The sequence below is a fragment of the Zonotrichia leucophrys genome, chromosome 2, assembly GCF_028769735.1.
Source record: "Zonotrichia leucophrys gambelii isolate GWCS_2022_RI chromosome 2, RI_Zleu_2.0, whole genome shotgun sequence".
Taxonomy (NCBI): domain Eukaryota; kingdom Metazoa; phylum Chordata; class Aves; order Passeriformes; family Passerellidae; genus Zonotrichia; species Zonotrichia leucophrys.
This window is the reverse complement of record NC_088171.1, coordinates 146,457,535-146,601,713: the sequence shown is the minus strand read 5'-3', so window position 1 is coordinate 146,601,713 and position 144,179 is coordinate 146,457,535. Positions and strand designations below refer to the sequence as shown.

At 38.5% G+C, this 144,179-nt stretch overlaps 1 protein-coding gene and 1 long non-coding RNA gene across 3 annotated transcripts; both read right to left on the bottom strand.

Annotated features, from left to right (window-relative positions):
- Window positions 1-1,985: 1,985 nt before the first annotated feature.
- On the bottom strand, window positions 1,986-4,998 carry LOC135443412 (uncharacterized). The gene is made up of 4 exons (XR_010439016.1): window positions 4,710-4,998; window positions 3,328-4,526; window positions 2,747-2,934; window positions 1,986-2,282 (listed from the first exon to the last, which is right to left on the bottom strand). It is a non-coding gene; the product is annotated as an uncharacterized LOC135443412 (long non-coding RNA).
- Window positions 4,999-34,614: 29,616 nt separating this feature from the next.
- Window positions 34,615-124,791, bottom strand: KHDRBS3 (KH RNA binding domain containing, signal transduction associated 3). 2 transcript variants are annotated; one of them, XR_010439252.1, is made up of 11 exons: window positions 124,292-124,514; window positions 97,890-98,008; window positions 88,596-88,712; window positions 86,315-86,461; window positions 79,573-79,712; window positions 69,160-69,352; window positions 56,945-57,027; window positions 41,639-41,697; window positions 38,197-38,346; window positions 36,761-36,817; window positions 34,615-34,739 (listed from the first exon to the last, which is right to left on the bottom strand). XR_010439252.1 is itself a non-coding variant. In XM_064706719.1 (9 exons), the coding sequence occupies exons 1-9, from the start codon at window positions 124,377-124,379 to the stop codon at window positions 38,255-38,257; spliced, it is 1,038 nt and encodes a 345-aa protein (XP_064562789.1). In that variant the 5' UTR covers window positions 124,380-124,791; the 3' UTR covers window positions 37,736-38,254. The 2 variants fall into 2 exon arrangements, 1 of the variants encoding a protein (XP_064562789.1); XM_064706719.1 differs by lacking the exons at window positions 34,615-34,739; window positions 36,761-36,817 and having other exon boundaries at window positions 37,736-38,346; window positions 124,292-124,791.
- Window positions 124,792-144,179: the final 19,388 nt, after the last annotated feature.

Genomic DNA, 144,179 nt, shown 5'->3' with positions numbered 1-144,179 from the left:
ATGTGGAGGTCTGGCCTGTGAGGATGTGATGTAGTGATGAACATGGTGGTGGTGCCAGGTTGATGATTAGGCTCAATGATCTTAGAGGTTTTTTCCAACCTTAATGATTCTGTGCTTCCATGAAATATCTCTGAACTGCAATAGTTTGGGTGTTTGCTAGAATGAAATATTTGGATGTGAGGTGGATGGACTTGAAAAGCAAAGTTTCATTTCTACTCTACCAAGTTCACTCCAAAGGTTCTTTGGCCTCCAAGACCCCTGAGCCCACCACCAATTTTGTGGGAAGGCACACTGACCTCTGCAGAAGAAGATGTGGGTAGGAAGCATTTAAACCAACTGAACACCTTCAAGTCCATGGGATCACAGGACATACAAATTAGAGTGTTGCAAGTTGGGTGATGCCATTGCCAAGACCCTTGTCATTGTTTCTGAGAGGCCCAGGGGAGTGGTGGAACCACTGTACACATGGTACCTGGGGACAAGGTTCACTGATGGACTTGGCAGTGATGGGTTAATGGTTGGACTCCATGAACTTGAACAATTTGGAGTGATGGTGTTTGTGTCTGCTATGAGTGATGGAGAGCTGCTTCCCTGGACACTGCTGAACTTGGGAAGTGGTGAATGAATTCCTTGTTCTGCTCTGCTTGTGTGCATGGCTTTTGCTTTACTTATTAATGTGTCCTTATCTAAACCCACGACTTTTCTCACTTTTCTGTTTCTCTTTCCCATCCCACAGGGAGCAGGGGAGGCCTGGAGTGAGTGGTTGTGTGCTACATAGTTGCCTACTGGGGTTAAACCACAAGCGTATTATATAAAACACATAATTATATTATATTAATATGGTTATTTTTGTACAACTGGCAGTGTATTTGTTATGAATGCCTCACATGTACTGTGTTCTATGTATGTTGCATGAAGTGCACAGCAGTTCATGTGCAGACACACAGCAAAGGCTTTTTATAGATATCTACAAATGTGTTTATGGAGTTGGCTATTACATAAAACCACCAGCAACAGCTTCTTTGGGAACCCAGTTCTGTCACTGCATGTTAGGGAATATCTAAAAACTGCATGGAGCTCCTCAGGAGACACCAGCCTTGTGCTGCCTCCTTCCTGTTCTCTGAGTAGATTCAGACAAGAGGCAGGGGCTCAGAGAGGGCTCTGCTGGGGATGAGGAAATTTGAAGAGGCAGGAGAGTTCAGATGTCACCAGTCTTGAATGTCACCTAAAAACAAGTCATGGGAATGAGATTTCAGAGGCAGACACCTCAGTCTCACTTACTCCTTGTGCTAGTTGGCTGCATCTGTGCCCAGATCAAGCCCCCAGGCCGGGAAGAAGACAGATTCATTTATAAATCTTCCATACCTATACTGTTCCTAGGACCAGCCCCATGATTTCTTTCCAGGCTGCATATTTCCAGACACTCAAATATTACTTTACAGCCATGTTTTGAGTCAATTCTCAGTCAGCAGCTTCTTGTGCAGCTTGGTGATGTCATTGGATGAAATATCTCTCTCCACAAATAAAGTACTATTGGTTTGTACCAAATCTCTTCATATTCACTGGAATCTGTCCCACTTGCTAATGCAGAACAGAGAAGTCTGAGTAACAGGAAAACACTCTTAATATCACAGATCTCTTCTGCATGGGGCAATTTGTCAGAAACTGTTGTGAAGGTTGTGATCCACATTCACTCCTGCAAGATCACAGCAAGGGAGGGTACCAGAGAGTAATTTCTGGAATAAGGAGAAGGTAAAGGGTGAAAAGAGCAGGATAAGCAATTCTCAGAAGCTCTTTGGAAAAATATAAACAATCTGGTAAGGGGGAGGAGGTGTGGGAGTTGAGCAGAAGAAAATTAAAAGGATAATTAGAAGAGGAAAAAAAATGCATTGCTGAGAACATTTTAGCTGGTGAAGCCAGGGATTTCAGATGAAATCACAGCAGACAGATGGTAAAAAGGGGGAAAAAACCACCAGCCAACAGCACACCCTATAATCAGTTCCTTACCATGAATATTAGGGAGATTTAGTTAGGGATAGGAAATAAGGAACTGGCAGCCTTAACACAAAATTATTTGGTTTTGTATCTCTGCAACAGAGCAAGAGGGATCAGAGCAACTAGAAACAAAAGCCAGAGCCCCGGTTTGTTGTGGGGTGTGAGCTGGAGCACTTAAATAACCCTCACCATCCACCTATACTGATATTTTAGCCACAAGTTTCACATTTCCGTGTGATTGTAGTTGGGATTCTCTTTTTTCCTTGGACATAAATATCTCTGGGCACCTGAAAATTTAATTGATGAAAAAATGAGTAAATAGAGAAGTCTTTATCACATATCAATAATCAATGCATCCCAAAGAAAAAAAAAAAAAGTGGAATTCAAGAAAAAAAATATAACCAACTCAAACACGTCAATCCCCCATACTCTGATACCATCAAATAACAGGAGCTATAATAAGCAAAACAGGAAATTATCTCCCCAGTGACTAAGAAAGCACAGATTTTCCCAAAGCAACAGGGTGAAGGACAGAGTTTTGAAAGCTGCTCTGACTGCAATGCACCCTCATGGCACAGGGCAGAGGCCAAGAAAGCAAAATTGCTTTGGCTCAGCACCATGAATGCTGTCTTGCTTTGGATGCAAAAATGACCCACACAAACCTGCTTGGAGATCCCTTTACAGTATTCTCCAGAGCCCTGGATCAATGTCTCAGCCATTTGGGGACAGGTGGGGTGTCCCTATGACATACCTTTGGCAGAAATGCTTCCCTTTGGGTTGTTTCTCTTTTTTTTAGTAGCTAAACTGAGATGCTCTACACAGCACCAACTTTCTTGAGGGATATGCTTACAGAGGTGGCTTGTTACTCCTGCCCAGTCTAAAGCTGGGCTCAACCTATTCCCAAGATGACAAGAACCCTCATGCAGACATGGAGAGGCCCTAAAAATATGAAACATTTCATTAGGAAAAACCATTTCCCACTGAAATTACTAGCAGAACTCCCATTGATTCAATTAAGGGAAGAACCACAGTTCTTATAGCCCCCAAACCTGCTTAAAGATGAGGACATCTGACTCATGGGGATAGTAACCAGAGGCAAGCTATTCACACACTTTATTTTTCATGGAATCATAACTCTGGATAGCACAGATGAGACCAAATTGATTCTAAATAGAGAAGCATTTTCATGTAAGGCCAAAGCTTTCACATAATTTTGCTGATTTCAATAATAATTTAAATTTGCACTCTCACATTAATTTGGGATGTTTTTAACTGAGATATTACTGAAAGTTAAAGGAAATTAAATGGGAATGAAATTAAAAAGTGCACAACCTTTGTGATTCCTCTAGTGGAGTGTCTCTAATGGAGATGATTTGATTTTGAAGTGTTTCAATTTGCATGTGATCAGTTCATGCCTGCTTGGAAACAGGCTATAGTTTGTGTGGTTTGTTTTCTTTTGTTTCTGCTGAGGTACCAAAAACTGTATAAAACAAAGAAGAAGGATTTTCACAAGCACATGTGTCACAGGCAGGTGGGAGATCAGGAGGGAGTTTTCCATCCCAGCCATGGATATCCCACATTTCCCCTCACTCCATGTGGTGCTGCCCATGAATCTCTGGACACAATCCTGGTTACAAAGACCACCAGCTCCAGGAGAGAGCTGCAGCCCCCCAGCCCTGGCCAGGGGGCAAACAGAGACCTGGCAGGCTCGCCCAAGACCATCTTTGCAGACAAACTCCATGTTGTTCATAGGTTTCCCAGAAACCCTCCGAAGCAGTTTTCCAGCCTTCCCACTCCCTCTAGGACAGCAATTCCATCATGTATTGGGCTGCATTAAACATCAGCAGCTGTGGGACGTTTCACATAACATCTTTGACATGTTTCCTCCAAGCATCTTCCTCTCCCAGCTGTTGGATGTTCCAAGACCCTTTTTGCATGGCCCAAAGGCCTGAATCAGTTTCAGGCTTGGAGGACCTGAAACTGAAAGAAATGTCAGATGATGGTGGGTAACACTGCTTCACTGGAAGGACAAACCTCCTTTCAGAAGAATTTCTAAAGAATAAATGTCTCCATTTCACCCTGGCACCAGGCCTGGCTTTGCAACAGCCATTTCCATATTTCAGTTGTTTCTTCTCAGAGGCTGTGATTCCTTGATAGATCGGAACTTGCATCACTTCATCTCCCACTTAACTAATTTGATGAGGAAAATGGAACTGCCGTGGTGGCAATTTAAGCGTATTAAAGGAAAAAGTTAATCCAAAATTTTGATTCGCCAAATTTAAAGTCCATTTCCATTACATTTAATAACTTCAGCCTCTCTTACTTCATCTGTACTTATCTTTAAGTCTGCATGGCTGGGTGGCATTAGAAATAAGAAGATTATTCATAGTAGGGTGCTCTGCCTATGAACTTTTTCTTAGCTTTCAGTAGAGATAAAGAATATTTGCTCAACTGTATATCATTTCAAAATCACATGAGTGGTCGGCTCTTCTGTTCTTATAAAATCATATCTCACACCATCAGCCACAGACCTTTCAAAAAATACCAAAAAGGCTATAATTAATTCAAAGAGAGTAATCATTAAAGTATGAGCATAGTCAGAGACATGCTTTTTCATTTCCCTCCAAGCACACATGAATTATGAGATCCAAGTCACAGCTCTTGTAAGGGAGTAGATTTGTGGAGAGGAGGGAACTTGCTGCATGAATTCTCACCTTTCCTCTGCAAATCCATGCACAAAGCTTTTGGGTCTGAATCATGATGTGCTTCACCCCGCCGTGGAAGAGAAGGAGAGGAAGGGAGCCTGAGGGGAAAGCTCTGTAAGGACTGGCACTGGCAGGACTGGCAGGGAGCAGGCTGGGAGGCTTCCTTGGGCTGGCAGCAGGTGCTTCAGCTCTGCAGGATTTAAGGAGTGACTGGGGAGGGGAGGGGAAAGTGAGAGTAAAAACTTCCACACAATCCTGCAGCATCTGGTGCTTCCTGGCCTGTGGAGTCAAGGAGGGAGAGCAGAGCCTTCGGAGCCGGCGTGGGAGCAGGTGGGGGAAGGTGCTGCTGTTATTTGCAGCAGACGTTCCTTAGCAACAACCTGGAGCAGATGGAAGGCCGGGTACCACTGAGCAGAGCCTCCAGCAGCAGCCCCTCAGCATCTTCAGCCTCTCCCTTGCAGGGGGGGATGAGGCAGCACAACCAATTCTACCCGAGAGCTTTTCTCCCGACAAAAGGAAGGGGCATGGAGATCACTTTGACTCACACCAGTTTGAAGCCTAAAGATATGTGAGAAAATTTCATTAAACAAGTTTGATAAATACCAACAATATTGTTGTAATTTTATAACAGTTGTTACATATACACATACATATATACATGCAAACATATCCTGATCCTATAACTGAGTAACTTGGATTTCCAGGAATGCTGAGAAATCTCAGTGTTAAATATATAGAACATAAACGTGGTCACAAAAATGTGATCTAAAATGCAGGGGGAGATGAGGCAGCACAGCAAATTCTGAGAGCTTTTCTCCAGACAAAAGGAAGGGGCACAGAGATCACTTTGACTCACGCCAGTTTGAAGCTTAAAGATATGTGAGCAAATTTTATTAAAGAAGTTTGATAAATACCAACAGTATTGTTGTACTTATAGAGCAGTTGTTACATATACACATACATATATACAAATAAATATATCCTGGTACTATAACTGAGTAATTTGGATTTCCAGGAATGCTGAGAAATCTCAGTGTTAAATTTATAGAACATAAATGTGATTAAAAATGTCTTTAGGTTATACTAACCACACTTGATTACAAAAAAAAAAAAAAAAGATAGCAGGTCTCTAATCTGTATCTGAAGTAAAAGGGAGATATCAGGTCCTAATCTGTCCAAAGTAAAACAGAAAGTGATAATCCACAATTAAAAAGGTTATTTGAAAATGGACAGTTCACAGATGCAGAGGATTTCAGACAAAGTCTGCATTGACAGATGGATACATTACCAAATTAAAGAAAACGGGAACCTTCTGTGGGATAACTAGTTAATCTTGTACATGGAGAATGTGGAGAACCATCAAAGTTGAACATAGCTAACAGCAGAGGTGGGGCCTCCTGCAGAGTCTCCATAAAGCTACAAAAAATACCACCAACTTCTGCAGGCATCCCTCTTTTTCTTCAAAATCAGGTGTGAAGAATTGAGCACTCTGATATAGTCCATTATGATATTGCACATGTAAATATTGTCCTATCATTAAAGGAAAAGGAATTCTGCTGTTTGTATTTGATCTGTCTACATGCCCTTAGGTTTGGCTGCAATCTGCATGCAAAAGCAAGGAGGAACAAAAGAACAAAAAACATAAAATTTCATGATCAATAAAGAGCCACATTGTCTCTAGGGAGAAAGACAAAACTTCTTTTTTCAGAGTTTCTACATAACTGTTTGTATTGGTAATTCTTGTGTCTTGTCAGGGCTAGAATGTTTGAAACACATCTGTGGCCATATTGGAATTATGTTGGTAAAACGCATGCCTTCAATCCCTCTTTTCTATTAATATAACCATCAACAAAAATCTGATAGATTACTTGATTTATCTTCCTTGATTACCTTGATTAATCAGGACCTAGATGAACCTTTTAAAGATGTAGGAATAGCTCTGGAGCCAGCAAAAGAAGATAAACACTTGATTATGTATTCTGGTGAGTCAAGCTCACCCATATGGGATCTCATCTCCATTTCCCTTCTGCTAATCTACCTCTTAGCAACATTTTAGCAATTCCTGTGGGTGATACATCAGTGAACAGAAATTGGAAAATGGCAGATGAGTCCAAACTTCCCTCCATTAAAGACAATGAATGCTTTATCCCATTAACACCAAGGACACCAGTCTGAGCAATAATGGTATTTAATATTATTTCTTTGGCTGTACAAAAGGAGAAGAATTCCTTTTTTTTTTTTTTTTTTTTAGAATGTAAGCAAAGCAAGGCTGAATTTTTCTGTCTTTTCAGAATTTAGGAATTATCCATAACTGTGCAATTTTGAGGAGATTGATAATTTTCCAGGTTTCTCATAGGTACCCTACATGTATGTCTAATTCTAACCTTTCAGCCCACTTTGTTGTCACCATCTCACTAAATTTTATGATAATTCCCAGTTTTCTGACAGCTCACCTGCTAGACAGAACAAGATCTGAGCATGGAGCTGCATCATGGATCCTCAAGAGCCAAAACTCCCTGTCTGATAGCTAACAGCCCACTGTGCTCTCAGGCTTTCCAGGGTTTGCACAGCTCCAGAGTCAGGGCTCAATACCCTGTCACAGAGGATTTTCAATTGTTATTTTTCCCCTTGAGAAGCAGTAAAACAAAATTTCAAAAATTGACTGACTTCCCTAGTTTACTTGATTAGTTGATTAGATTAGTTGACTGACTTCCTCAACCCAAAACCTCGGGAAAGAGTGAACCAGTTTTGGCACACAGGCATCATTTTGTTGTGGGTGTTGCCAGACAAGTGTCATCTCTTGGTCTCATATGTGGTCATTTCCTAATCTCCAACTACTGCCCTATCTATCATGTCCATTTCTACACAGTATAAAATGGATTGGACTAAACCAGGGGGTGTTGTGTCTGTGTGTGTGTGTAATTTGTTTTTTTGCCTGTTTATTCAGCCCTATAACACTTACAGAGATTTCACAGGCTGAATTACAGCTCTCAGGTGAAATGGCCCCAGCCTGGAGCCAACAGGCACCACTGTCCCAAACCACTGAGAGGGGAGATCTGGCACAGACCTGGCAGCACCCATCACCTGATTGGTGCTGAGCCTGTGCAAGCTCCCACTGAGCTCTCTGTGGACTGCAAAACAGCAGCTTTAGCATCTCACTAGATACTACTCCTAGCTGCCTTAATGGGAAATAAGTTTAATTTAAACTGTTGTAGGAAAGTCAGGTAGGGATTTGCAGTCCTTTTGTTATGTTGGTTGATATCACTCCTTTTCTCAAACAATAACTGCAAGTACTGCAAGAGGGCAGGTAAGGGTAAGATGAGGCAAAATAAGAGCAGTATTACTGTTAGTATTGTTAGCAACAGTATTATTCCTGTTGCTGTAATTTTAGCATATTTTTTCAGTTGCAATCTTTCTCCAGTCAGTAGCAGCAATTACAAGATACCATCTTTCAGCAATCTGCTCCAGTGGAGGGTCCCTGCCCATGGCAAGGGGCTTGGAACTTGGAGATGTTTTAAGGCCCCTTCCAACCCAAACCATTCTGTGATTCTATGATCTTCTTAGCCATTATAAGGCAATAGTTCTCAAAATGCAGTATGGGCAGGAACTGAGATTATTAAGCAATCCCATACATGACATCCTTGCCTCACAGCTGCTGCCAGCATGCCCATTTTATGTTTAATTAAGTAATTTAAAATAGCTTCTCCCACTCCTTTTCACACACACAAAGCAAAAGACATTATTGATATTTCCAGTGTTGTATCCTTTATTACTTTATCCTCCATCGGGGCTGATTCTTTTACCTGCTAGGAGAGCCAACTTCACATTTTGTAGAAAATCCCTTTTTAATGCAAAGCATTAGCAAGAATGACATTTCAGCACCAATCCTGAGAAAAGGACATTGCAAAGTGTCTTCATGGTGAGATAAATCCAGTGTAGCATGAATAAAAAAATTCCCAGTGCATTTACATTCTGATTGCATACCTAGATGGAAATCTAGATAGCTTGTTTCAATTGTCAGTCTGCTGGGTTCAATGCCATGGAAATTGGAAAGAAGTTCTGCTTTTCAGGACCTCCTGTACTGTATCTTGTACAACAAATTTGAATGTGCCTATGACCAGAGCAGAGAAATTTGATTGTGACACTTGTTTTTATAGACTGTGTCTCTTTTCATACTACACTGACTTTTCCAGGCTTCAGTTCAACAAGCCATGTCACTTGACTGCAGAATAATTAGTTTGAAATACATTGGGGTTTTTTTTCTTTACTTCTGTTTGGGTTTGGGTTGTTTGGGGTTTTTGTGTTTTTTGGGTTGTTTTTTTGAAAAAGGTTTGTATGAGCCTTTTTATAAAGGCGCCACATCTTGTATAATTTACTGGAGTCTTATTGTTAACCTTATAAATATTATTATTATTATTATCATTATTATTATTACTGCTTCTATTTTCCACTCATAAAACTAATAACTTGGGAAAAAGCTCCTTACTTTGTCTTGCGAAGATTCATCCTATTATAGAAATTCCATTATTCTGGTTAATCCCTAAAGACAAAGAGGAAATTTCCCTGCCAATAATGAAGGTATTAAACAGCAAGTGACGCATTTCTGGTGCAATCATTGAAATTGTCACCAAGCACACAGATGGTGAGCCAGGGGACATGAAAACCTTGATACAAGTTTCTCTAATCCACCCTTAGTTTTACTTTGATTTCAATATGGTTCAGATATTACACAATGACCCAGGATACAGATACAGTGCTGAGGCTTAAAGGAACAATTGCAGAACAAACTTTTGTATGTAACTCTGATTTAGAGGGAGGAAAGACTATAGTCTCAAAAATACTATTTAAAAAAGGCTTTCAAAGACAATAAAACCTAAGATGGAAGGGGTAAATTCCTGATATTGCATAGTTATTTCATTCCATTTTGGTTTTGACACTGAAAAACACCATGATATGAAGCTCACTGTCTCTCATACTCCTAAGGATATTTTAAAATAGCTGTCTTTTTTGTGAGCCTTCATGGCATTTCTTTCAGTATACCTTTTCCCTTATTTTTAATTTTAAAAGTTATCTAGTATTAAATATTTTATCTGTACTGTCTCACTCTTATTTAAATTCTCCTGGCACTTTGGAAGAACTACTTCCTGCAGGAGTGAGCGGTAGCTTTCACTCCAGATTGCCTTAAAATTCCCCAGCGACAGCTCCTACTCTCCTTGTTTACTTTCCTGGAATTAATGTAATGCCACCTTGATGGTACAGGGGCAAATAGCAACCTTCCCCCAAATTCTTGCGTATCAGCATCACCTCTTGTGAAAGGTAGAGAGCAGGACCGTGGTGAAGCCAGCACACAGAGGCTGGGGGATAAATTATCTCAAACTCTATAGTCAGTTTGTGGTGTAGTCTGAAAGAACAATGCACCTAAACAAGGGTTTCCCAGCATTGGCTTGTCAGGATGCCAGCACAGCTGTAGGTCCATTCTGAGCTCTGTTCTGGACAATTTACACATGTAAGTTGAGTCAACACATCACTTCTCTTCCCCCATTCCCTTTCCTTAAAGAAGAATTCCATGCCCTTGTCCAAGCCTCCCACCATCAAGAACACAAAGCTGTGTCTTCATGAACATCCTGCAGCCATCACTCCCACCCCAATGCTTTCTCCATCTGCACTTGCACCACGAATCTGTGCCTTATCAACCAAGGTGTTTTGAGTAGAAAAGCTGCCTATTTTTTTTTAAATGTTGCAGAGTTCACAGGTTGGGCTAGTTGCTGCCAGGGTGGAGTTCTAACTTTTTATTATTGTAATCATCTGTCGTTTTTGTTAACTACCTGTTGTTGATGGTTAAGAATTTCCCCTTTTATCCAGTGACACCCTGCTGCCTCCTGGAGGAAGGCACCCAGACAGTGAGGAGGAAGGGACATTGAGTCGGCATGCAAATGACCTTGGAACCAGCATGCAATGGGAGAGACCCCTCACCAAACCTAGCCAAAAACCCCTAAAACAACAAGCCAACACAAAATTGATGAATCAAAGTAATGTCTAGAGATGAAGAAGAGAATCTCATATCCACCAAGATCTTTTTACCCCTCACCCTAATCTACAAGATCTCGGCTAGACAGAGGACCTCAAATGTGGACACAAAAACCAAGGGAATGTCCATATCCTCTTGTGAGGAAGGAGCACTGCAGATCTGCCCACAGACAAGTGGACAAAGCTGCACTCTTCCTCCTCCTCTGAGTCGCTCCTGGGAGCAGCGGTAGAGCGATCACAGATCCGTTGGTTCTTCCCCCCCACCCCAGACCTGACCACTTTTAATAAAGGCATTAAAAAGGATAAAGGTCTCCTGGCTGTGTTTATTTCACAAGGCAGGACTTTAGAGAGAGGCACACACGTCCTCAGCTCAGACACACCTCTGGAGAAACCACCAGGTGCAACTGCCTTTCCCCTTCTGCATTTGCTTGAGCCCTGTCGACAGCACACTCTCCGTGCTTGATAAGCTCTGGAATAAACTATTCCAGACTCCTCAACTGCCTGTCTCTTCAGTAGCAATAAGGTCATTCTTAAAAAAAAAGAAATACAAATTCTTTTTAGTAGAAGGAAATGACCTTTATTTTTTGCATGTCTAAGTAAGCTGCATTAAAATAAGATGAAGACTGTGACAGGAGATAACCAAAGATGGTAAATTTAGGCTGACGCTTTGTCCTTAACTTGGACTGTTCAGCAAGAAAGTGTACAGGAAAAACAAAGATTTAGCCTTAAATCAGAATCTTTTGGGATATGTCATTTTGCTATATTTTTAATATATTTTTAGGTATTTCTTGAGCAGCCTGATGTAGGAGACAGAATCGCTGGGAAGTCAGGAGTGCTGTGAGACCAGCACGGGGGATCTGAGTCCCTCAGGACTCAATGCTATAAAGTTAAATCACAGCAACAGAGGCCCTACCCAGACAACTCTGAAGTTAAATGCCAGAAGGGATACAACAGATGAGTCATTCAGGCAGGGAGGGAGGGATGAGAAGAAAAGGCATTGGCTAAATGGAACTGATAACAAAAAGAATGAAGATCAAAAGAAAAAGGCTTGTGAGTCTTGACAGGGCAGTTTCTCACAAAGGTGGGAGTTATGGGAAAGCACCAGTGAGTCCAAGAGAAACATGAATGTGGGGCTGCTTCTGTTACACACCTAGAACAGTCTTTTAGAACAGTCTTAAGTTTTAGAATCTATCCAATTTGAAGTTAAATGTTCTGAGATTAAAATCATACCGCAAAAATTATAAAATGTAAGATGCAAACCCACATCAAATTAGACTTGGGACGCTTGGAGGAAAAATTGTCACACTGAGAAGTCAAGACTGCTTTCCAGCCAGGCAGCCAATGAAGGCTCTACCCCAAAACTGTTTCCAGTGAAGTTGAAGCTCAACACCTGGGTAGAAGTGGGAAGACCAAGAAAACAAAGGCAAAAATCCCAGTTGCAGAGGGGGTGGCTGAATAGCGTCAAATTCTTTGTAGGGCTCATGATGAGGATGGACTTTGAGGGTATTTAAGGAGGATAAGGCCATGAATTTTGCCATTTGTTATGGGAAGCAAATGGCATTAAGAGAGAGGGCAACTAGTGGAAGCTGGCAGATGGTGGGTGGAGCAGAGGCAGGAGCTGACACTGTGATACTGATTGAAACAGGCCGGGGAGACGGTTCAGTTCAGTTCATTTGGTTCAGTTCAGGCAAATAGGTGCTTTGTTTTGGTTTTCTTGTAATAAGAAAAGAGACTCGTGAGGGAAGCACAGAGGGACATCAGGGTGGGATGATGTGGGTTCAGTGCCTGGGAGATAGCTCCTGACAGCAGTGACTGACACAGAGGAGAGGAAGGTCAGCTTGTACAGGGCAGGGCGACAGGCAAGATTCTTGCTTATGGAAACAAGAGCTGATCAAAAGCAGGGCAGGAATGTCAGAGTGGCTACAAAGGGCTTTAATTTGGGAAAGAGTGAAAGCTAAAATTGAACTCTGCTAAGGAACTGAAAGTTCAACGGAACCTTGGGATTATCTGCAGCATATAATTTCAGATTATGATTTTAGGCAGCAACATTAATAAGAGCAGGAGATGGACAAGGAGAAGAAATTGAGAAGGAAAATAACTTTTTAAGATGTTTGTTTATGTTTTATTTTTCTTTTCCTTTTTTTCTTTGAAGATATGTGAGATAAAGGAGCAGACAGGTCAAGGTAAGTAGGAAAATACTTGCAAGATGGGAGAGTCACTGAGGCAAGAAAAGACAGAGTAGGGAAATGGATTAAACTTTTCTATTGGAGGAAGGAACCTAAATTTAAATTACCAAATTTCTTCATGCTGTGATGAAATTCATAGAGGAAGACCCAAGTTAGTGTCATCCCCAAGGAACCTCAACTTGGGGTATGGTATGCATTCTCCATCCATAGAAACACACTTAATTAGAACAATTTTGTTGTCATGAGAGCCAGAGCAGATGTTTCACCACTCACATTTCACTGCTCAAAGCAGCACTTACTAAACCAATACTCAACTACTTAAAATATTCCTCAATTTCATTTTTGTATTGGTTCCTTTCTGATGTATATTTTATTTTATTCCTTTTAAAGCAGAGAAGTGAGATAACTGAAGCACACACAAAAAAACCCTGCAGCTGATGTTTTTAATCACAGCTTTCTGGGAAGGCTGACCAGTAATCATTAGTTATTCAGGGTTTTCATTATTCTTCATGACTTCAACACAGTGTCACTGATGTCTTACTAACTTAAGTGTGCTTGTTTCCTTATGCAGAATGAATCCTGACTGAAGAGTCAATGTTCCTGGTACAAATTCACAAAACACATCAGAATTTCCTCCCAGTATCAATAAAGAAAATAATACTGATTGGTCTTGTAGACTGACTGAGTTTCTTTCCAATCCTATTTTGAACATGGTAGAAATTTTGCTATTCTGAGCAGATGGTTTATTAAAGTTGGTAGATAACTTAAATTTTGACAGTATAAAAAGTTACTACTAGCTTTAAATTGTGACTGTAAACCACACCCACATTGTAGATAAATTCCATTGTGATAATTAACACAAAGTCTTATATCTTATTTTATTTATATAAAACCTTATATCTTATTTTTATTTATTAAATATCTTATTTTCATTTAGTTTTCCATTTTAACCAGAAAGTTTTACCAACAGGGGCTTTTTTTTCCATCCATTTAGGCCCAGATCCAGTTTCAAGATAAGATGTTGGGAACTATTGTATCACTGTGCAAAAAAATATCAAAACAAAGCAGTGGTACAGCATGACAAGACAACTTATCAGTGCCCAGCTGGGATGCCAAGAGGAAAATCAAAGCAAGCACTGTTGTCTGTAGGGTCCTGCACAAGATGACAAATGTACCCAGTGATCTCAGGAGAAAGGAGGATGAGCTCAGGAAGAGTGCAATGAGCAGTGCTCTGTCTTTGGGAGTCAGCAGTACCAGGAACAATGGTGGTTCCAGTAAATCTCTGCTGCCTAAAACATTTTTATATTGAGCTGTTGCTAATCAATAGCAAGGAGAACTCCTGTTGCTGTGTATTCCATAGGAAAGACACCACAAAGTCCTCCTGTGGCAGGTTCATGGCTGGCAGGGGCCTTGGAGCTCTTCTGAGAGCCAGCAAGGAAGGGCAGGACTGCCCTGGCTGTCCTGGGATCATCCATCGTGCCTCCCCTGCCAAGGAGAATCTGCATCTTCTGCAGTCTCATGGTGAACAATCCTCATTTCCAGTGGAGGGATGCAAGAGGTATTTGATGAGGGCCTGGTCCCATCCTAGGGTGACTCCTAAGGGAGTTGCTGAAGGTCTTGGTGCATGGGTGGGATGTGATTTCAGTTAAAAAGGGCAGTGAGATGGAATGAAGAGGAGAGAGGGGCAGGGATCAGTGCAGGTTGGTGTGGATCACCTGTTCCCTTCCTCCTTGCTATGAGGTGCCTGACACAGTGCAAACAACAGACAGGAACTGTCACATATTCCCTGTAAAATCTATGTGTGATACACTCACAGGAACACATGTGCCAAGCTTCTCAGCTGATCATCAAAGGGAGAAGTTCCAGTGCTGACTCACCCCAGAAAAGGACAGGGGAAGCAGCGAAACGAGGTTGTACCGGGCAGACAGCTGAGTTTTTCATCCCCAGCTATGTAGCAGGATAACATTAGCTCCTGTGATTGAATGGAGGCCTCTACATAGATCTCAATAAATAAATCAAAACCACAAACATGAAAGCTGAGAGTGTTTAATTCAGGCTGGACTGTAAATTTCTTCTCTACACCAGGACTGGACCACTGTGAGACATAAAGAAGCATTGACTCTATTAGGTTTGAGCTATTTACCATATTAATCATAATCCAGCTCACCTTTCAAAAAGTAAATAACATATTTAAGATTATCAGACTCGGTTTTGAGCAACATTTTTCTTATTAAACAAGCACACAGGACTGGCAAAAATCAATAGGAGAGTTAGAGTAGCCTCCCTGTAGAGGGTGTTTGTTATCTCCCATAAGTCACAGTAAAAGATGACAAAGCTGCCACATCGTGAGGAAAAGTAATTTTACAGGATTCAGGTGGCTTCAAGTTTCCATCTTCTCCCTGTAATCCAGTGAATCATGTGTTTCCACCAGCTAAATGAACCTGCAAGCCTGTCAGAAACAGGTGGCCACAGAGCCCAGTGTGCTGATTTCCATTTCCTAGGCCATCTTTCCTTAACTTTCCTCTTTAGCAATAAAAAATGGAACTCTAATTCTTCATGGGCAGTGCAGGTTGGTGTGATTGGGTGGGTGTAACAGCCCCCAGCTGCAGGTGGCTGGCTGACCACATCCATATGGGGAGAAGAGAGGAGAGGATCCTCATTTCAGCTGGCAAGAGGAAACTTGAATGATGTCCAACACATTCATCAGCCAGATGACACAGTTCACCTCCCTCACTGTCCCTGTCACCTCAAATAACTGGAAATGCCCATGTAGAGTGAGTAAAATTGCTATAGTTTAGATTAAAATTATCATGTATAAAAAAAAGTTTCTAGATAGTCTGATTTTTCTGTGCAGTTTCAAAAGTATGAAACTTTAAAATTAAGAACTGACAGTAAGATTTTTTAGGGAATGGGTGTTTTTTGTTGTTTATTTGTTTGTTCTTTGTTAAGGAGGGGTTTTGTTTCTTCCAAAGTGGAAGTTAATCTTAATTTTTTATTAGGTATGTAAGAGCTATTATTCATTTGTATTACCATAAAGCATTAGGTCTTGCAGCTGTAGTGGGAGGATCAGTTGGAACAAGATGAGGTAAGTAGCCATTACAGATAAATGTTTCTAATGCAAAGGAAAGGTGGTAAAAGCAGAGAAGGATTAATCAAATGGCCTGTGGTTTCAGAGCATTTTTGTTTCAGGGAAACGACCCTTATATTTGCCCTCTAGATAGTAAATTGCTTTTAGTGGAAGCTACTGCCAATTGGTGAAAACAAACCTATATATGTAGGGATGTTAAGGACAGTGGAAACAATAATAACAGCATTAAAAAGTAAATATGTGGCTTTGCAGTTGTACCTGTTGGCAGTACCAATCTCAGACAGAGGAAAGACACCACTTTTACATGTCCTCTACTCTTTAGCTACTTCCTGAGTGGAACAAAACTGTTCTACCAAGGACTTTCAAACTTCACAGCTTGCTTCTGTTACCCAGATTAATAGGCCATTATTTTCTGTATTTGTCTTACTACCTTTGTTATTTCTGACTTGAAGTGTGGTTCCTGATGATCAATAGGGCTTCTAATATGCACAAACTCACACTATTAGCAGTACTAAGTCATGCACAGGTCTCACAGCTGAGAGTGCACTTTGTTAGCTCTGTTCTCCAGGCAGTTTCATAACCTTTCCCTGTCCTCTGCATATATTTTGATAACTAGTATTGAGTGGCTCTCCAAAGTGAATAGTGTACCCTGTATAATGAAATTAATCAATAATACCTGCTATCCTTGATATTACATTCTGGGGACATTGAATTGTACATCTCTGGGGCACAGGGTTGCTTTTACAATGTTTTAATATTAATAGTGGGCTGAATTGAAAAACTATTTTTGTTCCATTTTAATGAGAGAAGAATTTCCCCTCATTTGATATAAAAGAGAACTTCACATTCCATGAAAAGTAAATGATTTGCAGGATCTTTCTAATTCTGATGTGAAATTCTAGATTTTGCTGCAAATTTCCTGTCAATCACTGCAGCTGGGATATTTACAATCAGGTTAAGATCATTCCAAGCCAACACCAACCTTTGGTGTCAAGGCCACAACATCTGTATAAATATGTGGTTGATGCACACCACAGGAAGGCTTTCACTGCAAGAAATCCCCATTCAAGGGGGTGTTTGGTCACCTGAAAAAGTGATATGTGGAGCTGTAACCATGGGAAAGGAGCTACCTCCAGGTTTTCTGAGAGAAGGAAAGGTCTTGGCATGAAAACATCTGCCATCTGATTAGTTAGAAAATCCTCAAGGAACTACTTGAACAGACCAAAAAGTCAACCTAGATACAGCCATATGTGATTGTTTCACAAAGACATAACTCCTGCCTCCCTTTCCTCCACAGCTTTTGATTAAGGAAGACAACGAGTCATGGTTGTCTCTTTGTAGCCCACTCTGAATTTGTCTACAACCATCAGATACAGACAATGGCCACTTTTCTGGGTTGTCGTAAATAAAAGTTTCTACCTTGGGCTAAACTACTGGCTCTGAGTCTCTCTTGGAGCATCTGTTGGGAGCTCTGCACTGGGTGGAGGGATAGTATCTCATTCTTCAGGTAGTACTTAACCATGATCAGCAAGAAATCCTCATTTCCATCCCCATATTCTCTTTCTTATCCATCACAAAACACCTCATTGCTGCCACCAGCCACATTCCTGGGCAGCGGAGCCCTTTCACTGCTCAGTCCTGATCCATCTGTGGAGCAGGTCCCATACACAGGTGAAATATGTGCAAGTATTTGTACAACCAATAGCTGGAATGAACAGCACCAATTCAGCTGTCACAGAAAATTATAGTGATTCCCAATATATATGTTATGCCTGTTTTAAAAAACACATAGTTGTTAGATTTTTTTAATGTCATTAATCATGATTCTTTCCGGATAAAGAGGAAAAGGGGGAATCCAAACCTGCTTTTGGGTTACAATATGGCTGGATAATTATGCTACATGTGTCTGGATCATTCCTTGGCGCAGATTTGCCTCTCTCTGTACTGTTAAACTCTCCCAGCCTTGGAAACAGGGTGGGCATCCAAACTGGTTTCTGGGAATGGTCCTGGGTCTGTGCTGACTCCCTGGCTGTGTCCAGGATGCATTTGGGAGAGTGCCAGCTGGATGGGGCCAAAATCATAGCAGGAGCCATTTAACAGGACATTCTATCAAGTTCCCATTGCTGGGAACGTTCCCTGGTGCCATTCAATTAACCAGGATAGATGTGGTCCAAAAGTCTAAACTAATTACCATGAAAAGAGACAGTAATTCAGTGATGGTGTTCCATGGCCATATGCTGGCATCTTTGGAGCCTGGAGAGGAAATGAAAACACCTTAAGGAGAGCTTTGCCAAATGAGAGCTCCAGATGACAATTGCAATAGGGAAAAAAATATTAGGTGTCGACAAATTGTGAGCAGAGTGAAAATCAACAAAAGAACAGATGAGCCCATAGAAATAGGGCATGATAAAACTGCCCTGCCTTTGCTTCCAGAGTATTTCAGTAGAAAGAAAACATGGGGAAGAACCAAAGAAGCAAAATACTCAATTATTTACAAAGTTGTGCTGTTTCATTTTAAAAAAATACTCTATAAATGCTGTGTTTGCTTTGCTGTAGTGAAGAGTTAACCACAGCCTGTTCCACAGGGAGAGCCCAAATCAGCTTTCATTTAACCCAGATTTCAAACTCTGGTGTCCTGGACACAGTGATGTGAGGAACATTTACAAGAAACAGAAGCAGTTTATCAAGAAGTCTTAGGATGAGCAAATGTGCCACGTACATGCTGGAGCTTTGTAAAATTCAAACTTTCCCAATGAAAATGCAATTGTAAATGAAAATTTATTCCTCGGGTTGAACTGAAGAGGTTGAAAAATTATGTGTGTTTTAGAAATATCAACTAGTCTTCCCCTGGCACAGATTTAAAAATGGGGTAAGTGAGATGAAGTAATCTAGTTGCACATGAGAGGAGACTGTGCTGTGATACTTCATTTTACTACTGACCTCAGAACACTTTTTGTCAGACCTCAGGGCTAGCAAATGTTTGGATCATGGGAAGCTACTGCATCAGCAAGGAGATGAACAACTACTGCAAAGGCCATTTTTTGCACTGTGGCTCTGCATGGTATCAACTACTGGATGTACTTTGAATAAAGCCTCCAAAGGTGAATAAGGAGAGTAAAATCCCTCCTTGTTTACTGGACTGCCAGCTGGGTATGATAAATGTCTCTTCCTACTCTTGTTAAATGGAAAATATTTATCTACTGAACACCTCCAACTAAGCATGTGAGTGAAAAGAGGAAAGGAAAATGCACACATAGGACACAAAAGTAATGTGGTTACATTTCAATAAGTTGCCTTTTATCTGGAAGAATACAAAATTTGCTTGATACCACTGCATATCAGAAAGGCCTCACTCCCACTTGTAAGAAGACATTGTCATAACATGATGTATCTATCCTGCTAGCTTTTACCAACTTCCATCCACTAAATAGTGAGAGATGGATAAAGGTCAATTGGTAGCTGAGATAATTGAGTTTAATCATGAGCCACCTAAGTGAGGGAAGACATTACCACCTGGCATTATATAGTAAGTACATTAAACTGACTCTTCTCTGGCCTATAAAGGTCATTGTACATTGTATAGCAAAGGTTGTGCCGTGAAAATGCTAATTGATTTTTAATACTGGCTGCTGACTTTCCTGTAGAGGGTGTCAAGTGCCTCTTGGGAGTACTTACTGACACTCATTGCAAATTCAATCATCATTGTCATCCCATGCCAGCAAAAACAAATGGATTTTTGAGGTCCAGTCCAGCAAAGCTGGGAAAGGACTAAGTGACTCTGTGTCATGGTTTCAAACCAGACACTCTGTCCCTGAATGACAAAAACACCTCTCTCCAACTTGGGTAATATGTTTGAATCTCTCATCCTGAAAGAAAGATAATCCTGTCCTGTTGCCCATGGGATTCAGAGAGGGAAAGGGCAGGTTATCACCATTCACAGAACAGGTCTGAGCACTTGGTACCAGGTCTACAGGGGCTTAAGCGATTAATTTGTATTTCAAGGGACTTAATTAAGAGTTAAATACAGAATCAATACTGAAAATATATCACCAATCCAGAACAAGTCCTGAGGAGGACACTGAGGTGCTCGGGGCTGGAATGGAGGAGAGGCTGAGGGATGGGCAGGGCTCAGCATGGAGAGGAGGTGGCCTTGGGGACCTCAGAGCAGCTGCCATGGCAAGGTCCCCAGGGAGATGGAGCTAGGCTTTTCCCTGTGGTGTGTGGTGGGAGGATATCAGTCTCACACTGAATAGAAAAGAGGTTTTTCCCTATGAGGATGGCCAGGCAGTGGAGCAGATTGCCCAGCTACATCGTGCTTCTCATCTTCAGAGCTTTTCAAGACCCAAATGGATCAAACAGAGCCGTGTTACAGGATCCCATAGCAGACCTTGTTTAGAGAAGGAAGTTTCAATAGAGGTCTCCTGGGGTCCCATTAAACCTGAACCCCTGTTGAGCCCATGAAATGGGCACGTTGGTGCTGGTTATTCCATTTGTGTGAGACACCTGGGAGAATGGACAGGTGGGAATATTCATCATTCTCCACACTCAGCACACACAGCAACCAGTATGAGCCAGCTGTGCTTCCAGCACAAAGCTCAAACACCTCTGAAGGGGGATACTACATGGTGGTATTTTGCCTTCTGAAAAGAAGACAATTGATGAATTTTCCTGATGTCTGTATAAATGTCCAGTAGCCTACTCCTGACCCTCATCTTCAGTGGCAAGAAATGCATTTGAATTGTACACGCAGTTATAAAATTAACACAAAATTCAAACCTTCCTGGTGCCTGTCAGTTAGAGTCAGATGCATTTCTAGAAAATCCTGAAAGTCAAGTTTAAGATTTGGAAAACTGTGGTTGGGAGGGCTGTGGTGTGACAGATTTCCTGGCTCACAATGGCAGGCTGCAATGACAAAGGGAATCGCTGGTAAGGCATTGGCAAATTTCTGTGTCCCTAATTCCCTCAGTTCTAAAATGAATTCTGGAAGGCTGATCATCATTTGTATTAGATCACTAATATGTAGGAACAACAGCAATCTGTAACAGCAGGAAGACAGAAGTTAATGATGAAAGCACTTTAACAGAAAACCAAACCACAGAACCCAACCAACAAAATCCGATCAACCAACCAACCAACCCCTAAAAAACACCTCACTACAAAAAGCAAAACTTCCATATTTCATAACTGTATTTCTAGAAAAAAAACAGCTCCAGAGCCTCTTTAAATGGCACTTCCAGTAGTTAAGCCAACATTATCATTTATGCAGAACTTGTCACAGCTTTGCACAGATGCTCAAAATTAGGAAAAAGAAAAACAACAAAAGTAAAAACCCAAACAACAAAAGCAGATGAAAAAGCACTACCAGGGCTTAAAAGGAACAGGTGAAAATAAAATTTATTCCCAGTGCAATCCGAGCTCCTTTTGTCAGATTTAAAGAATTTCATCCAATTTCCCCATTAATCAGCTGATGAAGCAAACCCACATTCTGACATGAAGCATAAGATAATGTCAACATTATTTGCAAACTGCTATGTTACTGTGACAGCCTAATGTTTATTACTATCAAATTACTGTCATTTTATTAAAAAGACCAAAAGCTCTGGCTTTGCTAAGCAGAGCTCCCAGTCCCACCAGAGCAGTGGAGTTGCTCCCTCTTTCCCTGTGCTGTTCTCTGTGATGGAGCACAGCATTTGCATCTGCCTGCACAGGCAGCTCTGTGAACGCACTGGCTAATGAACAGGGCAGGGAATTTTACACTCCAAGACATCTTTTATCTGAATATCACCCTCTGGTTTTTGATAGTTTTTGTTTGAAGGTTTTGACCTTGTTTGGTTTTTTTTTTTTCCCTGAAGCCTTCCTGTGTATTATCCCAAGAGTTTGTTCTCCTAATAGCAATCCTCCCTGTGGTGTTTGTGTTGTTGGGGTCAGATTCTACTTGACTTCCTCAGACCTTCTCTGTTGTGCCAGTTCTGGCACTTGTGAAGTGACATGCTATGAAATTTTAGAAGAGATGTCACTGTGCCACCTTCTAGACTTGCATCTCCTAGTCAAACAGAATGTAATATTCTCATCACCTACACTTTTCTAGTGTAAAATGAAAAATACTTGGTAGCAGGTCTGGGATAATTCACTCCATAGGATTGCATGCAAACACCCTAATATTTATTTTGGCATTGTTAACAAGAGCTGGAAGTTAGAGACTAAAAAATTCAACCTTAAAATCAGTGATGATACCCTAGACATAATATTGTTAAAAGCTGGAATAAACACAATATTTAAACAAGGAAAAGAAGGACATGTCTTCTGTGGTCTTTTAAACAAGGTTTGAGATCCTTTTATGCAGCTTCAGAAATAATTGTTGAATTTGCATTTTTTGAGGGGGAAAAGATATTTGAGCCTATTCTGCTGAATGAATACAAGCACCAGCAGCAGGACTGGGATCCCTTGTGCTGCACTCAGTGCAGTCATAGCACAGTAATTTAGCTAAGGCTTAATAATTTCTTTCAGTACAAGTTAATGTTATCAGATTAGCACTTAATAATTTCCAGAAGGATTTCATTACATTCATAAAATACAAAGGAAAAGCACATCAAATTCAGGTAATCTGTGCTCCTCTTGATGTGGCCCTTCCTTCCAGTTTGCTTGATGAGAACACTGCAATTACTGTTGGTTCAAATGGGAGTAAGAATGACCTTTTCAACTTTTGTTACAGAGGAAATACATGTAGGATGTGTCCCTCTGTACATATTGCAGGAATACACATTCATTAGCATGTCCCATAGCAGCATAGGTAATGTGAGAGGTGAGAAATAGGATGGGAATGCTGAGGGAAAAAACATTTTTTTGTTTGTCCCTGTTAAACCATCCCAACTAAAATACCCAAAGTCAAGCTCAGTGTTCAAACCAGGCACCACCTCACTGAGTTTTAGCAGCTGATTTCCAGATATGAAATTGAGTTTGTAGAATCCACCATTGTGAACAAGAGCCAAAAGAAACTTTGTTAGATACCTACATGGAATCTCCTCCCTCCTGTCTCCACTTCTTACAGCCTGCTCATGTCTCTTGCCCAGAGAAGCTGTGGATGCCCCATCCCTGGAAATGTCCAAGGCCAGGGTGGATGGGGCTCGGAGCAACCTGGGATAGTGGAAGGTGTCCGTGGCCATAGCAGGGGGTTGGAATGAGGTGGCCTTTAAGGTACTTTGCAATCCAAACAATTTGTCATTCTATGAATCAGATAATCTCACACAAAACTGAATGACTTTTAACCTATTTAAATATATGTCTTTGCTTCATTTGGATTTGTTATCTCATATCCATCATTTAGGGCAGCACTCCAACTCATCATCCAACCCAGTTGTGACCATGACTTGTCCCGTTCATGAGACACAACCCTTCTACCATGTCAAATTCCTATTCTACATTGTGGAAATTCTTTCAACTCTCTACTTTAAAAAGGTAAAATTGCTGAAATGAAGGCAAGCTATGGAGCTTGCCCAGCAGTAAAGTGAATTTCATATATGCACAGAGAACCTTTGTGAGAAGACTATTTTTAGGTGAGCTGTACACAAAGACCAATCCTGAGGGTTTGGAAAAATTAGCATCCTTGAATTTTGCAGGAGCTATTTCTAAGCTTGGCTTGGCTACTCCTGAAAACCAGAAGCAGCTCATGACTAGACTTTTCTCTGTGACAGGAAGGAGCTTGCACACCACACGTGGCTAATCTGAACGAGCTGCATTGAGGTGACCTCACAGTCCTCATTCTGTGTTGTGTGATATTGCCAAGATGATACATCTTCCTTTTTAAAAGAAAAATAGGTACTTGGCGTATGGATGTGTTTTGTGGTTTGTTTGTTTCTTTGGATGGTTGGTTGGTTGGGTTTTTAACATCTTTTTTGCATAATAGATTGTTTACTTATTATCTAATTTTACCAAAACACTTATGTCAAATCTCCTGGTATAAATGGAGGAAGTCAGCTGAAAAACTACAGTAGGAATAAACACAAACTCAAATTAAATATAACTCATCCCAAGAACAGGCAGGAGGAGCACATCTGGTCGGATTTTAAGGCTATTTTTTTGTTTCAAACACAAATGACCTCTAGTACACTGATATTTAATTACAACTATTTAGACGGATTTGGTAAGCCTAAAAGATTATTTTGTTTCTTTTCTGTGTGGGGGGAGGTGAAAAGAAGTAATCATCTGCAAGGATATAATAATTTAAGGTTGCATCCCTACCAATATCAGATTTTAAATCTGCAGATGTTTGAAAAAGATTTTAAAGTCAAATAAGGTAGAAGATTAGGAGCTCTTTTCTCCCAGGGAATTTCACATGCTTGAAGAACAGCAATTGCTTTGTCTTTTGCTGAAATGCCACTCTCTCTGGGGTAAAGAGAAGCAGCTGTGTAATAACACATAGTGATGCCACACAGGAACTTGACAGGAAAGGAAAAATTGCACGTGAAAGCACAGCAGCACCAGGAACTTCGCTAGACAAACCGTGCAGTCATTACCCTTTCAGATTTTTGGGACAGAGATGGAAATTAGGCTTCCTGTAGCACAGGGCCCTTAAACACTCCTCTGTGGCAAAGTCTGAAGTCTGATATCTTATTTGAAGCCTGGCAACCACCACCTCACAGGGCCCTTTGCTCTGATGCTGCTGCTGCAAGTGCTGTTCTCATGTCACAGCAGCAAATACAAATTCACTCACAAGCAATCTCTTGGTTACAGACAGAGTTTGCTGGTGTAAATAACTTTGGCTGGTTTCAAAATGGGGTGGGGGAAAACAAGGAAAAGAAAAAAGGAAGAAAAAATACAGAAAAAAATACCCTGAAAAAATGGAAAGGCAGCAATCCAAATATGAGTCAAAAGCTGTACCACCTACTGAGTCAACAGGAAACTGAAATGGGATAATAAATACCTGGCTCTGGATGAATATTAGATGTGCATCAATGTCCTTTACTCACTTATTAAAGGGGGAAGTGCAGGATGAAAATTAACACTTTTGCTGGATATCTAAGAGACAAATAACAAGCTTCATCGGAGACTTAGGAGATGGACATGGATTTACCCATAAAAGAATTTTGCTACACCTAATTAAAGCATTTGTAAATGTAAAAGGCACCCAGAGAAGGAGCACTGAGGCAGCTCTTGTGGGGCTCACAAATCAGTGCTCTAACCAGGAGGAGGGGAGGTGATCTGACAGGTCACCAGGGTTTGGCACAAAGAGCCTTGGCCTGAGCAGCCTGGGTGGGAGGAGTGTGGTGCACTGCAACTAACCTACAGAATTTGGCACAAACAGCCTTTGCCTGAGCAGCCTGGGCGGGAGGAGTGAGGCACACTGAAACTCACCTACAGGCCTGGGCAGGGGAGCAAGAATCATTGAAACATGAAGGGTGGAAAATTGAGGCCAAACATTAACCCAGCACTGCCAGGTCCAGAACCAAACCATGTCCCCACAGTGACACATTTTCTGAGCACCTCCAAGGACAGGGATTCCATCACTTCCCTGCACAGACTGTTCCATGCTTGACCACCAGTGAAGAAATTTTCCTAATATGCACTTAAGGTTTGAGTGAAGGATGGAGACTCAGCTGAGCCGATGCTGTCAAGTCCCACTGGGGACCTGATCTATACCCCAAAACCCTCAGCCATTTCCAGCAATTTGTGAGTCAGTTCTGCTCTTCCCATTCACTGCAGATGGACAGAGGATGCAACAACCCAAACAAATGAGGCATTCAAACCATCAATCTGGAAATTTCCGTGGTAAGCAGTGCTTATCAACCTCAATTAACACTGTGATGGTTATTGCTGAGTGACCACTCTCTACCCACATCTCCACACACAAATGAGACTTTCATTGTATTTTCTTCCCTGACCATTTAGGAAGAAGACTAAAAGAGTAGCTTAATGGGCAGGGAAGGAAATGAAATCTTGTGATTTCAATGAAGATCAATTGGGCAAGGTTTGGGCCATTTCTGTGAATTTCATGTCATTTCATTCACTTTCTTGTTTCTGGGATTTTTTTACGAATTTTCTCTCTTCCTTTTGGAGAATTTAATTTCTTCAATTACTACTCCTGTCTTTTTGTTTAACTTTGTTGCCTGATTTTGGGAATTCAGTGGGAATAATTTTGCCAAGTTTTTGTCCTTTTCACTTCTTTTCATTTTGTCTCTGTCCATTTGGTTGTAGTCATTCCATTTGCTTTTTTTTTCCCCAATTGCATTTGATTTGATCATATATTTTTCCAGAGTGTTTATTCTACTTTTCTTTTCTTTTTTTTTCAATATTTCTATTCCTTTCAGCCCTGATTTGCCAATATATACCTTATTAAAAAACTTTGAAATTTGCCTAAAGGTCAGCAGCTTGTGTTCTGATCATGAGCTGTCTAAATCAAAGCTGTAAATCTTTCCAGCCTGTCTCCATTCTAACTAAATATAGTGCAGCCAGGGAATTAAAATTCTGATTTTTCTTTTGAAATATACTGATACATCATGAGGCATATCCTAATTTTTAATTTTGGGCTTTTTAAATTTTAATGTGTCTTACATGGAGCTAGTAGGGAAAAGACATTCACAGATAAATGTACTAATGCAGAGTTGTGTTCTGCTCACTAGACCCACTAGACCTGAAATACTCACTAGGTGCTGAGAAGAAAATAAATAATATATTGCAGTCTGCTAGATATTCTGATGCTTTAATACTGAGAAGCTCCCTGAAAAATAATTGCCTGCATATATTATGAAAATTCTGCCTTGTTCTCTAGATGTACCTGTAGTAGAACAAAAGATCTGCAGGGATAATTAATCTGTAGCACTGTTCCTCAAGCACCATCTGATTAACAGCATTTCCACTTGCACAGTCCTTCACTGGAATGAGCAGAACAAGGTTTTAGCAGTGAAGGACAATAACAGGACTGGTGGGGAAGTAGCACAAGGAAATAAACTCTTTCCTGATGACATATGCTGATCACTGTAAACTTATTTCTAATCAGCTCACCTAAAGTCTGTGTTTACACAGTACAGAAGACAGAGCAGGGAGCACCAACTTCATATTTAGTGTGTTTATTCATTATTATTTTTTTTAAAACTCTATTAACAACTGCAATTATTTCAAAAGCCATTTCCTTGAGTCAGTAAGGAGGTGTGAGATAACCTGAGGCACCAAATGAGGCTCTTGGCCCAGGAGCAGAGTTCCTGATGTTCCCCAGGGTAACCAAATCCCACCTGGCACTGCTCCCCCCTCTCTTCAAAGGCTTTATACCACAACTGTCTATAAAGGAGCCTAGAACAGCTACAGGCCAGCCTTAGAGTCACATTGTTTGGGTCTGACATACCTGAAACACATAAAACTCAATAGACACCCACACAGTGCAGATGCTTCCAAACTATTGAAGAAAAGTTGTAATGGTCCTAAGGCCTGCTGGCTGAGGGAGAAGGAAAGATTTGCAAACATCTCTATTTTACCTTGATGGATTTGAGAAGAAAAAGTAACAGCAGGAAAGCATGCAGATTATTTTAAGCCTCCTTCTCATTCATTTTTTTACAGAAGTGGAAGAAGGAGGGACCTGTGTCAGTTTGGACTCCTCTCAAGTACCTACATTTGTGTGTTGGGTAAATGCTGACTAATACACTGTCCTGAAAGAAAGCCATCCTTTAAAAAGACACATTTTTTTGAAAAGAAATTTTGAAATAAGTTATTTTAAAATTAAACAATAACTCTGTTCCTGATCCTTTTTCTTTTGCAGACCAAGGTTTTTCTGGGAAAATTTCAACTTCCAAGGAATATTTCACCAATGCTAAACTCCAGGCTTGCTTCAGCTCTTTTTCTGTATAGTGCAAAAATTATCTACCTGCATCACCACTCCCTTAACAGAACAGTGTTTGAAAGTTAGTGAATTCCTTAAGTGTTATGAGCCACAGAGGCATAAAGTCTTAGATTTTCATTAGCAGAAGTGCTGCATATTTTCTGTTTCCTAGTTAAAAGATACCCTGCACATATTCCAAAGGATGGATAATGTTTTTTAAACTGTTCTGGATAACTGGATAAGTACACTAGAGGTTTTTATTTTCCTTCTGTGTAACATCTAATGGTTATTAGTGTGGACTGGATACTAATATTTCAAACACTAGACTGAAAGAGGAAAACTTTTACTTCACATTGTTGTAAGTATTTATGCACAGAAATTCACCTGCTTTTTCTGGTCTCGAGGCTTTCCTTCAGATTTTAAAGCTTTCTCTTAAACAGTGACTAACATCTACAGCATAACCATAAATTCATAGAATCACTGAATATCCACAGCTGGAAGAGAATCACAAGGATCACTGAAGTCCAACTCCTGTCCCTGCACAGAATAGCCCCAAGAATACAGATTCAGAGAATATCCTGAATTGGAAGAGAAATTCCCTCTTGTACAAGTCCTCTCAGCCAATATTCTACCTAATCCTGAAATTTTAGATGCTTAAAACCAAAAGCATGTGGCTGTGCTTAACAGAATTTGTTTATTTGGAAACAAATACTGAGCATGAAAACCTCCTGATCAATGCATAAACTAAGAAGGTTGATAGAGAAATATTTGGAGCAGAAGCCATCAAAAAAGAGCCTGCCTTTCTTTCCTCCTTGCTGTTGTTTTAAAGGTAGCAGCAAAGGTGGTTTTGGAACAGAAATATGAGTGAGATTCATCATTCTTTACTTCAGACATCTAAGGTTTAAACATCCAGATAAGTTTAATCACACACATGAGTCAAAGGGGAAGAGCCAGGTGCTTTCAGAGGGTGAGTCAGCCCCCTAAGCTCAATCCATTTTTCTCTCAAAAAGCTGATTTATCCTTTGAGATTGTTTCTCTTGGTCAATGATAAGGGGAGCCTGTGCAAACAGTCAAGAGTTTGTCATCTAATTTGTACAAACGTAAGTCAGAAATAAAAAACCCCAGCCTATTTCTTTAACAAAATTAAGAGCCTTCTGTTAATTCAAAAGATAGATAGTGTAATTAGAAAGTGTAATTTGTGAGGTTACCACAGCAATACCCAGAAATTCTAGGTGCAGCCTGTACGAGGAACAAGAGTTGTGTTGGTGTGTCAGCACCAGGAAATACCAACTGATCTCCCCTTCAGTTTGCAAAGACAGTAGGATGTGCAGTACACAGATAACGTAGGCAGAAATGGAGAATTCATCCCTGTGAGTAAAAGGAATTTTGATCACCTTAACTCTCACATATTAGTCTGAAAATCAGTTAAAGAAAACAACAGTGAGAATTATTATACAATAATCATTGATCTATGACCAGGCTCAGACACAGTTATGAGATCATCCAATCTCGCTGCTACACAGGAAAACAAAGAGAAGCCCATTCCTTTCATGTAGCTTGCTGCTGTGGTTAATCACTCTCATTTGAGCCTAATTTCCTATTTAAGACTGCAGGGTTTTTACTCAGCATTAGTTCTTACTTTTTTTCACTACTAGATTAGAGTAATTTAGTACTTGTTATTTTCTCCCTGTGCGAGCAATTATAAACCATAATCAAGCTTTTTAAGTCTCTCACAGTAAGATACCACCTCCTGTCCTTTGAATTATTCTTCTGAAGGGCTCTTACCAAAAGCGTTAAGTTATGTACACATGCCTATAAATATTATTCAGTACACAAAGTGACCTTTCAAAGGAATATTGATTGTGGCATTTACACAAGTTATATGCTTATATCTTTGAAGTCTATCACCAAAGATTTGTTCTGCTGTTCCTACTAGGTGAGAAATTTCAATGCCAGACCAGTTACATATAGGCAGAAAAATTAAAAAGAAGTTAGTTATCCCAGGCCATAACTGTGACCTGTGTTTATCTTGCTCCATTGGACTATGATATATCACTTCAACTTCCTAACATCAAATACCTTTAAACTGAGAGTGAGCTTCAGGGAAAAATAGATGAAAGAACCTAAACAGAAAACAAACAAAAAAAAAAGAAGAAAAAAAAAATTAGCAGCTATTGCATGGCTTCCCAAGCTAACTTAGGGAAGATATGTTCTGGAACATGGTGATTTTCCTCTTCAATTCCAGGTTTTGAAATCCCAATTGTCTTTTAGTATTTAGGCTTCTTTTTAACAACTTCTCAGTTTCCTTTTGTGTAATATGTTTGTATTATTTTTTACATTTTCATTTCCTCAAGCCTGTAATGAGTGTAATAAGGTAAATGCATTTTATGGTCACCACCATCAAACACACCACAAAACTTTGCCACTATCCCTTATGCATTCATCCTGTAGCTTGTTCAGGAAAATTGCCTGAGGATCAGCTCTGCTTTCTTGACTTATTAATTCTGTCAGTCTTGGAGTGATCCTATTTCTGATGTGAAAAAAAATATAGTCTTAAAATGAATAATGAAAAAACCACACACACTTTTCTTATTAGTAAGCTGTATGAGAAAATCATCACTGGAGTATTTTAAATATCTAAGGGAATTTTCTATTCAAACCATTTGAAGTTAGAGCCTCAAGTGCTGTAAAATAATGAAACTGTGAATGGTACATGCTCTAATTTTGAATTTTGAAAGCAGGTTTGTTCTGTCTTATTTGTCGCTTATAATTGAGATTGGCTCAGTTGGTCAGAGCAGCTTGGGGCTGGTAACCCCCCAAGGTTGTGGGGTCAGCCCCTGTAATTGCTGGGCCTGATGATCCTTGTGGGTCCCTTCCAACTCTCTTTCTGTGAATCTGTAAACTTCTACTAAAAAGATTAAGGTCAACTTTCACATGTGGATAATTCAGATAATTAACATTAGTCAGATGATTTCCAGTATGCGGACAGGCAGAAGTCTATACAGTCTTCTCACTTGACTTCCAACTGTAATTAACAATCCTGAAAGGTCCATCGAATTTTCTAAATAGTAAATATTTATATTGTAACATAAATGTTGCAAAATGGTTTAGCAAAAGCCCAGTCCATGAATGCAGGTTTAGCAGTCTCACTATCTGAAGCAAGATCATCTTCATCCATGGATTTCTGAACTGATAATTGCGCTACCAGAAGAATTAACTCAAGGAAAAATATATTTTCCTTTTTTTTTTCTTTTTTTTTTTTTAATATCATAATAATAGTAGTTAATTCTGAGATGGAGTCTACATATCTTCTTTCAGTAAGAAAGACAACAGCTATCTCCACACTAAGAAATTTCAACTTTTAACAGAGAAACAAAAAAACAAGGCAAGTATTCAAACCAATAAAAAGTGTTTCATCCTCCTGAGATGTTTAGGACATCAGGATCTTTGGGTTGATCTTCATAGAGAGATCAATAGCAAGAGCACAAATTACCACCAACTCTTTTGCCACTGAAGACAAAAAAATTGAGTTCCTGGGTTACTGCTTGAGTAAGCATTTGGAACAGTTTACTATGTTTTGTCTAAGAGAGAAAAAAATCACTCTCTGGAGGTCAGAAAAAAATCCACAACTTCCCATTAACTTCACAAAGGGGCTGGAATTTCACTTTGGTTGAAAACTGTTTTTTTTATTCTACATTTCAGTAGGAACATAAAGATAAAATTATTTATGCTATTTCATGCCAAATGGTTCTAAGCATAAAGAAGCGGTTTAGTATTTAGCTTTGCAAAAGCAGAAACTATACTCCAAGGACTGATTTATATTTGATTTTTCTCTGCATAATAAGATCAGAATCTTGTTTAGTCAGGATTTCTGGCTCAGTGGCTATCTTGAAAGAAAATGAGTTTCTTTGATTACTGGATATATAGATTCCTGATAAATTTTCCCATAAACCTTTACTAAATTATTTTAATTTTATATTTGTCAAGTACATCTTTGACCAAAAAGTGAAAGTGTCCATTAAGCCTATTTCCTAATGTCCTATTTTTAAGTGTTCACATCTCACACTTTTTTAATACCTTCCCACTGATGGGAAAAAAGACCTAAAAAAGAGAACTATGCAGCAAAGCAGCTTTATTTTGGCCCCTGGCTACAGCTTAAACATCTTTAAAATCCAGGTTTGCCAGAGGTGCTCTCTTGACTTGCAGTCATGTGGAAAGCCTGCCTGAAGACAAGGGTCAGTGCACAATGAAGTATCTGAGGCTACACAAACATTTATCTTCACAATGTCTGCTTTAATACTAAATACCTTCAATAATTTCCATTACCAAAGGGGTTTTTCTCCCCATTAAACAAATGCAGCTGTCTCAGACAAAACTGCTGAGCTTGTGAAAGTAATTCTCAGCCCCTTCATCCAATTAGTCTTTTTCATAAAGTTATAAAGTCAAAGATATTTGGATTCTTGGTGTGTATTTACTTCAGCTGCCAACAATGCTGGTGTTCTTGGACATTGTCAACCTGGAAATTCTTCGACAAATTTGCCCTTTTAGCACACTTTTGTGATCTTACTACAGAAATCCAATTTTAATAGCTAAAATAGTTTTAAAAAGACTGCAAAATTCTGTGTGGGGAAATTGGAGCAGAATCACTGAAGAACAGATTTTACTTTATTTATACCAAAACATTATATATGTATTTTAAGTCAAGCTTTGCATTCTGATCTTTAAATTTTCGGTTCCTTTGTTACCAGAAGGATGAAGTTCCAGCATGAAATTTATGTTCTTAGAAAGATGTCTGACCTCAAAGTATGTTCTAATTTTCTAATTCATAGTCATGGAACAAACATATTTTCACAGATTTATTGTACCTCATAGGCAGGGTCATCCCCAAAACAGCAGACACAGTGGGACAGGCTGTGATGCAGACTGGACAACTCATTTGAAGTAGCAGGCTCACATCCTCCCTCAAAACCTTTGCAGTAAATTGATGTCCCCTCTGGGAACAGAGCATCAGGACTGTCCCACAGTGAAACATCACTGAGGCAGCACAAGGCTGCATGTGTGCTCCTGAAGTGAGCAACAAATGAGAAGCAGATTTCACTCAAAACACAATCACAAAAACTTATATTTTTACCTAATGATGATAAAACCCAGCAGAATTAGAGCCACAGAATCAGAGAATGGTTAAGGACAGCCAGTCCTTAAACTCTCAGTGAGACAAAGCAAAGCAGCTGTAACCCCAACAGCTGGATGGCCACACAGCCCACTTTGACCAGACCCCAGTGGCTCCTCTCCGGCTACTCAGCAATCAGACAAGACCCCAGGAAAGCCACATTTTCTAGATAGCCCTGACAGTCACATAAGTCTAGCCAAAAATACTTTAGTATTGTCCTTAAACAGCCCATGACTCCAGAGTGGAAGGTGATACTGCACTCCTTGAGTAGTTCACAGCACTCCTGAAATGAGCTTGTGCTGGCAATCCTGGTGTCCAAATTACAGAAAGTGAAATTGCATTCTGCTTATCTAAATTCTCCACACAGTATCTATATACAGTTTTTATACTTGGCCTGCATTTAAAATGTCAGGTGTTGTTCCACACCAGAGGCTCCTGCCTCTCAGTCTGAAGGAATCATTATTATACATCTCTTGTGCTCATTCAAAGAAGTTTTTTTTCTTGATTTTGCTTTCACTTATTTAAATAATTACTATTCCTGGCTGTAGAAAATAGTTTAGAAATGCAGTTTTAGCACAGTGAGAGATGAAGGCAGGGAAAACCTCTCCAGATGGCGAGATTAACTGACAAAATCACCTTAAATATTCAGAGGTTAAGCATACAGACTTTTTAATGGTCAGTTTACTAAGTCTATTAAAAACTCCCTTACTCAAGATAATTTGATTGGTGCCACAGTTATTAGTAAATCTTATTTTTATCCACAACCCCACATCTTCAAAGCTATTTTTCATTAGTCAGTATATGGAATTAGAGATTATGAAAACCTGTTGAAGAGGCAGCATTTTGGTGTGAAACTGTAAAGTGGTATTGTTTATGTTCAAAACAGCAACAAAACAGACCCAAATTATCCTTTCGTTGGCAATAAATTGAGATTCAGTGAAGAAAAATGCATGTGATGGAACCATAATTGATGAAGGGGGCACACGTGCTCTGCAAGCAGTATTTATGAAAAAGAACAGAAGGAAATAAATTATCAGAACTTTATTTCTGTTACAAATTATCACAATCACAATTAATATAAAACAGAAAGCACTGAGGAAACATGACTGTTGGATACAAGATTTATCTTGGTGTAAAAGCCTCATCCAAGACTACTACTAGAAAACCTGTGACTGTGTATTAGAGAAAAGATTCCTATGCATCAAACACCAAGTGAAAGAGAATAAGCAGCATAGTATAATTTACAGGGATTAAACACCTTTTTATACAAGTTTTTGAAGGAAATGGAAGTTGGAGCATTATTTCTACCCAAGAATCTTGTCTGGAGTAGACTTGTTTACAATTAACTATTAAAAAAGCTTCAGCAGAAAACACCAGTCTTCATTTTAAGTTATCCATGTTGTTCCTACATGAGACAAGCTATTTCCAGAAGCATTTAAGTTCTAGTCATGAGACTTCACACACTCTCTCACACTTGCTGCATAAGGCTAAAAAGAGTCACTAAAGAAAAGGAGGTGGCATTATTGCTTTGTAACAGGAACTTAGATGGAAATTCTTTATTGAGCTCCAAATGAAACATTGTTGCATCACTATACAGTTAAGAGTTTCAATATACAATTATTTTTAAAAAGTGTATGCTTTTCTACACTTTAAGGCTTTCATACAAGAAATGCTGAGCAGGATTTTCATACTCTGTCTTGTCAGTGTCTGAGCATATGGGTACAGTGCTCTAAGCAGTCCATAATTAACACGGCAGAAGTTCCTGAAAAAGAGCAAAATACATTTTATTTGTATATATCTTGAGACTAGAGATCACATATTCTCTGAAGCCTGACAAAGTGCAACTAGGGGAATCAGACCATTCTGCATATAATAAATGTATGGGGATCTAGGCAAGCATTGCAGAAACTGCTATCACTGAAATTCAGTGGAAATTTTATAAGAAGATTCAGTAAAGGCAAATTATTGATATTATGACCATTAACACAACTTTTTTGACCAGTAACATACAGTAACAGACCAGTGTCAGAGTGCAAAACTCTACTAGAATGAAAACACACCTTTGTCACAATGGAAAAAAGGCTGCCTTCTACATTGGTTTTCTTTCATGTAGAGACCTTTCAGATTATTTTCCCTTCTGCTCAAAATCAAATTGATTTAATTTAAGAGATTACTCCACAGAAAAAAAAATAACCACAAGAGAAATGCAATAGCAGAACAATGTCAGTGCATGTTATTTGAGGAAATGCCAAGATAATCTTTGCACTGCAAAAATGTAGTTTTGAAGACTATCCAATACCATTTGCTTGAACTGATGTAGTTTATTGTGCACACACAGGACATAAGAATTGATACCTTTTTTTTTTTTTTTTTTCCTTTTTGAAGAGGCATGGAAACCCATTCTCTTAGGAGAAATAAGATATAGAGCATTGGAAGAAGGAAGACTTCATTCACATAGTAATCATTCAATGGTGCACTTAGGGCATCTATTTTCAGGGAGACACTTTTTTCTACCCTGAAGGAAACCTAAAATAATTTAAGGTTCTCTAGGACTTCAGGGCAGAGTAGCAGAGAAGAGGAAGAAATCACACATGCTGATCACACATTCATCCTCCATACTGGAGGCAATAAGAAAATATTGCATTAAATAAAAGAGAGTTGGATAAACAATACAGAACACTGAATCCACTTCTGACTCACTTATTTATCTACTAGCCACCCTTGCTACTAGGCATTTTAGTTTCAACCCCTGAAGTTTCATTCTGTTTATTTAAAATAATACATGATCTTTGCAGATGAACACTTCCTGTGTAATTCATCATATTATGTGATTTAAGATGTGAACAGAAGGAGAGATTGTGCCAATTTTTATAAATATTTTTAAAAGATATTTATATATTCAGTTTTGCCATAGGAATTCTAGCAGCTGGTATTAAATCTTTCCCCTCTGAGCCCCAAAGGGAAGAAATCTTCTTCAAGCTCTGCTACTCTTGGAGTCCTTTGATTTAAGCCCTTAAAACACTCAAAACAGTTCTAAAGCCATTTTGTATGTACAAAAGGTTCCTTTAGCCTGTGACAGCAGCCTCTTAAATTTACTGCAGTACACAGAGGCAGTGCAACTTATGCAATATTTCACAGTATAAAGCTCTATTTATCTGAGCCTTGTCAAATAAAAACACTGAGATCATGAGGTTAGCAGAAGAATTACCAGTCCAAGTAGAAAAAAATCTGTTTTATTTAAAATATACACCATCTGAGCATAAACACAGTTTAATTATTTCTTATTTTATATACTGAATTGACCAGAAACAGTAGAGCCAGCTATTCTTCAGCTAATGTTTCTTAATGGATTTGTTCTCCTTCAATTAATGCCAGACATGAGTCTGCTATTTGTGCAGAAATGCCTGCTTTGAAAATCAGTTTACAAAATGTATTTTTCAGATTTTAGACATGTTTGCTGACCAGATTAGAGTTTTAAATTCCTATTTGAAAATGACAAGCATCAAATTACATTTGGTTTCTTCAGCTTCCCCTGTCCACTCAAAGACTTAATTGTCTGAGATGCTGCCAAAGCTGCGCACACCCCTCAATCAACTGCCAGGGGAGTGTCCACACTCTGTGACACCTTAAGGTCCTGATAATTCAAGTTTAAAACTATTACTTTTCCTACCAGGCTTGAACTCAGACAGTGACACGTAACTTAAAGCTTTGTGCAGAGTTAAGGACCTGATGAAAAGTTCCATTTTCTATCTAATAATTTTGGAGATGAGCAAAGATACCTACCAAAGCATCAGAAGATTAGGGTTTTTGTTCTCTTGGCTGTCCAAGGAGGTGAGTTTCCTGACAAGAGAGAAACAAAAAAAGATGTTTTTACTAAATTTCAAAGAATTTCAAATAAAAGCAAAAGAAAACAATGTAAATCAAACTGTAATTAATAGAAACAATGCTTTAAAAAAAGGCTTTAGATAACATTTGCAATGTTTAAGTTACTAGAATTTATGGAAAAAGAATATATTACAAACTATTGGTTATGAGGTTTTACAGTTGTTTAATAGGGAATAGTTTGTCCAAATTTAACTAGCTAAGCTAAGACTTTTTAGATGACTAATACAAACTAAACGTTTTAAAATGAGAATTTAGGTGTCCTCACAAGTCTTTCCTACATTCTAAAATGAAACTTTCTAAGTTGTAGCCTCCCTGTTTTTATTGGTTATATTAAGATAACTTAAGTGAGATTAAAATCTTATTTGATTTATTTACCTTTGCAAATGAAGACCGTTTTAAGGGTTACACATCCTCTGCCTCTGACGAAAGCGACCTCAATTAGTCAAGTCAGAAAGTCTTTAAAAGCTTTGTGTTTATTGCTTCCAGCACGGAGCGAGGTGGTCATTAAGGTACCAAAATTCTCATAAAAATTCCAAAGTTGCACTAGTGAAAAAATGCTCAACAAGGTGAAAACTAGTCACATCTTTTTCCAGAAAATTCATTAGCTATTTTAAACCATTTTTAAACAAAAGTATTTTGATTTAATGTGGCACTCAAGCAGATCCATACCATTTGGATATTTTAAACAGCATTTATATCTACTGTGAGTATATAGAGAGATACATTTAGGTTTAAACCATTTTGTTTTAAAAGAAGTTGCACAATGTTTAATATGAGCCTTTTATGCTGATCACTGTTAAACACTTCTCCCTGTTTACTACTATTTATGAAGTTTTATTATAAGATAAAGCATAAAATTAATCTCACACACACTGATTTTCTTTCAAAAGTTTATTTAGTATCAAGCAAGGGTAAAACTTTGCTTAACACTACAGAACATTTCAAGACTTGAGTTACAAAATACCACATTATTCGCATTTGTAGTTTGCTTCCCTTTTTACGCATGTTTGCAAAGAGAAAATCTAGCAAATGGCTGAAAATAAAAGCTAAAAACTAAATTGTTGAAAACCTTTAAAATAAAAGGTTACACTTATGTTAAAAAGAATGGACTAACGTATTTAGTAAACCTATTTTTTGTTTAACACTAGTTAATCAAAGGTTTTTTTTTGATCACCTATTTTTTCAAACACAGTTTGGAAATAACAAAGTTCCTTGTTTTACATATCTTTCTGTCCAGGTTGTTCTTTCAACAAAATGTTTAAAGTTCAGTCCATCCATTCAGAATTTTATGCACTTTGAGTTAATAAAAAGGGATTGTTCATAGAAAAAATTACTTTGAACAGTATACAGGACTGGTGGAGATTGGATATTTCACAACATCAGACAGTACAATCAGTATCTGGCATATGGCTGGTCTCTGTAGACTCCTTTTGTTGTCCTTGCAGAAGGTGTCTTGTGTCGTGAGTTGGTCCATTCTTCTTGCCCTACAAGGAAAAGAAAATATGGTCAGAGCCCTTCCAACATTCTCAGATGCTGAATGTAATTTTTCTTATCTGTGAATCAAACAGCCACATTCTGTTGACAGGAACCAAGGTGTACAAGTCTAACACTTGAAACAAGAAATCTGGGTACAGCACATCTATCTGAGCTATCCCACAGTGATTTCTCAGCACACAGGAGCAGGGAACATGAGAGGATAATGGCTAAAATATCTACAGCTGCGGAAATTCAGCTGGACCTGCTTGTTGCAAATGCACAGAAATGTCAGCTCCTGTAGCAGACATACCAATAATTGCAACGGGATGAAATGAATGCAAGGTATGAATTATGTATAAGGAAACAAGCTGCTCTCAGAAATAAGTTTCTCTGCATCAGTGCCAATTTAGGCCTAATTCAAACATGCAAACCAAGCCCCAAGTATCACTACAAACACCTGTGGCTTTTAACATTCTTGGGCCAATATTCCATTTCTCTGGAGGTAAACACACACCTCCTCTGAAATGCAAGAAATAGGAAGGCAGATTAAAAAAAAAATAATTAAAAGGACAAGTAACACTGGTTGCTTGAATTTTGCCTATAAAATAAGTCTGTAAAATAAAGCTTGTGCTGTATTTAATGATTCATAATCTTACCACCTTTTAATGGTAATAAATATTTTTAAAAAGTAGCAAAAATTATTATCTTAAATGAGAGTCAGACCTACTATGCCAGGCAGTTGCAAAAGAGAAAACATAGAATTAGAGTATAAGGAAACAGTACTTAGCTACACTTTAATGATGTAAACAAATCAGAGTACTATGTCACATCCGCAACAAAAATGAAAAACCAGCACTAAAGAAAATCCCCGAAAGAAAACACACATTAAGACAGTGTATGTGTTTCCCTATTTATTTTTGCTGAACTGCCCTGCCCCAAACAGACAGGTGCTCCAGTGAACCCAATGCAATCCAGAAACTAAAGGCAGAATCCAAATGTATGGCAGAATAAACAAAGACATCACTTGGTGTTAAAAAAAAAAAAAAGAAAAGAAAAAAAAAAAAGAAATCAAAGAACCCCTGCAATCTGAAGGCTGAGGTCACTTGCTCTTGCATGATATATCTAAAATTAGATGACAAGGATCCCATATGTCAAGGGTTCAGTTTCACAATCCTTTCGCAGAAGCCTCATCCTAACTGCTAGTTAATAATGTAGGTGGTAGGTGGCTGCCTGCAGAGTCCAGGCCATAAATCATACCCAGGTGGTCAGGACATTTGCCTAGGAGGTAAAATGAACAAGTTCAAATTTGGTGTAAGGCTGAAAGAATTAAACTTTCACCTCAGGTGAGTTCTAGGGGCATCTGGTAACAACCTCTTGTGCTTCATCACACAGAAAGCAAGATTTACATTAAAAAAGAAAAAGACCCTGAGCATAATAGTACTGGCAGCTGACTGAGAGGTAGGAATTAAAAATATCCTAGCTTTTAAACACTGCTGCCAGAACTGATTAAATTACAAGTCTTGGTTACAGTTTAAGAGGAATACTTGCTCTTTCTTGATCAAATCTGCAGGGTAAAGAGTCATCTTACTGTTTCTCAGTTTTCATTTTGGTGTTGTTCAGGGCTCCAAATCCTAAAACCACTGATATTCTCCTACATCCTCTGGATTGTCACCTCACTTTCTCAAAGGAAAAGCTGAGATTCCACCTGGTAATCTGAATTTCCTCCCAGCCAGCACTAGACAACTACCTGCTCACTAGGCAGTGTTACTTATTTTGAGGCATCCAATGTTCTTTACATATAGTGAAGATAGTTATTAATATCTAACTCTGCTTTTAAGGGATATACTTAAGAAATAAAGTGTGTAACTATTTATATGTGCAAAAACTACAGTGGCTGCAACCTATAATCATTCTTCAAGGTATTTATAGTTTTTCTTTCAACTTGAATAAATACATCACTTAATATTCTGAGTGGCTGTACTTTGATAAATAGAAAACCAATTTTAAATGCAAAAGAAATGTAAAATCCATATTTTCAGCCTTAAATATTGCAATCAATATCTCTCCCCATCAGTCTATCTACATTAAGCAGTTTCACACATTCTTCCCCTATCAATTTTGCATTACTGAAATAGTCTTAGAAATATCAGGTTTATAGTGACAAACATTTTATTTTAATGCTGAGATTAGGATTTAAGCTATATATCTATCAACACCAACTGAAAGTGCTGGGGGACAGAGGAATTTCAAGTGACTTCCTCTATTGATGAACTTTCTCCTTAAGCAAAAGAATTAGTTTAAGCAGTTATATTGGGCAAACTACTGCATTAGGTGCATTTATCACAACTTAGTTAAGGTCATTTTAGTTTCAAGGAGGAAGCACTTCCACATGGAGTTAAAGAAATAGACCTCAGAAGATTTGAAGTAGAGCTCTGAAGTCACTGAAGCTTTCATTACTCAGAATCACATCTTTTACACAGGTTACTAACAACCATCAAATGTTTGAGATTTGAGAGACCTAGATTGTATTGCTCTGATCTTTAGCCAGAGACTTAACATTTATCTCTTAATCAAAGGTGCCTTTAAAAATGTTTTATGCTTCTAACCTGCAACAATTTCTTTAATTAAACCTGTCACTATCACACTTGTATATTAAAAAAAAAGAAAAAAAAGAAAAAAATCTTTAAAACTGGGGTATGTTTTTTGCTTCATTAAGCATTGTTTTGTCTCTATACAGAGTAACCCCCTGCCCTCATGTCTACTAGCTACCTAAAATACTTCCCTAACCTTTACATAATGACTCCCTGCTTGATTTCCCAGGACTGATGCATGAAAATGAATTAAAACAAAAGGACCATACAAGGCTAAACCACACTCCATTAGGCCCTAATTCAGCTGGGAGCTTCAGCAGATTCATACCTTGTACCAAGTCTCAATGCAAGCTGTGCCTCACGACAAGCATTTGCTTTAGCAGCCAAAAGCTCCTGGAAAAAGGTCCTCCACCCCCATTTTTTTCCTTGAATCTTACTGAATGAGACATGAAAAGGCAGCATGCATCATGATTTAAGTTTTATTTTCTCTACATCTTCAGTTTTAGTTTCCCATGACTGCGTTAGCTAACAGACCACAGAGGGCATTTTTCTCAATAAGCACACGCAGAGCTCTGTGACATCTCAGGAATCCCTGAGCAGCCATTGCCTGCTGCAGGACTAAGCATTGCCTCACAGAAATTATCCTTTCATTATGATTTTTTTTTCCAAGAGTCTGTTGCTGCAGTAATTGAGCTGTAAAGCCACTCACCATAGGAGTCGTAGGTGTCTTCACTCAGTCCGTGGCCATAGTCGTAGTAATCTGCTCCACTGCAGGGCAAGAGGGACATGGAGAGAGCAGGGAAGAAAACATAGAAGAAATAATTACACATTCTACCTCTGAAAAGAGAGCTTGAAGGATATAGCACATGCCCTAAGACAACTAAGTACCCACGTGGCAGTGACAACTGAGGTGCTGCTTGTTTATTGATTAGAAACTATATTTAATTTCATTCAGAATTTTTTTTCATCACTTGGTTACTCATCCACATTGTAAATTTGGATGTGGGAATTTTCCATTTAAAATTATAGTGGGGAAAGTTAAGGATCTTACAAATAATAATGAAAAAAATGAAGATGTAGGTACTGAACCAGTCATTCATCTATACATTCTTTGTCATCACTTACTAGCATTTTGCTTTTATATCTTCAAAGATATATATCTGATAAGAATGCAATAAAGGGCAAATATTTGGTGATTGGAAGGTTATAAAACTGCTGTGTGTGTACAAGTTCCAGTCTCTTCAAAACAAGACAGCAGAACACAAATATAAAGGCTATCATTTTAACAGGAAGAAATGACAATAGAAACTATGTTCAAAGATGAAATCGGTAGCTGTTAGGACTCAAAAGTGTGGATGAATACCATAATCATGGCCTAAAACAGTCCTCCCTTTCATAATGGTTTTTATACTTGTATTAAGACCCCTGAATGGAAACTGAAGAACAGCCCTTATTGCATATCACTCCATTATGTTCTTGTATTTCATCCAAGTCTACCCACGTGTAGTTTTTAACACAGTTTGTAGGATGTGAAAAACAAGTGCCTAAATAGTTCTTTTCCTTTTCTTTCTAACCACAGCCAGACTCAGGGCTGACAATATTTGGAAAATACTCTATGAGATGATGCTACCAGATCAGTAGACTCTTAAAACTTTTTATTTCTCTTAATGGATTTATTCTGCAAGGAAAGACCTTTTCATAGAATCACCTCCTGAGTGAGAAGGAAATCACTAATATATGATCACTAGCAAGTAATTACTAATATTGACAAAATGTTCCTAACATTAGATTGATTGCTAACAAAATAAACACCAGAGTGAAAATAAAATTTATAGCCTTAACACTAATTAGCAGGTAAAGCATTTATATAAAACAAACAACACATCACAATTACTTCTGAACTGACAAAAGACTGTTGTGCTTGAGTTTGATTGTGTTTATTTTTAGTTTCTTTTTTTTTCCTTAAACTAAACATTTTAAAATCCTCAAAATAACCAGGCCAGGAAAAAAAAATACAGTTTTGGTGTGTGCATATGAATATCTAAAAAGTCTGGATGAGTACTTTTTATTGCTGGTATAATTCTTTCTAAACAGAAACTTAACCAACTGCACTTTGAAGACGCACAAAGAATTATCCCTACAAACCCTTTTCTCTATGGTTTCTCAGGTGAGGAGGACCCCAGAATAAGGGTAAAGTTTGAATAAGAAGTAATTTTTCCCTGCAGCAGCCTGTAATAAAAGTCTTTATTCTGACAATGAACTGAAAACTGACATTCACTATCCTTCCACACTGAACTTATTTATTTTAAGATTGTGATATAGTTTAGAAGTCTAAAGCAGCTGAGCTCCATCCCTGTATCTGTCAATCTTGTCAGAATGACTGTGTGGAGTCTCATTTCATAGATCTAATACATCTATTAAACAAAAAAAAATGACTCACTTCACAGCACACAAACCGCAAAACAAATAAACATCAGAAAGGAAGGAACCTTTCACTTATACTGAAAGTATATATACAATTCATCTTTATTAACAGACAAACCCTTCAAAATTAATAATCTGTTTGAAAAGTACAAGGTACAATGGGAAGGAAACTTGTCCAGTGCAATTCAGTACTCCCTGCTCTACTTCATTCATGTTCTATGAATAATGCCAACATTCTCCAGTCAGCTCTGTGATAAACAAGCCCAAAACTTCACATAAGAAAGCCTCAAGACCCAAAGAAAAGAGTACATACAGATGGTTGTAAGGAGGTCTGGGTGGGGAAAGAAAAAAAAAAATTGTTAAAGAGTCTGAATAAATATTCTATGATGTTCACAACCAAGGCTGATGATAACGATTTTTTTTGAGTTTTTTTAGAATTACAGAAAATTCTAGTACTGTGTATGCACTCACAGCTTATAGAATTGTATTTTGTTTCAAAGGAACTGCCTGCAAAAAGCAAGCTTATTCAAAGCACCCTAAAGCAATATTAAACTTCTAAATTGTACGTTTTAACTCATTAACTGAGATAACTGAAATTGTTAAGGTCATTTCTGCTGCAAAGACTTCAGTAGCTACATTAAATAATTCTTCCTGTGGACAGAAGATATGATACACATTTTGCTTTAAAATCATCCTTTACATTTAGACTCTTTTATATATATTCTCTGACAGCAGATTCTCTGACTGAAGAATATTAAGCTTTTTATTTCCCTTAATGGGCTTATTCTGCAAGGAAAGGCCTTTTCACAGAATCACAGAAAGGCTTGGGTTGGAAGGGACCACAAACATCACCTAATTCCATTGGCAGGGACACCTTCCACTACCAGGCAGGTCAGGTTGCTCCTCTTCCTTTCATTTTGTCTCATAGAAATGAAAAAAAAAAAAAAAAGTCCACAAACTCAGTAATTTTCTTCTTTATCCCATGTGACTCCCTCTCTTCACAAAAAAAAAAGGAGAAAACATGACATGGATTATTCCCTTTTGAACTCAACACAACTAGACATGGACTCTGCTTGGAGTTCTTTTGTTTCCATATGTGAATTGTCCTCATGAAACCACTTTATTTTTCCTCATTTCCTATGCAACTATTTTTTTAGATAAAAAATTGGATTACATGCTATATCCAGCTCAGTTGTCAAGCATCTTCCTAATCATCAAGTAAATGGTACAAGTGCAAACAACACTGAAGTATCAGCTGTGATTCAGATCTTTTGTACACACAGACCTTTTGCTTATATCCCCTCTTTTTAGCTTCTTTTGTATTCCTATTCCAGCACAATGGCTTTAGGCTGACAAGAGAGAAGACAGAGATAGCAAAGAAAAATTGCTTTGATTTTCTATGTCAGCATAAAAACCTGAAATCACTTAATGCTATGGAAGGATTAGAAAACAACAATAAATTTAAGTATGTTGTTTCTAATTGCTGAGGGCTGGGCAGTAATCCTACAATGTTCAGAGGAAGTGTGAAATGAGGCTTAAAGAGTGTAAGTAAGGCCAGGGGAAGAGCCTGTTTTCTGTGTTAAGAGAAAAAGCTTCAGATAGAAAGGAGCAAGCTCAGATCCTAGCACAGCAGCGCTGATGAAACAGAAGTGCTTCTCCATGGCTTTATTTAGTAAAGAGGACTGGGAAGCTTCCTGCCATTTCTCTAGAATCACTGTGAGAAGTATCTTAAAATACTTTAATTTAGAGGTATTCAACATAAGCCTTCAAAGGCCCTATGAAAAATGACCTCAATTTCTCAGGCTTTTCTACTAAGCTGATTTGTTTCTGAAAATATCTTGATGAGCCATAATACACCAAATGTTTACAAAAACCAAATAAGAACAACTGCTCTCGACACGATGGTGAAGTCTCAAGGAACTTTACCTTTTATACTTTATTAACTACTAGGTTATTCTGCCTAGGGACATTGGAATATTCTCCTAGGACAGATATCTGCAGTAGTTTCAACCCACCTCTCATGGGTCCCACAGTACAGGACAGACATTGAGACACCAGAGTGTGTCCAGAGAAGGACAGCAGAGCTGGGAAGGGTCTGAAAATTCAGTCCTGTGAGGGGCAGCTGAGGAAGATGGGTGAGTTTAGCCATTAGCCTGGAGAAAAGGAAGCTCAGGGGACACCTTATTGCTCCTGAAAAGAAATTGTTTCCTGGGGGAGAGTCAGTCTCTTCTCCCAGGCAACTAGAGACAGGATGAGAGGAAATGGCCTCAAGATGTACCAGGGAGACTCAGATTGGACATCAGTTAGAATTTCGTCATTGAAAGGGTGGTCAGGCATTGGAATGAACTGCTGAGGGAGGTGGTGGAGCCACCATCCCTGGAAGTGTTCAAGAAATGTCTGGATGTGGCACTGAGTGCTGTGGTTTAGTTGACATGATGGTGTTTGGTCAAAAATTGGACTCGTCTTGGGAGGTCTTTTCCAACCTTAATGATTCTGTGATTCCATATCAGATTCCATATCAGAAGAGGTCACCAGGCTATTTTTGGGACAAGCCTAAAACAGGCACATCAATCACACAGTCCAAGTGTACTTCCAAAAATGCAAAAAGGTAGTAAAAAAATATTGCACTTAATTCATGTGATTGCCACAGCTCTTTACATTTGATACAGGAATCTTTTAGAATGGGCATTGTGACACTTCTGTGTTTGAAACACAAGCAGTGTGGCAGGGAGCCTGCTTGCTGAGGGAAGATTAAAAGGTCTCTGACTAAAAGCTCCTAGTTTACTGGAAAATCCCAGACTTAAGCACTGACAAGCCCGGTTTGAGCACCAAGTGATCTCAAACTTTCTTTGGTATCTGATGAAAAACAGCCTTGGCCAACAGTTCAGCTTCCAGAAATGCTTATTAGGGAAAAACTGACCAAAATTTTGGCTTTTTCATATGAGTATCAAAAGTAATTTTGATCCCTTTAGGCAGAAACCAGGGCAGTTTCAGAAAGTGACAATAAAACCCTTGCAAACACCAAGGTTTCCTTTTGTTCCAAGGGAAGCTCCATCAAGCACCATCCTTTGTGCTTCCACCCAGAGTTGCACAGAACAACAAAACAGAAAAAGCAAATGAGGATCTCTCTAGCAACAGATCTTATATGATAGAGCCTGACTGCTATGATCACATCTGAAGAGAACTCTTCCATAAGGTAAAGCTTCTTTTCATCATTCCTGTCAGATCTTCATGCCCAGCTACTTCTGATAGCAAAAAAGCATCTGTCAACAGCAAACAGGAAGAGCATCCATGACAACAATCACTGCAGTGAAGCTTCTCACAACTCTGTAATGTCTTGCACATCGGGGAGCTGTTCTCAGTGCTTCTGTGGATCACTAGAGCACCTTATTCTGGAACCCAGCTTACAGCAGGACAGCAGAAATCCAGAGCATCAAGAGGAGACCCACATCTTTTCTTGCATCTTGTAGATAAATTTTAAGTTAATCTTCAGTTCTGCTGCTACTTAGCAGAGATTTCTTTAGTACATATTTTTATCTCTGCAGGTCAGTTTATATCAGTCAAACAGATAATGATCCCAGAAAACAACTCAGACCCCTACATGAATGCTTTATAAAATACAGAAAAATGACACAATCTTCCTTGAATTATAGCCTATTCTACTCTCAAATGGATCATACAAACAGCAGATCTGTTACCTGTAATCCTAAAAGGTGACCAGAGTGCTCTCTCAATGATCCCCTTAGCAATCACTATTTAGGAATTACTTTTTATAGCAGAAATGAGAACTTTCACCTCTGAATTGTGAAATGTCCTCAGAGGCATCTGCATTCTGGTGCTACCTACCAGGCACAGATTTATTAGGCATTTCTAGCAGAACTCTACACAGTTGCCTAGGGCAGTTTTACCATGTGAAATGTCCACTAATTGCTGTCTCAACTCAATTAGTCTTTCCATGCTGCATTCTCATGCCATCTTTCAAGAGAGGAAAGGAAAATGGCAATTAAAAGAGGTGACTGAAGCACATGGTACAAATCAGGTTTCTCAGGAACAGCAGCAGCAGGAGCTACAGTTTTACCTTGAAACTATGAATAGAACAAAGCAACAAAACATACCTGAACATGAGAAATGTTAAACAAATTAATGTCAAAAATTCACTACATTAAATAAGAACATATCAGCAGAAAAACTAAAAACTCAGGTTGCATAAATTCAGCATTTTGGTTTGGCTGTTGAATTAGACCCAAGCCCCAGACACCCTGCACCTCATCTGTCTGCTTTGCAAAGCAGGGTGTGAACTGCTACCATAGGAAGCTAAACTTGATGTTTTTAACTATCTTGATGTTTTTAACTATCCGGGGGTGTACCAATCATATTGCAGCTGCTAAATGCAGAAAAAGACATGACACAACATTAACATCAGAAAAAGATATTTTCTTCCCTCTCTTTCCAGAAAGACAAATTACTCTGGGCAGTGCAAGCAGCCCAGTGAAGAACTGAGAGATATCAGCCAAAAATTCCTTAGACTATTCACTGCAATACTGGAAAGATCTGGGGTATTATTCCAGGTAATTCTTGGTTATTCCCCAAGTTCTGCATATGTTGTCAGAGATCCAAAATGATGTCACTTGTCACAGACAGGAGTACAAGACAACACTGCCCTCAAAAAGGGCACAGGTGGTTTGTCACCATTCCATCAGCACAAATACTGCTCCAGAAGATACACATCTTACCTTCTTATGCTTTTAATTTACTGAAGAACAGCACAACTTTCAACACCTTTCTAAAAATTTGGGGCCTTACAAGTTGAAATCGAAGAACATTTGAGAGAAAAGGTATCATTCCATCATGGTTTTATATAATTCAAAAATAATGAAAGAGCCATCAAGGAATACATTTGGTAAAAGAAAGTTTAGGTTTAATTGTTTTCAGGCCTGCATAATCATAAGCTTTATCATGTTCATGATCTTTCCAGTACTTCCCCAATGTCCTTTGCACCAGCAGGGTCCGAACCTTGCCTCTCCAAGTATAGCAAGGCAGAACTCCTCCTCCCAAGGACAATTCAATCCATTTAAGTGCAAGGACTCATTTCCTGGCCTCACTACTTCTATCCATACTCATGTTTCAGGTGCCTTACATACAGCACTCATGATACAATTACACCGAGATAAATGTGGTTATGAAGTTTAGTAATACATTACTTTTCATCATCTATACCTGAACTATATCAAAATCATGCTTAAAAGCACAATTCATAGCCCTCAGTACTTCCAGTGAAATAAAATACAAGGACAAACAATTAAGACCATTATAAAGCTTTCCTGTAACCATCTCCAAATTTTAGTTGCCCAATTAAGTAGGTATTTCCTTACCAACAGAAAGAAGGAAGATTTTTCTTCCCTTGAAAAGCAAACTGAATACAACAGGGTACTCAGAGAGAAAAATGCAACTTTCAATTTCTGCTAGTAAGCAGCCAAAGTGTGTTGACTGTCAACAGTAAAACAGTGTCAAATTTTCATCTACAAAAACACGTCTGTGACAAAAATATGTTCTGAGCTGATGCAGCCTGAATTCTCATTCAGCTAATAGGCACTGGCTTCCAAGTGTGAGTTTCCAGGGCAGGGAAGCTCCTTCTCCACTCCACATCAGGGAAAAAAAAGAAAGTCTTCCCTATATATATATATATCTATATCTATGTATCTATATGTCATTCTCTAGCCTGCAAATGTAAATTTAAGATGTCCTTTCTCTAGTCTGGAGAGAATATGTAGTCTCCTTTCCTCATGTTTGTATCTCTTAATCAAACTGCTGGGAAGTTAATTAGAATGTGAGATGTTTGAGAAGTCCTTTCTAAATGAATAACTTTAATTTGTAAGATTGATTATCCGCGTTCTGTCTCCAAAGCTCATATATCCAGCACATTTCTACAGCATCCTGCTGATGCCTGGCAACTGGGTATTCTGCCTTTGTCTTTGTTACCTCCATCTTCCAAGCTTAAAGAACCTTATTTTTAAAACAAACTGCAGTTAATTTGAAGCCTTTCTTTAATTAAGATTTTTTTTTTTCTATGACTGGTTCCACTAGTTACACTAACGGGTAAAACGCAGCACTTCAGGTTACAAACTATTCCCTGTAAATGATTTTATTTTCCTATTTTTGATTTGGAAGATCCACTTTGACCTTTCCCTTCCTCATGTTTTCACTTCTGTAATCAGTCAAGGAAAAAAATTCAAAATCCTACCAACTACTAATCCTATTTAATTGCATTGCGGAATTCAACCAGCAAGTTTAAGATGCTGTAAAATCACCAAAGTAAAATTAAACCAATCATGCAAAATTAATACAGTTTTATTAAATAATGACTTTTATTGATTCCTCAATACTTGTAATTTGATGTTACTGGGTTTTTTACTGCTTTAAAATCTGCATATTAGTTTTTCTAGCAGTTTTCTAAATTTATTTCCAAATGCATTTTTATTTGTTTCCTAAATAAGGAGGCACAGACACATTTAAATTTAATGACAAAATCAGGAAAAAAACAAATGAATTTTATTTTTTATAATTAGTACAAATGAAGAGCAATCCTAGCATTTATTAAACAGTGAAGCCATCTACCAATATCACCATGAGGATTCAAAAAACCTTTTCCAGTTTTATGAGTGCAGCATGAGATATGCTTGTTTCCCCCATCACTACAGATGAATCATCTTAGTCATATTCCTTTTTACTGACATTTCAGACCTGATTTCTGTAAATCAATTTAAGAAAAATTAAAATACACTAGATTCATAATTAAAACTATCTATGCTACTAAGGCACTTCTGAATAGTTTACTGTGTCACATCTTAACATGTGAAGGAAAGGAAAACATCTATCTAAACCTGAAAAATTAGATCTGAAAAACTGCAGTAAATAATCTCTTTCAATAATGCAGGAGCAAAAATTAAGCAGGAAACTACATGCCAAGATTTTCATTCAAAAGCTACATTAGCTTATTTATGCTAATGCTTTAAGGCTTTATTTTACAGAATTATAACCAGCAGTACACTCTGGTACATACCAGGTGTTCATAAACAACAGCAACACAGAATGCCAACCCTTTGCACAATCCCCAGAAATCAAACTCCTGCAGCCTGATTTGATTTATAAGTCAAAGCATGAAATACAAACAGCTACAAGCATTAAAATGGAGAGAATTACATCTTGGAAAACTACAGTAACAGACACTCATTTGCATATAATGCATATTTATACATCCTGGAAATGCATGATTGCTGACAAACTCAACAATGTAAATTTAAAACACTGAGCATCACGAACAAACTGTCAGCAATTAACTTTCAAATACCAATAGCAACATCTCCATAAGCCAATTTCAAATCCATATGCTCAGCTCTTCATGAAAATCCTCCTATTAAACAGGAATTCCATCATCTTTTGTATGACTACTAAGCATAGTTTCAAAAAACGTCTGAAAATTTGAGCTCCTAGTGGGAAATCAGGAGGGTATTTCTAAGAGCTACATACCAGGAATCAGCTTCTCTTGTAACTAAAGTGCCTCTGGAATAATATAAAAAGCAGTGCTTAGAGATTTGAAGGATTTTAACAAACTAATTTAGTTGTATTCTTCAAGCATCAGTTGAACAATGGCCACTACTGGATTTCAAGGTGTTTTTCTAAGTCCTTTTCATCCAACCCAAACACAAAATTCTTCAAACCTCTCACACCACACGGTTTTTGTGCAAAGTCTTCCCTATTACAGAGAAACTTTCTGTCTTGAATCAGTCACTTTTGAAATAAACGGTAAATAAGGTAATGGATGATAAAGGAGGCTCGGGGGAATCTTTATCACTCCCTACAACTCCCTGAAGTGGAAAGGTCTTCTGCCATATAAGAAACACTGGATATTGGGAAGAATTCCTTCACTGAAAGGGTGGTCAAGCATCACTGAAACATGCTGCCCAAGAAACAGTGGAAATCTGAAAAGTGTGAGTGTGGTACCTGGGACATGGTTTGGTGGTGAACATGGTGGGGCTGGGTTGACAATTTTATTTGATCTTGGAGGTCTTTTCCAACCTGAACAATTATATAATTTGTAACACCTTATGACACACTTTATCATGCCTAGGGCTTACCATAAAGGCATTTAAGTAAATGATCCAACAAAGCTGTAGTACGTAATTCTTACTTCCCAACACATCAGCAATAACCACAGAATGATTTAGTGGCACTGAATAAACTTAGGTATACTAAAAAGAGTTTGCCAGTTCCCTCATCTCAGATTAGGTTAACTGTCTGGCTCCAGGCTCACAGGCAACTTGCAGGGATTTGAATTTATCACATTTTGGAATGATTGGAAGTGATAGTAATTATTGCTAGATATGCACAAAGAGCAGTTGAGAAACACTGTTTAAGTCAATGGCAAAATGGTTGCTGTCAAGAGAAATCTATAGCAGTATTAGGTAAATGGGGAAACCACAGAAAAATGCAGAAAACGGTAAACAAATCCAGCAATTTCTCCAAGTCCGAATTTTCCCATTTTTATGTGTGTGCATAGATTAAATTCTGCAATAAAGTTAAGGTGAGATCACCTCGAATGAAGATCTAAAATACTTTTAAAATTATGAAATATAATTAAACACAAAATGACATTGCTACATAAATAACTCATTCTTGTCCCTCACCAGACACTGGCACACAGGTACACAGAGTGTTCCTCTTATAGTTTAGGCTTCTGATCTCTGTTGTAGGCTGAAAATAAATCTAGAAAAACCTTTTCCTTTTTTCCTAGGAAAACTATCCCATTTTAAATGCTAGCAGACAACACTACAGAAGTTCTTTGAAACTTCTGAGTGCATGAAGCAGACAGATGGGGTTTGTACACATTCTTTTTTGCACTACAGTAACTGTATTAGCCATCATCTCTCAATAGTAAACCTAAAATTACACAGTAAACCCTCTAATGCTACTGGAGAGGTAAGAAACTCAGCCCCCCTTTCTCAGCAACCTTGCCACATAATCTGGATTTCAGCACCAAACCTCACTGCCTGGCATGCTAACTCTCTGCAGCATCTGTCACTGCTATGAATGGTTGATCATAAGTACCACTGTAGTCATCTCAATGCCATTAAGCAGATGGCAGCGCTAAATCCAAATGATGTAGTACATCTCCCTGGTGGACTTTGTTTCCATACACCACCATTATTCTACAATTCCTCAGTGATAAATCTTATGTATTCTAGAGAACATTAAACAGGGAGCTGACAGAGACAATTGATTTATTAGCATCCATTTCCCTTTGCCTCGCATTTCCTTATTGTCCTGGCAAACACTTGTGCAGATCGTGTACGGAGTCACCGAGGGACCAAAAGCACTTTGGCTCAATTTGAAGCCTATTTCAGAGATTTAAAATAACTAGGTTTTTTTCATGCTGAAAATGTCTAAACTACAGTTTTAAATGAAGATTCAACTAAATCCTCTTGATCTCTCCACAATACTATAAGCTGAAATTTCATAATAAAATTGGTCTAGCATTAACACCAGGCCATTAAAGCACCCCCAACTTTCTGCAATAAATCCAAGTATATAATTACAGTTCTAGACAGGCTTGGGAAGTCCTTTAAGAGTGAGATAAGTTGTGTAAGCATGCATACATGCTAGTGACAAGTCTACATGAGTCTGACATAGGCAAATATCAGCACCAGGAGTCACAAGTTTGGCTTTCACAACTCTAATTCATATTTTACCCTAAGATCCTGACAAGGCTTTTGGCACACAACTGCACATATGAAATTAATAAATATGTATAAAGGATAAATTTTATGAAGGAATTCCTGATTACATAGCATGCTCTTGACTGCACATCATGTAACCCTAAAGACTCACTGCATATTGGGGCATGAAGTGATAGGAGAAGAGGATATGGCTTTAAATTAAAAGAGGAGAGATCTAGATTAGATACTAGAATGAAATTCTTTACTGTGAGGGTGGGTGAGGCACTGGCAGAGACTGTCTGGAGAATTTGGGAATGCTCCACCCCTAGAAGTGTTCAAGACCAGGTTGGATGGAGCTTGGAGCACTCTGGTCTACTGGATGTTATTCCTGCCCATGGCAGAGGGTTGGAACTAAAAGATCTTTGAGGTCCTCTCCAACCCAAATTATTCTATCATTCCATGAAGAATTTGCTACTCTGATTTTCAGAAAGTGTAATTTTTTTAAAAAAAAAATTTAGATCGTTTCAGGTTTTTATAACAAGACTAAACAATCCAGTTTATTAAACATCTCAGTTTATAGTGATAAAATTATCTAACAATCCCTCTGCAAAAAACTATACATGTAATTTAATCTTATAAAAATCAATTAGATATCTAGTAAAGCACAGTACAGCTTCAAGGGATGTTTTAAGTCTTTTCCACCATAAAAAATAATTCTATTAAAGGACATCCTGAAGCACTATTTGGGGCTTTGTTCCATGAACAAGCAACAGTGGATAATAAAATGTTCTAAAGAAAAACAACATTTTTTTATAGGATTACAGGGCATTAAGATAGATAACTCAAAATCCTCATGTTTCTCTCTCTTGTTAGTGCTGTGGCAGGTTTTAACTCAAACTTCAGCTTGCCAGGCACAAGGAAGGATTCCCACAATGTCAAATAAAATACTGTTAAACTTCTAATCACTCATGATTTGGAGTCAGCAAGAAAGTAGTACATAGACTACTTTATTAACAGAACAAAGTCTCAACTACCTTAATGCACACAGAAATACACAGTTTCCTATTCTTCATATCTAAACATGTCACTCATCCTAATCCAGCTCAGATTTGGCCATTTATGGGAAATACACTTGAAATGTCCACATTAAAAGAGCAACAAAGGAGAGTCACATTGTGTGGTGCTGAAGACCGAATAGGGAGAATGCACTCCTGTGCACCTAGAGCAAAAGATTTGCTGTTGAGCAACCTCTTAGAGATCTCCAAAATTCCTAAAGATATTTCAGATTCTATTGCAAGTTTCTATCTTTAACAGAAGAATCACTAAATAAGCCAAATATTTAAAACAAAAATGAAAATTTTAGCTGTTACTGCCATATCAAATATCATCACTGTACACTTGTGAGCATTAAGCCCTGTTCCTGCACTCAAACTTAGTCATGTACTAAAAACCACTGCAAGTAATTTAATGAGAGAACTAATTTTCAGTTTACTACCTATTTCTCAGATTTCCTCATTAATACACAGTGTCACTAATATCACACTATTTCTAGAGGAATCAGTATCAGAAGACATACTAGAAATACAATTACTTCAAGATTACTATTTTCAACTTAGAAAAGGAAAGGGTAAGTTATTTCCCCATGCTGGTCACCAAATTATGCATTTTAAACACATCACTGCTCTCCATGTGCAAATGCAGTTTCTTTCCATTTTTTATGAGGGCGAAAAATCAAGAATAAAAAAGGCTAAACTGTGAAAACTATGCACTTTGCCTAATTTCCTTCATGGTAAGGGCATTGCAATGCTCTTAAATGTGATAAGTATATCATTTTGATTACAAAATGGTATTTTGCAATATGGGCTACAACTTGATATTCAGATTAAAGATAGGAATGCTGGTCTAGGTGGCTCAGATAGCTGTTTATAGTTATTATATTTTGCCTGCCAATACTATCCTAAAAATCTTTCTGCCAAGCCAGAAAATATGCCAGAAAATGAGTGTGGATATCCTGTGAGAAAAGTGCAAGTGAAAAATTTCTTGTTTTCTTTTTCCACAGAGCACTAAATAAAATTAGGGGATAAATGTCAAATAATCATTAAGAAGGTAACAAATTTGTTATAATCTAACAATATATATTTTGTGAAACTACAGGCAAAATACAAAGTAAAGTAACCATTTCATGAAATATCTCCTTCTAGACAGCCAAGCACGTGCAAGTGTATCTAAGAATATTATACATACTCTTATCTATTAATCGTTTACAGGAGCAATTTCATTCCTGGGGAGATTTGCTTTTTTCCTAATTTTAGTTCAAAGGAAGAAAATCTCAGTGAAAACCTTCTTAATGTGGGGAAAAAAAATCAAACCCAAGTAATGTTTAATTTTGAATCAGGCAAATGGCTTTGCAATGAAGTCCAAATGTTTGTGTGCAATAAACCCATTTACCTACAGCACAAGCAAGAAGGCAGAACAGAATTGCCAACATAAAAATTGAGGACTACTTTGGCAACTGTCTTTTTGGGAAAAAAAAAATCCATTAACAGCAACTGTTCTCAAAATGTAACACTCTACAGAGTCTCATATTTTGAAGTTTCTACACTGCAGATTTCTTAAGTCATATTTTTATCAAGCTTAGTGTCTGTAGGAGCCAAGTATCAGACACAAAGGTACTTTCACCATTTTAGTTTTCAACAATAATGACACTTGAACTTTCCACTATGCTTTTTCACATTGACTAAGCTGTTGAGCACAGAAAAATATTCATTTACACAACAAAACTGAAATTGGGTGTGACAACACTACAGCAGAGCAGATGCCAGGTGTAAACAGCTTTGTTCTCAACTTTGCTATGAACAATTCTGTACTATTTCAGATAAAGCTGCATTGTAAATCTTACATATTTAGCAGAAGGTAAAAAAACTCTGCATCAAATACATTTTTCAGTTTAATTCACTACAAGGGATTTATCAACAGGAATCTCAGTAACCCTGCCTCAGAGGCAAGTCATAACTTTGCATAGAATTTCAGGCCATTGTCAAAGACATTAAAACACATCTACTACTGAGCAAATTATGAATGCTTGGTCTGAGAGAAAAGGAATGAAAATAAATTACAGCTCAGAAAAGGTGGACAGAAGTTCTGTTTCCAGAAGTGGAGATGATCATCCAAGCTGCTATATTTGTAATGAGATTTTTGCCATAAAGTTCAAACTACATAAAAGAAGTAGTTTTACTTCACAGCATGTTCCCCATCGTTGGGTCATATTGTTATTCATGGAATTGCAAAATAATGACTCCTTTAAGAAAGCAAAATTAAAAAAAAAATCAAAAGTGCTTAAAAATACTGCTGACAATGAAGTGGGAGAAGGAAAACAAATGGCAAGAGATTCAAATTTGTCACAAGGAGTTCCAGAGGAGTAAAGCAAACTGACAGGTGCATCTTTTTACAGTCAAATACAGGTAAAATACTTGAATATAACTTTGTAAAAGTCATAAGAAAATTTAATCAGTTGTGTTTCAGAAAAGTTAATACCTTCTATAAAGTTATGTTTTTTCTCCTCTCCCCTCCCTTATTCATTCCTCCCTCGCACAACAAATCTGAACTAAATTTCCCTGAATTTTCTGAACTTTTGAAAACTTTGGTTTAGGATTTGGCATCACTAAAACTGGTACAAGTTCTCACTTCTGTTTCTTTTCAGCCTCCCACAAATTTAACTTCTGTACTTACGTAATATTAAAGACAAGTAACTTGTGGGTTATTTCTGAAATCCTCTCAAAGTTTTTGCTGTTTATGATGAAACTGAAAAACTCTAGGTAAAATTAACTGGCCAACCACAAAATTTTTCACATGCAGTTACAGTTGATTTGGAGGCTCACCTTTGTGCTTGAGTGCTATAGCTGTTATCATAGGAATCATAGCTTTGTTCATCATAAGCAGCTCCATAGCCATCATCATACTCCTGAAATGACACAAAAGATGCAATATTAACTTCAAGCACACTCCAGAAACACAGCAGTGACCCAGTTCTATATGTCAAAGACAACACTCTCCTGAAATGTATGTATAACATATGAACAACATGAAATGGAAAAATCTGAATACTGAGATTCCTCCTACCTATACATCTTAGATCATACTTTCTTTGAAGGTATTTTAAGCTATTGGCAATGTGCTTTGGGAAGATTTGTTTTTTAGTTAACACTGGTTTGTGCAGATGATAGTACAAGCATTTCATGTCTCCATGTTCTTGAGTTTGGGTGAGCTACTGATCTTCAAGAAAGCACCGGGAAGCATCTCAGGAGTCAAAACATCTGAACAAATATTTTACAACCGACTTAGGTAGCTGACTTATTTCTGGACAATAAATTCAATTCTATGTAATTTTGGATAGGAAAGGACTTCCCTAGAGATAAGACTAGCAAGAATGATAATTTTACTACTCTGAATGCCATCTGAAAACACTTCAGCTTGTGGGAGTTTAGCACTGAACAAGAAACTAAAAGTAAGGATTTCTTACTTCTCTCCACATTAGTCACACTATTTAAGTACACAATGTAACACTCTTCTCAACACAGTGCTGTATTTGAACACCAATTTGAAGAAATTACTAACCTCAGCCATACAGAAATTTAAGATAAAAACAAGTGACAGTGTGTTTTCACAAAGAATGAGCTATACAAATCTGAAGAACTGTCATCAATTTACTGTTTTGTCCAATTAATACACCTAAGTGAGTTAAACACAGGAAAAGCAGAAATGGCACATCTACTGTATTAATTCATAGGATATCCTAATATCTAAATCCTGTCTAAATATGCCAAAAACCTCAGTGGATATTTAGGAGTATGTTGCCAGATAAGAATGAACTAATGAGAAGACACTTTGAAGACTGGGGGATCATTCTTCATATACATATATACACACACATGTATACATATATATGTATACACATATTTTTTGTATATGTGTATATATATATACACATACATATACATATATATACCTACATACATATATATATATATATATATATTAATGGTGTTTTCTGAATAAGTGTTGTATCCAGCCCTGGCAATTAAAGGATAAAGCCTCATGAAAGAACCAACATTTTAACAAATGGAATGTTTAAGGATCTTTCAGCAGTGCCAGAGAACAAAACCAACAATCAGTCTCAATCAATTTAGGTAGGAACGACAAATGATGGATTGTCTAACTCTGGTACAACACATTTCCAATGATGGGAATCTGACAGCTTGCTACAGCAGAAGGCAGTGACATCCTCAAAACAACTGACAGGAAACCTAATTTCTTATGAGTTTTTAGCAAGTTTTCCAGTCATTTAAAATTGCTTCTATAGAAAACAAGCAACCTGCCTATCAATAGGGCTTCAGCACTGCTAGATCAGTGCACATGATTGTTTCCCAGCAGTGATTAGGAGAAGGGTGTCTATGAACATTTGCCAGCACAGTTGAGTGAGTTTATTTAGTGGTTTGGAAGAAGAAACTAGGATTCTTTCAACTGTCAGTTGCATGGGGATCCATGAATAAATAGTCACTCAAAAAAGGAAATGCATTTTGTCTTTCAGTAATTCACTGCCCTGAAACTAAAAATTAAAACAGACTCTTAGGATTTTCTTGCCCATCAGATAAGGCTTTTCTTGATAAGCCACAGACTAAACCCCAACCCCACTGGCTGCTGGCAGTTATTCCAAACAGGCATTTTATTGTTTATTGATGCAATACACAGACATCTGTTAACAATACAGACCCTGACCAACAGCAGAAGCTGCCTGAGCCAATTTCTTTGCTCTGTTCCAGAACATTTACATGACATTTGGTCTCCTCTCATAGACTCTCCCAAATGTTAACTAGCCATCCTTAAAACTTACGAATCCCTTCCACATCCCTTCCAAAGTTCAAACTGGGCACATCCAGCAATGTCAACAAATAAAAGTGGAGGACTGAAATTAACCTTTTAATGTTTTAGGAAAGCTTTGACCCTAAGGAATCATTAGAGACCTCTTGAGCAATCAGTCCTCTCATTCAGATTTATGTTAACTATTTGACTGAAAAAATGGACCATGAAAGAAAGATGGTAAGAGACTGCTTTGAAGTTATGGCGTTTCTATGACTTCTTGAAAACAGAGGAACAAAATAAATTCAAAAAGAGAAAATTCTTCATAAGACGTTCAGCAGAACAAAAGGAAAATTTGGGTGAGGTCCATTCTGTATCAGACTGAGCTACTTCTTTAATTAGCACTTGTCTTCCAGAGAATTTTTGCCCAGCATTCATCACTGTTCACCACTCCATGTGTTAAGAACCTGACAACTGCTGAAATTAAGCCCTGCATTATGATGTTGTTCATGGTGGTTCTTAGAAGCTTTGTATGAAAAGATATCTGGTTTGTGTTTTATATGCGGGACTCCTGTCAGAATTAAAATTGTCAAGCTGGGCTTTTGAGATTATAGTAATCTATTTAAATAGATCTATTATCTTTTATTGATGTATTTCATAGAATCACTATGGAATTGTGATTCTATTTCCATTCTAAACCATCACTAACTGAATGGTTTGGACTGGAAGGGACATTAATGATCATTTTGTCCCATCCCCTGTCATGGACGGGGACACCTTCCATGTGTCCAGACTAGACCAGGTTGCTGAGAGCCCCATCCAACCTGGCCTTGAACACTTACAGGGATGGGGCAGCCACAGCTTCTCTGGGCAGTCTGTGTCAGAGCCTCACCACCCTCACAGGAAACAATTTTTCCCCAATATTTACAGTTATAAACCTCAAAGTTTACACTAAAAACAAGATAAATATGTGCAAGATGATCCAAAAATAAAATGGGTTTGCTCTCAATAGCATTTTCTGTTAAGAAATAAGACATTGAAATTCCAAAATATGTGTTTGCTCTGCACAATTCCTTTGAAGTAGCAATTAGGCAGGAGCAGCTGAAATATGTTTCAGAGCTTTCCCTGAACTAGGTCTGACACTATTTGCTCTTAGTCATGCAGTATTTGACAACTTTCTCTTTCAGGAGGTTACAAACAAGGTCAACCGAGACAGAATTTTTTAAATTTTTAATTAAATTCTTGCTACTTGAGTATTTTCTTTCTGAATCAGACCTCTAGTGGCTCCAGTGAATGTTTTCTTTAACTTTATTTAGTATTTAGGTGAAATATCCCTGGCCATCTGGCATATTTCAGTGCTATAGAATACCATGCTAACGTAAATGAAAATAATTATAATTTTTTACACATATATAATAAAAATGGACAGAACTGAACTTACACACACAGAAAGCCTGAACTGAAGTACACCTTTGTACTAAGTACATTCTACTAAGCTCAAGCATTGCTATACAGATTTCTTTCTATGTAATAACAAAAGAATTATACTTTCATAAGAACCTTCTCATTACATTTTTCCTGCTGATTTTTGGGTATCTTTCAGGTACTTATAAAAGCATTCACTTTCATATTTAAAGCCATTATTCTTCACATGGATGCCAGTGTCTGTATTCCTTCAATCTATGAAATGTAACACAATGGACTTCCCTCTCTATTCACACTACATCTGTCTATGAATAGCTTTTCCTAAATGTACTCAGATATCAGAAAGTTTACTGGTGAACCCATATTCCATCTCCCACTTCAAAACCCAAAAGCCCACACCAGATCATGTCTTTATGCCATGAACAGAAGCCTTTCCATTGTTATTCATTATTCTGCTTTTCAGGATAACCCAGAAAACTTAACTCTTATCAGATTAGTCTGATCAAAAGGCGGCAAGTATGCTGAACAGAAATGAGGGGAAAAAAGAGCTGAAAATACTGAAGTCCTTTTAAACTGCAGGTATTTATCACCCAACATTTGAAGTATCCACCAGGAAGGTATCAAGAGCAACTGCCTCGACTTCAGACTTAAGAATCTTCCCCCAAAGTAACAAAAAAGCTGGAGTTACAACAAAGATCATCTGAAAAGAATATGGAGTTACTCTTTAAAATCTCCGAGCTTAATAATAAAGTCCTTTATTAAGCCAGCCTATAAGTGTTTCCACTTAAAGAGAGCTTCTGCCTGCAGTGGTCTCAGTGATGGGGCCCACAGGTGCAATAAATCCAAAGAGCAGCACTGGTAGCTGTAATTGCTCCGTGTAAAGAACAGACATTATTCATTAATAGAATCAAAGGCAATGTGTAAATATACACCATTTGAATATATTAAGTTACTATCATGGGTCAAAAAATGATAAAAGCAATCTTTGCCACAACCCCTGCACTCCACAAAACATTATAAATCATGCTAAGCCTTGCTCATCAGTGCTGTTTAATTAAAATAGTACTCTGAACAAACCCTTGCAAGTGGAGAATAGGAAACGCTGGTTTTAAATTGGAATCTGTTGGCAGTGACAATGACAGACTACTGTTTGGAACCTCTTTAAGGAAAATGAACAATGTTTCAAAGAACAAAACCGAGAAACAGAAAGAAAGAAGAGAGTAAAAGTGGTTTTTAACAAAGGCCATTTGGAGAGCTGGGAAAAAAGATCATGAAATCAATAAGAAATCAATTTTCCAGCTGTTCCCATCTAAGGAAATCCATCCAAGGGAAAAAAATAAGGACACTACCACTACAGCTAAAATGTTTTCTTTTTACACTGTTTCTTTTTCCTCATCATTCTCTGAAATTAATACTTACACTACTATACTATCCCAGAGCACTGGAGGAGCACATTCACAAATTTATTTTCGATAAAAACTATCAAATTAAAAGAAAAAAAAAAAGTTTATGCAGAGATTAACTTGAAGGAGACAGCACAAAACAACATCAGTGCAATGAACTCCTTTTGGCAAATTAGAACTGTAAAGGGAAGGAACAGGCATTTTGTAGCATGGGAATAACATCCCCCCCCCCTCATTTAATCAACAGGGAATATGAGGCAATCAGAACAAATATGGGTTGCTACAACCATCTTAAGTCTGAGCACCAACATCAAGGACATTAGCAGCAAACATGCACAGACTGTAAGCTCTTGTTTTGGAGATTTTCATCTGTTTTCATCCAGAAGGAGCATATCCAACCAGAACAAATAAGGTTTTCATAGAATGAGAGATGCAGGAGTGGATTGTTTTCCATGCACCTCAAAAAAACCCTGAGGAGTTGCTAATGAATATAGACAGCAACATTTAAACCAAATTACTATCAGACCAAAACAAGTCTGGTTCTCTATACACAACAGCAGGGAGCAGTGCCAGAATCAGGAGGATTCATTCAATAATACCAAGTTTCAGATAAGCAGCTTAAACTAAAATACTCAGAAAGGAATTTTATGGGAACTTTATAGGTGAACATTGAGTTAGGCAAGGGGAAAAGGTGTTCAGCCTTTTCTCCAAGGCATCCCACATTTCCCATAGCCAATGTCACCCCAGCTCCTGGGAAAATGGAAACATTTTGTATTGTCTCTCCATCTCATTCTGAAAACCCCAAAGAAGATACAAGATTTGAAATTAAACAAAGCAGTTACTTGAAGGGCTTAAAATATAAAACCTTCCCCTCGCTCCCCGCTTTATTTCTTTTTGCTTGTCCTATTTACTATGATAAAGAACATTGTATTGGAAAGAAAAAGCCAAGAAATAATGTTTTCATGTTATGAACTTGCTTTTCAAAAGTCTTACACAAATTCCCCCTGAATTTAAGAACAGCGTTAGCACTTCTAAAAAGCCAGAACTCAGCAAACAAACTGCTTAGAAAATGGCACAATACCTAAATGGAAACCACAACATTATCCACAAAGGGGAAGAGGGACAGCATGGACAAAAGATAATTTCTCTGCTTCTTAGAGACTGAATCTAATTCAAGCTCTTTCCAGGAACCCAAACAAAAAGCTTCACATTCAAACAACTAAGCAGATAAACAGATTTAAAATGCTGCACATCATCAGGAAGTTATCAACATTCACAAGACCAAGGTAAATTAAAACATGGTGTAAATCTTGCAAAGTGACACTGAAATCACACTTGAACTCCATTATAGAATTTAAATTCTTTTTAAAGTCTTATGCCATCTGGACTAGCCCTTACTTTCACTAATATTTTACTACCTCAACTTCAAGAATCCTTTATTTGTAAATAAAAAAATGGGGTTTTTTTATATGTCATACAGAGATTTTTTTCTTTTTTCCTACAGATCTTACCTTCTTCAACCCCAAACAGCAAGTGAATGTTAATGAGAAAACCTTACTTTAAAAACAGTTCACCACTCAAAATCAGCAGTGTATTAATAGCTCCAAGAAATTGCTTCCACATTAATCCTAATTTTCAGTTTTTCAAAATCTAAATTAATTATGATCTCAATAGGGAGACAGAGAATTCAAGCTTAAGGATGGAGATTAAAACAGAATTTGCACTGGTTTTCTAAGGAAATGAACTAAATACCAGTATATAGGTTTTTCAATGGAATGGGCTCTCCCCTGTAAACAGTAAGACAGCAATTATTCTTTTATCTAATGGATTCCTACATCCATATTTTGTAATACCCACTGGACAGACCATGGAATTAGTTTTTTAGGCATCCAGACAAATATTATTTGTAAATCAACTTTCCCTAAGGCTTACCAAATTTGTAGGATTTCCTGACAAACCAAAAGGACAAGAAAGTGCTGTGTATGCTGGGACAGTATCCTGGTGGTCAGCACATCATCTCCAGACAGACCCAAGGCAATAAGAATACCTGTAACAGGAATTTGATCCACAGGCCTCCCAGTACCAAAAAAAATACTGAGATTTTACTTATAAAGACAGACAGAACAACACACCATCTGCTCATTATTTTGGGTGAGATTTTGTTAGACAGCAGGCTATGGTAATGTTTTGGGTCTTCCCCATTTCTCATGGGAAAGAGGACAAGCACAGTCTCATAGTATTGTAATATCTGTAATACACATGTACTTCACAGTACACATTCAGTGCTAATTACAGTCTCACAACACAGACCTAGTGTGAGAACTACAATCTTGAGTCTGAGATGTGCTTTGTTCATCAGTAAAGCAATGTATTTCTGGAAATATCCACAAATGAATGCTTCAGGAACTATAAATCTTATAAAAAAATCCCTAACCTTTATGGTTTTGCAGAAAGAAGAAATAACTAAATGTAGATTTTAAAGAGTAGGTTTTGAAGTTTGTTGCTATCGGTAACTATTTTGTATCCAACTGTTCTGTACCTTCTTTTGAGTGGCCTGTATCTGTATCCAAGTTAAAATACTTTTGAAATCTAATTAGAAATAACTCACAGTGTTCTTTTTTAAGTTACAATTTACTTAACATCAGAAAGGCTCCCTTGGTCTCCTATTGGTAGACATTCCATCTTGGCTCCATTTCTTAATACAGAAAGCAATGCCATTGGAGCTTTAGCTGCTAGAAATTACACGTGGTCAGTGCATCAGAAAACTCTGTCCCTGAGTTAACCCTTTTCTGAACACAAGAACACATATATAAATTGGCCAAAACCAGAAATAAAGCTCTGCCACAAATTTTATCCAGAACAGGGAGGAATATTCAGATCTCACCGTCTCCCAAAGTAGTGTTGAAGCAAGTCTTGGCCACAACATGCTGGACTGATGAGTTATTTTTTAACTGCCAGAGCAACAGGTTTTAAATTCATGTTTAAAGTTCTTAATGCCTAAAAACGTGACTATGAACTCAGATAAAACTCACTTTGCATTTAACACAACTAAGCAGCCAGAACAGGACTTTACGCAGCATCATCACAAATATATTCATGCAAAGTACAGAAGTTAAAGACTGGTAGAATATTTACAAAATATTTGCCTTTGTAAAATGAAAAAAGCATCAAATAAAAATCTAGTCTTAAAAAGCTTCAGTCCCACTGTGTGTCGCTAATTTGGAAAAAAGCCTCAGAGATTGGAAGCTGCGAAGAAGGCAACAGCAGGACGAGGCCAAGAGCAACAAATGTGATGAGGCAGTAACTGAGACTGAGCAGTTCTGCTCTAACCCATGCTTGACTCAACATTTGCTAAGGAATTGACCTTACACTGCTACTAATTTCCTGCTTCTTGGAAAATTGTAGAAAAGCTTAAAATTTCCAGCTAGTACTTAAATATAGTTTCTATTTCTTATCGTAATGGAATAAGCTGTCAGCTTAAAAATCCATAAAAATATTTTAGTCTATTGCACAGTATAGTTCAATGAGTAGAGGAAAAAAAAATCCCATTTAATTAAGAGAAAAATGTTCCTGAAACCATCTGTAAGTTCTTCAACAAATGTAGCATCCACCTAGTATGGTTTCCCTCTTCCAGCTGTTACAAAAATAATCCTGGCCATGCTTCACACGTCACAACATGTTTTCTCCTGACCTAAGCAGCTGAGGAAAGAAAAATGAGAGTCCTGCTAGTCTTCAGAGAAAGTTTATCACAGCAACCAGAGCAGTGAGTTATAAAGCTGGCTGGCTGTAGAGGCTGGAATTTTTCCTATATAAGCTGATGCTACAGCTATTAAAGAGTCAGTCTTCAGAGAAAATGATAAGGAACTGTCATTTAGTGGCTTCAAGAGCTTCATCATGGTGCTAACAGCGTGGTGGGGGTCTCAGGAGGAATGAGTCCTGCAGCAGAGGCTCATACATAAGTGAGACTGGCAACAGTGGAGTGGGAAAACTGCTTATATTGAACTGGAAAGCTGTGCCACTATTGCTGTACATTGTGTGACTTCTGCAGAGAAAGCCAAAGCATTCAAAGGCCACCAATGCACAGACTCCAGAAAGCTGACAGAAGGCAGAGGCAGCTCACTCTGGGCAGAGCTTTCTGTAATGGACAAGATTCTGGAACACTTCCCTATGGGCTCTAAACGAAGGTCAGCAATGTTCACAGTTTTCTTGATCTTACATTAAAATGCAACTCAAATTAATGACTTTTTGCCTGTGATATTTTTCCCCTGTGAAATACTGCCTCCAGAAGTAACCCTTCCAGTTTTTCATAATGAAACAGGCATTCCCTTTCTCCTTTTGAAGATAACTATTTATAAAAAAAAAAAAAAAAAGCTACTTAATCAAGCAGAGGAAGGAGAGATATCAGGATAAGCAGGAGGCAACACTGAGTTCATCACAGATGTTAAAAATTCACTGGTTTCAAGGACTACACAGAGTTAGCAAAGGGAATGAAGGAAAAAGGAAGCTGTAATTCATTGTCTGTAACAAGATAGATTTAATAGCACTCAACAGAGGAAATGGGCAAGCACTTTACATACTGAAACCCTAAATCACCTTTGAAATATTCTGTTACAGGAGTGAGTGGTTCAAAGCTTCCATCCACACACAGTTTGCTTCTTCCTGGACTTGCACAGTTTCACACTAGTTTAATGAGTACAAAGCAAGGGCTTGTAAGCCTAAGGAATAAAAACCACGAATCCTCAGGACTTTGCAATCCTCAAGAGAAAGTCTTCTTGTGGTGGGTTGACCCTGACTGGACACCAGGTGACCACAAAGCCACTCTGTCACTCCCCTCCTCAGGCGGACATAAAAGCCTCATGGCTCAAGATCACTCACCAGTTACTGTCACAGGCAAAACAGATGCAACTGGGGTAAATTAGCTTATTACCAATGAAATCAGAGTAGGATGATGAGAAATTAAAACTCAATTGAGCAACACCTTCCCCTGCACCCTTCCCTTCTTTCCCTGTGTCAACTTCACTCCAAAATCCTCTACTCGTTCCCTCACAGCAATGCAGGGGATGGGAATGGGGGCTGTGGTGAACTCACCACACCAAATGTCCTGTCCCTGCTTGTTCATCCTCAGGGACAGGACATTTCCCACTCTTCACCAGCTCCAGCATCAGATCCCTCCCACAGGTACAGTCCAACACAAACTTCTCCAATATGCGCCCTTCCCCTGGGCTGCAGCTCGTCATGAACTGTTGCAGAGTAGGAACCTTGCATGGGGTGAAGTCCTTTAGGAACAGACTGCTCCAGAGTGGGATTTTTTTCCTTCCCTTTAATACATTATCCCAGAGGTAGTAGCACCATTGCTGGGCTTTGGCTTGGCCATCAGCAGGACCACCTTGGAGCTGGCTGGCACTGGCTCTGCTGGGCACAGCAGCAGCTTCCAGAAGTCTCACAGAAGCCACTCCTGCAGCCCTCTGCTACCAAAACCTGGCCACAAAAACCCAATACACTTCTAAAGGTTTCTCTCTAACCTCTCTGGATATCTCAGTCTCCAAAGCTTTAATGGTGCCTAAAATAGCTTTTGGTACCCCCCAGTGTTTCTGATGTTCTCATTCTACAGACACTTCTCAACCACCAAGACCTTATTCTGCTCAGGTTGGCAAACTAATGCTTCAGTATTAGATATAACTAAGCAGGAAATTGTAAAGAAGGCACAGAAATACTACTAAAGACTCATACCATGCTCCCTTAACCTGTAAAAGACAGAGATAAGGCACTTAGATAATGTCCTGCAAATAGACAGGTAAAAAATATCAAGCATCAAATTTAACACTGAACATGCAACACACCAATGGCTTATGTCCCTGCTAAATGTTCTTCTAAAGAAAATATAGACCATATAGGACTGCTTTTCCAACTACAGCTTTAAGTACTATATCTATCTAACTATATCTATCCCTGCTAAGGTATCTTTTTTGGTAGATAAGGGATCCAGTTCTAAAGAAAATTCTTTTTAGAAGTTATTAAGCGCAGCACTACTTTTCTGTACAGTGCTATTTTCTAATTATTCTCCCAGAAGTGAAGCATACTTCAGGACACTGAGGCAAGCAGCTGTTACTTCCACACCCCCCTTCTATAGACACATTCTATAAATAGCAAATCATAAAGAAATATGAAGTCACTCAAAGAGGTTTCTATTCTACCATCTCTCTATGTGTTCTAGAATGTATGTCCTGGAAACAGGTGTACAATGAGGATTGATTCCTTGGAAGGCATTGTTAGAGAACCACTTATTTGCAGTACCCACTCTGACTAGTCAAGTATAGCCAGGGGGAATTGAGGCATGTTGTTAAAGTATTCTTCCTCAAAATTAATGAGCTACATTAACTTCTTCTGATTTTCTTCAGTTATATGCATAAATGTTTACATTAACAACATTGAACTTCTTCTCTTATAGATCTACAACTGTTATATAGAAAATTGGTTTTCTATATAACAAAAAGGGTTTTCTGCCAAAAGGGAGAAAACCTGGTATTTTATTTAGATGGTTTTGGTGGGGATCTTTGGAAGAAGAGAGGTGAAGGTAGGTGAAAGAAAGGTTTAGACAAAAGCAAAAAATACCTAAATAGCAAGTTTTCAGGAACACAGAATCTCCTTTTTTGCTAGTCTAAACAATGAAGTCCAGACACACTTGGCTGTAAAGAGGGCATACTAACCTTTAGTATTAAAAGCATTGTCCTTGAAGGTATTATTTTCCTGTAAGACTAAATTCATTTTTATCACTATAGTTTTGACTTAATGATCTTTTTTCTCTATCTTACTGCTCTGTAAGTTCAATTTAAGTTTTCCTTAACAATTCATAACTGCATAATTTTGTCATATACAACATAAAAAGTATTTTGGTATGATTCTAATGTTTAATACAATAAAATCAAGATGAATATGTATGGCTTATTGAGGTGCATTGTTAAAATTTTAGGATTAGTTCTGAAGCTTTCATAAAAATACTTTACATGTCTGATCATTAAACCACTATATGGCCACAAAGATAGGCTTAGGAAGGAAGATTAGAATATTATTCTGTTTTAGTTGAGAATTAGAAGTCTACAACAGTAGACTTCTATAAAATAGTGGTTTTTCAAATTTTTTGGAAGGCAGAAACCTAACATTAAACATCTAAGAGGCACATAACTATTTTGTCAAATGTACTGTAAATGTCTTTATGAAGGTGTATACATATAACCCTTTTTTTTTTTTTTAATTAAGCAGTTCAAGCCTGAAATGATAAAAAAAGATGACCACATTTGTCAGAGATGTTGGGATAGCACTTAGGTGCTAATTGTACAGAGTTCTGAAGGGATCTGCCCTCTCCAGAACGACCCAGGCTCCATGCTCAGCACACCCACAGCTGCACTTACATATTCCCCGTAGGTCTCCTGTGCCGGGGGCGGCGGCAGGGGCCGGTACCCTGCCGGGGGAGGAACTCCTCGTGCTCTGGGTGCCAGAAGTCCCCGGCTCCGACTGACTGGTCCTCTGCTGGGAGGGACTCCCCGGGGAGCTGGTGCCCCTCTGGGCACTCCTGCTGGTGGCGGAGGCACTCCCCCACGGCCCCTGCAAACACACAGATCACTGACCATTAGACACCATAGCCAGGGCCTCCCTTCCAACACCTCCCTCCCCCACATCATGGCAGTTCTGCTTTGCTACAACCAGAAAAAGTCTACAGGAGATTTAGAGTTTGTCCTTTCTCTGTAGGCTTAAATCCGATTACGTGCGTTATGCAAAAAATGCTGGAAGATTCAAAGTAGACATGGGACTCAGTGATGAGCCTTGCACTGACTTGAGTCATTCTCACACACTCAGACACACCCAAAAAATATGCTGGAATCAGTCAACTTCACTGGAATTTGATTTCTAGTATGTGAAATCACAAGCACAGAGTAGCAGCTTCATTGGAAGGTGTCAGGCAATATCACACTCAAACCCTGCACAGAGGAATCTGTGCCACTGCCTTCTGATCCCATGAAAGCTTCTGAAACACAACCCAAAAATCACACTGGTTGTGAGACACTGAGTGCATCACAAAAAGTACATTTTCTTCTGCTTCTGAACAGATTTCCATCTGTTTCAGGAAACATCAAAATGTAATAAAATGTGCAGAGTGATTATAGGATATAATCTGATGTCCTATATGTATTTAAGAACACTAAATAACAGTATATATAGTCTAAAAATTCTGAAAGCATGATAGGCACTAACTTGCATTCCATTACTTTGGACACTTAACATATGGATGAAAAATATGAGACTTCAGTTGAACCAGTTTTCAAAAAACATTTCATTTAGCCATTTAGAAGTGGCTTTTCCTCCTACCTCCCTGTAGTAAAGGGAGAGACTTAGAGGTACAATCTGTGAGAAATTTTCATCAATTACTCTTTTAAACAAGAAATCTAAAACATTGCTAATGGACATACCCTTTTTAAGGAGATAATTTCAACCCATGAGCTATAATGGAGTCTAAATGACTGCTGTTGGAAATAGAATTGTTCCAAAGAAGTCAGACCCTTATCATACACTCTAACAGATACATAGAAGGAAACAAGGAACAAGCTCTACCCTATCTTTCTACCTACCAAGCCATTATCTAATCAATCTCAAGCCCAGTAATTGAGTAAAAATGTCCTAATTTCAGTAGAAATTTCCAACATGAACAGCATGACAAAGATCCAGATTTGGCCTTATGATTTCCTATCCCATTTCATATAAATTGTATAATTTCAAATCAATAAACAAATCAAAAAACGAGACAATCATTTTATCACAAATAAGCAGTATTTCAAAAACTGCATCACTGAAGGAGGAATGCAAAAAATGTAAAGATAAAACAGGATGGATTTTATTAATTTTATTACTGATCAAAACACAGTCACATAGTATTTTCAACAAGCTTGCTTGGAGAGTAATGATTTAAAACTGTCCTTATTACTTGGTTTTAGTTAATCTGTAGAACACCCCCTCAGAACAGGGTACCAGCTGCTTATTTGACTTCACTGTAGTGGAGGCAGGGGTGAACAGTCAAGTTTCCAGACACAGCCTGCTAAAGTAATATATAGAAATAGCAAATGTGATAATTTCCAGGACAAGCCAGAGAAAGAAAAATGAACCTAGTGGCAGAGAATATAGTCAGTAACAAGTCAAAAAAAGACAAAACTCAGTAAAAAGATTCAAGAATCATTAGGCATAATCATGACAGCATCCTTCAGGCAGGGTGCAAGTGAAAGCAGGAAATGAAATAGGCTGAAAAACATGGAAAACATTTAAGGGAAGAAAAAAGGTACAGTTTTTCAAGCTACCATAGATTTATTCTTGAGAATTAGAAAACCAGATCCATGTGAAGAGGTCTTTTCTGCATTTCAAAAAAACAGTTAATAGGATTGGAATGGTGAGGGGTAGGAAATATTATTTGTCTTGCATTATGAGATCATTTATGATTTTAACTTTTCATAACTTTGTTCATTCCTCCTACAGGACCTCTTAATCTGAGATGTATGTTCTTATGTTACTGCTCCAGGCTGGAGGAGACAGGAAAAGCACCAAGACAGAAAACCCAGTGAGAGGAGAGTTCAATCAGCACCACATGGATTTGAGTTGAATCAGGTTATGATGCTAAGAGGAAATTTTAAGATACTGTAAATTGTTATTTCTTTTAACTTGTATAAAAGTTTGTAAATCCTTTAATTTAAGAATTATTATTTTCAAAGAAGCTATAGGGGAATTAAAGAAGCTTGACAGATATTTACAATGAACAGACTCAAAATACAGAGGAACCACTCCAACAGGAACCTTTGCACACCTTTGCAAAAACAACAGATTCAGGTATTGCTTAATTTGAAAAGGGCAGCTATACAACTTATGTTTAAAAATGCTTAAAATGCATATATGATATTGGGAGACAGCAATTCTGTGGGAAGTCAGAGCAAATACACAACAATTATCAAAAAAGAGAGCACTTGAGAAAGGGCAATAGGAGCTCAGTAAAGCTACAACAGGTTTTAAAAGAGGTATCACTTGCAAGGCTGAACCCAACTCCAACCTCAAAGGAAGAATCTTAACAAAAGAAAATACTCAGAAAAGCAGGTCCAAGACAACTGAAGTCCTTCAATTGTCCCAGAATCAGGAAACCTCTCAGAGCAAGCCTCAATCACCAGAACAGATCAACTCATATATATGAATGTCTACATGCGCATGTACATTAAGGTTTTGCTACACAATCAAGAACAAATGTAGAAGTTTCTTATGGAAGAGCTGTTCTTACAGTAATCCACTAGATAGTGCTGACAATGGTTTATGGACAAATTCCAGAACAAAAGGAACAAATAAAAATACATGCAATATTTTTCAATCAACAGCAACAGAGGTTCAGATGCCTACTCTAATTTGTAGCTGAATCTCAACTTGAATGTTTTAGAAAAGAAAATTGCTAAAAAGATTGAAGTTACAGGAGAGGACACTTGGGAGTTAATAACTACACACATATAAATTTATATATCCTGTCATCACACAAACCAATAGGTTCTGCACTATAATTGCCTACAGAACAACTAGAACTAAGATCAGTCCTAAGTTTTTGTTAGAAAACAAAAGAGTACACATAAACCTTCACTACTCAACTGTGTGTACTCACAGACTTGTTTCCTAATTTAAAAAAAAAACAAAAACCAAACATAAAACAACTGGAACCAACAGAAACTGTGTCAAAGATGACGAGCAGTCTAGAACTGCTCATATACCAAGAACTACCAAGAACAATTAAGTAGACTAAGGCACTTCATACCACCAATGACAACTGAGGCTTATCTGATGGGTCCAACAGAAACATCAGAGGAATGGAGAAGGCTGAGGGGTGCCCTCAGCACAATCTACACCTTCCTCAAGGGGAGCAGTGGGACAGGAGGTGCTGAGCTCCTCCAGACACAGCACAGAACAAAACTGAATGAAGCTGATTTTGAAATTTCTGTCTGTCCTGGACTTTTCAACTCCTAATCAACTACTTTTGAGGAGTATCCATCTGCTTCCAAAGCCTCTGAAGAAACTGCACAGAGGGTCTGTTCTCCACCCTTTCCCCTCTACAACTATCTCCCCTATAATTGGAAGAATCGTTGCACAACTGCTAATGATTAGAACAATTATTTTGCATAATTTATCTCAGCTCTGTTTTATCACATTAAGAGATACCTTATCATCATTTGATGGTGAGAAGGTAAAACTTCTCATGGCTCTTAGGCCACTTCCACTGCTTGCTTCTTTGTCCAAGGATAGCCTTTCAGAATGCCAAATTTCAGGTGCCACCAACTCCCCTTGTCTTTTCTACAAGATTGCTGATTAGTTTTATTTCCTTTATAAAACCTTTGTAACAAGTTACATATTATCAAAGCTGGTTGGTCAGCCCATTGTCAGCATTGACTACCAGCTCAGTTTCTAAAATATAAGAAAGGTATTTTTTGTCCTTATTTTCTCTCCTCTCTACCATGGTGTCACCTCTGTCCCTGTAAGAAATCTTTTGAATGTCCTCAATAAGAACCCCTTTTGAGTAAGAACCAATAAAATTTTCTTACAGTGCTGAGTCCATATGTCCAGGCTGATTTGTTGCATACACAAATAAGTACTGAAACTCCACAGATCTGTCCCCAAACTTTTTGAGAACTCTGATTGTGCAAATACTTTGGTGTAGGAGCGTCTGTGGGAGTGTCTGTAGGAGTGACGGGGGTTATGTGTGGTTGGGATGGATGGAGATGAGAGATTTTTGTAGTTAAGTTGTGAAACTGTCGGTTTATTACAAAGGGCGTGGGTGCAGGGCCCAGTTGCGAGCTGCCAGCCACAGCTCGGAGCAGGGCTGAGAGAAGAGAGGCTTAAAGTGTAAGAGAGTCAATGGCAAAGGTTTAAGAGTGGAGAGCATGTAGTATAATCTGGCAGTGGTGGATCCAGTGAAGAAGTTAACCCTTCTCCATTAAACACACAAGTAATTTCGATTGTTAAATTCTGAATAATTTTACTCCCAAAGTTGGGAGTAGGCTCTGCACTAAAAAAGGCTTCTATATCTGGGTACCATGGACTAGACTAACTAAAGCAAATCCCAGTAACTCATTTAATAGCTTTTATTTCATGAAAAAATGAGAGGAATAATCTAATGTAACTCACATACCACACCATCCCTTGAAGATATTGTCATGAGAGCTGTTTTTGTTGGAATCTAACTCTCCTCTCATGACATTATTTCATTACTTAGACTTGCAATTCAGTGAATGAGGAAAAATAAAATACAAAGTGAAGCACAATTTCTATAAAACTATAAACACACTAAAGAAGGGGAGAAAAAGCCTCTAAATAAAAGTGTCAGAAGGTGTTAATATGATTTATAAACACTGTGGAGTAATGACTGATGATGGTTAATGTCTAAAAATGTGCAAATGCAAAGTCTACCTTACTGTGTCCACTTACAGCATTACTAAAGTATTGAATTTTGTGATTAACATCTCATTGTTTGAATCCTGAATTTATTGTGTAAGTAAAAACATTTTCAAGAAAATCTAACAACAAAATCTAATGCCACTTAGAACTATGCTACACAATGTTAGACTCAAAACATTTGTGAATGCTCAGAAGGAATTTAAGAGTACTAATCTAAGCATTGATTCCCACTGAAACAGAATTTTACCAACTTATACACTTCCTCTTTGGCCTTTGTTAGCAATAATATTTGACATTTCTACTTTCTAGTAGTCCCACGGTGTTCCTAGGATTTATTTCCAGCAAACTAACTTACTGCCCTTGCCCACAGCAGCAGGCACAGCATCTCACTTACACTCATCTCCAGCTGCCCTCAGCAACAGCCACTTCCATCATTTCATTTAGCACTTTCTCTGCTCTAGAATCACACTGATTTTTATTTCCTGTTTAGCCCATCACTGGATGCCTGAGTTAGTAAAATTATTCTGATCATGAAACCTCAACTAGAGTCAGTTTATAGCTTTCCTTCACTTTTAGTGAAACACAAAATTGGAACAGTTAATGGTATGAAGATCCTTTCTGCTCTGTCCCCCCAGAAACATTAAATGGAAGAATAAGTTTAAAATAAAAATACTTGCAAAATTTAGGACAGTTCTCAAAAACTACATTATTCAATGAGGAAACACTTGAAATTCCTTAATAATTTTATCATTATCATAGTTCTATATATCTGCAGGGATTTACACTGTTCAATAAATAGATGTAACAAATTTGGTTACCAGATGTTGATATATTATCTTCATTTGAGCACAGACAGCTACATTCAGTGTTCCTCAAACAGTAAATATATTTGTTTCATATTAGACATCTGAAAAATAACCGACCTGTTATTTTGGTGCTGACATTTTAAAATACTAAAACAGTGATATCCAGACACAACTCAAAACTCAGATTCCTGACTTTTCATCCTTCTTGAAGAAAAAAACAACAACAAAAAAAAGAGCCATCATTGAGTTAACACTCTTACACAAGATTTATTTCACATTTACATTTCAAAACAGTAATACATATGTTCATGTTTCAATTTTGTGGAAAATGGGAGACCACAAAACTAAAACAAAACATGATGAAAATTAATAATATCGGCCTTTGGCCTAGATCCTGAGCTGGCTTTGTCAAATATTTATTTTGTGCTACAGAAACACTTCACTACCTACATGTTCTCAAGAAAAAAAGTGATTCTTCAAAAAAAGAAACCAATTCATTCCAGACATGGCAGGAAAGCAGCTGGAAGTTGTGAACACACTGCAGCATTGATCCGCATCAGCTCATCTTACTTCTAATATATAAGACAGCAAGTTCTAACTAAAAACTTCTGCCAAAGTTTTATTTTTCTCCAGACAGTGACAGTCATTCAACCATTAGGATCCCAGCCATGCATAGATTTAAATATGTATAATAAACTGAAAAGTAAAAAACTCTCCACACTCTCTTGAAAGCATAAATCAGAAATCTGCTATTTCTTTAATTGAGACTATTGTTTTCAAATACAATCTCTCTTAATCTGGGGTGTGAACTCAGCCAGCTCTACCTTATTGTGGCCTTTTAATAACTAAGTGGAGCTGCTTATAAGAAAAAGAGAGTAATTTTATCAGGGTCCCTACTGACAGGATGAGGAACAACAGCTTTCAATTGAAAAAGGCAGGTTGAGATTGGAAATAAAGAAGAAATTTATGATGAGGGTGGTGAGACAACACTGGCACAGGTTGCTCAGAGAAGTTGCAGATGCCCCAGGGCGGGACTTGGAGCAACCTGGTCTAGGGGAAGTTGTCCTGCCCATGGCAGGGGGTGAAATGGGATGGTCAGTAAGGGTCTCATGCAACCCAAACCATTCTGTGATTGTAGCACTGTTTTCTAGCCATAAGTGACATGAAATGGCTCCCCCCATGCCACCCCAAGGTATCAAGGAACTTTTAGCCAAATTCTTAGACTTATTATTATCATCCTCTAGAATTTCACTTTTCTAAAATATCTCAGTTGGAGTCATAAATGAGTGATTCTTGAATCTTATTTTTATTCTTAAAATAGTGTGAATTTTTAGAGAGAAATGCTGCTTTAATTGCAAAACATCCTTAGAGGTGTACATTAACATGTATAGAGTCATAGGAAGGTTTGGATTGGAAGAGACCTTAATGATCATCAAATTCCAACTCTGTTTCCATGGGCAGGGACACCTTCCACTAGAATGTTTAAATGTGTATTTTAAGTCTTTGGTTAATCAGAAATCAAAATTCACATTTTGGTTGCTATCATTTATAAAGCCCTGATTCAGGATGGGAATACACACACTAAAGAAACATTGAGTCCTAAAGAGTTTCATTTTCTGGTTTCACACCTCAACAGCATCACATTAAACACCATGGATTCTTCTAAGCTTGCTATCACAATAAATTAAAGAGCAACTGGTATGATCATTTTATATAGTTGCCTCCAAAAAAGAATTTATGATCATAATAAAAACAAAGGAATAAAAACAGACTTTCACCACTTTCCCTTCTTGCTGTACGGAAGAGGGTTTAGGTCAACATAGTTAAAGTGCTCATCATGAACACTACAGAAAATAGAAGTGATGTGATTACATCTGAAGGTCATTTTTAACAGTATAGGGACAAAAACTTGGGGCAAGGTGGGGAGAAAGGAAACAGCTATAGGAATTAGCTGTATCTTCTGAGATCAACGATGAGAAAAGAACATTCCTGAATGTAAAGCTCACAACACAGAACAAATTCCATCCAGCCACCCACAAAACCTTACTTGGTTCTAGAGTCATAAAAATTTAGTCAAGAAAATCAGGAACAATCCAGAAAAAAGAATACAGAGTTTCCAAACAACAACCATTAGGAAATTACTTACCACACACAGGAATGTCTGCATATGAACTAGAATTTTTGTATGCAAACACAAATGTACTATTTTCCACAAAATAAAATTTTGTTATGGAGCCAAAAATAGATTTAATAAGATGCATTATATCCAGTTCTCACATGTCTGATAAGGAGCAAAAAAGGCATAAATTAGCACTTTTTTTTCTTTTTTAACTGAAACTATTCAGGAGTAATAAAGGTTCCAAAAGTGGGAACTTAAACACACTCAACAGGATGTTTCATGTATAAAGGCTGGCATCATAACACCATTCTGCAGATTACAAAGAAAGGTTAGGATCAAGGTTTTAAACTTCCTTTTGCAAGTCTTCTGAGGCTTTGCTTCAACTTCTCCTGGATATCTCAGGGATGCTGCCTATTGAAACTGTTTTATCCAACTCTGAGACAAAGCCTTTAAAGCTTTGCTTCAACAAAAGTATTATTCATTGAAATCCATTTCTGCTAAAAAAGAATCAGAGCTTTGTAACTGAGATTGAGATCTTCAGCTCAATGGCTGTAGAATCTCAGTAGCAACAGAATTGAACTTCACTTAAGGAATATGCTAACAGAGCACTTCAATTTGAGAGAAAAGTGTCTTGGAGTTTAAGACAAGCCTTGAAGTAAGGACAAGTCAAACAGACACACTTTAACTTTCTTTTAGAATATATGTGAAAAATGGTGATGACAAATCCACAATCTTTTACTGTCATCTCCAAATCAAACACTAATGGCATTTAAATTTACCCTGAAGAACCTTCAATAGTTGCAGATCAACTTTGAAGGATTCAAACTAAGCTCTGTAACAGTGTATCTCTTGCATAAAATGCAGATTTGAAAAAATCATTTACCAAAATCCAGAGGACAGAACTCGTGATGTTAGAAATGTAGTACTCTAAAAAACTATTGACATATGCACATACTAGGTACAAACAGTGTAAATTAGTTATCAAGCTTTGGTGATAGGAAACAACCAAAGAATAGCTTCTGTATCCCAGAAATATTACCTGAAGGACATGGAAAATGAAATAAACTTTAAATAGTACTGCAAATATATCCATACTGAGAGTCTAGCAAAACCATTACAGGCATCTGTGGCAAAGTTACAAACAGCTATTAAAAAAAAAATTTAAAAAAGCCAAGCAACAAAACCCCCCCAAAAAAACACAAACAAACAAAAAAACAACAACAAAAACCAACAACAATTAAAAAAAAAACACGAAAAAACCCCCTCCAAGACCAAATGAGGTCTCCAATCTGAAATAACTCTTGTATGGCTGATTACAAAACCAAGGGGTGAATCTTGGTATATAATTAACACTACTCAGATACTCAGAACATTAAAATCAAGAAAAGCAGTATATATATGTTTACACAATATTACAAAAGACAAGAACAACAATTTGATGATTGAGAGAATTTTTTCTCCCAGCATACAACCCACAATAAGAATAATTTCTTTAAATTAAGATTCACTCTGCATGGCAGATCTACATAAATGGAATATTTCCTTAGTGCTGCTTCTTCTAACATGCCTCATCATCTGAGGTTAAATGCTTCAGGGTATTATTAAGAAATTAATTCACAAGAAATGCATTGAAACAAGTAATTAGTTTACAACTTGCATTCAGAACTGCAAGTTTCAAGTTGCATTGACAAGAACTGTACACAAAACAGAAGAAAAGATCACCACAATTATCAGTTACATTTAGGTGCTGCAGCCACAATCCCTGTATTCTGTAACATAAACAGTTATGAACTTTATTTAGGTTTTGTTTTCACACTGGAGACTTTGAAGGAGTTTCAATTGCCATCCCAGTACTGCAGTGAAGATGGGGGATGCTGGAGTAAAAACAATACATCTCCTGTGACAAAGAAAAACAGCAAAAGCAGTGGACTTTGCCTACTCCCAAATCAAACAAAAGCCACTTTTCACAAAGTGCCACTCAAACAAGAAAATCCAAATTCTAACTCCAGACCATCTCTGTATCGTTTCATCATGACTATGAAAACTTAACAGTACCATAAAAAAAGAAAAGCATTCTGTAAATTGGAGATTCTGCCTGAAATTCACATCAACCAAGGTAAGAGATTTACAGCTGTCAGCTCCATAGGGCCCAAACACAGACTGCACCTAAGAAGCAATTCAAAACTAGAAATCAAGGTGCTCCCAGTAGGACTGAACACCTCCTATGCTGTGCACTGCTTCTTTACAAAGGCAGCATTCAAGTTCCACAAGAGCACTGTTAATTCGGTCCAAATGAATTAAACTTCCATCAATAAATGATGGTTGTTTCCCCAATCTTTTGCTCTTCTTTTGGGAATCCTTCATGGTTTTCCTGGGGGAGAAATTGTGTTTGAAGGGAGAAGCTTGAAATGCATAGATTCCAATGAAATTCCACATACCTGGACAAAGCAGGAACTGGCACTCCTCTCGCTCGAATCGATGCTTTTCCACGGACAACTGGAACTTCTGCAGTTTCTGAGCCACCATTTAAATATGTCAATTCTTGAAGCTGTGCCTGTCTGATTTCATCATTGTAGTCCTAAAACAAGGGAGAGACAGAGTGAGAAAAAAAATCTCCAACACTCTCAGGAAATACTGCTCCTGAAAGTCTCCTCTTAAAAAGCTGAACATTCCACTGAAAAAGTTTAATTTAGATAATAAGATAGGAATAATATTCAGTCCTAACACTATTAGAGAATTGTACACAATAATTCTACATAATTCTTCCATTTTTTGCTCGGGCATGTTTTTCTTCCATTTGCATATATTTTATGTAGCTTTACCAATTAAAATTTCAAAGTTAAAAGGATGCAGAGATAGGAGGAAACCAGAAAAAAAAATCAAGATCCCATATTCTAAATTGAGATCTAGTTGGTAGCTTCAGCTGTAGAATGACTGTGTGCTAAAAGCAGGAAAAAGAGAAGAGAGAGAGTTGCAAAAGAGTAGAGAATAAACACACTGTTGAGAACAGTGCATAAAAATGAAGGAATAGATTCGGAATCTACACTTTTAAAGTCAGGTGTTAGAGAATGAACACAGGAATTCATTCAATACACACACACAGAGTTATCTAATAAGAAGAGCTCAAAAAATTAAATTCTATAATATGCAATGGTAAAAATGCCAAGGACATATGGCTTACTTCTGTCTGCACAAATCCTCTACTCTCAAGGTCTAGTAAAAGGAAAGCTCATGTTTTTACAGACAGAATTAATATGGTACTTCTCAAGCACAGTTTTCAGGGACCTTGAGTCAACCTCCAAAACAAGCAGAGCACACAGGAATAAAACAGACCCAGCACTGAACTCTGGAGATACAAGTATTTTTCTATCATTTCTCCTCCACTTAAAGTGAGCCAAGCAGAATGCAGCCATAAAGGTGAATTAAAGATAACTATTTTACCCAAGGTGCATCTGTACTAACTGAGAATCAAAATATTAATAGGTGCTCCCATAGGAACAAAGGGATACTTCTGGTACAACAGCTCTTCTGCAAATCCTCCCATTTCATGAAGGAGGGTTTGTTCTAACACCACCCATTTTGCAACTCAATGACAAAACAAAGAATCTGCATCTCACTGCAAATCTGAGCTTATTACATTTATTCACTAGACAAGGACCAAAAGATTGTCAGGCAGTCCTAAAGACTCTGAAACATAACCCTGCATTGAAAGGAGATTAGAACTTCCATGAATTCAAATCTCTCAATTATCCTTGAAGCATTCTGCTTCTCCTAGACTTCTATAAATGGAAATAAAAAAGCTGTCCTTTATATGCCATTGCTGAAGGAACTTACTGGTGTTAAAAGAAGAAGCACCATAACAGCATTTTGTCCAAATTGCCTTAAATAAGTTCTGAAATTTAACTCCCAACTGCCCACCTGAGATCATCCTCAATTTAGCAGCAGAAACAAAACAGAAAATATGAAAAAGACTGAACTAACAGTTTCAAATGGCATAACTGAAGCTTTTGAGAAACAGAGTCATTAAATTTTTCAGAGTCTGAGAAACAGAGAAACATTAAATGGCCAGGACCCAATATATAACCAATCCATCACAGGGAGAAGACTAAAAACAGGAAACTGAACAGTGTTCTGGCAAGCTACTGTACAGAAATCCACTTTGTATTTTTTGTGTGTTACTGGATCAGAGCTGGCTACAAATGCTGGATCAGAGCTGGCTATGTCCTCTATAGAACAAAACACCAAGACACTGTACCACCAACATGCAGTATCAAAGTTCTGGCAGTCTGTATCAGATGCCCTTTATAATTTCTTCACAAAACATCTTTTTCAGAACTGTGCCCCTGGAAAAGTACCTTTGATGATTTTTTACTCAATTAATTTAATCTCCTAGCAAAGATGTGCTCAGATTGCCGCTGTGTGTGTTGGGTCCCTTTTTCTTTTCTCCCTGATGCCTTCTCACTTTCCTGCAGCACAATACCAGACACAGCAGCAGCCTTAGGTCACAGAGAAGGGCTCCACTGTGCACAGCACAGAACAGAAAACATGGCCCTTATCACAGATGCCAGAGGCAGCAGGAGGATGCAGAGTGAATGGGCAGTACAAGGCAGCCACGATAAGCTGCAGTGTTAATCCATTAGACTCTGAAATGGATTCCTCAATTAAAAGTAGCAGACGGTCAATTTATGAATACTCACTGCTGGAAACAGTGCACTTCAAGTCAAATTAAGCAGACAATAATCTTTTCCTCACCTAGAAGATAGACATGGAAACCCTTTAGACTGCATCCCTCCTCTGAACAGCTTAGGCAGTGGCAGCACTTGAATTTCAGTCAAATGTTGCTGCTGAATTTCAACTGAATAGATGTACTCTCACTTTATGAATAAATTGCCTACCCTGACTAACTACAGTCTTATCCAACCATGGAGGGTGCATTTACACCAAGATCCATGCAGGAGATTTTCATCCCACCAGTCCCCACACTTACATGATGTAACTAAACTGTCTTTAAAATTTTATCCATGATTTTCACCCAGTGAGATAAACACACTGGCAGCAAGCAGCTCTTCTTGGGATCACTCTAGCTTAAGACCTTATTCCAATTTATCACTCAAACCATTAGCTAAGCTATTTATTTATATCATGTTAGGACAGGTCCCTACAAAACCCTTTGTAGCTTTGCAAAGGACTCAAGTAGATCTTTATCCTGACAGTGAGCAATCAATAATTATCAGGTTTCCTTTTTACACCTCACAGATACTTGCCAGGTTACTTAAGGAAAAGTCTGTGAGAGCTTCCAAAGGCCACCAGACTCTTCAAAATGCCATTAAAAGCTATTTCATCACCACATCTTACAAATCAAATATGCAGAAGGTAGGACAGATTACAGGAAAAGGTTGTGAATTCTGTTCACATTGTCATATAACTGGCATAGATTGTTCTCTCAAAGACATGTCTATACTTGGCTTTAAAGACAAGGAAAAAAAGAATCTCTGGTAACCAAAGGCAAAGGGTAATTAGTGCTGTATCTGTCAGAAAACAAATGACTGCCCCTGCTCAAAAATTAAGCAAAACAGGCTAAGTTCTAATGGCCAAAACTGCCATAGCCATAGAAACACAGAATAGTTTGGGATGGAAAGGGCCTTAAAGACCATTTCATTCCAACTCTCCAGCCATGGGCAGAGACACTTCCCATGAGACCAGGATGCTCAGGGCTCCATCCAGGCTGGCCTTGAAACCCTGGCAGTATACAGGGGCAGGTGAGGTTGAAAGTACCTGGCATTTTGACCTGACAGAAGTAATTCTGAGATATCCAGTATGAAGGACAACACCCACCAATCTAATACTTGAACAAGAGTGCTGACCACAGAGTCTGGCCAGAATACGGAGAACTAAAGAGTCTGGATAATTTAAAGGAAGGTAAAAACATATACTAAAAGAAGCCACAATTCCAACTGCAGAAGAAAGGTAAGACTTAAGGCAACATAAGCACAGCCAAAAATACCCTCAAAACCAGTTTTTTATGTTTTGGGTTGAGTCATGCCAATAGTTTAAATGAAATTACACCACTGCAGTGGCTTGAGGTTAAATTTCAATGCAAGGATGCTTGCCCATGGATCTAAAGATCCAATAAGAGAGACTGAGGCATTTTTGCTATAGTCAGCTACCACAAGGATATTCTGTATTCTGCATTCTAGCACCAAACACGATGTTATGTTCAGCACTGATCTGAAAAATGAACAGTAAGCATATTCATAAATTGGGTCTAGCATCTAAAACAGCAAGAAGTCAGTGAGCCTACATTGTAAAGAGAATGCAAATTATGACCATAATCATATATACTCATAGCAGGACATCTTTCCTGAAATAAAACAGGTAATTTCTTAAGAAAGCTTCAACAGATCTTGAAGGAAAAAAAAAAAAAAAAAACAAAAAAAACTAAAAAAAAACCACCCAAGCTGCATTTGGCAGCAGTGAACCAAACAGTTGTTCTAGAGAAGAAAAAGCTGCTCCTTATTCCTTCAGTGGCTGCTGCAAGGGGGGGGCAGGCGAAAGAGATTAAAGCATTTAGAGCAATTCTGATAAGCTTACATTTGAAAAGCCAAAGGGAAATTAAGACAGTGTTGGCTTGATCCCACAGTTCAGGGAAGATTATGTAGCATCAGTTCAGCTCAGTATAATAAAGATGCAATGATCAAAAAATAAAGATGGAAGAGTGTATAAGCACCAGTCAATGGAATTGCTCATTATCAGTCTGTAATTCTACTGGCTTAACACACTAATGACCAGGTTTTGATAAGCTTACCTCATTTATGGCAACATTAGGGAAATCAAGCTCAGTGAAGAAAAATAAGACCTCTGATGAAGAGGGCACAAGGATCAGGCATATCCGTCCTTCCAGCACGTGCAAGAAGCATTTATCAAGTTAAACATATTTTTATCTAAAAAAGGCAGCTGTTTGCTGTCTAGAACAGCCAATAATTTAATTCTCCTTATCTCTCCACACCATTAAATCATGAATCATGTAAATAGAGAAACCTTTGACATTATGACAGCCCAGCATTCCTACAAATATTCTGTAGAGTATCCCCTGTCTGATGGGTTAGGATGTCTGAAAGCAGTATGCTCATTCATCTCTTTTCATATGCATCAAGAAAAAAAGCAATTTGGAACCTGCAGACAAATGTACAATATGAAGCTTGATCTTTTATAAGATAAGAACATAACACCCAGGACATCTTTGCTTTTTAACTGTCCTAAAGTGCATCTACATAAGGTTATTTCACATCAGAACATATTCCGACTGAACTTACTGACAATTGTCATTTTTCATCCTTTGGTTCATACCACAGTGTAGTATTGGGGCACATGAACTCACTTCATCCTGTAGCAGATAGGGCCTGGCGTTCGGAAGATCTCGTGATGTTACGGGAAGACAGGGCCCCTGTCCCCTTAGATAAGAAAATTAACATAGGAATGTAGCCCCCTGAACCGGATTCCGGTAACTTTCCACTTGCCCAGGTAACTTTGCATTCCCTACTAACCATAGATGGTAAAGACAGACCCCCACCTGACGTAGAAGCCCCCTAGACTATAAAACCCCACGGGAAGAGAGAATAAAGGCCTTTGATCCTCCACCATAGTGGTGTCCGCGTGTTTCTTAGGCCCGAGCGACCCCGGGGAAGGGGGTCGCCGTGCTGTTTCCTGAAACCAGGCCGCCTGCCTTGTATCAGAAGGCAACACATTCAGACAAAAACAAGTCAGAAGAAACACTCCAGGAGCACACAGCTCCAGTCACCTGGAGACTTAGTTTCATAAAAGAGCTTAAGCTGGAAAGGACCAAGAAGAATCATTTAGGTTCAAATCCTGGCCCTGCACAGGACACCTCTAGAATCCCACCATTGCCTGAGAGCATTGTCCATTTCCTCAACTCTCTCAGGCTTGGTGCTGTGACCATCTCCCAGGGGTGCCTGTTCTGGTGCCCAGCCACTCTCTGGGTGGTTACACAGATGTGGACTAGGTTTGGTACCAACTATAACTCCCAAAACACACACAGGAGCTCTGTTAAGTCACCAGCACCAACTGTACAAGAGACAACCCCAGCTGGTCCCCAATACAGCCACTCTGGCTCCACTCAGACATTTCCAAGCTGCTGTCACTCACACACATGCCTCAGGAAGCTTTCCTTGGCCAGGTCCCCACAATTCCCAGATCTGACACTAATAAAGACTAACACTTGGGTAACATTTTCCGCAGTAAAAATAAACAGAAGTCAATGCACCTTGAGAATGCTTTGCTTTCTATACTATCCTTTGATCACCAATAGAGACTGAAGAAATGTTCCCTTTAACAGGTGGGAACTTCACACAGAGAAACATCACCTCAAGTGCCCCAGAACTTCCTAAGAGAGGCTAGATTTTTTCAAGCAGTTTAAGATTGAAAAGAAGTACAGTTGCTTCTTACATGAAGAGCAGATGAAGTTATCTTCTAATAGAAGACATTAGAAACCCATTAACTGGATATATCCCAAGCCTGGAGTACAAAATTGTACTGGAAACCAGATGTCGTTTTATACCCCATAGAATAGAAGCTGAAGTATACACCAGAGAACAAGTATAGCTCATGTATCACTAGTATTGTGATAAAAATGAAGATACAAGATAGACCTGTATTGATTCTCAGCACTCAATACTAAACCAGGATTACAGGTGAGAGAAATACTAAAGCTTCAAATGTATTAATTCTTAAACTGGTGCTTCATATTTACACAGAAAACATTAAAGGCACACATTTTACAGACTTTTACAATTATTTGTAGTCTGTGATACCTTGCATATGACTAGTTAAGCAAGAATAAGTTTCTCTTTTACTGTAGATCAAGTCATGAGATTTGTGCAGACAGTTACAGATTCACCCAGTAAACTGCCTGTATCAAAATGCAAAGTATTTGACAATCATCATTTCTTTCACAAAGGAAATCAAGCAACATGACCTGACCAATATTGTGCACTGTTCAGAATCATAGAACAGTTTGGGTTGGAAGGGACCTTAAACATCATCTAGTTCCAGCCCCCTGCAATGGGCAGGGACACTTTTGCTAGACCAGCTTACTCAGTTTTAGAGATAACAATTCTCACTAAAGACTACCAGAATTCTCATTAAAAAAAAAAAAATACTAACAGGGATGAGGAACTTCTTGATTTCTTCCAATGCATGTCCCATTCTGGCATATGCTTCTGCAGGTGGAGCAAATACCTCAATTAAAACATGTAGGTCATCATTTAGGTGGAAATACTTTGCCTCTCCACTTTTTCTCAACTCTTCCTCCTAGGAGATAAGAAAAAGATTGTTTTTACACATTTGTGTTTGAAACATTGTAATGCAAGTGTTGAAGTTTCTCCAGAGGAATTTGCAGACACTGTTCACTCATGTTCAGATGTCTGCAAATAAAAAAGTAACACTAAGTAAGAGCCAACAGTTTCTGCTCACAGACAGAAACTGTAGCACAAGGAGGAATGCTTCCAAGAGTTTTCCCAGGTGCATCAGTTTCATGAAGACGACACCTTTTTCTTGAAAGTAAAGACTACAGAAACAGGTTTGATCTAATATTCCACAAGAGCAAGCTTCTTTTACCAATATTATTTCAATCTCAGCATTACAGTGCTGTTCTCACTGCAGTTTTTATCCAATGAGTGCATCCTTCACAGAACTGTGCTATTTGGACATAAAGTTAACAGCATATGAAATGAGGGAAGAGAACATTAGCAAAAAGGGTTCACTAGCTATTTCAGTAGCAAGCTTATTTCTTTCATCTTCCTTCACCCAACCCACTTCAATGACTGCAAAGCTGAGTTCAGTGGAGTAAAGCAGAGCTCAGTTCTCAAATACTGACATTCACATGCAAAATATTCACATACCAAAAGAGCAGCAATTGCATTTTTCAGGCTGCTCCTTGCCTGTGTGAACTTGACTAGTCCAAAGGGATGAAACCAGCACTAACACTACTTTCTCATTTAAAAAAAGTATTTATTACAGTTGTCCATTTTTTTTCATGTAGGTCCCAAGATACAATGATAACATTATATCAAATAATTAGCAGTTCTGTTGTCTAAAAAGCTAACACTCCCCTGCAGCTTCCTGTATTTGGCAAGCACCAGGTAAGCACTTTACCCTTAAGATTACTACAATTGTAAATTGCAATGATAGTTGAAATCTCCCCTGCAGACCCCTAATTATGGGTTGAAGTTTATATGTGACAATCCATTTCTGCTCCTCATGAATAACATTCTTATCAACATGATTTGTGTTTAACTATGAAAATGCTTAAAACAGAAAAATAACAAAAAAACCCAGTCTAGATCACTGTCAGAGCACCCAGACCAAGAATATTAAGAGGTCACTCAGCAGGATTAGACTCTGTCACTAAAATCATTATTTTGTCAATAAAAATAAGAGATCATAAAAATAGAAAGTAACCTAATATAAAATTCACAGCTCAAATATTTAGTTTTAATAGGAACTGCTTCTCAGTTAAATACTTTAGGCACAGTTACTCAAAACATATGAGTCACTAGCCCAGAGGAGGAAGAAAGTTGAGTTCCCTATATACTGGTTTTTAGCATATACTTGCACCATGTTACCCATCCTTTTCTCCTAAAGAAAAAAAACAATCACTGTGCAGTTAGTTTGTGCAGAAAAAAGAGTGCTAAGAAACTTCCTTCCTCTGTTTATGAATCAAGTTGGCTGATAAAAGCAATAAGCAATAGAAGAGTCACCATTTTCTGCATAGGATCTGGTAAAAAAGCATTTCAATCAGCAGCTTCAATGAAACATACAGAATTTCAATGCAGTTTTTTTTAAGATCATTCCCATCACCAAACTTGTAAGATCACTCTGTGCTTTTTTTGCTAAGTTCACTTAATTATTGTATTTTATTTTAGTTCTGTAACATGACTTGGCAATGATTCCATTACTTTCTCCATTACTTGCAAAGACAGAAGTTGGACTTTGATGATCCATGTGGGCACCTTCTAGCTCGGGACATTCTGTGATTCTATGAAAATAGTACACACTAAAACTCTTATACCAGCACACAAATGAAAATGAGCTCACTCACTCACTGGCTACATATCACAACCTTGGGAAAACACTATGCATTTCAAGGTTTTTTTCATTTCCCATGAAGATCAACACAAAAGCCACAACTTGTTCCCATTCCAGTATCCCTCTTTGACATTTAGCTCCCATAAAATACTCTGCCTTCCTTTATGTGGCATCTATTGGCTTGATTCCACTGCATGTGGAATCTTGGCTTGACTGCCCAAAGAGAGACATTAACCAATAATCAATATTAGGATCTCCTATGCATTTTATTTGTTCCAATTTTCGTTACAAGGTTTGTTCCCCTCCTCAGAAATTTAAAGCTAAGTATCAAAACTCCACTGATATAGTCAGGCCTTACCTTTGTCTTGTCCCTCATGGAACCTTTTCCCAAAATAGACATTTTTGTCAGTGTTTCTTCCTGTAAACGCTTTAGAGAATTACCACGTGGACCCAAAAGTTTTCCCACAAAGTTGAACTGTAAGAAAGCAAACAAACAAAAAACCAACACATTAACTTAATTGGATTTTTAATTGTAAATTAAGGAGCAATGAGTAAATAAAAGGGATATTTTGCTGAAACAGCTTTTGATCATAGGTGCAAATGATTAGATCATAAATTAAAAAATATTCAGTACAATCACATAGTACAATTAATAGAATGTCAGTGGCTCCAGCAAAACAGAAGTATCTGAACTCAAGGGTAACCTGGTGTCCACTACAGGCTGCCTGGTCAAAAGGAGCTTTGACAAAGTCCCCTTGCTCCAGCTAACAGGAGGCATCGTGCCCAAGGCTTCTGTCCTGCTGAGGGACTCCAACCACCCCAATGTCTGCTGGCAAAGTGGCAAGGAGAGCTGCAGGCAACCCTGGAGACCCCTGGAATGCATGTGGGACAATTTCCTGACCCAGGTTACAGACAGAGCTACCAGAGAGGAGGCATTATGGGATCTGCTGGTCACCAAAGCAAATAGGGACATCAGGACTGGAGGTAGCGATCATGCATTGGATGTGGATCAGGTTAGGAGTAAAGCTGGGCTCATGAATTTTAGGGAAGCAGACTTCCAGCTCTTTGGGGAGCTAGTCAGCGGGATCCCCTGAGAGAGCACCCTCAGGGATGAAGGAGTGGAACAGAGCTGGCAGATCTTTAAGGAAGTCTTCTACTGAACACAATAGTTAGTGATTCCCAGCAGCGAGAATTCAGGCAAGAGACCCGCATGGCTGAGCAGGGACAGGCTGGTCAAACTAAAGGGCAAGAAATAAATACACAGACAGTGGGAAGTTAAGACAGGTGACCTGGGAAGAGTATAAAGTCTGGTTGTGTAGAGTTGGGGTGAGGAAGGCCCAAGCACAGCTGACACTGAATCTGGCAAAAGACACAAAGAGCAACAGAAAGGGCTTCTCCAGATGTCTCAATCAGAAAAGGAAGGTTAAAGAAGCTACTGTTCCCCCTTTGCCCTGATAACCAATGCTAGAAAACTGGTTGCAACAGATAAGAAGGTTGAAGCACTCAACAACTGAAGTGATGCAATCATGTTAAAAAGACAGTTTTAGGCAGAAATAAAATATACTGATGCTGAACAGCAAACAAGCTTAAGCCTTATGGCCTCAAATTTATGAAACAGTTTGGAAGTTCTTTGCTTGTCCCTCTACTACCATGTCACTGAAGAGCCCAGATGGGCTGCACTGATCTCCCTGTTCATCTGGAGTTACTTGAAAGGACCTAACAATGGGGCAATGGCAGTCCCAAATGTTTTGCGGCTACACTGGAAGTGCTGATGGAACAAAGGTCCAGCTGCACTCACCCTACAATGCACAAAGTCTACAGCTCCAGTTTATTTCTTTCAGCTTTAGACAAAAAGGAAAACAAGCATTAAAGGTCAACTAAATATGTAAATATAAGTTTATTCCCCCTATTAGTTGAAAATGCAATTCCCAATGAAGACCTGACACAATACTATTAAGAAAATGGCTTACAGATCACTAAAGTCCACAGAGCTTATTAAATTTAAGCTTATATGAACCAGCCTTCTCTGAAATTATCAGGTCACATCAAAAAATTCTCAGGAAATCTCTTTAATTTTATTTTTTTTTTTAGAGTTGTCCATTTTTTTCATATAGGTTCTAAGATACAGTCAATAAAAATATTAATCAGAGAGATTGAACAGATACAGGCAAAAATTTCCCTTGCTGAGAATATTAAGGACTCAAGGCCACTGATGGGGTCCTGTGCAATTTAATTTACAATCATTATTTCAACAGAAGGTTGAACATCTGAAGGCACAGATGTTCTCTAGAGATTCCTTTATCTTGGACTTTTGATTTTACTGTGTCTGAAGATATAACTAAGGAAAGCAAACCAATTGAAACAATTTGTAACAGATTTGAACCTTGAGAAGTCAATTACTTCTTAGCGAGAGTTTCCTTAAAGGAAGCTCATAGTTCAGCTCAAAGTAAATCTTTCATGTAGAGGAACACCACCTCAGTTTTTCAAGCATTACTTAAGATTACTTATGCCTACTTATAACAGCTTTTTAATCTACTGGGAACAAAAATAAACACTCTTTACTGCAGCTATATACTTTCAGTTAAAACCAAGTAGTTTAATGTTGTGTAAATCTAAAACTTGATGTACCAAACTTAAATACCTCCAAAAGTTGTCATCTTTTAAAAACCATGAAATCTCTAGTGCCAAAGTCAGACACTACAGAAGCTGTACAAGGACTGCACAGATGACATGTTCTAGACACATTTAATGAACATGAAAATGTATTGTCCGCATCCTGAGATCCACTGAATTATTCTTCTCTGTGAACCGAGGCTCCAAATATTTGATTTGATAAGTCTGAAGCATAAGAAACTTGTGTTGCAAGTCTGAAATTCTGCTAATTTAAAAGCACAATGCTTATAGGTGTAGCTTAAAAGCACAAACAAAAGTTAGTAAAATATGGCTTGAAACACACTCACAAAGCATTTTTGCTCCCACATAAAACTGAGAGGCTTTACAACATTTCAGTTGCTTATTCCACAAATAAAAGCCATTTATGGATATTGAAGGAATCCTTACAGTAGAGAACAGATTATTTACTTTGAACATGCAATGCATTTTGTTCAAACTATTGGTTTATCTCCCTTTTACATCAAATTGGAACATGTGATCAAAGGTTTATTTTGAGATATTTCATAGATAGAGAAACAAAGTATCAGTCATTAAGTTACTACTATTACTTATACACTGCTTTCAATCATATAATAGACTACCTCAAACCTAAGGGTACAAATCCAGCACACAGTAAAAGAAATGTTACTTACAAAATTAACAAATCCTGTTTATATGCTGGTGTTACAGAAGCAAGTCAGCCTGGCAGATCCAGATAAGCTCTTACACAAGAATTCTCACATACAAGTTGCTATCCACGTTCCACATTTAGGGTTTATTTGCCCCAAGAGCACAAGAACAAAGAACAAATTCAGGTTTATAACTGAACTCAAGCTTATAAACTATCTCTGAATTAGGTACAGTGGATAGTAACAAACAGAAATCTGAGCTGCTCTGCCTGAGTCACACCAGTCACATTCACTAGTGCTGGAACAGAATCAGACATGCCAGACTCCCCTCTTTACTAACCCCTCTCAAACAGCACAATCACCTCCAAACTGCTGTAAATACCAAAAATTGTCCTCACCTTCACCAACTTCAGCTTAACATTGTATAAAAGCAGTCCACTGTACTCCAGTGCAAGCTGGTGAAGTTTTCAGTTCTACAGGACAGATGAACTCTTAAGAGTCGACCATAAATGTCACTCCACACTGGATCACCTTTGTCAAATTAGGAATTGTCTCTGCACTAAGACAGCTTCTAATGTAGCAGGTAAGTTCCAGTAAACTATGGACAATGGCATATAAAAGAGGAGATGAAGTCCCCAACTCAAAATTGCTTCTAGACCAGCTCTGAAGGATTTGGCAAATATGGTATCTCAAGCAAAATTACATCTTTGCAAAAACAATATCATAACTCTGATAAACAGACCTGGGAGGAAACAATTAGATAAAATGGGAAAAATTAGCACCTCAGTTACACTTCTAACCAAATAATTCTCTGCTGTTGAAAAATGGTACCTTCTGAACAAAGTATCATCTGATAATACATTTGTTTGAGCAAAAGGATGCAAGATTTGAAAGGAGCTCTTATTCCTAAAATCTGAGAACTGGTTTACTTGGTGGGTAAAGATACAACATGCAGTACAACAGCCCTTCCTCAAATTCCTGAGACATGGGATTTTTATCTTGACCGTGGTGTCTATTGGCTGGAAAATACTGGTTAACTGTACTGAAGGAGGGCAAGTGTTTCCCTTTTACAGATTATTCTAAAGTCTGTAACAAAAATCTCCAATTTAAAATACATTTTAAATATAAAGCATCTTTCAAAATAGAAGCAACGAAAAAAAATTATTTTAAGCTTTTTGCTTCAAAATTATCTCCTTTCTCAGCTGTTCATAAAATCCTCATTTTAAGAAGCACTTTTTCAGTTGTCATACAATGGAGATTATGGGCATCACTCTGTAGCACCCATTTCCTCAGAATCACCAAATCAAAACATGAGTTGAACAGTTGTCTAGAGATTTGCTTCCTTACCACAGCACTGCTTGAAACTATTCCCTGAAAACATTTCTGGAGAAACACAGTTACAAAGAATATTCAAATAACATCATATTCTCTGCAGAACCATTTGATCTACTATATGAATTATAACATCAACAACAACAAAAAAATTAATGCCAGTGTTACCACATTTTTAAATGTATATATTACAGAAAAGGGGATATAATAGAAAAAGTAATCCTTGTTTATCCCCAACCAAGGCAAGTCTGCTAAGAATGGTTCATCCAGCTTAAAACACTTAGTGAAAGTATAAATGCTTGACCAAATGCTTTCCTGTAAAGCCTTAAGCACTCCATTGTTATTAAAGCCATGGAAAGCTTTCTTCATATATTAGTTTTCTGCAATCGTTTCTCTGTGACAGGGTCACTAGAAAAAAAAAAGTTAAGATTCAGAGCACTTTCCCCTGGAATGACCTGAAACAAGGCAAGCTTCAAGGTTTTTCCTATTCATCTCAGAAAGATAAAGTTTTTATAGAAAGGTAAGTGCTTCAAGCATCAATGTTACACCACAAACTACTCTGCTTCATGTAACATGATAATAGGTCTTTAAACATTTATTCATAGCAGAAAATTTTGCTATAAAGTTGCTCAGAAGTTTTCTCTGTGATTACTATTGATGCTTATTTCTCCACATTACTTCTGGTTATGCAATAACATTTTCTCATTTCTGCTTTAAGAAATGAGCTATTATGAAAAATTGCTTTCTAACTAGTCATGTGATTAAAATATTAATCTCTCCATGACTTTACATAACAACGACAGATATATTGTATATGACAATGATATTTTAGAACAGGTATTTTCACTTTAAAAGTTGAGTTAAAAGGCTTAAATGGATACCAGTTCCACAGGTCAGTAACTTTTGAGAAAATACATTTAAAGTATCACTTTGGGGAAAAACAGACCATTTCTTCCTAACTTCTGAGATTTACCCAGTATTTAAGTGTAGATCTATGGGCAATTTTTAAAATGGTAGCCTGTCAAAATGGAAATAATTATTCCCCACAGTTTTGATCTATCTCATGGAAAGCCATCATGATTCCATTTACCACCCATGGAAGCTATTTTTTCCACTTAATTCAGAACACCCAAGTTCAGCAAACTGTCAAAGCAAAATGAGGTTCTGAGACTAAACTACTTCACAATGCATATTCATTAAATGTATGGGAGGGGGTAACACCTTCCTGCCTCACAGCTACACAACAAAGTTCTGAAACACCTTTCACACATGATGGATCCTCATAGCAGAGCTGGGACAGATCCACAGTCCCTCCACAACAGCATCAGGACCTTCCTTGAGTGGCTAGCTCACTTTGTATGCCTTTAAGTCTGTGTAAGTTTGAAGATTTTCAAGCATGAAACACAACAGAAATACAGGTTTAAGCATCACATTCTCACGCACAACCCAGAGTCAGTTGAGGAATTCACCAGCTCAAAGAGCAAGTCCCTCTAACCTCAGTGCCCTGAGCTAACAAGATCTCATTCCACTACCTGCAGCTTCAACATCCAGCATGCACACGGACTCCTTTCTATAGGTAACTTGATTTAGAAATCAGGTTTACCTCAAAAGGTTGGCCCTTTTCCTATAAGGCTGCACAAAAGCCCAACCTCACTAATCCTTACTTGTAGTAGATGTCCCAGTTACAACAGGACTGCAGACAGCATTACCAAAGCTTATTCAAGCTTCCCCTAAATACCTCAGATTAATTTCTGTATCACAGCTCTTCAGGCCTCTTGGAGGCATCTGCAGAGCTGAACCAAACCAAAAAACTCTAAGACCCTGCACAACCATATTTTGAAAAGATGTGACTGAGCCTGTAATCTATAAAGGAGCTTCCATAAGGTTTTGTCTTACCAGGTAAGACCAGCTATCTGTCACCATATCAAGACACAGTAAATCAGGGACTTTTTTTACAGGAGTCTGTAAATAACACAAGGAAATTTATTCAACTAATAATTCAGAGTCAAGGAGAAACTGAACATAACCCCTGGGACTAACCATCTTGAGTTATTTCATAGCACAGACAAAATTCAGGTTGTCTTGGTTATTCCATCACCTTCTATCAAGGCCCAGGTATGAAAAAATCCCATTTAGACCAACTATCTGTAGCATAAGATTAAGCATGTTAACTAACACTGCCAAGGGTTGAGTAAGACAAAGGTTCTCAGCTAAAGTATTTAATTACAGAGCATCACAGAAAGAACCAAGAGCTCTCAGGCAGGAGGCCAATCAACCACATCACCAGGAACACTCAACTATCTCTGTACTAAGCAAAAGATCAAAACCTCATCATTTTTCAGGGGTGAGCAAATATGCCCAAAAACGTGCAATACACATTTTTGAATGTGAGGTCTACCAGTTTCTTTTCCAACAGAAACCCAGCTGCTCTGCACTTTAGTTGAAGAGCTTCTGCTGCACTTAACCTGTCACCTTGCAGGGCTGTCAGAAGTAATTGCACAGGACCCAGGCATGGGCTCATGAGAATGGATGTGACAGGACAGGAAATGTGAGCAGGCATTACCATGCCAGGCTGATCTGATCAGAGCCTGCACTGCCTGACCTGTGCTGAGGCTATTATATGATTTATTCAAGGAATCAGAGTTACTGAAAAGTTTGAAAGAAGGAAAAGGCAATGTAATATACATTTCAGGTCTAGCAAGTTGTCTTGCTTGGGGGCAGGGCACTGATGGGTTGTTTTGGTTCACAGACCTCTTTTATAACAAAAAATTAGGATATGATTAATTAAATATCAATATAAACAAACAGCAGAGGCATCTGTCTTTCCCAGAGTCATCCCTGGCAAATGCAAACCAAGGAATAATTATCTACCAACCCTGTCAAAGGAGTTCACCAGTTTTGTCATGCACATCTTGGCCTTAGTGAAGCCACCTTGGCTGTCACCAATCAGCCAACATGGATAAATATCCAACACATGCACTCTACATAGAGTTCAGGGGAACCAGGATGATTGGAACAACCCCATACCCATCACACAAATCTTGACAAAGCATCTCTAACTTCTGATCCCTCCTCTGAACACATAAAATAGAAATAGGATTAGCACGTCAAAAGTTTATTGATGCAAAAAGATTTTGTTCTCCCACATTCAGGCATCTAAAACTCATGTCACTTACTGCAGATTACAGTATGCCAGGACAAGGTTCTTAGTTTGCCATGTTGAAGTTATGTCATTTCATACAATGTATCATAATTTATTCAATCTCAAAAATAAAACCACAAGTCTGGTTCTAATACCAAGTGACAGCAAATTGCAGTGACTTGCTGTGGTTTAGGGCAGGTGCTTTTCAGAGGTATCAGGAGTACCTATCATAATTCGGAACTGATACTCCCTATACAGAGAGAAATTTTAGCTCATTTTGACTCTACAGAACCTTTAATGAGCAACCTTCATCAAATATCCATTTACATGCAATAAAATGGAAATTTCTGAGAGAAGTTGAGCCCCCAAATATTGGGGTAAAATTATTCTTAAATATTAAGTATCTAGGATTTTATTCACTCAGGCAGAAGAGAGATTTATGTGAATAGAGATATTTTCCTTTCTGTGGAGCAGTCCTAGTAGAGATGAAGGAACTCACATGACATGTCTGTTCTGCACAGTTGCTTTATTTTGCACCTCTGGACCTGGCTGGACATAAGTTCAGGATTCTTCCCATAGCAAACAGCAGGCTTTATTCCAGCTCAGTGTCTTTATGGGTCAGAATGAAACAGCAGAGCATCTTTAGCCACCCAAAATATGGCAAGGGCTTACCTGCTAGCTATCCTAAATAATTTCAGTGTTTAGTCATGTAAGGAAAGTTGACACTAGATAAAGAAGCAGAAGTATCTTTCAGCAGGCAGTGTTTCCCTTTTTAATAGCCAGTTTGCCTCTCTTGCCCCTGAGCTCAAGTACCTACATCTTAACATTTAGAAGAAAAACATCCTGTTTGCAAACACTGACCATGGAGTAAGGAGTTCCTGTATTTTACCTTCCCATCTTCATGCTTCTGCATGCTTGTTTATAGCTCTACTTAGCCATAAAGATGACTTTAGTCAGAATTCCAAAGAGGTGCCCACATGATGTGCAGCCTTGCACTCTCTCAAAGAATATTTAATGAAATTTGGAACAGCAGCAAAGAAATCCCTGCAAGTTATTCTGCACAGGCCTGTGAGAAAAACACTGATACTGTGCAGAAAAAAAAAAAGAAAAAAAAAAAAACAATTAAAAGGTTTTCCTAAACAGAAGGGAGGAATGGTGACTTTTTTCCCCTCCATGAACAGATAGTCTTGAAATTTCTAGTAGGAAGAAAAAGCCATTTCAAACAAATTAAAAAAATGCTAATCTGATTGTCATAACATTAACCTTAAAATTCTAAGCACCACCAAAATAATAAAGTTCCACAGCCTACTGAATGTTGCATAAATGCTTCCAGGCAGCAATATTTTAGTGCAGGATAATACTTGGCAGTAAAGAAGTGTTAAGAATTCATGGTGGGCAAAGATATTAATGAAGCAGTCTCTACCCCTCCAGAACAGACTGCATAATTTAGCAGTCAAGCTATAATTCATTCAAGAATAACAATGGCTGAAACTTTAGAGGATGAGAAGAAAATTTTCACAATTAGTTCCTTAATGGTGCATTTTAAGCTGCACTTCCAGCTACAATAAGAAAGTTTCAAAGTCTGACATCAGATTCAACTTCAAAACTTGTTTTTCCTCTTGATATTCAGAAGAGGAGAATCCTGCTATCCCAAAACCATGGCTCAATTATTGCTCTCAACATACTATTTTGTGTGACCACCACCCCTTTCCTGCACATTTATTCCAACAAATGAAGAATGAAAAGAATCACCTTAGAGCTCTTACAGAAACAATTGCAGAAGAGTAACAGCAGTGACTGTTAATACTTTTAAATGTAACATTAAAGAATAGTTAAGATACTAGTGAAATATCTTTTATAAGAACTAATATTTATCAAATATGAAAACTGGGCTTACCTTAGGGAATTGTTTTACTGGAATCAGAACTTTTTGTCCCAACTTCATATTCTTATTGATGACTACATCAATATACTTTTCTTCTTCCTTTCCTTCCCCTTTTTGGAATTTTTCAATTTCTGTTAAAGAAAAAAGTTATTTTTTTAGTCTAATGCAACAATCTAAAAGCCAAAAATCTTCATATTCAGTATAAATACATTCCAAAGCTAATACTGTAGGACATACTTATGACTTATTGTGTAATCAATATATGTAATTGGTTATACAAAGCCAATAGGATAAAGCATGTTTCCCTTTTTTGTATATCAATGTTTATACCAGCACCTTGAATCAGCATTGCAAATACTGTACTCATTTAACACTTAGGATACATTTTTTATATGGCTCAATTAGTGAAAACTATTCCTACATACCTTTGAGCATGTATAAATTAAAAAACATAGCATAGTTTAATATTCAACAATTTTCTTTCTCTTCTATAAATAAAGAATCAGTTTTAATGGTGGCTTTCTACAGTGGACTGAGGAACAAATGTCAAGTTAATCTTTTGGAATTTCAGAAATGTAATTGAGGCACATAGATCATACCCAAAAATCCGAGATTAGTGTTATACCAACAATGACATTATTAGGAACGGGATTTACAAGTTCAAACCCTGGCTTGCATGACTCAATTCATTCCAGAGGCACACACAAAACTGACTCTTGATTATACTTTTCTCCAAATATTGACTCTCCAGTGTGCTAATGAAAAGCTGCAGATTTCATTTCATTAGAGAGGATTCATGAGGAGCACACAGGGAGATGAAGTGAAGCAGTTTTGTGGACTGGGTCCATCATGCTGCAGCACTGAAGATGTTAGCACACACCAAAACCCAACCAATTTCACAAGTGCCAGAGAAGCTCTGCTGTGGGAATCTAGCACTTGTCCTCCACAAGCATCTCCATATATCATCTGTTACAACAGAAACACCCTTCTGCTCTACTGGACCACTAGAAATTAAAGACATTCATCAAGACCCTGCAGTTTCTTTAACAGGAATGTGATCTTAGGCTGAGAGGAGACTGTAATGAAAACTTGAACACAAAGAAACCAATCAAAAATATAGGAAAAAACAGCCTTTAGTACACCTTCAAAGACAGTCTGGTTTGAAATTAGGTCCAATGAAAAACAGAATAAACCAACCAATTTCTAACTATGGAAAAAAATCCATGCATTATTAGCAGATTTGTTTAATGAATACCAGTCCATTTCAATTTACCACTACAGAATTAAGATGCCAACATCTTTTTTAATAACTGAGACTTATCTTCCATGCAAGTTTTAACTTCACTAACACAAAACAGGAAATAAACAATTTATCCAAGTTACTCTTCAGTCCTGAAAACTAAGGAAGTCAAGCCAGCCTCAGACTATCTGAAGGCTTCTTGAAGGAAAAGAATTCCCCAGCTGTACTTTTAAAACTTCTTGTCAAGTCTCTATGAAGTTTTGATTCCTATGGATTGTAGCAATGTAAAAATTCTGGAGAAGCCCTATCAAAGCAACCTTGCTCCAGTATGTCCTTTGTTACATCATGCTTAATAAAAAAAAAGTCTCCAGCACCATTATCCCACCAGCTAACAAACACTGAAGAATATTCAATATTCAAGAATATTTCAATATTCAAAATCTAGGTAAAAACGGAAATTTGGAAATGCCACATTACAGACTAGGGAATTATGGGCAATTAAACAAATGTAAATTTGTGTGGAACCCATTTCCAGGTGAAATTAAGACTAAAATTTTATAGTGTAATTAGTGTGATGTTTCCATTCAGGAATCAGGTGACTGGTACCATTTAGAAGTCAAAGTTTCCAAAGATCAGATTCAGGTGTAAAATCATAATACTGTCACAGCATTCAAATGCAGATATACTTGTAACACTGCTCTTTCCTCCTATAACAAGGGCAGCAGTGACAAAGCTCTTTGATTTCTCTTGAAAAACAAGATTAGGTACTTAGAAGCTTTTATTTTATACAAGTAGAAACACAAAACTAAATTTTAAGGCTGCTGTTGGTGTTACTCTGTTAGTATAAACATTCAAAGCTTAAAACTGACCATCAATTTGCTAATCTTTAGCAATAATTTACACCATGAAATGCTGATTATCAAAACTGTAGTAAAAATACATCCATTTGTAATGACTGAAGCAAATGCAGTTGCAACAAAATTTGATATTATTTGATTTCATATTGATTTTAAATGTTAGGACTAAAATTTTTTCTAAGTCAGAAAAGCACAGGTAAACGCCATTAAATATTAAATTCAATTAATGCATTTTGCTGTATTTTTTTGTGACAGAGAAATGCACCAAGACCTCCCAGGCAGTTCAACTGACCCCAGCCTGATGTAAGACATTTATGAGTCCTCACTCACTGTAGTTACTGTTACAGTAAAGGACATTTTCCTGAAGAATCTAAACTTACAAAACAAAAGTACCTTCAACATCAAAGCCCACCAAGTTTTTATGAACTGGTAAAGCTAAAAATTTGTTTTCTCATGTTGAGCCATATGCTGTTTTCCCCAAATGCACAGCATGGCATACACTGCAATCCCCCTGCCCACCTGAAAGTGAGAACCACAACTTTATGAATCAGCAGTGGCCTAAGGAACTTCCTAGAAATTGCCAAAAAAAATATTACACCTGGAAATGAGTCGTTTCAGACACCTCAGATGCACTTAAAATGCAGTTTAAGAGTTAAGCACAGAGTTCTACCTCAGTAAAATTCTTTAGCTGAGCCAGCTGCATAAATCCCCTAAGAGATCAATACAGTGCTAATTGTATTTCCTAAATACTTGAGCTCAGAAAAGTTATTTGAATTGGTATTTGAAGGACTTGGTTGCAACAATGTGATTAATGCTAAATATGTTCATAATATGGGACTACTTTGAGCTGATAAAAAACATAAAAAGACCATTCTCTTCTTGCTGTGGTAGATACTGAGCTTCAAGCCACTAAAGTTATTAAAAGAAACCCATTACTTACTCCAAAAATCAGTTTTCCTAAGCCAAGTATCTACACACTTTATTGACCATTTTAAGCAAAAACCCTTTATTCTTTTACTTGCACTGTTTAAACAACTTTTTTTTAGCTTGAAGAAGCTACTGAAACCCATTAAGAGGTTGCAAATCAGCTCTCAGCAAAAGGGATCACAATTTTCCCTGTTTGTTTTAAAGACAAATTACTTTCCTAACAAACAGCTATAGACCATTGCCAAAGCAGTACAAAGTAAGATTAAGTAATTTTTTCCTGCTATGGTCTAATGTTAATCAAACTGATTTAAGACTTTCTTCCTCTTCATTGCTGTTGTAAAAGACTTTAGTTTTGTATGAACAAAGTCCAGTCCACTGAACACATTTTATCTCAGATTTTACTGGTTTTTTTTATTTCTTTGCACTTGAAATCAAAAATGAACAGGAAATACAGCTAAGCATTGGAATTTTATCCATATCTGCACAGCTCTTGAAATATCATTCACATACATCAAGCTTTAGATAATTAGGGAAAAATCATGCCAGATCACACAGGAAATCCAATCAAATTTTCAAGGTCAAATGGATAGGAAGATTTGCCTTTTCTTAATCCTTAGATTACATTCTGCACTGCTTTGCTATATGAAGCAATGCCATTTCCTAGATCACAGAAAGTAAATAAACATGTGATTAAAGCTTCCCATAATGCTAGAGATTAAAATCTCATGTTCTCAGACCAAGGATGCAGCTAATGCAACAGGAATTTAACTGCATGCAGTAACAACTGCATGGATGGATTTTTTTTCTTTAGATTTAATCATAGCAGAGATCTAAGCAATGATTAGTCCTCATTTAATTCACCAAACAACAGTGGTAAATACATCAGATAATGATGAAGTAGAATTGTTTCATATTATTCTTCAATTAGAATTAATCTTCCCGGGGCAGAAGTACAATCCAGGATTCCAGCTCCCTCAGCTAAGCCAATATAAATACTTGTGTTTACTGCTGAGCAAAGTGATGCCCTATTTGTCTGTAGTAAATCAATATAATAGATATAAGAACTAATGTCAACCTAAAAATAAACAGAAATGTTTACTGCATTTGTCCTTAAGACAATATTTCCTTTACACAAGATCAGGAGAAACAGGAACCAGGTCAATCTGCCTGCAAACCCTTAAGAAAGTTTCTACCTTATTTCCTGAGATTCAATGTCTTACCAAACACACCATTATATCCAAATAATTTTGTAGTAACTTTTTCCTGCTATGGATGGAAGAAAAAGTGTAAAATGCAAGGCTCATTCAAGGATATCCACATGATCACAGCTTAAGAGAACAGGGCATTGATGGAACTGCACTGCAATTGCACTAGAAGTAGTTTCCACATTCATTTTGAAAGTGAAAATATTCTAAGAATTACATTATCCTTTAAAAATACTCCTAAATCAAGTGGGTTTGAAAATTACTAACATTATACAATAGAAGCAATAGATTTTGCTTTATTTGGGCAATTTTATTGCCTTGTATCTAAGAAAAGGAAACATCAAAATTTAGACTGACTCAATCAAGCATGTTGTGCAACTACTGAAGCATAGCCCAACAGCAATATATTTCAGTGAATTCTCACAGCTTCACAGTTGACTTAGAAAAGTCACACCCTCCTCAATTCAGAAAGCTCTTAAGTCAAACTGAAGGCTAAGTACCTTTACATATTTCCCCTGTCCTTTTAGCTCTTGAAAGCTCACTGCTTTTGCCCATTGATGGAGACAGAACACTGAGCTCGATGGCCATTTCCCCTGGCAGCCTGATTGCTTTTGCTTTCACATCAGAAACAAATCAAAGTGATGGTACTACAAAAAACAGACCTTAATTTAGTAGTTTGCATTTTATGAAGACCCCCTTTAAGGAACACAGTTAAGCTTTGGTAAGAGACAAGCTCCCAGAGGAAAAGGGGGCTCCAAGTCAGTTGTAGGGGAATTTCAGAGAAAAAAAAATCCTTAATGGACAAAAAACTGACAATATCAGCATTCCATACGGTTTATTTGGAAATTTTCACTGTGGCAAAACCCATCATTTATCCAAGAAGACATATTTTAAGAATACCTATTCTTATAAAAGAATAAAATGAAAATTTTCCCAATGAAGCCAAGTCATAGAAATCTGCTGTGCTGGATGCTGACTAATTGCCCACAGAGACTAATTGACTTCCAGGAGTTCTGTAAATCCAAAGTGCACAAGATGGTGAACCCAATTACAATTCTAAGTTTGATTAAACTGATGATATCTTAATCTCATTATTGTTGTAGTAAAATGGTCTTGATTGTGCTTTAGATTATACATTTTTTACCCTGAACTCCTTTAATCCCTGTCCTAGTAGAGGATGATTCAAAGTTCTTTGAATCAGCACCTCTCCAACCAATATTTCTCATCTTTTGAGCTGAAAACAGCACTGCACAGCACCAACTTGAACTAGAATCACCACACCAAGGCTTTAATACATTCCAAAAAGCTTGCTGAAATAAACCTCATAGACTTCCTTACAAGCCTCTAAGAGACCCACTGCTCATTCCCTGTCCTCTTGGCGAGCATGATGCTGCACAACCTTCCCAATTTCTCCAATTTCTGCACTAAATAGAAGATGCAACTTAAGTCTCCTACTTTTAAGTATCATAAAACATGTCTAGCATAGTCTAGTTTGCTTCAAAGAAGTTTCTCTGTGTAGACACACAAAAAAATGCAGAATTTCCCAATTTCAACTGTATATGGCATCCCAATACTCCACAAAAACAATGTCTAGTTGCTGATATGAGTAAATGCTTAGACAAATATCCCTTTTTCTACCCTCTGTTTCCAAAGTAAATACTAATTAGTGTGTCTTAATAAAAAAAAAATAAAAGGGAAAACTAAGGAAAGAGGGAAAACCAAACAAAAATAGCCTCAAAATATTTAAAATAAGGAAACTAATATATGTGGAATGGCAACATTTAAACTCATCCTGAATGGGTCTAAAACACAAATAAAAAATGCAGCAGTTTTCAATTTTTAATGCTGTTTTTCTATTAATGTACCCACCCCTATTCGTTTAAGAGCCTCAGAAAACCTCACATATTCTCCTCAGCCAACATTTTAATCCTTTAAAAAGTCCTTTCAAAAACTGCAAGTTTTGCATCCATAATAGGTCCTAATTCTGAACTGGCAGAGAAAGTAATGCATTAAGAGTGTGAATTGTGCATAAAAAAACCACACTAATTTGTTTCAAGTAATGCTCATTATTACAATAGTTGAATTCCAAATAACTGTCTTTCATATGCCACCTTAATTTTGTAAAAGCAACTGACAATGAATCTAATTTCAATTTACAATAAAATAAGCAGTTCATGCCAGAATGATGTCTACAGCATTCAGAATCCTCAAATTAATAATAATATCCCTGTTGAAGGACTCAAACCAATCTTTATTTAAATTGCATTCACAGGCATTATAAGTTCTATTTTACAGTCTAGGTACTACTATCTGCACTGATCTGAAAATACATTTCAGTCACCAATATGACAAATATTTTGAATGTGCTTTTTTATTAAAGCAATTGAAATCTAAATGAACACCTATTACCTTCACATCAAAAATGACTCCACTAAAATCTGTTTGAGCTGATTAATATTAGCAGTAAGGGAGGAAGTACCACAGTAGGAACTGTCAAAATCATGTGTAAGGTATTAACAGATGTTTAATTAGTCTTGCTCAGGAAGAAAATAAGATGTAGATGTAGACGTCAGTCCCATATCCTCAATCTACTCCACTGAAAATTATTTATCTCATTGTGAAGATAACTTATAAGAAAATGCTAAAATCAGCTCTATGATTTACCCACTCTATCTATTGTACATTTATCTACTGCAGATCTTTCTTTAAGCATGAATATGTCTAAATTAGTAAGGTCAGGGATTCACTAACTACAAAAAGTTAACTCATTTGTTCTGAAACTTAAAAATAAAATCCAATTTACAGAGCATCTTACACTACTTGGTGCATAGGACTCAGGCCAAATGAAATTATATTCTGTATCAAGTGTCCTTACAAGCAGCTGTTTCACCTTTTTCATTCCAGCATATGAACACAGCCAGGTAGCTCTTGCACAAGATTTCACTTGACATTTTGGTGAGACATCAAGAAGGGCCTATAATCTTCCTTCCTTATCATGTACATAGCACTACAGAGTACTGCAAACTTTCTGTGACTCCTCTGACAACTTGCACAAGAAAAGGTGTAAATCAGATCTCAGCTAAAAAATGGACACAACCTGCAGCTCCTCCATATGCAAATATCACATTTTGAACTATTGTCAAGGTGAGGTAGTAGCTATAGCACATCCAGTTGTTGACCCTTAAAATAAATAGACTTGAGCACTATTAAGACCACACTTTAAGGCACTGGCAAAGTCTGCAGTCTAAGAATCTGCCAGTACATTGAAACAAACCCTATTTAATACTAGAAGGTAGCTATGCTAACAAAACACATCCCTGTGTTTTGTATAACTGATACTTACATAAATAAGTGTACAGCTCTTTACTTAGCATTATGCAAGATTTATATGGCCATCAGCAAGACCAAGAAGTGTTATCTTCTACTTCTCTAAAAATCACTTTTAGGCAACTAGAGCTTTGCCAGAGCCTCCATCCCGATGACAGAAGGCCAGGGTAGAGCCTCACACTCTGGCAATCCTTAATTCAGGAATGTGTCACATCCCACTGATAAATACCGGTAAAACACAACTTACACAATTTACCTGAAACCATCACTACAGCAGAAGTTTCAGGAAACATACACAAATACTGAGGGATGTGGCTGATGCCATCAACAGGCCACTGTTTGGTAAGGTGATGGTGATCAGGGAATGTCACCGATAACTGAGGCAAAGCAGTCCTGTCTTCAGGAGCAGGGAGGAGGATCTGGGACACCACAGCAAGGTATGTCTCACCTTGATCTCTTGGAAGGTGATGTAGCAAACAGCTCTTGAAAACCATTTCCAAGCCCAGAAGGTCAAGATGAGAGCAGTTTGCACAAACTTAGAGCAAGGAAGTCATACGCACTAAACAGCACTATGAACAATGTGAGATGAGACAAGAGCTGATGTGTCCACACCCCATCTGTAGCAGGGCTGTTGATAATCTTCCCACACCCCATCCTCATGTGGACTGATGAGGCACAGGACAGAGACATGAGGCGGACTGAAAAGAGCAAACTGACCTGCCTGGCTCAAAGGACTCTGTCAGGAGCATCACAACCAGGCCAGACATCAGTGGTGAGCTCTGAGGGTCAATGAAATTTAACATCATTATCAGTGACCTGGATGATGGCACAGAGTGCAGTTCCAGCAGCTTTACACAGCAGAAAACCAGGAGTGATCCAAACACCAGAGGGTTGTGATGACACTCGGAGTGCCTGGAAGAGGTGGAGGAATGGGCAGCAGTCCTGTGCAGCTCAAAGGGAAGTGCAAAGACCTGTGCCTGTGGAGGAATAACCTCATGCAAGAGAACCCCATGCCTGGAAACCAAATGCCAGAAGCAGCTGTGCAGAAGAGGACCTGAAGTTCAAACAAGGTGAGCACCAGCCAGGAAAATGCACTTGCAAAGGCCACCAGCACCTGGGCTGCATCAGAACAGCACTGCCAGCACTGTGGAAGTGGTGATCCTTCCTCTCATGCAAGTTTTAGCAAGATTTCTGCTGTTTTGTTGAAGAGTTTTGAAATTATTTTTTGGCAGAAAGATTTGTTCCATCTTTGGTAATTAAAAAAAAAATACTAGTTTGAATAAATCCTCACCCTGGCCCAAGATTTATTTCTCATGACATACTGGAACATAGAAAGCCATGATTTGTTACCTGAAAGCATGGTAGAAATCAATGTTATTCATTCATCATAGAAATGCTAAAACAGTCCAGAGAAACAAATATGGACAGACCCAGGGTACAGTAGTCCATTGTTCTGTCTCTCCATTGTGCATGGCTGAAAGCGCACACAGCATGCAGCTCTTCCCACTGCTTCCCAGAATGCAATATTGTCCAAAATGCATTTTCTGTCCAATAAAAACTTGTCACTGTCCATATTTCACACAAGGTTAGGGAAAGGAACCGAGATAAAGCTATTGCAAGTATATCTATAGTGTTTTTAAATTCTTATATTTAATTCAGAGTTAGCACCAGACACTGCTATGACTTAAATTCGCACCCACTGATCCTCATAAGCTCTACCAACAAGCAAAACCACAATCTTGCTACAGAACTGATAAAAAACATCTATATATTCTGTGGCATTGCAGTAATTGAGTGAACTCAAAGTGAATGCAATCACTGCTTAGAGCCTCTAAGAGATGAACCATTAAAAACAGCATAAACTGGAGTAGCCTTCATGTACAATCTCTTGTTTCAGCCTACTGTTTGTAATTTTCTCATTTTGCTGATTTTTAACACAAGCTTTCTGCTCCTTTGATGTAAATTTCTCAAAATCCTGAGAAATTCCACGTCTGAAACTTTGTTTACTAAAGCACAAACAACTGATGTGCAAGTGTGCTGTGAAAAAGTAATCTTGTATAGAAAGAACACAAAACCACAAAAACACATGTATGTCATGGGTCATAAAATAGATGAGTTGCATGTTTTACTCTGCAAAACAACAAAAAAAATCACAAATTTTAAAAATGCTTTCATAACATTTATGAAAAAAGTAACAACCTAAAGCATCCTAAAGAATTTGTGCATTCTTACCCACAGATGTAAGAAACAAACATACAAACTGTAGTTGGTGCATGTAAAAGAGAAGGGGCTAATTCCAACACACCATCCTGGATTAGGTTAACACAACCCTAATCCTCTAACCTCAAAGCCAGGTTGGATGGGCTTTGGGCTTTAAACAAGCTGGTCCTTGTTTGTGGAAGGTGTCCTTGCCCATGGCAGGGGGGATTGGAACCAGATGACCTTTAAGGTCCTTCCAACCCAAACCATTTAATGATTCCTTCAGAAGGCCATGACTTTCAGTGCCAGCAGATAAAAGAGGTAAAGCACCACTTTTGACAAAATTATTGTAGACAGTACTTTTATTTTTTGTCACCCATTACAGTTCTGGGCTGCAGTAATGTAACTTGGCAGGAAAAGGCAGCTTGCACATCTACTGTCCTATGGGAAAGCGCAGCTTAAAGAAATTTGTGTGGTAATTTTTTGTATGAGCTTCAGCATAAACTGGATGTTAAAAACTTCAAACATCCAAGTTAAAAATTAACTAGCTGAGGGATAACATTAATTACAATCCCTTCCACATGGTAAATAGCAGGCAAATCCAAATTATTTTCTGTGAATGAAGACATATTACACAGAATAACACATATTGCTAGCACATTCAATTTTTTTCCCAAATATTATGCTATTAAACTTATTTTCATGAAATTAGTTGAACCACTTTGCAGAATTGTAGAACAAGATCAGACTCCCCTAGAAGTGTTATAAAACTTGAAAGTCCATCTTAAGGACTCAATCCAGCTGCAAATCTTAAGGAAAGGACCAAAGATCTTTCAACATATCAGTCTTTGCAGGAAAGCAGCAACATCTACAGCTCCAGATAAATCTCTGCCTCTGTAGGACCATGTGCCTGTCCATGCAGCACCTTCCCTGAGGAAGGCAATCTTCCAACTTTCATGGCATCTATGAAGAAAACGATTTTTCTTAAACCAGTATTTCTAGCATTGACCTAATAGAACATTATGCATCTTTCCAAATTTAAGAAAAACTACAACAAACCATGTTTTATACCTAAAATATCTGAATTAACTACCAACTTACGTAAGTAAGCTTTTGCTGAAACACACCTTACAAAGCTAAAATACACTGCAGTTTTAGTAGTATTTATGGTGTGGGTTTACTTGTGGTAAGAAACAGCTCTGACTCAATCTTTCTCTAAAGAAATTATCTTCATGTTAACTTTAAATGTAACTAAGCAATTAGTTCTTGTTAAGTTATATTTTGACCTAGTAAATTTGTTTACAAAAAGCATCTTTCTTCAGTAAAAAGTATTTTTAAAGGTCTGAGATGCTTTCCAACAGACGTGGTTATGGTATAACTGTAAGAATCAGGAAAACTGCATGTTCTGTGCAACTACTCAGCAGTCAAGACATTGCAAATTCATTTGTCTTAATGGTTTGTTTTGAAGACAGTTTAAAATCAAATGCTTATATAGAAATCTAAAATGTGATGCCTGTATTGCAGCCAAATTGTGTCATGAAGTTATTTGATAAATTAACTTTAGACATGTTACTGTTTTAGTTTTCATCCAGCTAATTTCAGAATGCAAACTTTCACTGAACATTTTTTCCCAGTGATGAGCACGTGGCTTCTTAGGGGAGCAATTCCTATATTCAATAGTTTAAATAGCATATTTCAGTACATTTCTACAGATTATACACTGAAAATCAACTACTACAAAGTGTCACAGGCACAATACAGCTGACACCTTTAAGTGCAGTAGAACAATTCACAGCCAGGGAAGTTCACCTACATTCAAGGTGAGAGAGCAAAAACAAAACCAATCATATTTTTAACAGTCATGCTGGGAACTTGCAGAAGCTGCTTCTAACCAGACACCTGCCCTGCTTGTCCCCCACCTGCCTTCACAGCCCCATATATTCAAGTTTCTGCTCCTTCATCACTTCTGTCTGCCAAGAAACAATAAGAAAAGTGCCAACGCAAACTACCTGAGGTGCCATTACTTCTTGATTCAGTGATGCTTAAATTGCTTTTATATGGGAAAGAAAATGTTGATGGCTCCATTTTCTGAAAGTACAGAATGAAGTTATTTTTCTAGATGTGGCAGAGGACAAAGAGAACGAATTTTAAGAAAATACAACTGCTTCAGAAATTTGGAGTACCTAAAAGACAAAGAACAGCTGAGACAGCAATAACCAATTCATGGGTAGACTTCTATTGCTCCTTGCTACTTGAGAGAAACAAAGAAAAAAGAGCATTTGGGAAGAAACTCAAACAGTTGCAATGGGTACTTGTGCACACCCGAAGTCTTCCTAGAGAAAAGGTCCTGTGTTACTAAGTCTCAAATCTCACTTCCCCCTCGACCTTAGAGCAAGTGCAGGAATGCCACGTCCAGTCAAATACAGAATAACCACCTAAAGAGGCTGGAATGTGTTACTTTGCATACACTCAAGAAATAAAGGTGCTTCACTGAACTCAAAAATCTGACTGTCCACTGTGAAAAGAACATTTAACCATAGGGAATAGAAACTCTTCCTCGTGCCAACAGGAGAGAAAAACTCACAAATCCCTCTACCAAATCTGACATGTTGGTTTAAAGACTCAATCATCAGTGTGTCACAGAGTCAGAAAATACCGGAAATGCTACCATGAATTTTCATAGATCATAAATGGAACTAAATTCCCAGAGCTGCTCTTTTTGCAGGATCCCTTTCTAAAGCATACACAACTAATTTAATAGATTACTATTCATACTTGCTCTAACTGTAACTTTAAAAATACGAACATTACACTAAATTATCAGAAAGAGCTGGGAATGAAGGAAAGCTTTTATCACTAAATTCATACAGCTTTTACTTTATCCTTGCATAATAACTATGTATTGGCAGTACCCCTTGACAAGAAGCATGAGATTAACTATGTAGCTGGCCAGGAATATCTATTCTGTTGAATCTATTTTTCTGAAGGGGCCATCTGCTCTTATTTCTTCATTTTGTGGCTTAAATTGAAATTGCATTCACTATTCTTTTAGGATTTCAATTAGGTACATGTAAAATTTCTCCCATGTCAGGATGGCTGTTTTGAGGATGAAGTACTGTAAGGGGAAAAGGTGTTATTACAAAAAGTTGATTGACTATTATTGATACAGCTAAAACAGATGATTAGTCATCAATAAAATGAAAGAAAAATAATGCTAACATTTGTTTTATTACAGCACAGCTTGACATCCATTACTAACAGTATGCACAGCCATGTTTAAGGCACCAAACCTGAATAAAGGAACTGCATTTGCTTTCTACATTCCCTCCACTCAGCTCTTTTCCAATGACACTGCAGAAAAGCTTCAAATCTCAGCTTTGATAGCAGCAATGAAACCTTTCCAAATGAGAAGCCAAAAAATACCTCATACAGATGCTGACAAGATATACCTATGGGATTAGCATCATTTGTACAGACTTAGAAATAATGAAGTCACTGCTAAAACACTTACTGAAATACAAGCTACAGGGTTGAGCTCCAGCCAGTTACTACTACTCCAGTGCAATAATACAAAGTTAAGCAAAACAGTCTGAAAGAACAGTAAAGAATTAAACCTACAGTTTTACCTTATACTTTATCCAAGTGGGGAAAAAAGTACTTTTGATTCAGCTATTTCCTATCCATTTCACTTCTTTCCCCAGAAAAATGACCAAGCAGGAGGCTATCCAGCAAGTTGAGTACTTTAGCTATTGCCTAGAGTAACTAAATAAATACTCAGCACCAGCCTCATGCAAGGCATCACAGCAAGCAGCCTCCTAGCCCAGGCAGTCGTTGGAAGCTTTGGTCATTGCTTTGAACACAGGAACAGAAATAAGGGATTTGTACCTTCAGGACCTACAACCTACTCAGAGGCAGAAAATATGTTAGCACAATGCTCAGCATAGCAGTGAAGTCTAAACTATAACCTAAAAGTTAAGAAAGCAAATCACATCCATTTTCCACTATCAGGGCATTAATCTAAAGGATAAGTCACTTCCAGTTCTTTATAGACCTGATCCCACAGCCAGCTACTTGCCACTTATGTGGTAATCGAAATACACACCAGCGTTTTTAATTAATGTTATACTGAACTATGTGAACTATTATTAGGGTTTCAAACAAGGCCTATTATTTCAGGTCTGCAAACTATATAAGTGCATCTATAAATAAATAATTTATAAGTACCATTAGGGTAATTTCTCCATACTCTCCATTTAATCAGCTGATAAAAAAGGAATATTCTAAGAACTTCAAATTCAGAAGTCTGGGACATTTTCTTCTAAAATTTTATTCAAGATTTTTCAAATTGGACAACAGCAGTCTTAACAGTTCAAGCACACATGAAGAAAACAACACAGGTCAAAGCCACCAGGTCATAGAAGGGTTTAGGGTGGAAGTGACCTTAAATATCATCTAGTTCCATACCCCCTGCCACGGGCAGGAATGCCTTCCCCTAGACCAGGCTGCTCAGAGCCCCATCCAACCTGACCTGGAACACTGCAAGGGATGGGGCTTCCACAGCTTCTCTGGGCAACCTGTGCCAGTGCCTCAGCACACAGAGAAGAATTTCTTCCTAACATATAATCCAAATTTCTCCTCCTTTAGTTTAAAACCATCCCCATGTATGATATGGTGTCATCCTCAATGATGTGGCTAGTAGGGTTAGGAGAAGGGCTCAGGTGTTTAGTTAGGATGTGTTTGGGCTTTTGACAGTTTGGTCTTTTGAGCAGAACCCCGCTAGAAGTGGTGCTCCTATTAGGGTGAGGTTGCCGATGGTAAGGCATGCAGTGGTTGTGGGTAGTATTTTTTGGAGCCCTCCTATTTTTCAGATATCTTGTTCGCCACTTAGGCTGTGAATGATGGAGCCTGAGCATAGGAAGAGCATGGCCTTGAAGAATGCGTCAGTTGAGATGTGGGGCAGAAGGAAGTGGTGAACATCTGGAGTGGGAGGAATAAGGAAGGGGGAGGATTTTCCAGGTGGAAGCATTGCTCTCCTGGAGCCACAGTCAGGTGTGATGGAATCCTGTGCTCCTGGAGATGGCTGAACACCTGCCAGCTCAGGGGAAGCGGAGAATGGATTCCTTGTTTTCATCTGCTTGCATGTGCAGCTTGTACCTTGCTTATCCAAGTATCCTCTCTTCACCCAGAGTTTTGTAGCTTTTACTCTTCCGATTCCCGCCCCCATTCCCTCGCGGGGGCTGGGGTTACAGCAGGACAGGGACACACCTGCGCCTTGGGACAGACAGGATACATCTGGCTGTGGGAGCTGCTGCCACAGATCAACACCGATGACACCGGCACCGCCTGGCCCCGACCCCGCTCTCCCGAGGGGCTGGCACCCGATCCCAATCCCGCCTCTCCCAAGGATCACACCCGCTCCTACAGCCCCGATCCCCGCTCTCCCGAAGGGCTGACACCCGAGCCCGGCTCCCCCGGGGGGATGACACCCAAGCCCGGCCCTCCTGAGGGGCTCACACCCGACCCCGGGAGCCCCAGTCCCGCCTCTCCTGGTAGGCTGATGCCCGACCCCGGGAGTTCCGATCCTGCCTCTCCCGGGGGCTCACATCCGATCCCACAGCCCCGATCCCGGCTCTCCCGGGGATCACGCCTGATCCCAACAGCCCCGATGCCGGCTCTCGGGGGATCAGACCCGTTCGTACAGCCCCGATCCCGGCTCTGCGGAGGGGCTGACACCCGAGCCCAGCTCCCCCAGGGGGATGACACCCGATCCCGGGAGCCCCAGTCCCGCCTCTCCCGCTGGGCTGATGCCTGATCCGGGAGTTCCGATCCTGCCTCTCACGGGGGATCACATTCGATTCCACAGCCCTGACCACGGCTCTCCCGGGAATCAGACCCGTTTGTACAGCCCAGATCCCTCCTCTCCTGGGGATCAGACCCGATCCCGACTCTCGCGGGGGATCAGACCCATTTGTACAGCCCCAATCCCGGCTCTTCCAGGGATCACACCCGTTCCTACAGCCCAGATCCGGGCTCTCTCGGGGAGCACAGCCGATCCCACAGCCCCGATCCCGGCTCTCTGAAGGGGCTGGCACCCGAGCCCGGCTCCCCTCGGCCCTCCCGGGGGCCTCACACCCGATCCCAATCCCGCCTCTTCCGAGGGATCACACCCGATCCCACAGCCGCGATCCCGCCTCTCCCGAGGGATCACATCCGATCACACCTCTCCCGGCGAATCACACCCAATCCCGGCTCTCCCGAGGATCCCACCCGATCCCACAGCTCCGCAGGGCCGGGCCGCTGTCGCCCCCTCCTGGCACCGCTCCAGAAATAATTCCCGAAACGGCTCCCCCGAAAATGAAACGCACACAATACCGTCTCTAGTAACTAGTGCCCTAATCATAACAGTTGCATGGCAAAGATGCATTCGAAATCGTTCTGCAAAAGCTGCATCATCAATAGCTTTGCATCACTACATGTAAGATGTTGTATTAGAATCCTGTAGGAAAACCCAGTGTGGAATGCTTCTGCTCTTTCCAAAGTGTGCTCATATTAATAGTTCATAATCGCCCAAGACCCTAAAATTAACAGATCATATAAAGCTGGAAAAATTCTTCAGAGGTCATTAATCCTCTGTCATGGTTTAGCCCCAGCTAGCAGCTAAGCCCCACATAGGCACTCCCTTCCCCCTAAGAGGATGCGGGAGAAAATTGCAAGGGTAAAATTAATAGACTTTGTGGGTCGAGATAAAGACAGTTTAATAGTAAGTAAAGCAAAATCCATGCAGATGAGCAAAGCAAAACAACTCATCCAGCCCTCTCCATGGCCAGGCATGTGCTCAGGCATTCCCAGGAAAGGAGGGCTCCATCACACATAATGGTGATTTGGGAAAACAAACACCATCACTCCAAACTTCCTCTCTTCCTTCTTCCCCCCAGCTTTATAAGCTGGGCACGATGCCATATGGTCTGGAACACCTCTTGGGTCAGTAGGGTCAGCTGTCCCAGCTGTGTCTTACCCCATTCTGCGTTCCCCCCCAGCCTCCTTGCTGGTGGGGTGCCGAGCAGAAAAGGCCTTGAATGAGCAGAAAGGGCCTCTGTGTAAGCTCTGCTAAGTAGTAATGAAAACATCCCTGTGTTATCAACACTGTTTTCATCACAAATCCGAAACAACCCCACACTGGCTACTGGGAAAAAAATAAATTAATCCCGGGCAAAAACACCACATCCCTCACAAGCACTTTATGACTACACTTACATCATTCCCAGCATTTGCTTCACATGGTTTTAACAGGATTGTGTGAAGACTCAGGGGCCTGCAGAAACAAAAAGGTCTAAAGAAGAGACACAGCAAGCCTTAAAAACATGATAAATCTTTCGTTGTATGCTTTTATACAGTAGGCCAATAAAAACCTAATAATTTTTCCAGACCATGGATGCATGGTGTAATAAAAAGGTCAAGGGTATATGATAAGCAAAAAGAATCTTAAAGACTAATCTGTGTAACACAAGACAAATTGGACCACAAGAGCCTTTTGCAGTGTTTAAGATCTAGTACCAAGATGCTGCATTTCACCTTGCAGACTATCCAGCCTAGGATATTACTGGGATAACTCTACATAGGGAGCAAGTGTTAACAAGGGCTAAAGGTATCACTGCAGCCCATCTGCTGTGAAACAGCTTAGCTCCTCCAGGCACACCAGGCTTTAAATGGAGAAACTGAACCAATCATTAAGAACAAAACTTTTCCTCTGAGAAACATCTCCAACTACCACAAAGATTTTGGGGAATCCTTTAAAGGAAGGCAGAAAACTGATCTGTGAGCAAGTTTCTTCAAAATTGGGACTTCTTGAGCCTAAAACAATAGGCTGGAAGTAGTCATGAAGCAGTTGGATACTGAATAAAGTGACAAAAAGCTCACTGAACTTTCATGACTCTACAAATGGATCAAGAACATCATATTCAAACTGTGCTTCTATAGCTGAGAAAAATCTGCTTTTCTTCAAGCTCAGGAGGGGAGACGGGGTAGAGTTAAACACCATAAAAGTCAAATAACCAAAGAGACATGAAAACCATAGCGCCTTTCCCTTTAACAGAAGTGAAATTTATCATTTAGCACTAGCCTAAAGGTGGGCAGAGAAGGAAAGGGTGATTTTTTTACTTCACTGCTTTACCCCATGGAGCTGTATCACTGAAGTCAGCATAGAGGGCACCACAACATTTCTGCTTAACAGCAGAAAAAAAGCAACAAAAATCTCCTTAACCCTCAAATACTGCAGGGAACAGAAACTCTTCCCAGGGACACATCAGGATTGGTATTGACCACCTCTAGTTAATTAGGACATGGATCAAAATGAACCAGTAACAAAAACCTTTGTCCACTACCAGCAAACAGAAAAGGACACATGAAAGGAAGAATGACCACATTAGAAGCAGTCCTTCCATTTCTACATCTGAAAATAATCATTTTTATCCCAAAGCAGTAGGAAAAATTGGCTGACAACATCTAAAACCTTTTGCTTTCAAACACATCTGCTTCCCAGAGTACTGTTACTGAATGGTTTGAGGCAATAAAAGGCTACAGACACATTTCTTCTCTAAGCCTTCAACAAATGCAGCAGCAGTGAGAGCAGCAGCAATTTTCAGAATCACAGAATATCCTGACTCGGAAGGGACCCACAAGGCCTGAAGTCCAACTCCTGGCCCTGCACAAGAGCAGCTCAAGAATCCCACCATGTGGCTGAAAGTCCAAATATTTCTTGAGATCGGTCAGGCTTGGTGCTGTGACCACTTCCCTGGGGAAACTGTTTCAGTGCCCAGCCTTCCTCTGGGTGAAGAGCATTTTCTCAATATCCAACCTAAACCTCCCCTGAGAGAGTTTCAGGCCCTTCCCTCAGGTCCTGCCACTGTCACCCCCAGAGATCAGTGCCAGCCCCTCCTTTTCCCCTCGTGTGGATGTTGCAGACTGCAATGAGGTCTCTCCTCAGTCTCTTCTTCTCCAGGCTGAACAGACCAAGTGACCTCAGCCACATCTCAGATGGCTTCTCCTCTAGACCATTCATCTTCATCTCTTCTGAACACCCTTTAATAGTTTTATATCTTCCCTATATTGTGATTTATATGGTGGGGTCTGAAACTGCACACAGTACTTAGGACGTTTTCCTATACTCTTTGTCTTGTCCACATAAAGGCATCTAACTCAGACTGTTCCTTTTGAACAATCCTGATGGATTATTAAAGCCGAAGAAAATCAGTAAATCCTCAAAGGATTTGCAGCTTCAGGTTTTCACTGTCACTATATTATACCAAGATCAGCACAGCAGCAGTTGCTATAACAAATTTTCTGTTGGATCAAGTACAATGGGTTTACTGAAATGATTTCTAATCTTTTAGGTTTCCAATTACTTCGTCAACAAATTCTTCCTAGAATATAAAGATCTATAAAAGAACACCTATACAAGCCAAAAAAGTGAAAGATTTACCATCTACAAGAATTAAACTGACATTTTTTGCTGCCTTGCAACTTTGTTGAAGTTGAGTTGCTACCTGCAGCCAAAAGTCTGATAAACACATCAAAATAAGAAATGAAAGGCATCCAGCAAATAGCAACTAGAGATGGAGAATAGAAAGGAAATCCATTTAACTGCCTAGTTTCTTAATAAGTTTGCCTAGACAATAAGGAAAAATGCTGAAAAACAACAACACAACATAAAAGAACCACAAGTGATAAATATGACAAAGGCAAATTTAAGCAAAGGAAAATTTTAAGATAGGATAAACATACAAAGAATAAAACATGCACTGCTCAGCTGTGGAGGTACAAAAATACATCAGTCAGTCTAACAATGCTTCTTCATGCTACCTCTCCAGTTACTGCTCTTTAATTTGCTCCTTGGCATAAACAGCCAACCTACAGCTACTGTACAGCCCAAATCATTGACAGTCTAAAGGGCTTAACAATTTAGCAGGGATCAAATATCCATAAATGCAACTCATTCTGAGGCAAAGATGCCAAGACACACAAAATCTACTGGTCCTTATATCTGCTTTAAGAGTTAATCATCTATTGCTAAAGCATTGTGCATTTTTTCATTTGTACTTCTTGGCCAGACATTTCACCATTGGTTTTCAGAGCCTCTTTGCACCTTTATTCACTCCTGAAGGCAGGCAGGCTCTCAAAGTACAAGTCAAAGATCCCTTTCACACACCCATCAGACTAGCAAGAGGCCTACAGACCTTCTCAAACTTGCAAAGCATTGTATTTTTCCATGATTTCCTCAAAGATTAAGACATACGGACTTCTGCAAGTAGAATGTCACAAGAAAATTAAATTCCTGAGTCCATGTGCCCTTATGGCCTTCGCTTAAGGCCATAAAGATATTAATTTTCTAGCTACTGTTACACTTGGGAAAAAAAAAAAAAAAAAATCACACTTGGCTAGAAATATATGGCTCTAAAATAATTCCCAGAACTATCACCACCCCTACCAAACAGCTCCCATGGCATGGGTGAGACTTGCCTTCCCAGGACTCAGAGGTAGACAACTCCACTTTATTGAGATATTCCACATGCCCAGTATAGAAGCCCTGTCCTTTGTTATCTTCTATTTGAAAAACAGTATTAATAATGTAAACATTAAGCCTGCAAGATTCCTGCAGCGTTCAGCTAAGAACAGTCAGTTAATTCACCATAAAATATTAGGTGTGTCAGTTACCAGTTAATCTATTTAAACATGCTTTTTACTGAACCCTGCTAATTAAAAAGTCATGCAGCACCACACTGAATACTTTACAGACTCTTCTCAACTCTGAACTTTGATACCTGCTTCTTTCAAACAAAAGCGCATCCTAAATTCTTTTGTTTCTTAATTATATTGGAAGTCAGAGGGCAGAAAGTTCACATACGTAAATTTTAAGTATATGCAAAAAAAGTCAAACAAGCCACAGGCCAGAGGAACAGTGCTGTGACCTTCTTCCTGATTTCCCCAGTAAATAAGTACTCAGAAGGTTACAGCTTTAATTTGCATGGCTGGTGTCAAAAAGGATTGAAAGTGACAAACCATGTCAGGCTGCATTTGAAACCTTTAAATTCAATCTCTCTCATTGACTGCCAAAGTGAGTGTGCAAGTGAATTAGGAGTCAGCCTTACACTAACTGTGATTGCAGTGAGTGGCTCTAGGCTCAGGGGTGAAGAAAGTATGATTATCTTCAGCTGCATTTTGCAGAAGCCCTGTTAACATGACTGGAATATCTGATAAACCACTTCCGCAGCCTTTTAAGAGAGCAAGATTCAAATCTAACTTTTAGGAAGCCCTCTGACTGCTCCAATACAGTCTCACTGTAGTAAAAGCAAAGAGCAAACATAACAAAAATGTGAACTTCTGAAGTTTTACCAGATACAGATAGCTGAGATGAAAGACAGACCCTGAAATATCCCTTCTGCCCTGCAAGAGTTTCTACTTCTCATGCTGCTTTAAGAAAACAGAAATAAAAGCCAAGTCAGCCTTCCCTAGTTTGATGGTGCAACCATTACATCATATCCATTCCTATTACTATCACTTTAATTTTTCATCACACTTGGCCTGGGAAATATCCAATTCCACCCAAATGTTTTGCTTAGACTCTTGTCTTCTAGTAATCAGACTAAAACCACAAGAGTTTATTTCTGGTTAACGTCTAAGAATAGCAACTAAAAGTGACCAGCAGTCTGAAAAAAAATCTGAGGAGCACAAAACTTAATACATTTCATATGATGCTCTGAGCATTTTTAAAACACAGTCAGCTTTCTCCAGCCATATCTCATTTTCAAAACACCTATAACCTTCATGAAGTGCTCTGAAATCCTCAGAGAGTAGGACACTTGAAACAAGCATTGTTTCTGTGATTGATACTATAGCAACAAAAAGGAGAGTTTGGGGTTACACTGATGGTGATACAACACCATTAGTGACTGAATGAGCAGCACCATGTGTCTGTGCCATGCCACAAAACTTGTCCACACAGGAAAGTGGATGCTTCAGTGTCATTACTTATGTTAAAACACAGCTACCTCACTCCACAATCACATTTATTTTTTATAAACTAAAGAAAAGCACAAATTCCCTTGCATACCTAGATTTATGGAAAGTTGCCCTGGTTTTGGCTGGGATAGAGTTCATTTTCTTCCTAGAGCCTGGTACAGTGCTGCGATTCAGACTCAGTAGGAGCTGACAACACAGGGATGTTTTGGTTGTTGCTAAGTAGTGCTCACTCTAAATCAAGGATTTTGCAGTGTCTCACACTCTGCTGGGCAGCAGGTGCACAAGAAGCCCAGAGGGAGCACAGCCAGGAGAGGTGACCTGAACTGGACAAAGGAATATTCCACAGTACAGGATGGATGTCCAGTATATAAACTGGGGGGAGTTGACTCAGAGCCACTGATGGCTGCTCAGGGACAGCCTGGGCATCAGTTAGCAGATGGGGAACAACTGTATTATGACTTATTTCTCTTGGGTTTTAGTCCTCTTTTTAATTTCCAGTATAATTATTATATTTTACTTTATTTCAGTCATTAAACCCACAAGTTGTACCTTTTTTCAATTCCCTGATTCCATCGGGAGAAAAGCAATGAGTGGCTGCACAGTACCTACCAACTAAGCTGAGCTTAAACCACAAGACAAATTATTGTTAAGCTCCTACTTCAACCATTTTTACAAAGCCATCTCTGCTAAAAAGAAAACAAAAATAAAAATTAGACCACTAATATCCTTCACAAAGCAGAAAGCAAGTACATTCCCTCACACCCCATTCTCCCTGATATTTAGGGAGGTACAGCTCTGATTACTGAATTCCAAGCAAAATCTGACACAAGAGACAGCAATCCCCTGCTGATCACCACTAGCCACGTGGCTCAGGGAAGCCATTCAACACAGTCAGCACATACAGCCATCTACTGATAGCAAGGCTTGGTATTCCTGTACATCATCTCATTGACATTCTAAAGGAAGCCTTGCCAAATTCAGATACTACAAGCGTCAAAACAGCTAAAATGAGCTTAAAAGGAAATATTGCAGAGGTCCAGTCTGCACAAGAGTTGCCTTTCAGCAATGGAAGCAACTCCAACTTTCATTATGTACACATTTAATTATCCACACAAACCAAACAACTGCCAAGCACCCATTTTCGCATCTCCCCTGTTAGAAATGTGTCTGGTATCACCATGTTTTATTTACAGTTTGCCTCTTCCATCTGCAGTTTCACATACTTCATTCAACATTCACTAACTGCTCATCTTGAATAACTACTATAAATAAACGTGAAAGAAGGTAAAGTAACTTTTCTGTCTCAGATCTTTGAGTATTTTTAGAGCATCACTCATGAACCAAGTTATGAGAATCAACACTACACTTGCACATTTACCAACATTTACAAACAACCACAACTGCAAAGACAGCCTTTGAAATAAGACTGGATTTCAGAACTACCATCACTCCCACAGACAAATATTTTTCAGATTTCGCATAAAGATGAGCCCATGAGAGTTGAAAATAGGAAAACACAAATGTATTAAGCTCTTGTTTCTTCATAGAACCCCATCTTTCCCCAGGTTCCTCATTTACAGAACTTACTATAAACTAATAACTGGACAAAATTCCAGTTCCCACTGTCCGATACCAGCTGCAAATTAATCCTATTAGCATGGTCATCTTACCACACGTGCAAATAAGTCCATTTCCAATCTATAACATGCTTAAGGGTTTATGGGGAAAAAAAAATTCCTCTTTTTAGGATGGCTTAATGTTCAAGTATACAAATACATCTTTTTAATTAGAACAAGGGATAAAGTCTAGTCTCCTGGAAAAGCAGCAGTTAAATGTTTCAGTGACTGTTTAAAACAAAATTTAAGCAGTAAGTATTGTATTTGTGTCCCAAGGAAACAGAGCATCAAATCCTTGAACAGAGTTCTCAACAAGAAAAATCAGGACTTACTATACAGGAACATGGAAGGATACCAATATTTGATTTTAGTTCTTTCAAAACAGTGTTTTAAGGCAGAGAAATTCCTGTTGCATCTTAATTCAGAAAGACAGATTAATAATACTGCCCACGAAAATATTCTTACAGCATCTTAGTTATTTCCACACTGTTCTTTTATAACTGAAATGTTACCCAGGAACTTGAAGCAGGTCAAGCTTCACTTTTTAAATTTAAAATTATGTAATTTGTGTGTACACAAATTAAAATGTGTAATTATAAGCATAATATGCAAATTCATCCACTTCCATTTGAAAACTATAATTACCACATTTCAGAAGTCTAGACCCAGGATTTTCCCTAGAAACCAAATTTCAACATGACTGGAAATTTGTTAGCCATTTGGCTCTTCTGTGTAAGCAGCAAACACACCTCAAGTACTTCAGCATCTCAAAAGGATTCTACTTCATGCATACAACTCTTACAAATTACTCTTGAGTTTCTGAAGAAAGCCAGCTGATGTACAGTATTTCAGTTTAAGTAAATACAGACAGCAAATTTAATGCCACTAAGACACCAAAATGCTATTACATAATTAAGCTGGTTATTTAAAGCACTTAAAACCTTTGCTAAGACATACTCTCACAGATACCCAAAAGAAGCCAAACTTAGAAATCTGTTTCATTCTAAACTTAAAAGATAAACAAACCCAGTTAAAAAATCTAGACAAGCTATTTCATTTGCTTCCACATGAACTAATATAGAAAATACTCAGTAGACCTGGCATACAAAATCCAAGCCACAACCATTACATATACATTTGCACTAATAACTGTCATTCATTTAAGTGCATAGAATTATTACAATTGAGAAAAAACCAACCCCTGATAAAGTTAGTGTCATGGCAGGATGGGTTAGTGAAACATCCCCTCCTGAAGTCTATTTCCCACCTGTATTATACAGAGACTTCATTTGATCTGGCTTTTTGGGGATTCTACAATTAAACTATAATACATAGATATTACACAAATATCCATTTTAAACTGGAGCTAATCAGTTGATTAGTCACCTTCAATCTTTCTTTTCTCCACCTCTAATGTGTGAAACACTTCAGATATAATCCAATCCAAGACTTGACTTTGAAAGTAAACAAAAAAATCAAGACACCTACTAGATTAGGGGTTGGATGCACATACATCTACATTTTTACACTGAAAATATAGGTTCTTTTTCTGGAGCTGAATATATGCATGCAGATACCATAATGAAAAGCAAAAGTTTCCATCCTCCAATTTATCATTTCAATGAGAACCTCAAAAAATATCACAAATTCAGTCAAAAAGACAGATTTACCTTCTTTAATACTGTTTACAAAATAGTAAATCACATGGCTCTGTAACTCTCTGGATTAATTTACACATGGAAAAAGATTCTTCACTACCTGGAGAGGGACTTCAATAATTTATAGCCATCAAGTTTAATTTTTACAAGTTTTTTCTTTTACAGCAAATAACTGCTTTTTTAACATAATTCTCCTTTTCCCACAAACAACAGGGACATTTTTACAGAATCAAAGTTTGGAAAAATATGCATTATACCAACCAGTCATGGACATGGACCCTCAATTCACTTAGCATATGAATTCTACAGCTTAAACTGTGACAGCTACCCCTAACTCCAGAGTGTTTCAGACAACAGCAATTCTCCTTCTGATTCTGAGACAGGCATTTACATCTACTACATAGCAAAACCTACAACATATTAGAAGAACCCACATCAACTTAAACTTGTTCTTGTTACAGGATGCAAAGCACACCAAGCATGGCTTTGTAATCATTGCAATTAAAGCCAAAATCATTCTGGCTATCACTGTGTTTGGTGTATTAGAGGATCAGTTCACAGCTTGTTTCACTTGAGCATCCTAAGCACTAGATCAAGCATTTGTCTCTCCAGAGCTGAATTGAAAGTCACCTGCCAGTTATACAGTATGTCCAAATGTACATTAAAATCATACTTTAATTCACACAGAATGACTTTTCCAGTCAGTACTGCATCACTGAAACAAAAAGCTAGCACTTTAAAGCACATCTGACTTGACAGATGCAGAAGGGGTGGGAGTAATTTATTATCTGGAGTTATATAATTGCAAAACAAAATATGCTTTGTGTTTTTATAAAGGTTTGTTAAAATGTAGCAGAGCCCAAAGTTTCTAGGAAAGGCCATTGGCAGCAGGCTTGTTCTTCCGAAGGCTCACACACACGTAAACAATCGGCTGCCCATTGTTCACAGACGGGGTAAAATAGGAAAACCTTCTGGGGTTTTAATTGACATGCAGCCCGAGCAGAGCACAGCAGACACAGCCATTCAACTCGGAGTAATCTCCAACTCGAGCAGCGAGCGACGGCAGAGAACACACGGAGGGACGAGGGGCACAATGCGGGCGGGCACCCAGCGAGCGCGGCTGCCGGGGCGATGCTGCCCGGCCGGGGAAGGGGAAGGCGCCCGAGCCGACAAACACCGACAGCCTGAACACAACACACCCCCCAGGCGGGGCCAGGCAAGGGTGAGCCCCGCACCGAGAACCTCAACACAACAAACCCTTCCAGGCGGTGCAATAAGGGAAGGAGAACCTCGGGCTGAGCATCCGCCGCTCACTCCGGCTCGTCCCCACGGCGGGACAAGGAGCCCCGCTCCGCCCCGCCGCCCCTCACCTTGGTTGACCAGCCGCAAGGCGTGGGTGAAGGACGGGTCCAGCGAGTCCTTCTCCGCCATCAGCTCGGGCAGGTACTTCTCGTCCATGGCAGCAGCGGCGGCGGCCCGGAGCGGCAGCGGAGCCGGGGCGCCGGGTGCGCCCGCGGGGAAGGAGCGGGTCCGAGTCCCAGGCAGCGGTAAATCCTCGGAGGCAGCGCTTCCCCCTGGCCGCCTCCCGCCCGGGGCTGCGGGGACGCATCCAGAAGGAAGCGCCGCAAGCCCCCGGCCAGGAGGGGGGAGAAAAGGGGCGCGGGCTGGGGGGACGCCCCCCCTCAGCGGACAAGGGGAGCGGACAAATCGCTCTGAGGAAGCGCACAAGGGAAAAGAAGGGAAAGAGGCGCGCCCCGGGAGCCGCTGACCCAGGCAAGACGAGAGCCGCGCACAATAAAAGAGACAGGGGGCGGTAGGCGCTGAGCACAGACCAACACCAAACACAGCACCGCCGGCGACACTGCGCCCACTGAGCGGGGAAAACGCGACGCACCAGCATTATATACCGCCTCAGACCACGCCCCCCTGAGGCCTTTAGCCCCGCCCAAGGGCAATGCCCCGCCTCGGCCCCTTCCAATGGGCGGGGATAACAGAGCTCTCCCACTGTCCCCGCCTTGCTCAAGTGAAGGCTGCTATTGGATGGCGTGGCCTGTCAGTCAGAGACTAGCCGCCGCTTCTCATTGGTCGCTGCTGCTAGCCCCGCCTCCCCGCTGTCGGTGCTCAGGGGCGCTTTCAGAGTCGATCCGCACGGCGAGCTGGGCGGGAGCGGACTGGCTTTAGGGGAATGTCTGCCCTGGCGAGACTCACAGAGCCCCTCAGACCCCACAGCGACCCTTCCCACACGCGAGTCTTCTTCGAGACCTTCTCTAGGGCCGTAGGATCTGTGAAAGGGGTCGGGGATCCAGGACGGCGTCCTTTCCTTCCCTGTCACATTTACAGAGAAAGGCAGACCTTGTGCTGAAAGTAGCGCAAACGCGATTTTATTTTCTTTTTCCCCCCTCACAAACAGCATAATCTCTATCCAGCGTTCTGTGCTTTTGCCTCTAGTAATACAAATCACTTCATAAATACCAGCCAAAAAACTGCATTTCTGATGCTCAGATGTGCGGCTCTAAGTGGGTTTGGGGCTCACCCTGTTCTAAACCAGGAAAGAGAAGCAAAGTTTAAAAGACCTTGCAAGACTTTTAAGACCTTAAAAAGACCTTTTTCAGAGGATGCATTTGTTGTTCTAGGTGGTGATTCGCTCTGTTCTTTAGCTTTGAGCCTTTACATCGCTCCCTTATTAGTCCTTAGGTGTCTCATCAATGAATCTTGGGTGACAAAAGCCCGGAGGAAGCCAGAGCAGCTCTGCTCTGTCACAGAGCACAAGGGCAAAGCAGAGGAAAATTACTAAATCACTGAAGCCAAAGCCATAAAGTAGCATTTTAAATCAGTGTTTACTGGGTAAGCCAATAAGGGACTTTGATGATCTAGACTTAAAAGACCATGAAAAAATACTCTTGTGTCTGTGAATTGAATAACCATATGTTTACTACTGTATTTCATGGGGGGAAAAAAAATATGCGATGTATCTTACTCATATCCCTGCAATACAGGGAGGAAAAAAAGCTCTGAAAAGTAAAACAGCATGAGAAATGCTCATTCAAAGCCTGGAAGCAGAGGTTAAGGCTCCCTTCTCAGAACTGTAAGTGCTCTTTCACCCTGAAAACCAAAAGTCTGTATTTTAAGGTATCTTATTCCTTGTTGCATTTCACAGATTTCAATGTCCCATGAAACAATGTCTGGTATGTTACAGCATGAAATGAAATATACTTGATTTATACTCTCTGTACAACCATTCCAAATAAATCTTGATACAAAATGAACAGGAGCAAATTTGCAAAGTTCTATTTAAAAACTTCTTTTGCATGACATCAAGCTCAATGGATAGAACTAAAGCATACAAGCAGCTGGAAGAATTTGAATTAAAATGAATGTTTTTTTCAACCTTCCATATACGTCTTCTATATAAAAGTACTGAAATGCAGCCATCTGTTGTGAAGCAGGCAGGCACATACAACTCTTGACACAGAACAATATGTAGGAGTGTAATCTTTATTGAGTGACCTGGAGCAAAACAATCCTTATTTTTCCAGTTAAACCTAAATGTACTTAAAGTTGTACTAAAGCATGCAGGACCTCAGACAGAAAGGTAGCTATTACAAATTGTGTAAAAAACAATGCACCTTTCTTGGAAAGAATCTTATTCTCTCTGGTAACTGATTAAACAAATATTTGTTGTTTCAAGAAACCACAGTATTTCGTCCCATATTATACCAATTCCTTCTGGCTTCCAACAAAGACTTACTGGAAGTCTGAAGACTTGGTTCTCTCCAGGTCTGTAATAATATAGGAATTTTAAAGTTATCCATGTTGTACACTATTGTTCAAACTCAAACCTGCACATAACAAATGCAGGATATTGTTTTCTCCAGTGAAATTCACTAGGATGCAATAAAGTAAGACAAGGCCAGACAGGATGGGAAATTACAAGCCTTGGGCCTTAGAAAGCAGCCCAGGATGTGGTTAGCTGGGAAAAGCCTGCTGAGCATCCCTTTTACTGTCCAGGAAAGGCAGGAAACACCATCTTCTTAAGGATTGATTGCTTTTTTACTGCTGAAATCTATGCAGAGCCTGCAAAGCAGCTTTTCTCAAGGAGCTGCCCAGTAAGTATTAGCTGTAGGATTCATGAATATTGAAAATCCATGAGTCCAAACTTCTAAAACTCATGACTGAAATGTGTTTTCTCTCTAACAGTATGCCTCTGCTTTGCTGTTTAATGCATGTGGTAGTCTCAGGAAGTTGGTTTGGTAGGTGGACATCAGTCAGGAACCATGTCAGACTAATATTATTTCTCCCTTTTTAGCACCAGTTATCTGACCTGACACTGTGTCTATCTATAAGCTAAAATTGTAGGTGCCAAAATTAATACTCAGACGTGCTAGAAGAATTAAGATGTGTTGGTATCTTAACTCTTAGGAGTGAGATTCACTTTCTTGTACCAGCAGGATGTCAGGAGCCCATGTGTAAAGAGGCAGAAACTGAGCAGTGTCTTCTTTCTGAAATATGGATTCCATACAAATTAATCCACGTATGTTTTCTTTATTTGTTGGATCAACATAACAAGAAATGATTACAAACAGTAATTTCACCATTAAGTCTTTGTTCCAAATATTGCAAGGACAACTAAATATTTGTCATTTCCTTGGAATCATTGAATGCTCTGGGTTGGAAAGGCCATCTAGTCCAGCTCTGCTCCTACAATGAGCACAGACATCTTCAACTACATCAGGTTGCTCAGAGCCCCATCAAAACTGACCTTGAATCTTTCCAGGGATGGGGTATCTATCACCTCTCTGGGCAGCCTGGTCTAGTGTTTCACCATGCTCATTGTAAAGAATTTCTTTAAAACTAGTCTGAGTCTACTATCTTTTACTTAAAAACCATTACCCCTTGTCCTATCACAACAGCTTCTGCTAAAATGTTTGTTCTGATCTTTCTTATAAGAGACCCCTTTAAGTGCTAAAATGCAGCTGTAAGGCTTCCCCAGAGCCATCTCCTCTGCAGGCTGAACTGTCCCAATTCACTCAGCCTTGTCTTCACAGGGAAGGTGTTCCAGACCTCTGACCATCTTGGTGGCGTCCTCAGGACCTGCTGCAATAGATCCATATCTTCCCTGGCCTGAGAACCCCAGAGCTGGATGCAGCACTGCAGGAGGGGTCTCATGAGAGCAGAGCAGAGGGGCAGAATCACCTCTCACTGTGCTGCCCACAGGGTGTGGATGCAGCCCAGGACGGGGTTGGCTTTGTGGGATTTGAGCCCAGCAGGCAGTGGCAGCTTGGTGTGACCATTGAATGGATGGAACATTTGTCACAGGAGAGGAACCAAACAGAGTGGGCAGTAATTTAGGCAAAATCAACCTTGTGGTTGGGATCTACTACAAGGCACCTGATCAAGGGGGGTCTGTTGCAGCACCCTCACTCAGATACAGAAGGCACTGCGCCCACAGGCTCTCACCCTGCTGGGGTGACAGAATTTCCAGTTCTGTGGCAGACTTTACATGCCACTAATGTAGTCTTTGCCTCTGATTAACTCCTGGGTTGCTCATTTAAATCTCAGACCACAACAGATTGTTACAGAATCATTATTTATTTGAGACTTCAACTCACTAAAGAGCACACAGCTGAAGACCTGTAGAAGCAGGGTCTGTTTGGATAAATGGTTTGTCACAAATACCACATTTAGTGATTGATGTGACTCACCACAGTTCTGACTAGCATGTTGCTAAGTGGGTTCTGGCTTCCTTTATATTGCAGTCTGTTACTTGCCAATTTCTATTAGGCGTGATGAAAGCACCATGGCACTCCTTTCTCCAATATTCCTGTGGCTTTTTTCTGGTTTTTTTTCCAACTTGCATGTGTTTCAAAATATGAAAAAAATGATAAGAGAGTGCTGTCATATCAAAACACCTCTGACAAATTGTTTTCAAAAGCTTTTCTGTAAAAATTTATGTCTTTCTCTTTTTATACCTTTTGCCTCCTAATTCAAAGTTTAGGATTTTTTTTTTACCTAATCAAGGTAATCAGCCAAGTTAAGGTCTAACTCAGTACATAGAATGGATGAGACTTGTAGAGAAAAACAATTACATCATCTAGAGCAGATAAATTTTATCATTCTACTTTACTTTCTCTCTAGGTCTAACACACTGTCTCAGAGCAGTCTCTCTGATTTCTAGTGCAGTAATTGAGTCCATACATTGCAGTGAGTTCACCACCTTTGTCATTATATTCAAATATGCCATGATCTGAAGGATTTTTTTATTCCTCTACGTATTTTGCTAATGGCAGCTGTAGCAGTGGAGCTGCAGTGTAGTCCTGTGGAGCAGTGTAGTCCTGGAGTTGCACACACATGTGTCTTGGTCATATGATGTGCCTGTAGGCATCTTGAGGAACTTTGTATACTCTGCTCTGAAGCATTTTGTAATATTAAAAGGGTCTTTTCTAATCTTGCTTTGAATATGGTGCAATGATTTTACAGCCCATTATTTGTTCTGTGCAGGTATTTGTTAAAAATCTAGATTTTTGTCATTTTCTATTATGAACTTGCTAATACACACTTGCTGTAGTTCTAATGATGCAAAAGATATTAACATTATCATGGCAAGAAAACTTTTTCTAGATAGTCTTTTTCTCTTGTGTCATATTTGAATATAAATACTTTTTTAGTAATCCTTTCTTGATCTTACACTGTAACTATAAAGGAATGTTGTACCGTTGCTAAATTCCTCTGCTAGGAGCTTTTGCAAAATTTTGCACTCTTTAATTTCCTATATTCCTGCCTAGTACACTTACAAAAGTGGTTTGCTTTGAGCACTTTGTGACTGCCTTCTCTGGTGCTGGGACAATCAACGTGTATTACAAACCTTGATGCATCTGGTCCTCCCACATAGCTCTTTTATTGCTCTGAACGTGGGTGATGCCAAATCCAGTACACCCTTATCTCTGTTATACCTGTCCTCTTCCTGCTTTCACATCTTTTAGCACATTGTGTTGTGTGCTAATGAATGTTCTCTTTTGTTCTTAGGACAGCTTTTTACAGGGTGAAATTGTTTGTGGCTAATTTTTTCTTCTTATATTCAATCCATTAAAAGCTTGTCTCTCACAGACTGTCTTTCCTAACTGCCAAGGCTTCATCAGCCATAAGTTATCTGTTGTCTTGGTAAGACTGTGATGTGGCTCCCAACATTTATCTTTGTATGGTGATGTTTTCTTGAAAAAGAAACAGAACTCAATTCAAAATTGTAATCTCTGTTTTCCTGTCTGAATGCATGAGTTTACTGGAAACTTGAGCTTTGAAAATATCAGTGCCTTTTTCCTTGTTACTGACTGGAACCAAGGTGAAGAATATTAGCTACTCCAACCCTGAAATAAATCTGCTGCCTTAATATCTTCTATATACCACTATTTTCTGCAATATTTCATTTCTGATTTACCCATGGCCTATTTCTTTCATTATTGTGCATGAAAACCACAGTTTCTTTTCTTCTGATAATATATCAGAAAATAACACTGTTCAGACTGCTCAGATCCTCAGAGAGTCAGAGTAAACTAAAGTTATTATATAATAGAGGCCATTTGGTGATGGTGGTTTATTGTATTTACTTTTAAACTTTAACTCTACACAGTAATAGTAAAGCAGTCTTAGAAAAAGCATTTCTTAAGCTTCTCTTAAGAGGGAGGAGGGTTAGCAGTAAAATGTCCACTCTTCTTCTGGAATAAAAAAATCTTATTTAAAAAGTCAGAGGGTGAGCCAGTAACTCTGCAGACTGTGTTGAGACCAAAGTGTGTACAAAGTAATGCTGCTTTTAAGTGACTTTGCATACTTGAAGAGAGATTATGAAGTAAAGCAGCAGCTGTAGGAGACCCCCAAAAGAAGCAATTTTGTGGGGGGAGGAGAAAACAAACAAAAAAAGGCATAAAGCATTTTCTGTTTGGAAATGGAACCATTGTCCTTCTGTACGTTCTACAAGGCAACACGTGACAGAGGAACTCACCATGTAAGACAGCAAGACTCAGCTCCCACTCAAAGCACACACGCAGATCAGTCTCAAACGTGGATTTGACACATGCACCCACTCTGTCAGGACACAGTGGAAGGATCAAACAATGCAAAATGTTCTCAGCATCCTGTCCTTGCTATCTTTTGTGATGCAAAGAGTTAAGGAACAGAGACAATCATCAGTCTTTGCCATCAGAGGTTTGCTCAGCTTACCAGCAGTTCCTGAGAAGGATGTTGTGTTTTTATGTCCAGCTCCAAATAGTGCCATTTGCACTTATAACACAAAATAGGTCTAAATGTTTCTAAATAGGTCTAATGTTTTCTAAAGTCAATTTTTTCAAACTACCCATCAATACCATCTCCACAATGTTGATATGACTGTTGCATATGTATCTCATTGCTTAATTTTTTAATATCACAAAGCCAGGTAGAAGACATATGCAAAACAATTGTTTTTAAAAATATTTCAGCTGTGTATACATTGGTAAATGCTAATAGTTTTAAAAAATATCTTGGATAGCAAGGCAGAGTTTTGTCACCTGCTATATTTATGAATTTTATCTCACAAGAAATCTGTTCCTTAAATCTGTCACATAAGTTTAGATTAATTTCTATTGAAACTTCTAATCATTGTGTTTTGGTTCTATATTTTGAAATCAAATGTTTACTTACTTAAATTTATTTTAAATTTTTGCAGTAAGCAAACTATGCATTTAAGTTAGCTTTTGACAGTAGATAGACAGAATGATAGAATCACAGCATATTCAGAGTTGGAAGGGACCCAAAGGGATCATTGAGCCCAACTCCTGGCCCTACACAGGACACCCCAAGAAGAGTTGGCACTGCATAACACAGCAAGAGGAGCTGTTGCTTTAGGGAATGTTAAAGGAAATGTGGCTGTGAGAAGAGAAGTAGGAGTAACTAGGAAAACAAAACAAAATTAACAAAAACCCAACAAACCCCCCAAACACCTCTTTCTATAAATTGTGCCTGAAAATTCAGTGGGTGATAATGGCCTGATTTCAGATTTTTAATTTAGAACTCAAATGGAAAGAAAATAGTCCTGACCATACATTCCCAAGTATCACAGCACTTACATCTATTTATTAAGTTTTCACAAAATGAAGGAAAGTAAGAAGCTGGAAAATTTCATTATAGCAGGACTGTTTCATTATAGATCAATGTATAAAGTGAAATGTTAAGGCAGAAATATATCTTTGCTTTCCTGCTGGAATATTTTCATTAGATGCAGTGTCCTTCCCTCATTTCCCTCCCCATCATTTCCCCTATTAATTTGGGATTCTGACTTAATGCAGTTATGTGACTTATATTGAGAAATAAATTTTTGTCAAAATAAGTTACTAAAAATCCATGGTTTGAATTTTATTCATGCACTGCCTTATTTTGGCAGTGAACAGCCACAAATGTAAACTCAGGTAAGAAGTTCTTATTAAGGCTTAAAATGTATCCAAGCACACACTTCCTTAAAAATAATACCTCAGAAGTCTAATATCTCAATCCTGGGTCTTATTTAGGGGCCTCTAGATATTTTATTATCTTTTTTCAAATTAGTGGAGGATTAGAACATAATATTTCCCAAGGAAACCACTTTTGTTTTCATAAGGAAACTGTTAAGTTTTATTGACTTTTGAAGAGTTTTACCTCTTACAGAGTTCAAGTAAAAGTGCAGTGCTTGAAAAGTAGGGTATGAATGGGTGTTTGAAATTACCTTGAGAAGGGAATGATATCTTTATAGCATTAGTATTTGGTAATTGATGCCTTCATCCTAAAATCTCTACTTTGCTGCTCCAGCAAGTCCCAAAAATTAGCATAACAGTCCTAAAGGACAAATGGGTCCCTTGCTGTAAGTTTATCAGCTACTGATTTTTTCATTCATTACTGTGATTTTTTTTCCTGGTATTTTGCCACAAATCTCCTGTTCCCATGATACCATATGCAGTTAAAATTATCTCATCTTGGATTTGTTTTTCAATAAACAGAATGTGTTACACAAATGTGCCATATTCATGGTTGTATAATAAAACAAATACTATTCTCTAAATGACACAAATAATTAGATTTTTAATATCCATTATTGTTTGGGGTTGTGAGGGGTTTTTTTTTCTTATTGCCTATATTGTAGCTATAAGTATAATAATGCGATCTCTTATGTTCTGCATTGCATTAGATTTCCACAGCAAGATTAGGAAACAATACTAAAAATATCCAATGCTAAGTATTACCAGATACATTTCTATATCTTTTTTTTTTATATCACAGAAATAGAACAGCTATAATTTTACACTAGTAACAGATCTAATTTCAGTAAAAACACTTCAGGTAGGCTGGGACAAATTAAAGCATAGAAGTGGGAATGTGTGAAAGAAACATATGCTTTGATTTCAAGATTATGGTATTTATCTACAGCAGTGTTAAAAGTCTTGCTGGTTTTTCAATATGGAAGACTATTCAAATGTCCTTAACACAACAGGTTAGTGGTCAAGTGCAGCTTTATAAAACATTGCTTTGCCAGATGCTGTTGTCTTCTACATGCAGGAAAAATATCAACATGAATATTTTTTTCTTGACAGCACAAACAGCACTATCTTACAGGGAGCTGCATGATACAGAACCAAAGAAAAGGAGAGTGAGAAAGACCCCACAAAGTCATCTGATCCAACAGTTCGCCCAGTGAAAGAGTCTAGGGAACACTAACATCTGCTAAACTGCCTGGCCAAAACTTGGATACAATGCCCCCAGCAACAGCCTGTCCTTCACTTTCAAACCTCCTTTTATGTAAAGCATGGGGGGCTGCAAGTGCACCAGGACAGAGCTCACTGCAGGACCTGAGCTTCCGCCCTGAAGCTGTTAGACCATAAAGTTTATCCCATTTGTTCAGATGTGATTTTATACATCCTGTATCTTGCTTGGTAATATTCACCCAACCTAAAGATTGTGAACAATTATGTGATATTTTTCAAGCCTAGAAGTGCCCAGTTAACCTTTCTTATATCAAACTAAAGATAAAAGCCTAAATTTGTCTGCCACTATAGTACTCCTCACTATATATGGAAAATATTTTCTGTAGTCTCATTGTGCTAAATCCTTTAGACCTAAACTGCTGATCCAGTCTGAGGCTAAGTTTGGCAAGGGCATTGTAGCAGATAGGGCCTGGCGTTCGGAAGATCTCGTGATGTTACGGGAAGACAGGGCCCCTGCCCCCTTAGATAAGAAAATTAACATAGGAATGTAGCCCCCTGAACCGGATTCCGGTAATTTTCCACTTGCCCAGGTAACTTTTCCATCCCTACTAACCATAGATGGTAAGGACAGACCCTCACCTGACGTAGAAGCCCCCTAGACTATAAAACCCCACGGGAAGAGAGAATAAAGGCCTTTGATCCTCCACCATATTGGTGTCCGCGTGTTTCTTAGGCCCGAGCGACCCCGGGGAAGGGGGTCGCCGTGCTGCTTCCTGAAACCAGGCCGCCTGCCTTGTATCAGAAGGCAACAGGGCATCCACTCTGAACTTTGAGAATCAACAGGAGGATCTCCGTTACTCTTTTCCCTCCTTACCCGTGTCCCTGTTCTCAGCAAAACTCTTCACAGGTCACTCCTCAACCATTTTTTATTTGTGGGTTTTATTTATATAGTAAGCAGGGTGAACCTTGCCATCAAACTTTGCCATGCTTTTGCAAATTTATATCAAACCTGTTTTTGCTGATCCCTTGCTGGTGATTCTTTAAGCAACCTAAACCACTCATTTGTGGCAGCAGCAACTAGCTTTTCCTAGCTTTTCCTTCTTTACATTGGACTCTCAACTTCTGTTTTCTTTTGAGGCTTTGTTTGGTTTGGTATGGGTTTTTTTTTATTAAAGAAAAGAAACCTATACATCATTTTGTACTGATTACTTTTATCCAGATCTGCTGACACTGCAGGAGTCTTTACTGGAATTATTTCTAACCTGGTTTAAAAAAAGCTATCAACGTCCACCCTTAAAACCCACAAAACCCTAAGGCCTCACACACATCTATTGCTTTTTATAATGTGTTTCTTTATCCAAATTGAGAAAAAAGAAGCCCTGAAGTTTTGAATTAATTTCTGCTTCTGCAGTGTCTTAGAACCAACCCACCAAAAAAGGACATCAGCACCAATATCAGAAATTTTGGAAGAAATAAATGCTAATATGCATTAAAAATGTGAAAAATAATATTATCTCATATTAAAAAACCCTTTGTGTGTGTTTAAAAAATTTAAGGCACCCAAAAAAAGCTCACAATGTAGCCCTAGATGTTTCCCAAGCCAAATGTCATTTAACACTTCCTGAGCTGAGGAAATTCTTAGAAAATTTTATTCCTCTTTTAAATTTTGTTATGAAGTAATCTGTTATAATATAAAACATTGTACAGATGCAACAGTGGAGTAAGCTGAGACAAGATAGGGTCCCTGTAAGAATCTAATCTTTTGTCTTCATTTACAAATACCTGAAAACCCTGAATTGAGAACAACTCTACAATACCAATTGTATTGACTGGTTCAATTGGGTCTTAAAATCCATTCCCTGACACAGTTTCAAGAAGAAAGTTCTCTGTTATATGGATCTGGACAGGTATTGAAAAATAACTGCTTTGCAAAAAGAAGACCGCTCTGGGAAATGTAGTTCTACTGTTGATGGTTATTTTTCTAATTAAGCCTTATTAACACCCTGGGAAAAAGGAGATGAAGAGTTGGTAGTGTGTGGTAAAACTGTGTCTTACAGTTAACAACTGTGGCACGAGCAAGGGAGCCTTAGAGTGCAAGAAGGATCCATAACCTTGTTTGTGGTCCGTTTGGTCAGAGTTATCTGGTGAGTTTAGAGTCTGTGTTTTGATTTCTTTCTGCAAAGAAGATTTTTTTATTAAGATCATGTAGGACCATTTGGTTTCATTCTTTCCTTCATAATAGGGTCTGAGAGCAACATGCAATAAGTCATCTGTTGAGCTTTTGTTAAGATAGGTGGTGTTTTTGGGGGTTTTGATGGGTTTTGATTTTTGCTTCTTTTTTTTGGTAGTAGTAGTTGGAATCCTCAGATTTTTGCCATTATTTCAATATTCAGTGAGGTGATGCAGCTTTTGTTTATACCCTCTGTTGTCTGCAGGGTGTGGTTTTAGTACAATGTGTAAGTCAGTTTCCTGCAATGCTCCCCTGCAGGCAGGTGTTGCTCTACCACTGGAGAACAATTTTAGTGTGTTGAATCTTTCTAGGAAAATGAGACTTGCTATTTACTTTGTGAAACAGCAATCTCTTACATTTTCTAACAAGGTCACCAGAGCTGTGTGACATTTTCTTTTTTAGAAATTCTCAGTGAATTCTTTTTGCTGTCAATCTGAGCCTAGTAATGGATGTTTAAATCAAAACATTCATTTCTAAACTGGGTTTTGCATGAGCTGTGTCTGAGAAATAAAAATGTATAGTTTAAATTTTGTATATGAAAAATGATTACCTCTAGCTAACATCTTAGCACATAAAGGTGAAGGAGGGAGAATAGAGGGCAAGTAAGATTTGCTGACAATCAGGGGTGTAGTTCTGGCTTCTTTGTTTGAATTACTGACCATCAGTAAAGGTGGGCAGTGAGGTCACCACCTGTGCTTCAGCACTGAGTGCACAGCAAGGACTAAGCTCTCTTTCAGCATAAAGGTGACACAGTATTCCCTTGGCAGGGAGGCAGGGACCAAACACGTGCCTGATGTGACATGACAAATCTGGAATAGCACACCTGACCTCCAGCTTTATGGAATATATACATATAATTTATATGTGCTCCCTAAGGTGCAAATATATAAATGTATATATATATACACACACACATCCATCTATCTATCTATCTATCTATCTATCTATCTATCTATCTATCTATCTATCTATCTATCTAACTATCTAACTATCTAACTATCTAACTATCTGTCTACACTTTAACATTTAGCAGCACTAGATGCTTGTGCTTACACAACTGAATTGAACCCTTTCCCATCCATGGAGAATTTCTTTGTAGCTTATGGAAAGTTCCTGAAAAACACCATCTCATTTTACAGACAAAAATAGTTGGAATGATTGGGATTTCTCATCTTAGTGAAGGACACAAATATATTGATTTCAGACAATATTTATTCTCCTCTAAATGGCTGAGATGTATCCAATGGCAACACGATGTTTCCTTGATGTTAACCCCACAGAAATCTATCATAAGATGATTTGTTCTCCTAGATTAAGTCTACTCTGTAAGGCTAGTGATTTCAAAAATGTCTAAAAAATGTAAATACTTGTTTACTTGTTCCTCTGTGGCTTAGCCATATTTTTTTTCCTGTAGGGATTGAAGTTCTCCAGCAAGCTTTTCATGTCTGGATGGTGTTTAAGGACATTACAGTTCTTTGGTAGCCTCTTAGAAACAAAATAGGATGAGAGCAGATAAAAAATAAATACCAGCAAAACTGGTAATAGCTATGACCTTGTTGTGCAAAAGGTTGTGTAGTTGTTTAACTTCAAACATATCTGATGGACTCTTATGATAGACTCTGATGAGCACAGTTATAATGGGAACAGAGAGCCACCAAAATTTTAGCTGAAATGAACCTTCTGTGTCTTCCTGCTTTTCTCAAGACTGTGGAAGTCTGTGGATGACTATCATCTGCTTCAGTGAGCAGAGTTATCCAGGAAGAGCTGATCTGCTCAGCTATTTTCTATGGCAGTACTTCAGTTAAGTAGGACTCCATCAGAATGAACAACTTGGAGTGAAATTGTCTCACACCAGCACACCAAAGACAGATGGATAAAGGACTGCAGTGATTTTTTGCTATGTTTTTTTTAGGTGCCTGGTCCCAAGAAATGGAAGCCAAAGCCTACCATATGCCTTCTCTGCAATGCTCCAGGAAGAACTAGCTCCCTTGTGGAGACAATCAAATTCACTAGGGCACTGCTGGTACCTCAGCAGTTTCCAGTGGAAAACTCTGAGTCATTTTTTCTGTCCTTTTTGTAATTTGGGCACCATACAGAGTTCTGTTAAGGGCATCCTAGATAACCTTCTGAGAGTCCAGAGTCAAAGCCAGTTGTGAAGGATGATGTCTAATCTAAAAAATGGGGAAAAAAAGTACAAAAATCATTGTGATGCTCTTGTGCAAAATATCCTGCTGGGTTTAACACTCAATCAGAAATCCTTTGACACCAGTGCTTAATGCCTTGAATTTAGAGTGTGGAGTCCTGGAGTCTCAACTTGCCCTCAAGATTATTTCTTGTTTAAATCCAATGTCTACTGAATGCAAAACATAGGAGCCTGTGGGTACATTCAAAGTGTTTGCCTGTGTTGAAAAGGAGTAAAGATTCATATGGCAAGGGGAGAATGGATGTGAAAGAGTGAATTGCTGACTAGGGCAGCTTTCCAAGAGAGGAAAATCTTCCCAAAGCATACAAGTTAGTTCTCAACAGTTTCTGGGTAAATATTGCAGCTACTGGGCTAATATAATGACAGATACTGCTGCAGCTCAGATTTTATAAAGAAAAAAGTTACAAGTGTATTTTGGCAGCTTTTGTCCTTCTGAGTATGTCTCCTGACTGTTCTCAGAAGACATCTTCCAGACTGGGTGTCTGAATTTTAGGCACTGCTCTACATATTTTCTGGATCCTGACAGAGCTGATGCTTTGGGCTGTGAGGGAAAGAAGACAGGATTACATCTGTTAAAAAAAAAAAAACAAAACAAAAAAAAAAAACCAAAAAAAAAAAAACAGGCAAAAAAAAAGTATCATATTTGTGTAAAGAATGGAGTTACCATAAAAAAATATCCTCAGGTTGTTTTTTTTATTTGCACTTTTCTCTTTAATTGTGCATGACTATTCCTAAATCCTACAGCCAATTTAGTTATAAAATTAACTTAAACAGCCAGAGAATCCTTTTTCTAAGTATATAATGAATGTAAAAGAATCTCACTATCAATCCTGCAGGAAGGTAAACTTTCCTGTTCCATTTGTTCTATGGATGGAAAGATGCAGAAAGGCAGCAACTTAAGCATATTTCAGTGTCTCCAACCTAATAATATTTGAGTTTGTGGGTTTTTTTGGGGGGAGACATGAGATGTTGGGGTTGAGATAAGTGGTTTTGTTGATAAAAATGACATAAATAAAAAGTAAAAGTATTTACAGAGAAGTCCTCCGAGTCCTGTTTATTACAACAGAAATTCCAAAGCATCCAAATTGAAATACACAATCTTTGTGCATAATTCATTTTATTTGAGGAAAGATGAGAGGAAAAAAGCATTTACTGAAGAGTACTTTTGATTTTGTTAAACTTAGGGAACCTAAGGGAACACCTTGGGAGGCTTTCCCTCATTTATCAGCTCTCTTTGAGAAGAAAGCTCAATGTCTATGAGCATTTCTGGTGTGTTCAGAACAGAATATCATCACCTCAGAGTTTGGGAACATCTATATTTCTTCATTGTTCTTGTGTCTCCTTCCCCTGTTAAAAATACTCATCTGCATGATTTATAGTACATAACTAGGTGCATGTTCTATTTATATAACCTAGTTTTCAACATTGTTTTTGTTTTGCCCTTTCCCTTGTAAAAGCATATAAATCCTGGAAGTCTCCATGGAGTAAATTTTAAAACAAATGTCCTCTAAGCCTGTCTTTTAGCTCTAACAAGTACATTATCTACTTGGAAAAAATGGGCAGCAATTTCCAGACAAGAAGTGTATGCAAGTGCATATTTTCTTCACTTATTTTTATATGAAAAAATGCTAATTTTCTACCTTTGTAAAAGCAAGAAAATCTTTAGTTAGTTTTAAGGGAATTTTCAGGGCTTATGCAAATGTGTTTTTATTACAAATCAAACCCAAAATTTCACTCTTAATGAAATTAGACTCATGTTGGAAGTTAACTAGATAAGCACAAATACTGTCATTCCTTTTTCTACAAAAAAAAAAAAAAGCCTATCCAAAATGAGGACTATAATTAATTATAGATGAAAGTTTCTGCCAGGTCATGACATTGTAGTGAATATTACTAAGTTATTAATTATGATGACTATTCTATTCAGTTCACAACCCATCAGCAGTTGTTTATAGCTTTCTACTCCCACTAGCTTGTAGAAACAATATTATCCTTTAGGGAAAAAGAAAAAGGACAAAGAATCCTCAGTCCTGTACAAATTAATCTTCCAAATAATGAAGTATTGTGAGTTTCATTAGGTCAAATTTTAGATTTTTCTGGAGCTATCTGCCCAGAATGGCTTAATTTGTAGTAACAACTTTGGAAATATAACCTTCTAAATGCTCTCTGATGATGTTCTGGGTGCAGCTGGTTCAAGAAACTGCTGCTGTTCTGGTTACCTGTAACCCTAGAAGGCTTAGGCTAAGTGAACAAATAAATTGTTTCATAAAACAAATTAAACTATTTCCTACCTGCAGGTTACCTCTGACATCAGCGTTGGAAATGGCAGCTTTTAAAATGGATTCTGCAATATTGTTAACTCTCATTAGCACAGGAATGAAAACACACACAGGGGTCATCACAGGTTCCTGAGCAAACTCCTGGGGACTCTCAGCACAGTGAGGGGACAGAGCTGATTTTTAATCACCGTCTGTCAATCACAAGAATAGAACTAACTAAAATGGACTATTTCTGTTGGAGGGGACTTACAAGACCCTCTAATCCAACTGCCTGACCAGTTCAGAGATGACCAAAAGTTGAAGTGTTTTAAGGGCATTGCCCAAATACCCCTTAAACACTGACAAGCCTGGAGCAACAACTACATCTAAGAAGACTTTTCCACTGTTTGACCACCCTCTCAGTAAAGAAATTCTTCCTAATTGCAGTCTTAGCCTCCCAGGCACAGTTTTGAGCCATTCCTACATGTTCCATCACCAGATCCCAAGGAGAAGAGCTCAGCAATTCCCCTTCCCCCTCAGGAAGCTGTCAGAGAGCAATGAGGTCACCCCTGAGCCTCCTCCAAACCAGACAAGCCCAGAGCCCTCAGGTGCTCCTCAAAGGACATCACTTCCAGCCCCATCACCGTCTTTGTTACCCTCTGGACAGAGTCATGAACCTTCACATCCTCACCTGGTGATCCCAGCCCTGAGCACAGCAGGATAATCCTCTGTTTTCCTGCCCCTCATTCTGTGTTTAATGGTTTAATCATTAAACCATTGGGATGGGATTTATCCTCTGGGCAGCCAGGGCCACTCTTGGCTCCTGGAGAGCTGATCCTTGTCTGCAGGGCTGATCTACAGCCACTGCTCTCCCTATTTAGACTTTTTCTGGGCGTTACTCCACCCTAGGTGCAGAATCCAGAGTTTCAGCTTTTAAATTTCATCCAGTTAATCATTACCCAATTACCCTATCTGCCTAGTTCCCTCTGTAAGACCTTTTGTGTCTCAAAAAAGCAAACCACACCTCCCAGTTTGGTATCCTCAGCAAACTTGCTAATGGTGCATCCTACTCCTGCATCCAGATTGTTGATAAATATATTGAACAGGACTGGCCCTAGAAACAACCTCAGAGGAACACCAATGGTGAGAACCTTTGGAGCTCTGTCCTTCAGCCAATTCTTCACCCAGTGTTCCTTGTATCTGATCTTTCCATTGCTGGACAACTTTTCCAGAAGATGCTGTGATGGACAGTATCCAAAACTCTGTATTCTTCCTGAAAAGCCTGAGCTCACTTACCAGATCATGCAGTTTATTTTCTGTCCTGAGCCCCACGAGGAGTCCCCTGTTCAGCCAAGCTGGATTTCTTTCCCACTTAAGACACAGTTAAATTGCTGGATCCTGTGCTTCCAAAAGGTTTTCTTAAAGACTGATCAGTTCTTGAGGGTTTCCAAGTCCTCAAAAGCAGATTCCCAGGATAAATAGCTCATGAAGAGCTTTAAGTTTGCTCTTCTGAAGTCCAGGGTAGCGACCCTCCTGTTCCTTTTTCTCATTGCATTGAAAATTTTAAACACAACCATGTTGCCTCTGTGGCCAAGGCAGCCACTTACCATCACATCCCACATGAATCCTTCTTTTTTCACAAACAGCAGATCTAGGAGGGCATCATTCCTGGCTGGCTCACTGAGTACATGAGACAAGAAGTTATCTCCTACAAACTTCAAGAATTTTCAAGATCTGTCAGTTTGTCACAGCAGCATGATATTCCCAGTTTTTGTCTGGGAAGTTGAAATCTCCCATAAGGATAAGTGGATCTGAATCCCACATTTAATTTCACTATAATTTGACAAGTTTTTTGATAAAGGTAGAAGAAAACAGGCAGAATATTACCCTAGATTTACAGAATTCTGAAGGTTGGAAAAGTCTCTGAGAGCATCAAGTTCAACAATTAACCCAGCACTGCCAGGTCCAGCACTAAACCATGTCCCCAAGTGCCACATCTAAATGTTTTCTTAGCACTTCCAGGGATGATGATTCCACCATTTCTCTGGGCAGCCTGTTCCAATGCCTGACCATTCTTCAGTGAATACATTGTTGAACTGAGCAATTTCTTTCTCTCTCTCTGGAGTAGAACTAAATGATTACTCTTTGTTTCCTTTGTCCAGCAATAAGAACTAAATAAGTACCTGAAATAAGCAGATATTTTAGCTCTTCTTGAAGCTGCTGGTTATCTTGTGCCTGAGGCATGCAATTTCTGCTTGTCCAGCTTATATAGAAGATAGCTCTAAGGACCTCTCTGAAGTTTTTTATATGAGCCTCATTACAACAGTATTGAAGAGCATGGCAGTCATAAATTGAATTATCTGTACAATACTGTGATAATGAGAGAATTAATCTTTTGGAGATGAAGACCCAAGGCACAGAAAATTGTCCAAAGGTAAGCTATGACAGAGCAGCAATGAGCTTTCAGTTGGCACCCATGGAGCAAACCACCTTTCTCTGGTGCCCAGCATTGTCTGACCTGGGCTAACTCTGCTGTGTTGTCACCCAGCAGAACACAAGCCAGGTGTGTGGCTGTGCCATAAAATCAAAACTATTTAGAGTCATTGACTCCAGTTTCTGCTTATAACCATCATCACAGGTGAAACTCTTGCAGAAGCACGGCTATCAAACCTGGAGCTGATTTTTATTCTTCTAGCTTTGAGTAGAAGTGAATTTAAGCCAGCTGTTTCCAGCTGCCTAAACACACTCTCTTGGCAGAGGCAAATTTGCCAGACAAGACCTGAAATTGCCATGGATTAACCTACCAGACTCACTTTGACATTAAACCTCTGCACTAAGGAGGAGTTTCAATTGAGATGTGCATTGTGTTTCTCTGAATGAGTTCTGTGTGGTGAATGAAATAATTCAAAGTAATGTGCCTTAAAATTGTTCACTTTGGGTTCTTTGCATTGTATTTCTATAGTTAATGCTATCAGCTAATCTTTCTGTGTTAATTGTTGTTGGGCAGTCAAGGCAGCTGATATTATATTTATCAATAATTAAAGCTGTGTTTCTTCCTTGAGATGAAAATAGGGAAATATCTTGCATCTGAAATATTGTGGACAACAGCAGAAAAGGAAAATGTTATATGTGTGATCTGCTTCAGGAATTAAGCTCTTGCACATATGAGTCAATAGACATCATAAAGTATTGTTTTTAATTGAATTTTTCATGTGCTATTTTCATGATAAAATTACAAAAATCCTAAATAAACTGTATTTTTCTATGGAAACATTTAAAAAGACAGTAAATGCATAAGAATACTAGGTAAACCATTCTCTGACTATGATACTTCATAAGTGAAAGTCAAATCTTTTTATGAAGTTACTTAAAAATATTTGAATGCAGAGTTTTAAAAAATGTACAATATTTTTCAAATTGCCAAAGAATTGTTAATTACATGAAAAATAACATTTTATTTAGTTGTAGCTGGAAGGAAAAATAAGTTGGATTTTGTGGACTTTTATTCTGATGAATGTCAGTATAAGAGCAGGATGTCTCAGGCTTCTGTGGTTTCTGATTTTTCATCTGTACACTACTCTGCTTTGTTTTTTTCTTCTGAGATTAAAATCAAAGTGGCTGATACAGAATAAAATTAATAAAACGCAAAATTAAAGGGTTTTTTTCCAACTGAAAGGAGTCATATTATCATTGCTTTCATTTTTCTTTTTTGCATAGCAATTTGTAGTTTTGAAAGGTAAGTATTCATTCTGCAGACATTTCAAGATTTCTAATTTATAAGGAAGTTCGTTCATAATTCCTTAAGGCTTCAGTTTGTTTATGACAGCCCTCTTTTTTATTCAGGATTAAGTTGGATGATGCTGTAAA

Coding starts and splice junctions, on each gene's coding strand:
- KHDRBS3 (XM_064706719.1), bottom strand. CDS start 124,379: ATGGACGAGAAGTACCTGCCCGAGCTGATGGCGGAGAAGGACTCGCTG. Junction 57,028..69,159: donor AGGAGACCTACGGGGAATAT/GTAAGTGCAGCT, acceptor GTGTCATTTCAG/GAGTATGATGATGGCTATGG. Junction 41,698..56,944: donor TATAGCACTCAAGCACAAAG/GTGAGCCTCCAA, acceptor CTTGCCCTGCAG/TGGAGCAGATTACTACGACT.